Raw genomic sequence first — 144,179 nt, forward strand, 5'->3', positions numbered from 1 at the left:
AGTAAGGACAAATGACACAGAGAAAAAGTTTTGAACATGCTTTCTAAAATTAAATTACTTGGTACAAAATACTCTGTTGGTGCTGACATCTACAAATCACCTCCTGTATAGAGAAATTAATCACATGTATTGCTGAGGTGTGATTTTGGGCCATTCTTCCACACAAACACTCTTTAAATCCTGAAGATTCTGCCTCCTTCTATGAACTCTGAGCTTTAGTTCCTTCCATAAATCCATACATTTTCTACTGAATTTAGGTCAGGTGATTGGCTGGGCCATTCTAGCAGCTTTATTTTCTTTCTCTGAAAACAATTGAAAGTTTCCTTAGCTGTGTGTTTGAGATCATTGTCTAGTTGAAATGCACACCTTCATTTTATGTTCTTCCTTGTAAATGGCAGCAGACTTTTATCAAGAATGTCTCAGAACATTTATCCATTCATCCTTCCTTCAATTGTATAATTTTTGCCGGTGCCATATGCTGAAAAAACTCCCCACACCATGATTTACCACCTATAAACTTCACTGTTGGCATGATGTTTTGGGGTTGATATGCCGTTCCTTTTGGCCTCCAAACATGGTATGCATTATGACATCCAAAGAGTTTAGTTTTGGTCCCATCTGACCAGACAAGTTCTCCAGGTATTTCACAGGCTTGTCTAAATGCTGTTGAGCATACTTAAAATACACTGGAACATGCTTTTGTTAAGTAATGGAGTCTTGCATGGTGAGTGTGCATACAGGCCATGAAGGATGAGTACTTATTGTTTTCTTTTAAAAAATTGTAGTGGCTTATTCCAGATCTTTCTGTAGATCTCTACAGATGATCCTTGGCTCTTGGACAATTGTTCGAATAATTCTTCTCACTCCTCTGCCTGATATTTTGCAGCAAGCACCTTGCCAGGGCTAGTTCTTTCCAGTTCCTAGATTATGTCACCAACAGGGCTCACTGGAACCTTCAGAATTTTACAAATTCTTTAATAACCAATGCCATCAGTATGTTTTGCAACAACAAGGTCTTAAGGCAGTGCACTGGTTTTACCCATCATGAGATGTTTTTTGTGTAGCACCTTGGTAATGAGACACCTTTTTATAGGTGATCAGTTGAACCAACTGATATTATGTTTTACTAAGTGGCAGGATTGCGTTCTAATTGCTGATAGATTTCAGTTGGTGTCATGAGTTTCCATGGCTTTTTACATCTCTCTTTCTTCATACATTCAATACTTTTTCCCTGTGATATTTCTCATTATTACACATACAGTAACTTAATTTATGGACATCTTTCCTTTGCCTGTGTGGACTGGATTGGTTGTTACCAACTTTTGGTGAGAATTTCATGTCAATACACCTTCATAAATATATTTACTTAAATAATAGGTGACGTCTCTAATACTAATTTAATCCCCTGAATGTGACCATGCACCTGACCTCACCGACAGTACAAGTGAATCCTGATAGTGTGCACACTACATGCACCAGGGAACTGGTTTGCTTGCTAGATAGCAAGGAAATTAGCATCTACTTCATTCTGTTTTTGTCTTCCTTGGGATCAACATTTTATCTGATAGGCTGAACTCAATGGACTTATTTTTACCTTGAATCTTAAAAACTGTACAACTGAAACCTTGTACAACCTCCTTAGAACATTGAGATATTTTATCTGTATATTTTCAGATACACCTGAGAAAGAAAAAAGAAAGCATTAGTATTCAATATCTGTCTCTTGTTCACTTGCTCTGTATAAATATTGCATATTGAAACAATAACTGTCTGTTTATATTGAGTGCTGTAGACTGTTAGAAGCTTGTGTCTTGGCCTCAGACCCTGCCTCGAAGCATGAAGTTTATTACAAAGTAGTGCGGACGTCATAACAACATATTCCTCTGTTATTGCTACTAGGAATTTTTTTAATAAATTGAAATGTAGTGGTTGGCATTTTGGGATATATCTCTATAGACTTTGACTGTCCAATCAGAGTTCAAAGTTCCAGTCTGTGTAGACATGACACATTGCTAATAGGAATGGTAATGCCCAATTTATTCATACATTTCAAGGAAGAGTTACAGAGGATGGCACAATGCAAAAATACCATATAAATAAAGGTGCTTTCGACTTGTTATTGCATTGGGAATAGAAGTATTTCTTAAAGTATACATATAAGGAGTGGAAACAAGTGTACTTTTTGTAACCGTATTATATCATTAATGTGTTTTCTTCAAGAGTAAGAAATCTTTTGGTTATTTTTTACATGGTTAAGCCCCTTTGATTCTGTTCCTGAGATCTCCACCTCTTAGAGATGTGCAGCTCAGGAAACAGAAACACACAGCTCCTATCTGAGCTCACACACAACGGAGTATGAATGCAATAGAAAGGAATAGGCTTAATACTGAATCTGTAGTCAACAGAATGTGTGAGCTTTCAGACAGGAGCTGTTGTGTCTCCTGAGCTGCGCATATAAGGGTATGTCCTGGATTCAGTGGGTCCTGATCTGCAGGACCGCGAGTCTCCTCTGCAGGAGAACGCAGGAGACCGCAGCTGACTGTGCTAATGATCAGGGCTCAGTGCGCTGCGGTCTCTTGCTTGTGTTCTCCCTACAGAGGACGCATGCGAATCGCAGCAAACAATTGACATGCTACGGTCTGGAAAGACATACCACAGGTCAGTGTTTCCTGTGGAAAAAAACAAGCACAGTGGGCATGGGATTACTAGGAATCCCGTCCACTATGCTTATATTGTACACCGCAGCAGTTTGGACACAGCTGAAGCATGTTGCGTCCAAAACGCAGCAAACACTGATCGTGGGCGCGCACCCTTAGATGTCTTTTTAGCGATCAGTGTGAGTCTCAAATGCTGACTACAACTGATCTATTTAAAAGTATGTTATTTTGCCTCACTCACATTTTACAATATGTAAAATTATCTAAAGGTATTGTAGGGGATTAGCTCTGGTAGCCAATGGCAGGGACACAGTAAAGAAACATGTGACGCCCTGGCGAAACCAGGTAGTCACACAGTTTAGGCCCCCGCACAACACTACTACCACACAGGGTTAAAGCAGCCGACCTGAAACCCTAATCACCCCCTCAGGGAAGGACAGACACACCAGTGGGTGGGACCAGGCAGAAAGGAAACACCCACCTAGGGGTCTGGAGAGCCCGGGGCGGGAAAACAGAGAGAGCAATTTTGAGGTTCAAGTTGAGAGGAGTTAGGAGGAGAAGCTGACAGGTGTCAGGGTCGGAGCCCTGACATATTAGCTAGGTGGCAGACGGTGGTCACTGCCAGCAGGAGATGGGAAGACGGCTCGTCAGATCCGAGGTGGACTGGGGCAGGGTTGTAGCCCGCCGGTACCGACACCGGAGAACCGTCCCGGAAACCGTGCACAAAGGGGGGTATTCGGACCCTGAAGCCAGGACCGGCACCGACGGCCTAGCTAATTAACCAATTGAGGGCAGGGTTATAGGTCCTGTCCCAACCTAAGTCCGAAAAGTAGACAACCACCCACAGAGAGGGATAGGGCATCCGCCAGAGCCCGGTAGATACCACGGGTCAGCGTCTGACGGGCACGGCTCATAACCATAGCACCGGGAGCGGACTCCTGCGTTACACACTGGGAGGTTTACACAAAAAACACAAAGTGCAGAGTAAAAGGGGTAGTGACTATCAGCCCGGGTGTGGGACCAGATACACCCATCTGCGGCAGCCGGCCATGATCACCTTGGTTTACCAAAAGACTTGTGTGATTGATTCAACAGTGAGTAACTTTCCCGGTCTGACCAGGTGCGCCGGCCCCTGCCGTTATCATCCCCTGCACAGAGACATTGGGCCCCGGGGCATCCATCCCAGCCCACAGAGGGGGTAACATCCAGCTGCTAGTCCATCGGCCCTGGGAGCCCCACAACAGCAGCGGTGGTGCTACATCTCACCACACACCGTGGGTGGCGTCAGAGACAGTTTTCAATAACCCCTGTACAAATATGTCCCCTTTTTATTTGAAGTGTCCGCATGACCAACGGGTCCGGTAGAGTTCCTCAAGCCATACCGCAGATCCGGATCCGAGCAGCACAGCTGCTGGCATGGGAGCGGCACAAACACAGACAGGTTTTCAGGTTTTCAGTCCACAAGTTTGGTGTTTTATTCACACTGATGAAAAGAAAAACCTGGTCTTACTTTAGACAGGTAGGTAGAGAAAACATCCAGTTTGTCAAACAGCATGGCAAAGGTCCGGGACGTGCCAGTCCATTCAGATATGTTTTCCCACAAAAACTTCTTTAGTTTTCCATGCCAACCCAGCCCACACACAATGAGAAGTTCTGGCTGTCAATTTATGTTGTGCTAATCCTGCAGCTGTTGCCCCAAAAACCCAGACTAGCAGAAAAGGTTCAGGCCAGGTATGACCTGCTTCCCTACTGCTCACCAGTTTCAAAGTACTTGTTTGGAGAATACACCTTCCATCTGTGACGCCCTTGGACTATCAGGTCGTCACAGGGTATTGTACAATCTGCCCTCCCGTACAATATCCACATTCTTCTTGGTTATGGGTCCCCAACTACATGGTGTTGCCTACATCAGCTAATCAAAATCCTAAGTACACTCTGCACAACACCCACCAGACACACCAGTGGACGGCCTGAGTGGAATAGTGTCGTCCACTTGGGGGGTTGGTTAGGGGAGGTCAGGAGTGTCAGGGGTGTCAGTCAGTCAGAAAAAGTGTGTGGCGGAAGTGAAGGAGAGAGGAGGTGAGGAGCCGGGCTCCTGGGAAGTGGTCTAGGTAGCAGATGGTGGTCTGGGCCTAGAAGGAGCTGGACCACGGTCGCAGGGGATCTTGGCAAGGGGCACGGAACTGTCAAGGAGGACAGCCGGCGGCCTTGCACCATCACCGGGCTGGGACCAGGGCACGACGGGGTATGTGAAACCTAGATCTGGGAGTAGCTTCCGGCAACCTGACAATTCACCTGATGAGAACGGAGCCTCCAAGATCCGCTCTCCACCCACTCCAAAATCGAGGTACTAGCACAACGAGGGGGATAGGACTTTCACTAAAACGGTTCAGAAAATTCCAAGCGTGAACCCTGAGAGCAAGCTCCCACACTTAGCCATAGTGGGGAGCGAGACCCGACTAGCTCCATACTACCGGGACCAACAGAAAAGTAAGTTAGTGCCAGGAGTAAGGTCACGGATCACCAGGCAGCACGATTGGGGACGGGACCCGAACTAGCTCCCCTCAGCAGCACGGTATCCAGAACTTTGGTTTATCCAGCTGTCGGTGTCAGCTTAATGGACTGAGTGAGTACGAAAGTGACCCCTCTGCACCCAACAGCACTCCCCAAACACCATCACCGAGTCCCGGGTCATCCCCCCCTACCCGTGGAGGGTTCTAACACCTGGCTGCCCCACTCCATCGCCCCACTCTCAACTGCAGCGGTTGTACTCCACATTACCACACACCACGGGTGGCATCACGAACTCTAAACACAATCCCCTATAAATACCCCCTTCATTTGAGTGGCCGCACGACCCCCGGGTCCGGAGACCCCTTGAGCCACTGCGGATCCGGATCTGAGCAGCCCGGCTGCTGACACGGGGGCGGCACACATCCAGCACCATATCCTTCACTGTGCTACAGTAAATTTACACTGCCCCTCTTTCAGCATTTTTTCGATGGCGGCACTTCTAAAATAACCTAAAATTGCAGTCATAATACACTCAAAGCAATCTTTTCTATGGAACAACATGTTGTTCATATGTTCAGGCCTTTTAGTATCTTTTAAGCATTACAGACTTCCGAAAATGCCTGTTCGGAGAAAGCAAAGTGGATGTCACTTCTATGAAGTGGCTACTGACAGAAAATGCTCCAATCTAGGCACTATACAATCAAAAGGCTACAAAAAAAAAACATTTTAAGAAAAAAATCTGCAAAAAATCTTGAAAATACCATCAAAGCCTCTTCAATAAAAACTACAGAAAGTGAAAATCATATAAAAGAAACTTTCCACAATGAAAGAAAGTGTCCTGACAGTTTTCATCGAGAAAACTTGTAGTTTTTGATAGACGTGAAAAATAATGTGAACAAACTCCAAGTGGTGAACTTGTGTTTTGTATGTTCATTTGATGAATTATTGATCTTCCTGCCCTCAAGTGGTCAACTTCAATATAGCATTTGTTATATCCTTCAACCATTTCAATACCTCATGGAATCTGTGCTAGTATTAAGTAGTATAGACAACATATTGCACAGCATTGTATATTTAGTCACACACTGACTGCGATTCTGTAACACATCCAGTAAACAAAGAGATCTTGTAAAAGTCAAATTGTTTTTAATTTGTGGGCTATAAAGATTCTATGTGATGCTTTGAAAGCATGCAAAAAAAGCTTACATATACAGATGGAGCAGATGCCTTTATTCTACAAGTTCTTGATTATACCAATATGTTCAGTGTTTCACTCAAAATATAGAATAGAAATTAGGCAGAAGGTAAAGTTATCTGCGCTCTTTTCCTAATAATAAAACACACACATAGGCACAGAAGCATACACATAGGCACACATACATACACTTAGGCACACAAACATACACTTAGGCACTCAAACATACACTTAGGCACACAAACATACACGTAGGCACACATACATACACTTAGGCACACAAACATACATGTAGGCTCAAAAACATACGTAAGCACACAAACACACATAGGCACACAAACATACACAAAGGCACAAAAAACTTACACGTAGGCACCCAAACATACAAATAGGTACACGAACATACAAATAAGTGCACAAACACACATAGGCACATAAACACAGATAGACACACAAACATACAGTTAGGCACACAAACATACACATATGCATAAAAACATACATGAAGGCACACAAACACACATAGGCACACAAAACATACACGTAGGCACACAAAAATACATTTAGGCACACAATCATACACATAGGTACACAAACATACATGTAGGCACACAAACATACAAATAGGCACACAAACGTACAGATAGATACACAAACATACACATAGGCACACACACATAGGCATAGGCACACAAACACACACATAAGCATACAAACATACACATAGATACACAAGCATACAGATAATCATAGAAATATACACATAAGCAGGCAAATATACACACAAGCACAAAAACACACAAAAGCAAACAAAATACACATAGGCTCACAAACATATACATAGGCACACAAACATACACATAGGCACACAAATGTAAATTGCTCAAGCGAGCAACACTCTGCTTGGGTATGATCAATGCTCAGCCCTGTGCAAGCCGTGTACAGTGTTTGAACGACTCGCACTAGGGGTAAAATCAGCATGATCTGATGTAGTGTGCACACAAAAAAAAATTGAAAAACTTCACCTACCCTCCCCGGAAGTGTTCTACTTATGGCTGGCTGCATGTGGATGGAAACACAAACTGCCCAATTACTGACTTCCATTGGGGTTCGGTTTAAGTTGGAGTCACAAACCAAACCTTATCCAAGGTTTGAATGTGCCCTGCGAACCTTCAATGGTTCATTGATCTCTACAAACCACATAAATCACAAAAGATCCAATTCTTCAAGACTGGTGTTTTTCATGCCGGTCAGGATGAGCAGAAGTGCTGGAGTCGAACACTACTTAATAATTAAGAGGCACAAACCTCTTAATAAATTTAGTACATCTGAGATGTGACTTGCGTCTTCTTGTGCACTTTCCCACAAATCTTACTCCAGTTGGTCACTGGAGTAATATTTTCCAAATGAGGAATGCCACCGCTTGTCATGAATTTGATGACCGAGGGTTGTCACATCCCTGTCCAGCCCCACCTCTGCCCACTGTGTCAAAACTGGGCGAAAATCTCACGAGAACCCCATAAATTGAGATTTTACTGTGTAGGGATCTGACAAAAGCTACATCCATTGGTCAGATGATACTTGGAACCACTACCACCGCCTAAAAAGCCAGAAAAGCACAACTTTGTAGACTGTCTAGTGGCCAATGGCCAGTCATGGATAATGTAGCTTAGCTGGCATTGAAGGTAATTTGGGCTGAATCGCTGTACCCAAGAACAGCCACGGTACAAGGGCTGTTCTTTTTCTACCTCTGTAAACATTTTACAATATTTTCATCCCAGAAAACCTCTTAAATGTATTTCTCTCTACTTTTCTTACTCTTATTTTTTTGTTGTTCATAGAGGTAAGATACATAGAAATTAGAATTTATAAATGTAATCATCCCCAAATGCCAGTGTGACTTACAGCTCTCGCTCAATCATTAATGAGCTATCTTCATAGAATGTCAAGTGACCCAAACTTTCTAGGCAAGATGGGGGATGACAACCATTAGGGCGTAGTCATTATCACAATCAGGTCTATCATGCTAAAGACAAGGCAACTTTGTAAACTGCTATAAAGTCAATGTCTCCTTTATATGATGGCTTATTAGTATTCATCCTTGTATGGTGCAGTGAGTTCTTGACTTTTGTACCAAACATTTTAAACTTTAAAAATGATAATGTTTCTTGATAAGTTGTGGGTTTCTGTTGGGCAATGGTCTATGCTTAGGGTTGCTTATTACTTCATTAGTAGGCAGAGGTTTCTTCTCTATCTTTAAGTCTTCCTCCTACATTATGAAAGTTAATGGTGCAGAGTGTAGGGTGAGGCTACCAATATGAAAGATTTAATTGATTAGTGGTGGTCATTCAGGGGCTGACACTTCCACTGATTACTCCAAGATCATACACCCCACTGCTTATACTAAGCTGAGCTTTTTGGCTGATTAGGGACCTATCATATCGTAGATGTTACATATCAAAACATATTATTATCCCTTATTCTTGTAGGGTTGGTTAACCCTTTGCTGTACATCACTTTCTTAAACAGGAAGCTATTATCAGAAAAAGACCTATTGATTTTGTGCTATAGATATTTTTTAACAAATATTTTAGTTTTTCTTTCACATAGCACAATAGTAAAAAACAAACAGACTCTAACCTCCTATTGTTGAAAGAAATAACACATGTACGTAGCCCCAATAGTCAGATCCTGACTCTTTCTTTTGTATTGAAGTTTCTAATGAAGGTATGCCTCGTTCATTGTAAAGGCAGAGGACAGGGTCAGCAGTGACATAGCCTATTGTGATTAGTGGATCCTGTTTTATCAGCTGTGTATATGGTATCATTGTAGTCCTGACTCTGATAATATGGAATTTTTCTGAAAACGCCTTCTAAAAAGATATTGAGTATGAGACTAAAAAGACCCCCAGTGGCCAGTGTTAAAATTGTAAGATTACTAATTTAGTTATTTGTTGTACTTTGTTAAATGATCGTAATATGGAAAAAAAGTTCCATTAAAAAATATTTTAAAAAAAGGTAAAAAGGTCATATTCTGACAATCGATTCCCTTTAATTATGAGCTGTCGTAGATGGATCCCACTATGGCAAAGTGCATCACAGTAAGAGATGACCATCAATGCTCTAACTAATGGAGTAGGACTTCTTTGTATATTGCATCTATCCATTCAAATATCTCAGTCCCAATCATATAGAAGTTACAGAACCAGCCAAGGAAACGTACAGCACCTATCTGACAAATATGGCATATCTTATAGATATAACAAGATTTTGTTTGAAATAGGAATACCCCTTAAAGTAAAAGTTTGTTCACTTACTGTAAGTAAAATATTGCTTATTAGATAGTCATAATAGCTGAATTTTTATTGCCTATCATCTATACTGTGTTGTCTTCCATCAATCAAGACTGAGAGCAGGTGTTATCTGAAGATTGTCTTTTAGCAGATTGTAAGAGAGCGCAGCCTCAATGAATGCCACCAACTTCATTTCATTATGGGTACGTCTGAACTGTCATCAGCAAAAGAGAATTCTTTATATAGGTCACATATGATGAAGTCTTTTCTTATTGATAAGGTGACAAAGAACAAAATCAATGTGTCATAAATCGTGCCTCGTATATAAAACCCAAAAGAACATGACTTGTGCCCTCAATGAGAAATCCCAGAACGTCATCGAGTTACGTCCACAATGAGAAAACTCTACTATCATCAATGTGCGTCATGATATCTGCAATTAGAGGATGATATATGAAGCAGCAAGAGCTGGAAAAGGAGGAGGGTTGGGGATGTCTTCAAAATGTTCTCCTGTGGACTTGTGACATCATCTCACTGCTTATATAGTTGGGGAGGGTCCAGCATTCCCACTATGGCACAGAGACTCAGAGCTGTCTAGTCAGCACAGAAGAGGGAGAAGACTTGAGAGCATCACTTACGTTTCTGTTATTGAATGGACTTAAGTTCCTAAACTAAATCAGTGATGACTGGACTAAGAATTCAGATGGTGTGTCTGATGCTCCTTGCTTTCAGCTGCTGTGGGATGTGCACAGGTAATGTACTGCTTTGCTGCTCCTGCTTTTGACTATGTTGATATGAAATATTAGCACATTTATAATACTGTTCTTATGCCTGTTTCTATGAAAGCAGAAAACAGGATTTTTTTTTTCTCTACATTATGTCTAGAAGATTTTGTATCTTTGCATTCTGAAAAATTACAAGCGCAGAGAACACAAAATGATCTTGCTGCTCTTGATGACTGCATAAAGGAGTTTGGACTTTTTTTATTGCTTTTTTTGTACCCTTCAGCCTAACTCTTATATTGTGTTTTCTACATAATACAAGTATTGTTAGTATATATATATATATATGAATGTATATATATATATATATATATATATATATATATATATATATATATAGTATTTTTGATCACATATGCAAATCACTTTTCCAAACTTTGCTGCCAAGACGGATCTTTGGCAGAGTCAAAGTTTCTGGCATATATTTTGCCATGGTCTGAAATAGAAAATGCTGATTTGCTATATCAATCAGAACATTTGTGTTTAAATTACTGACATTGCTTTGAGCACAACAATTTTGGCATAGTAAATTAATATTGGCTGTTAGTAAAATAAAATATTTTGATGTATCACTTCCGTTAGTAGACTATTGTTATGATTGTAGCAACTAGTGACTAATGAATGAGGTTCGGTAAATAATCTAAGTTATATTATTGGAAGTCAGAATTGATCATTTTGCTGGGGACATCGAATATCGATCAGTCTTTTAAAAGGAGCCCAATTAGCCATGCAATTACAGAGTTTGTGCTGCTGACCTTGAAGTGTCATTACGGAAAGTAGGCTATTTTCTATCAAGAGATTGCAATATTTCTGAAGTAATGAGATACTCATAAAGCATAACAATAAAGGATGAACGCTCATTCCTTTCGCATCATAGCTGTTCTGCAGTAACAGAGCTGGTCATTTAGTAGTAATAGTCTGCGATTCTCATATGACTATAAAAAAAAACGCAGAACACACTCAATTTATCTTCCCAGCGTAAAATTCTTTACATAATGCTTTACAGCACAATAATCAATATAGTCCACATGAGAATAGCAGAGACAGATGTTTGTAGTTTTACGTCTACAAATAAGTTGAATAAGTTATATATTGATCTAAATAGCTAAATCCATTTTATCTGCACACACATTAAGATGTTGACGTGATTAAACCGCGGCACTTGAGCCTCACTGCACTTTTTAAGACTCTGCCTGCCAAACGCTTGACACAGTTTTTACATTATTGTTGCCAGCAAGAATTTTACTCATTTGGCAGAAAGATGGTTAATATTGCCAGCTCGGTCTACATAGAAAGCTTCATGCCTATTTATGAAGCCAGTCAGGCACATTGTTTGATAGATCTATATTAAGTTGTGTAGTGTGAATTTGGTTTCTAGGAGCATTCGGCTGAATAAAAGAAGCATACGTGCTTTCAAAGCTGTATATATTCTGACCTTTCCTATGTAATGCTCCTTCCAAAAAGAATGGAAGCAAAGTGCAAACTTATTAAAGGTGCTGAAGAGAAGAAGCATTTGGGCTCTTCAATGGGTATAGATGTACAATGATATTGTAGCAGTATTCCAGACATAACTGTGGACAACTTATAAAAGGCATTAAAGAAATAATAGTTTTTGATTGATGAGAAGTGGCTACACTATAACATACCATTACCAAACATACACATAGGCACACAAACATACACGTAGGCACAGAAACATACACGTAGGCACACAAACATACAAGTAGGCAAACAAACATACACTTGGGCACACAAACATGTACATAGGTACACAAACATACACATAAGCACATAAGCATGCACGTAGGCACACAAGCATTACACGTAGGCACACAAATATACACTTAGAAACACAAACATACACTTAGGCACACAAACATACACGAAGACACAAAAACACACAGTACATGTAAGCACACAAACACACATAGGCACACAAACATACACATAGGCACACAAACACCCATAGGCACACAAACACACAGTTAGGCACACAAATATACACATACACACCAGATACACTTAGGCACATAAACATATGCACAAAACCATACATGTGGGCACACAAACACACATAGACACACAAACATACACGTAGGTACACAAGCATACACTTAAGCACACAAACACACATAGGTACAGAAACATACACATAGGCACACAAACATACACATAGATACACAAACGTACAGATAGAGACACATACACATAAGAACACAAACATACAGATATACACCCAAACATACACGTAGGCAGACACACATAGGCATACAAACACACACACATAAGCATACAAACATACACATAGATACACAAACATATAGATAACCATAGAATTATACACATAAGCATACAAACATACACACAAGCACAAAAACACACAAAAGAAAATAAAATACACATAGGCACACAAACATAAACTTACGCACACAAACATACACATAGATACACAAACATACAGATAAGCACACAAACACACAGGTAAACACACAAATTTATACAAAGGAATACACATGCATAAGCACACAAATACACACATAAGCATACAAACACACATAGGCATACAAACATACACGTAAGCACACACAAAACACATGTACAATCACACAGACATCTGAACATATGTGTTGCTTGGATTTTTCATAAATTGACATATATATATATATATAGTTTGTACAAAAGCACTATCTCAATATGTTTGTAAGCTCTTATAATTAGCGACAGTATCTCGGAAGCAGTTTTGCTCGATATGCAATATGTTGTATGTATTTCATTAGCTTTTCAGATATTGGGATGTTGACAAGATTCTTTTCTGTGAATTCTTATGACAGACACAGAAATCAGATAAACACTTGTAATACTTATAGCCCTTTTCTTCAAATTATTATGATATTAAGATTTGATAACATTATCACATGGAATTTATCATGCAACTCATATAGTGGACCGGTTGAAATCTTTTTCATGGACATTACCCTACAGTGATAACAGAAGTTGACTTGTGAACTGTATTCATCACACACATTATAGAAACCTCGTTTATTCTTTAGTGTAATATATTTAGCACTTTTGTATCAGCTATTCATGATTGATTACCCAGCCACATACTCATAGGAATGAAATACCTTGGCTTTCTTGTTCCTGTTCAGGCAGAAAAGTGAAATGTAATGTAATTGCATGGAATTTTGTGCACAACTTACAGACCAACAAATTATTAGCTACGTCTATTATGCTTGATTTTTCAATATACAATATTAAGAGCACACAAAAACATCAAAACTGCCAAGACAGCAAGTTTGGCTTTTTATTTTATAGAGATTCCAGATTGTGATATCTCCACTTGGGTGGAAGATCCCTCAGCAGTCTAAAATAGCACCACTCAAATAACTAAAGCTCCATTTTATATCTCTTTCTTTCTTTTCTCTTAGATTCTGAAGAGGAGATGAAAGCCTTAGAAGCAGATGTACTCAGCAATATGTACTCATCAAAGGTGTGTATCGCCTTATTTTCCAAGTCCTGTTGAAGTGAATGACACCATTTTCTGAATTGTAGACATATAGCTTGTATCAAATCGTAGGATTACCAACTCTATGGGAACAAAACCTTGGAAATAAATCCTTGGTGTGTAAGAAGCCATCACTTGTGTTTTCTCTATTAGTCATGAGAAGAAGCCTTCCTTTAATCTAGGTAAATGCACTTCTAGTAACTACTTTACCACTATCTACCAACCATCCCTATTACGAGACCACAGAGTGCATTAAGAACATGCTGGGAATATTTTCTTCAATTTAGCCAGTAATAAATCCATCCATACGTAGATTTAGCAGAGCTAAACTTTAACATGACTTTTATTTTTTTTTTTTGCTTAAAGCTGTCTCAGTTATCCATTGCGATAACTCTATATCTTAGGAAAAGACAGCAGAGTTGTCAAGGTTCTTTACATCTTCATCTTTGGTGATTTGTTTAACACTAGAACTACTGAGGTAGTCATTTTGACTACTTTGCACCATGTATTTCTATATAGGTGTCACGAGTCCAGTAGTTCTAGTGTTAATGTTTTAACATACAGATTTATTTTACATTGTATACTTTGATAATAGAATAACTTTTTGCTCTTATAAAAAGGTATCACATAATAAACACCCCCCTCATAAGTTTATTCATGAGCCCGTCATACCTTTTAATTTTTCATAATATAGACTGTATATGACTCTAAAGGCCCTGTCACACACAGAGATAAATCTGTGGCAGATCTGTGGCAGATCTGTGGCAGATCTGTGGCAGATCTGTGGTAGATCTGTGGCAGATCTGTGGTAGATCTGTGGCAGATCTGTGGTAGATCTGTGGTAGATCTGTGGTAGATCTGTGGTAGATCTGTGGTAGATCTGTGGTAGATCTGTGGTAGATCTGTGGTTGCAGTGAAATTGTGGACAATCCGTGCCAGGTTTGTGGCTGTGTACAAATGGAACAATATGTCCATGATTTCACTGCAACTACAGATCTGCCAAAGATTTATCTCTGTGTGTGACGGTGTTACGGTTGCTGCGAGCACTGGAGACTATGTCCAGATTTCTTGCTACTGCACATGTGCGAGCGCTGGAGAATAAGTCCAGATTTCTTGCTACTGCACATGTGCGAGCGCCGGAGACTAAGTCCAATCTTGGAGCCATTGCACATGTGCGGGTGACATCATCGCTGACACGAGGTCACATGTCTCTGACACCTTCTATGCCGATTGGTCGCTGGTCATGTGCTTGTGACGTCTTGCTCGGTGATAGGCCAGCATGACGTCACTCCTGTCGTTCTGGCAGCGGATTGGCTCTGGTGTCCTCCATCTTGGATGGGGCACAGAGTCTATATAAGACCCTGACACACGCCGCATGGTGCTCAGTCCTCTTGGTTCATGCATATGAGTAGACGCTCTGTGTGCGTTCCTCTAGGCATTCCTCTGTCTATGCTAGGTGAGCGCTACCGGCAGGGTAGCGTTCTTATACCTTACAGCTTCGGCTGCTGTCCGTATCCTTACCTCTTAGGGGAGCGGACATAGGCAGGTGCCTGAGGCACATGGTCTGGCTGGGCCTTGTGATTCTACTCGTAGGTGGACGTTGCCGCTAGGGTAACGTTCCTTATACTGCGTCTGGCAGTTGTTCGTATCCTCGCACACTAGGGGAGCAAACAGAGGTAGGAGCTTTGTGCGGCTTACGCTGCTGTTCGTCTCTTTTGCACCACTAGAAGAGCGGACCTAGGCAGGTGCCATATTTAGTGGTTCGTGTCCTCGCACACTAGTGGAGCGAACGCAGGTAGGAGCTTTGTGCGGCTTACGCTGCTGTTCGTCTCTTTTGCACCACTAGAAGAGCGGACCTAGGTAGGTGCCATTTCGCACACATTGCCTTTCTCTCTGTGATTATTAACAGAGATCATTCCACACACCCTCCAAGTAAGGGAGGAATTGCTTTACTTACTTATTATATCCTTCTGTGAGTTAACAGAGGTATTGCACTCTGCCATAGTCTGCAGCAAAGTCTTTGCACGGTGGACCCTGACTGTCTGATACTCCTTTCGGTTATTATCAGACAGCCCCCCCCGTAACATTAGGACTGAGCCAAGGGTCTGGCAGTTATGGCAGAATATCAGCAGTTACACCGTTACATACAAGTACTTGAGTCACGGCTCAAGAGTATAGAGGATAAACCTCAGACCATGGTGACATCTGCACATGATCCTCGACTTGCTCTGCCAAACAGATATTCTGGCGATGCCAGATCATGTCGTGGTTTCATTAGTCAGTGTCAGATACACCTAGAGGTCAACTCTTCTCGCTTCTCTACGGAGAGGTCCAGAGTAGGCTTTATCATCTCCTTACTTCAGGACAAAGCCTTAGAATGGGCGACTCCCCTATGGGAGCGCTCTGATGTGGTTACTCTGAGACATCAAGACTTTCTTGATGCTCTTAAGGCGGTATTCATGGGTCCGCAGGTTACCCATGATGCGGCCCTGAGACTGTTAGATCTATCTCAGGGTTCGTTATCCACTAGTTCTTATGCCATTGCTTTTAGAACTCTGGTGGCAGAACTAGATTGGCCAGAGAAGGTGTTGATTCCTATCTTCTGGAGAGGGTTGGCAGGCTATGTCAAGGATGCTCTTGCTACTCGTGAGGTCCCTGCTTCTCTGGAGGACTTGATCACAGTAGCAACGAGAATCGATGTACGCCATAAGGAACGTAGACTCGAGGTCTCTTCCTCACGCCCTAAGCATCGGGCTATTCCAGTTGTTGAGGGTCCACTACCATCTTCCTCAGCATCTGAAACATCTCCCACTCCTATGGAGTTAGGTCATACGTTCTCCAGACTACGCAAGTCTGGTCCTCCTATATGTTACGTATGTCGTCAGGCTGGGCACTATGCCAACAAGTGTCCTAGTCGTCAGGGAAACTCCCTGGCCTAGTAACCATTAGAGGGGGGTTACTAGAGACGTCTTCTGCACCCTCTAAGTGTTGTATCCCAGGTCAGCTCTCGTTATCTGAGAATACATGGCCTATTATGGCTTTTGTGGATTCCGGAGCTGACGGGATTTTTGTGTCCTCAGGATTTGTAAAGGGACACAATATTCCCTCTATCATGTTAGAGGCGCCTATTCCTGTCCGTGTTGTTAATGGAACTATGTTGTCTGACTCCATTACATTGAGGACAGTTCCCTTGCGCCTTTCCCTGTCTCAGGGTCACATAGAGGAGATTTCTTTTCTTGTTTTGCCTGAGGGTATAGACGACGTCCTTCTGGGTCTTCCATGGCTTCGGACTCATGCTCCTCACATTGACTGGGAGTCTGACAGCATTATTAGTTGGGGTTCGAAATGTCAGTCCCGATGTCTTCCCTTACCACCTAAGGTCGTTGCGGTTGCATCAACTGATCTCTCTCCCATACCTACACCCTATTTGGATTTCGCTGACGTGTTCTCCAAACAGGGTGCTGAGGTTCTTCCACCCCATAGGCCGTATGACTGTGCCATAGACCTTATCCCAGGTTCGGTTCCACCTAAAGGCAGGGTTTACCCCCTGTCGATACCTGAGTCGGAGACCATGTCGACCTATATAAGAGAGAGTTTAGAGAAGGGGTTCATTCGTAAGTCTGTCTCTCCCGCGGGAGCTGGGTTTTTCTTTGTTCGGAAGAAAGAGGGTGATTTGCGTCCCTGCATAGATTACCGGGGTCTCAACGCAATCACAATAAAGAACAAATACCCATTACCTTTAATTTCGGAGCTCTTTGACAGACTGAGAGGAGCTCAAGTTTTTACGAAGTTGGATCTGCGGGGTGCGTATAACTTGGTACGAATTCGAAAGGGTGACGAATGGAAGACCGCTTTTAACACCCGAGACGGTCACTATGAATACCTCGTCATGCCTTTTGGGTTATGTAATGCACCCGCAGTATTTCAGGACTTCGTAAACGATGTGTTCAGGGATTTACTGTTATCCTCAGTAGTGGTGTATCTGGACGACATCCTGATTTTTTCTCCTGATCTGGAGACTCATCGTCAGGATGTCGTTCGTGTCCTTTCCCGTTTAAGGGAGCACTCATTGTTTGCTAAACTCGAGAAATGTGTATTCGAGCAATCCTCATTGCCTTTTTTGGGTTACATTATCTCACAAGAGGGTCTGGCTATGGATCCTGCGAAGCTCTCTGCTGTCCTGCAATGGTCCGAACCTCATTCCTTGAAGGCGGTGCAACGCTTCTTAGGATTCATAAATTATTACAGGCAGTTCATACCCCATTTTTCTACTTTGGTGGCCCCTTTGGTGGCCTTGACTAAGAAAGGTGCTAATCCCAAAGCCTGGTCTACTGAGACATCTCAGGCTTTTGAGGCAGTAAAAAGACACTTTTCAACTGCTCCCGTTCTTCAAAGACCCGATGAGAGTAAGCCCTTCCTCTTAGAGGTTGATGCCTCTTCAGTGGGTGCTGGTGCGGTCTTGTATCAAAAGAACGGTGCAGGTAGAAAAAGGCTGTGTTTCTTCTTTGCTAAAACCTTTTCACCAGCAGAGAGAAACTATACCATTGGGGATAGGGAACTGCTCGCCTTGAGATTAGCCTTGGAGGAGTGGCGTCACTTGCTGGAAGGAGCGAAACATCCTTTCCAGGTCTATACAGACCATAAGAATCTGACGTACTTACAAACCGCTCAGCGTCTGAATCCTCGCCAAGCCCGCTGGTCCTTGTTTTTCTCCCGCTTTCACTTCTCCATCAACTATCTGTCTGGGAGTAAGAATAACAAGGCAGACGCCCTGTCTCGCTCTATGCTTTCTACCCAGGAAGAGATTGACGAACCTCGTCTTATCCTTCCCTCCAGGGTTTTTCATACGCTCTCCCCTGTGACGTTAGACCAAATCCCACCGGGCAAGACCTTTGTTCCGCCTGATCGACAGAATGATATACTGTCATGGGCCCACACCTCAAAGGTGGGTGGGCATTTTGGTATTAGGCGGACACGAGAGTTACTGGAGAGGTGGTATTGGTGGCCACACTTAGCCAGCCACGTCAAGAGATATGTCGGTTCCTGCTACTCGTGTGCTCGCAACCGTCCATTACGGCAGAGACCGGCTGGGCTCTTGCATCCTTTACCAGTGCCAGATAGACCATGGGAGGTGGTAGGCATGGACTTTGTGGGTGATCTTCCATGTTCACAGGGACATAGATTTGTGTGGGTCATTACGGACCATTTCTCCCGGATGGTTCATCTCGTACCGTTATCGAGAATCCCATCTTCCAGGGTACTAGCCAAACTATTCCTCAAGCATGTCTTTAGGCTTCACGGGATGCCAGATCGTATCATTTGTGATAGAGGCCCGCAATTTACTTCCCGTTTCTGGCGAGATCTTTGTAGCCTTCTGCAAATTGAGTTGAATCTCTCTTCGGCATACCATCCGGAGACTAATGGTTTGGTTGAACGTACCAATCAATCTATGATTATATACCTTCGACACTTTGTTGCTGAGAACCACGATAACTGGTCCTCCCTCCTACCCTGGGCAGAATTTGCCCTTAACAATTCGCTGGCTGAGGCCACTGGGCAGACACCGTTCGTACTCAATAATGGGCAACACCCTAGGGTACCGGTACCATTTCCCGCTGCTGCACCTCCTCCTCTTGTGGCCGACTGGGCAACTAATGCCAGAGAGGTTTGGGATCGGACTCAAGAGTCGATCCAAGCAGCTAAGGACCGTATGAAGACGGTGTCCGATCGGTTTCGTCGCCCGGCTCCTGTCTTTTCTCCAGGGGACTTTGTGTGGCTCTCTGCAAAACACGTGAGACTTAGAGTGAGCTCTGTCAAATTTGCTCCTCGCTTCCTGGGTCCTTATGAGGTTCTTCGACAGGTAAATCCTGTAGTCTATCAATTGAAGTTACCTGTCCATCTTAGGATTCATGACAAATTCCATGTCTCACTGCTAAAGCCGGCTATTTTACCTCACGCTCGTGAAGTGCACTCTCCTGCCTCTGATTCCTCTCGCTCTAGCTATGAGGTACGAGCCATAGTAGGTTCTAAGATGGTTAGAGGGCGCAGGTTCTTCTTGATAGATTGGGAGGGCTATGGCCCGGAACATCGCTCTTGGGAGCCTGAGGAGGCTGTCCATGCTCCCGACTTAGTTGCCGATTACCTGCGTCGCCGGGAGGGGGGCCCTTGAGGGGGAGGTACTGTTACGGTTGCTGCGAGCACTGGAGACTATGTCCAGATTTCTTGCTACTGCACATGTGCGAGCGCTGGAGACTAAGTCCAGATTTCTTGCTACTGCACATGTGCGAGCGCTGGAGACTAAGTCCAGATTTCTTGCTACTGCACATGTGCGAGCGCCGGAGACTAAGTCCAATCTTGGAGCCATTGCACATGTGCGGGTGACATCATCGCTGACACGAGGTCACATGTCTCTGACACCTTCTATGCCGATTGGTCGCTGGTCATGTGCTTGTGACGTCTTGCTCGGTGATAGGCCAGCATGACGTCACTCCTGTCGTTCTGGCAGCGGATTGGCTCTGGTGTCCTCCATCTTGGATGGGGCACAGAGTCTATATAAGACCCTGACACACGCCGCATGGTGCTCAGTCCTCTTGGTTCATGCATATGAGTAGACGCTCTGTGCGCGTTCCTCTAGGCATTCCTCTGTCTATGCTAGGTGAGCGCTACCGGCAGGGTAGCGTTCTTATACCTTACAGCTTCGGCTGCTGTCCGTATCCTTACCTCTTAGGGGAGCGGACATAGGCAGGTGCCTGAGGCACATGGTCTGGCTGGGCCTTGTGATTCTACTCGTAGGTGGACGTTGCCGCTAGGGTAACGTTCCTTATACTGCGTCTGGCAGTTGTTCGTATCCTCGCACACTAGGGGAGCGAACAGAGGTAGGAGCTTTGTGCGGCTTACGCTGCTGTTCGTCTCTTTTGCACCACTAGAAGAGCGGACCTAGGCAGGTGCCATATTTAGTGGTTCGTGTCCTCGCACACTAGTGGAGCGAACGCAGGTAGGAGCTTTGTGCGGCTTACGCTGCTGTTCGTCTCTTTTGCACCACTAGAAGAGCGGACCTAGGTAGGTGCCATTTCGCACACATTGCCTTTGTCTCTGTGATTATTAACAGAGATCATTCCACACACCCTCCAAGTAAGGGAGGAATTGCTTTACTTACTTATTATATCCTTCTGTGAGTTAACAGAGGTATTGCACTCTGCCATAGTCTGCAGCAAAGTCTTTGCACGGTGGACCCTGACTGTCTGATACTCCTTTCGGTTATTATCAGACAGCCCCCCGTAACAGACGGGGCCTTAAATGTTAATGCTACTTCTTCAACAACCTATCAGCTATGTATACTAGAGCTTTGCCACTTGACACTTGAAATGCAAGATTGCATTGTGTAATGACTGGAACTGAATGGATTACATCTAATTAGAATTAGAAGAATGAGATACGAGTCAAAACAAATAGGGATAATCGAATACTTAGATTATTCGGCTTTGCGAATATTTTCCGAATATCTCGCCGCTATTCGACTATTTAATGCACAATGTAAGTCTATGGGAAGCCCGTATAGTTCCGAATAGTTGTTATTCGGGTTTCCCATAGACTTACATTGCGCATCGAATATTCGCGAATATTTGTATTATTATCACATTCTGTTTTACCTAGTGGAGCACTCTTCATTCCTTCCAGCAGAAGTAGTCTATTGCATAGAACTTCTGCATAAATTTCATTTTCTGAAGTCATCCATTGATTAATTGACATGTCATTTTCTCTTTAAAAAGAGGTTCTTTAGCAGCTGTGATGTGTGTATTACAGTTTTGCATATAATGGCTAATACAAAACAATATAACACATACTTCAGCAGCAAAAATAATTTCTGAAATGCTTCTTATTAATCCTGTAAAACTGTTCTCTTGACATCTTTGATGTATATCATGAGACATAAGCCATAATATTTAGTCTACCATTGTCCTGTTGTAGAGAATATTGATTTGTGTAAGTGCTCTTAGCATGCAGTCTAGACAAGCGCATTTCAGTTAATGTTTTGCAATATTCTTGTAGTGTTTCTGTAGAGGACATTGCCCTAAGAATAGTTGGCTTTTTTTTTCCAAGAAACTGCTTGATGTTCGACTATACTAATTAAGTTCCCAATGGGCCCTTTATATGGCTGAGCAATCCGATCTACGTTCCCACCTGGTCATTTTCCAACTAATTTCATCTCCTTCTTCATTAATTGACTACTCAGGTTTCACATGAGCAAGCACTGTCCCCATGTACAGATAGGCAGAGCGCTTGTGCATGCCTAGAACATTCTCCAAGGATCCGTCTGGTTCCCATCTTGCCCATGCACTGGTAATATCATGATCAAACCATTTGCAAGACAGGAAACAGAGCTTCTTCTATGAAACTAGCAATATCAATCAATGAGGGGAGAAAATACCTGTAAGGCTGCTATCACACATCCGTTTTTTGCAGTGCGGCTCAATCCGGCTCAAAAACCTATGCAACGGATGTGGCAAATAAACCGGATCCATTGCATAAGCTTTTCCATGCGACCCGTCCATTTCTTGACGGATGTGGCTTGATACTGAGCATGTGCAGTGCAATAAAACGCATCCGGCCGTCGGATGTGGTTTTTGCTGCAGGACGCCGCATCCGGCGTCCAAAAGCTTGCATTGTAAACCGCGCTGCATTGCGCCAGATCCAGCGCGATGTGGTTTTTTCGCCGCACAAAAAAACATGTCAGGCAACGTTCTATCCGGCCGCCGCATGGGCTAAATATGCCGCATCCGGCAAAAAAAGGACTCAACGCAAGGCCATGCGGCACAATACGGCGCTAATGCAAGTCTATGCGGAAAAAACGCAACCGGCGGCAAAAAAAAACCGTTTGCGTTTTTTCTGCAAAGCGCCGTATTGTGCCGCTCAGCAAAAACTGGATGTGTCAAAGCAACCTTAGACAGGTGGAGACCTCCTACCACCCAGAGTCCCTAAATCAACGGTTAGGAGGTTCAAATAAACAATTTCTTGAAAATGAACAAACACCTTTAGTAAAAGGTACAACTTTTATGTAGACAAAGCCCTTTATAAAGTGCTGACTATATGTTGAAAGACTTCATTTAAATTGTACCAACACTTTTTTTAAGCCCTTCATGATGCAGCGAATTTTCGCATTTGTGTTTTTGTTTTTTCCTCCCCTTCTTCCCAGAGTCATTACTTTTTTAATGTTCTGTCCAAATAGCCATATGAGGGCTTGTTTTTTGTGAAACAAGATGTACTTTTGAATTATATTATTCATTTTACCACAAAGCGTACTGTAAAATGGGAAAACATTTCCAAATGTGCAGAAATTATGAAAAAACTGAATTCAGACATGTTTTTTGGGAAATTGTTTTAAAGTGTACATTGGTTTTCTTATCAGTGTGATGAAGATACCAAATATGTCCAGTTTTTTTTATTATTTTAGTTGCAAAAAAAACAGACAATTTAAAAAAAAAATTAAGGGTGGTTGTAGCCCCATTTTCCAAGACCAATAACATTTTTAATTCTCCATCGACGGCTTATTTTTCCTGGGTGACATGACATTTTGATACCAATTTGGAATAGATATAATGTTTAAATCCCTTGTTACAGCATTTTTGTAGTATTGAAGCGACCAAAAAACTTAATTCTGTCATTCTTGAATTTTACTTGTTTACAGTGCTTACTGATCATGATAATTATTTTTATATTTTTTTTTATATTTTATATTATAGATGGGACTTTTTAGAAAGGGGCAATACCATATATGTGTATTTTTAAAATTTTTAAATATCTTTATTTGTAATGGGGCAAAAGGTTGCAGATTAGATATGAGCGAACCTGTGAAAGTTCGGTTCGGCAGGTTCAGACAGACTTTAGATAATGTTTGGATTGGGACCCAAAGTTGACCTGAACCCCTATGAAGTCACTAATTGTGCTGTTTGGGTCTCTACCCACATGCAGCTAGCCATAAACAGATCCCTTCTGGGGGCTGGTGAGTTAGGTTTTTCGAATTTTTTAGCTTGGTTCACACTACATCCAATCATGCTCTTGTCACCCCCAGTGTAAACCTTTCAAACACTGCAAGTGACACGCCCACACCGGGGCCATGAAGTTACTCATTACCGGGCCGTGGTTCTGTTCCTGGGATGCTGCGGTGGCCACAAGGCCCGATTTCATGACCACAGCGGTGTCAGTAAAAAGGGGATGATGGGGTACTTATTTGTGATGCCACCTGTGGTATGCGTCAAGATAGGTGCCGCTGCTGCGAGATGGGGCTTCTGGGGCAGATGGTGACGCAACTGGGCCGGTATAGCTCTCCACAGTCCACAGGCAGAGCTGAGTACCAGGGCAGATGGGAGTAGTATATAACGAGGCCGCAGCCTATAGACAAGTAGGGGAAAATAGGTTTCAAAAACAGTAGAGAATAAATCCCAATTAAAATATAACTTTTAATATTATTTCTAAAAAGGCCCGAGACCAGTTTCACAAACAGACATAAATAGAAAAATGTGCCGAAATTGAAGTAACAAATGCTAGGAGGGTAGATGAAGCACACAGACTGGCCCTGAATCAGCTTAATCAGCCTCTCCCTACCTAGCAATGCAGGGTATGATGCCCTAGGGTTATGGCGCTCCAATTCTCCGTCGGGAAACCCTGCATGTCCTTAATAGGCCCTGCACAGCACATACAAACACCATTTATAAAGTACAGAGACTTTCCATCCCAATCGAGGGTGAGCCAAATAAACTTATCTGGAATGTTGTCCTAAAAAGACGCCCCGACTCGTTTCATCCCATAGGTACCAGGGAATCATCAGGGGACAAACAGGGAGCAAGCCACCGATCCAGAAATCTCCCCAAGCAGATGTGCAGAAAAGGATACCTGAAACGCCCCATAATGTATCCACCTTATAAATACCAAGCATTCTCAGAAACCGAGAACTGGAAGTGCAGTTCCATCGTCCAAAATTCATAAACTTCTATCCATTTCTCCCAAAGAGACAAACATTCATAAACGATACATTAATGATTGGTCTGGGAAGATGTAATAAGCATTAAAACCCCCCGAACATTACGGTTACCCAGAAGTTCTATGACATACCATGTTCAGAGTCAGTGTGGAATGCAGATGCGTTCCAGCCCGCGCACCTGATGTTGTATCATGCGGACAGAAGGGTAAAAGGGGGCGAGCGGAAAACAGTCACATCGCTCAAGGTATGGAATGCAAATGCACCCCAGACCGCACACCGGATGTTATGTCATCAAGAGGGGGAGACTGGAGGGCGAAATCGGAAGTAGTCACACCATTCTCATATGGAATGCAAATGCGCTCCACAGATGTTCAGTGAGTGGAGCGCAAATGTGCTCCAGGGTGCACCCAAGAATAAGGATCAGCGGTTAGAGATCATTATTCCAAATAAAGGGCAAAAAACTTCCATAGAGTATACAAAGATCTTAATAGTGCCGAGCATGAGAAACGTTCAGCCAGATATTCAAACACCCTTAATCAGACTATAAGAGAGAGGGGCAGATGCCAGATACTAAAGTAGCAGTCCATATCACTATGTAAAGCATATAGCAAGTATCACGCCTATGGAGTATGTATGGTTACTAGAATGAATCAGATCGAGCATGAAATGGAAGGTGGGGGAGGGAGGGCACCAAGTAAATGCTTGTGAAAAATAATTTTTAATAAATAAAGAAGTCAATAGATAACCAAAACCAAAATATACTAGAACCGTGACCAAAAGTCTAAACGGTAGGCTGGAAAAAACAGAAGGGCCATGGAGACTAGATAAAGCTAGTAAAGCTTAAACACTCATTTATCCCTAAAGGGGACAGTGACATAAGAATATATATCCACTTGGTTTCACATTGGAGGATCTTTTTATTCCAGTCCCCTTGTCTTACAGACTGAGGGACAGTCTCAATGGTTCTAAAAGTAAGAGAATCGAAACTTCCTCCATGAACCTAGTTTATGTGGCGTGCAAGTGGTGTATCGCATTTGTGCCTAATGTCCTCGAGATGCTCACCAATCCGGACCCTCAATTGGCGTTTCACTTTACCAACATAGTCCAGGGGACACAGGCACGTACACATATAGACAACACCCACCGTACGACAGTTGGCAAAATGTTTATTCTGAAAAATTCGGTGGGTGGCACTGCTGGTAAAAGAGTTTGAGGGTGTAAGCCACCTGGTATGCTGTGGTGGCCGCAAGGCCCGATTTCGTGACTCCAGCGGTGTCAGTAAAAAGGGGATAATGGGGGTAGTTATTTGTGACGCCACCTGTGGTAATCGGCAACATAGGTGCTGGCGCTGCGAGATGGTACCTCTGGGGCAGATGGTGATGCAGCTGGGTTGGTATAGCTCTCCACAGTCCACAAGCAAAGCTGAGCCCCAGAGCAGAGGGAAGTAGTAGCAGGTGAAGGCCGGGGATGCAGGGCTGGAGGCGCAGTCGAATAACAGAGCGACACAGGGATGCAGTCTCAAGGTTTTTACTCACTGTAGCAGTTTTCAAGGTAACACGACTAGTAAGTGACCGCCTTTGGAGTGCTGGGTTCTACTGTGATGGGCTCCAGTCGATAGCAGGTGGTTCGGAGGTCAAGACCAGTGCACCCTTCTAGTGTTCCTTCCCTTGTCGTCCCAGTGTTCCTGCACTGACTTCTCGCCCGCTTGTCCCATACCTACACACACAGTGCCCTGAGTCGGTGTCCGTGGATCCTGATAGGTGGCTCAAAGCTCTATCCCTTGGCCCTATGTGGTCACCTTCCAGCGGATTCGTTTGCGGAGTTGGCTTTGGTACTAGATGTGTCCTTAGCCTCTGGTTTTACTAGCTGAGCATGTTGGTTCTTTTTCTCTAGTCTAGGGACCAGTCCCAGTTCTGAGGCCAAGTCCTTCCACTCCAATATGTTGTATGTGGAACGAGGTCACGGGAGTATGGCGCACTTCCCATGGGCTCTAGGACCCTTTCTGTCTTGTGCTTGGGCCAAGCTGCACCAGCTCCAGAGGACAGGTCTTCACTCCTCCACTGCTCCTTCTCGACTCTCTGACACTACAGTGTCCCCAACTATCTAGACTCCACCCCCAGGTTTGGTCGGATTAGGGGGAGGGAGGTACCATCACCAGTGGTGGCTATACATAACATTAATGGCGCCAAGCCCTAACCCTGACCTGGTGGGAAGCTGCTAATTTAGAGAGTTGTGGTTTTTTTGTGTATACCGGTGGATGACCTCTTCCTTACCCAGGATGGGATACCACACCTCTGGCTGAGATGCAGTATCTCTTTGTTGACTGAAGCCTCAGGGGCACCAAACTCCCCCACAGCAAATCCCAGCACGTCCTCGGGCTGGAACAGAAAAAAAAATACAGTGGTGTTACGACATGCAAATGTTTGGATACTGTAAACAGGGTAAACATTTTCTTCCCTTTATGAGAGGCATTATTTCTTGAACGATAGCAACATGATAAACTTTTTCAATATAAAATGTTTGCAATACAATATAAAATTCAGTAGTATAAAACAATACTTTAACACAATTAACTTTGTTTTAAGAGCCCATGATGCTGAAGTCCTGTGCAGTGCTCCGGTTTTGTGCAACATCAGCAACCACAGCTAGAACAATGTGGGGGACCCACCACAAACAAACCCCCAATGTAGGCTCTGGGCGTGCTACAGAGCGTTCTTGACCATGCTTCATTACTTCTGCATGCTAGACGGATTTTAACTCCTGTGGTCCATGAATTCTGCTAGAATTCTGTAACCAGCGCAACTATATACAAGGGCAGTCCTGGTCACACATAGTCCAGTGACCCAGTTGTCCATTTTCAACACTTGAAAAAAAAAATATTATCTGCAAACATTTTAACGTTATCAATGCTATCAAAACTGGTTAACTTTTTACATTTCTTTAAGAGCTTGGTTACTGCATATTTCTTGTCTTCTTTCTGAGGGCTGGCTCCTGCCCTCAGATTATTCTACCCGCTCAATGGACAGCCTTGGGTATAGTGCCCCGCTTTGTCACAGCAGCGGCAAATTGGTTGCCCGTTGGAGTCATAGAGGAACTTGGCTTTTAGACAATGGGATCCCCCTTCGCCGTCACCACGGAACATCATCTGGGCTAGAAGTCAGCTCAATGGCTGGGCTGCTGACCATGTGGCCACTGGGAATGTCTGCACAATCTTAGCTAGGACGGCCATACCTTTGATCAGCTCCTGGAACTGAAGTCGGAGATCAGCTAGGGAGTCACCACCCAGGGTCTGCTTGCTGGCTCCCACCATTGTCCGGGTGGAGGACAACACCTACATGCATGGGGCTGCAAAGGACTTGGAATTGGTCACCTTCCAGCGGATTCGTGTGCAGAGTTGGCTTTGGTACTAGATGTGTCCTTAGCTTCTGGTTTGACTAGCTGAGCAAGTTGGTTCTCCTCTAGTCTAGGGACCAGTCCCCGTTCAGTGGCTAAGTCCCTCCACTCCAATATCTCGTATGTGAAATGAGGCCACTGGAGTATGGCACACTTTCCGTGGGCTCTAGGACCCTTTCTGTCTTGTGCCTGGGCCAAGCTGCACCAGTTCCAGAGAACAGGTCTTCACTCCTCCACTGCTCCTTCTCGACTCTGTGACACTTCAGTGTCCCCAACTAACTAGACTCTGCTCCCAGGCTTGGTCAGATTAGGGGAAGGGAGGTGCCATCACCAGTGGTGGGTATACATAGCATTAATGGCACCAAGCCCTAACCCTGACCCGGTGGGGAGCTGCTAATTTACAGTGTTGTGTGTTTTGTGTGCATACTGGTGGATGACCTCTTCCTTACCCAGGATGGGATAGCACACCTCTGGCTGAGATGCAGTATCTCTGTGGTGACTGAAGCCTCAGGGGCTTCACACAAGCAGCTCGCATAGGGCTGAGCACTGAGCATACTAAAGCATAGCAATGCTCGCGTGAGTGGTCTGCATACATAAATCACCTGAACTCCAAACCCGAACTCTGTTTTTTTGTAAAGTCTGTGCTTGGTATGGACACTGAACCATGGGTTCGCTAATTTCTAGTGGTGATTTAAACATTTATTGATTTTGTTTGTTTTTTCATATTTTTGAAAACTTTTTTTCACTTTTTAACTTGGGATCATCTGATCACTTGTGCTATATACAGAAATGCCAAAGTATTCTTTCATATAGTAAAAATCACAGTCTCCTTTAAAGTCCAACCACAGGTAGGGTTTCAAAGGAGTGCAACTATAACAAGCACAAAGACTTCAAGAGACTCCCTGCTGTCATAGCAACCCATTGGCAGCCCGCGATCATGTCATGGGTGTATCGTTGGGAGCCTAAAATGGTGTGCCCCCATGTCATCACATGTTATATCAGGCTGTCAGAATTTTACAGCTAAATTCAACAGGTAATCAATTGCGGGCACTGCTCCACTCCACTCCACTCCACCCGCAATTGTTAGTGGCAGGTCCTGGCTTTAAGACACAGCCATTTGCTGCTGGTTATGAGACAAGTTCACTCCGTGACCCTGCTATGAACTTGCGCCATACATGTACGGTGTGTGTTGTGAAGGGGTTAAAAAGTTGAGAGTCACTAAAACATACTTCAGAACAGCATGGGTCTGGGTCCTGTGACCTGAATTGATAGCTCAAATAGCATGTTAGCAGTGTACTACTCAGGAAGCATAAGCACTTAGAGGAAGTCTCTGAACCACTCCTTTACTCTGTACATCTGCTCATGAAGGACTTCAGCACTTTTGCCTCCTGAGCAACACACTTCTAACAAGTCTTTTGAGCAATCGACATATAATGTATTTAGTAACTATCACATATTTAAAATTAAACTTAAACTTCTAGCTTGTTATTACTCTAAATTAAATGTTTGTGTTTTGTGAGAGAGACTGAAAGCTTAAAGGAAATCTGTTAGCAGGTTTTTCCTATGTAATCTGAGGACAGCATGAGGTAAGGGGTGAAAAACAGAATTCAGTGATGTGTCACTCATCAGGCTAAGGGGTACTTTGCACACTATGACATCGCAAGCCGATGCTTGCGATGCCGAGCGCGATAGTCCCCGCCCCTGTCGCAGCAGCGATATCTTGTGATAGCTGCCGTAGCGAACATTATCGCTACGTCAGCTTCACATGGACTTAACTGCCCTGCGACGTCGCTCTGGCTATCGACCCGCCTCCTTCCTAAGTGCGACGTCACACGGCAGGCGGCCAATAGAAGCGGAGGGGGGGAGATGCGCAGGACGTAAACATCCCGTCCACCTCCGTCCTTCCGCATAGCCGGTGTGAGCTGTGGTGACGCAGGTAAGCTGATGTTCCTCGCTCCTGCGGCTTCACACACAGCAATGTGTGCTGCCACAGGAATGAGGAACAACATTGTACCGTCGCTGCAGCAAAATTATGAAAATGTCGGACACTACACCGATGATACGATTACGACGCTTTTGCGCTCGTTAATCGTATCAAAAAGGATTTACACACTACGATATCAACAGCGAGGCCGGATGTCCGTCACTTTCGATTTGACCCCACCGACATCGCAGCTGCGATGTCGTAGTGTGCAAAGTACCCCTAAGTGCTGTTGTTTACTTATATTATTTTCGATGAGGTTTTTATCACTAGTTGATTATTACTCCTGTGCCTATATATGCTATACATCCTCGCCCTTTCCTGTGATAAGCAGCTCACTGTCAATAGACATTACACAGAGAGCCTAGTATGGGCGGGATTACCTATTTCAAGTCTGCTTCATCTTATACAACCAAATTGTCTTTTTACTACCATGCATTGACAGAGAACTGTCATGTGCCTTCTTGGTGTTGAAAATCAAATGTCAGCACTTTTATAAGCTGGATACTGTTTGTAGTTCTGCTTTGTGGGTTTTTCTGAAGAAGAACCCAGAAGCCTTTGAAACGCGTAGAAATAAACTGCCTCTATATACTAATGTGAGGTCTCTTCACAGCAGCGCAGTGAGGAGTGAGGATTAGAGTTGAGTGCGGTTCGTGGTTCGTGGTTCTCCAGTTCGCGGCTCGAGTGATTTTGGGGGCTGTTCTAGATCGAACTAGAACTCGAGCTTTTTGCTAAAAGCTCTATAGTTCTAGATACATTCGAGAACGGTTCTAGCAGCAAAAAGCAGGGGTTTTTACAGCTGCAGTGTGCAGGAGCCATCGCTGGCAGCCTGCCAGAAGCTGGTAACCAAGATAAACATTGGGTATCCAACCAAAGCGCTTTGGTTAGTAACCCGATGTTTATCCTAGTTACGTGCAGGAAGCCCACACTTCCCCGCTCAGCTCATTCCGCCTCCTCCTGCCCACGGCATGTACACACACACTCACACACACACACACACACACACACACTCTGCACACATGGCCCCGCTCGGCTTACCTGCGGTGATGAAGTCCCGCCATCCCGACCTCAGCGCTGTCACTGTCCTCCATGGCCGCCGCTTGTCACATCACCTTCTCTCGCTTCCGATCCAAGACTGACTAGCGGTGACGTCACGGGCCTCTCGCGATACTTGGCTGTGAAGGCGGCGGTCATTGAACTCAGTGACAGGGGCTGTCAGTGTGCTGGAGATCAGCGCAGGTAATGTACCTCGCTGACAGCAGCACTTGTCATCCCCTGCAGTGACCTGGGCTGACCCATTGATGTTAGCTCAGGTCACTGCACTGCTCTCCCAGCCAATGGGGAACATTCTGCTCTTCATTGACTGGGACAGTGTGGATCGTCATGGCAACCCCTTGGATTACACCAGACCTGGATTTGTTTTTCTTTCTAATAAATTGGTTAAAGTGGGAATGTTTTGGGGAGTGTTTTTTCAAATAAAAATGTGTTTGTCGTCTATTTTTTTTTTATTACTGACTGGGTTGGTGATGTCGGGTATCTGATAGACGCCTGACCTCACCAACCCCAGGGCTTGATGCCAGGTGACATTACACATCTGGTATCAACCCCATATATTACCCCGTTTGCCACCGCACCAGGGCACAGGATGAGCTGGAGCGAAGCACCAGGATTGGGGCATCTAATGGATGCACCACTTCTGGGGCGGCTGCGACCTGCTATTTTTAGGCTGCGGAGAGTCCAATAACCATGGACCTCCCTAGTCTGAGAATATCAGACCGCAGCTGTCTGCTTTACCTTGGCTGGTGATCCAATTTTGGGGGGACTCCTACGTGTTTTTTTTGTTTAATTATTTATTTAATTTAAAATAACAGCGTGGGGTGCCCTCAGTTTTGGATTACCAGCCAAGGTGAGGTTGCCAGCTGTGGTCTGCAGGCTGCAGCCGTCTGCTTTACCCTAGCTGGCTACAAAACTAGGGGGAACCCTACGTCATTTTTTTTTTTTCATTTTTTTGGCTAAATACAAAGCTAAGCACCCCTTAGTGCCACATGAAAGGCACCAAAGGGTGCAAAATTACAAAATGCAGGAAAGTTGGACATTATGTGTCTTTCTGCCATTATAATGACAGAAAAGACTGATGAAGTGTACAAGCACAATAAAATCACCAGCGCGCTTTGCGCTGTGAAAAGCAGTAGAAAATGGCACTGGAGTGAACATGTGACCGCCTCATGTAGGATGAAGCTATGGATCCTGGGTAAATTTATGCATTTACCCTCCTTCAGTTTTTTTGCAGTACACAAAAAAAACGGAAGGCACACGGATGACAAACAGATGACATACGGACCATCTACGGAACGGAAACGGATGCCACACGGATGCACCCGTGAAAAAAAACGGACTGTTTTTTGCAGACTGCAAAAATGGATTGGTCGTGTTAATGTAGCCTTATTCTGATCTGCCGTTTATAAACAGCAGGCAGAAAAAAGTGAATAACGCCCCCCAGCGTCAGAAAATCTCCGGGGTTTCAGGGCTAGCTGAGACCCTGGAGATCATGATTCAGGATGGTTTTTCCGGTCCGCGCTCACGTGATCACAGGTATACACTGTACACCGATGATCACGTTACAGTAAATGACAGCGCCGGTAAAAAATTATTTATCTCCCATCTGGCATGAACAAACACTTCTTCTCCACTTCTTCTCCACTTCTTCTCCACTTCTCCACTTTTTCTCCACTTTTTCTCCACTTTTTCTCCATTTTTTCTCCACTTTTTCTCCACTTTTTCTCCACTTTTTCTCCACTTTTTCTCCATTTTTTTCTCCATTTTTTCTCTTCTTTTTCTCCATTTTTTTCTCCACTTTTTCTCCACTTTTTCTCCACTTTTTCTCCACTTTTTCTCCATTTTTTCTCCACTTTTTCTGCACTTTTTCTCCACTTTTTCTCCACTTTTTCTCCATTTTTTCTCCACTTGTTCTCCACTTTTTCTCCACTTTTTCTCCACTTTTTCTCCATTCTTTTTCTATGGTTGGTCTACCCATTAGCTCTGCCATGCATACTGTAGCTCTACACCTACTGCACATGTTACTTTATGATTGACATCTCTTTCATACCAGAGCTGTCTAAGCCTACTCTGACCCCATATTTGTCATTACTATATTGTCCTTGTACTGTATTATGACATTTGTATCATGTGTTTCATTTCTTGCTGTGTTGCAATTTTTTTGCTGCATCCCAATTGTACCTCTACATTGTTCGAGTTTATGTTATTGTTCGCTCACTCTTATGTGATACTGATTATTGTCATTTTTCATGATTACATGCAGATAAGTCCAATCTGACGAAGGCTCAGGCCGAAACGTCATTTGTAACTTGTTTTGGACAAAAACATATATGCTTATGAAAAAAAAAATTTTCTTAATACGGACCAATAAAGAGTGATTTTGCATTACTATCCGTTTTGACTTACTGACTTAGTCTGGGAGATTTAGAGTGCCGAGGTTACTCACTAATTTTATCTATTATTACCTCTGAGCACCTATATACCAGTGAGCAGAGCTTCCTCTACAGTAGTTCTCCTGATTAGGCATGCCCTTACCTCATGAGCAGGGCATTGCAGCTTTGGTAGCAACCGTTACGACATGGACTCTGCTGCTGTGGACCCGGGGAGAGTGAGTGCAGATTCATTGCACCCACACTCCTCACATGAAGGGTCCGCACTCCTAGAAAATGGGGGATACTTTCCCTCAGTGTCTCCCCCCCATATTCTAGACGGTCCAGAGTCGTCGTGGGACCCCTTTATTTTTTTTCTTACAATAAATTGGTGAAATAGGGAATGTTTTGGGGACTGTTTTTTCAAATAAATTTCTTTTGTCGATTTTTTTTTTTGTTAGTACTGACAGTTTATGATGTTGGGTATCTAATAGACACCATGACATCACAAACTGCTGGGCTTGATCTCAGGTGACTTTACAGCTAGTATCAACCCGATTTATTACCCCGTTTGCCACTGCACCAGGGCACGGGATGAGCTGGGGTGAAGCGCCAGGATTGGCGCATCTAGTGGATGCGCTACGTCTGGAGTGCCTGCGGCCTGCTATTGTTAGGCTGTGAAGGCCCAATAACTATGGACCTTCCAACCCTGAGAATACCAGACCACAGCTGTCCGCTTTACCTTGACTGGTGATCCAATTTGGGGGGGACCCTACTTTTATTGTGTAATTATTAATAATTATAAAATAATTATAAAAAAGAGTCTGAGGGGACCTCCACATTGGATCCCCAACCACGGTAAAGCTGCCAGCTGTGGTTTTCAGGCTACAGCCGTCTGCTTTACCCTAGCTGGCTATCAAAAATGGGGGGACCCAACGTCATTTTTTTTTTAACTATTTTTTAAATAGAAAAAATTAATGGGCTTCCCTGTATTTTGATTGCCAACCAAGGTAACGGCAGGCAGATGGGGGTGGCAACCCATAGCTGTCTGCTTTATCTGCGCTGAGAATCAAAAATACCGCGGAGCGCTATGTCATTTTTTTTAAAGATTTGTTTTTCAGCACTGTGATGTCCAGCAATCAAAATACAGGGAAGCCCATTTTGTTTTTAGTTATTTAAATAAATAATTAAAAAAAATATATATGGGCTCCCGCTGCATTTTTTGTATTGCTAGCTAAGGGTAATCCAAGCAGCTACTGGCTGCTAACCCCCACTGCTTGGTGTTACCTTCACTGGCAATGGAAAATCCAGGGAAGCATTTTTTATTTTTTTTGCCAAAAAACTACAAAAAAAGGACGTGAGCTCCGCCATATTTTTGTATGCTAGCCAGGTATAGCAGGCAGGTGCTGGAAGAGTTGGATACAGCGCCAGAAGATGGCACTTCTATGAAAGTGCCATTTTCTAAGGCAGCTGCAGACTGCAATTCGCAGCAGTGGGGCCCAGAAAGGTCAGGCCAACCTGTGCTGCGGATTCCAATCCCCAGCTGCCTAGTTGTACCTGGCTGGACACAAAAATGGGGCGAAGCCTACGTCATTTGTTTTCTAATTATTTCATGAAATTCATGAAATAATAAAAAAGGGCTTCCCTTCATTTTTGGTTCCCAGCCGGATACAAATAGGCAACTGGGGGTTGGGGGCAGCCGTACCTGCCTGCTGTACCTGGCTAGCATACAAAAATATGGCGAAGCCCACATAATTTTTTCAGGGGGCAAAAAACTTCTGCATACAGTCCTGGATGGAGTATGCTGAGCCTTGTAGTTGTGCAGCTGCTGTCTGTCTGTATGGAGAAGAGCAGACAGCAGCTGCAGAACTACAAGGCTCAGCATACTCCATCCAGGACTGTATGCAGAAGTTTTTTGCCCACCAAAAAAAATGACGTGGGCTTCACCATATTTTTGTATGCTAGCCAGGTACAGCAGGCAGCCACGGGCTGCCTCCAACCCCCAGTTGCCTATTTGTACCCGGCTGGGAACCAAAAATATAGGGAAGCCCGTTTTTTTAATTATTTCACTTATTTCATGAAATAATTAAAAAACAAATGACGTGGGCTTCGCCCCATTTTTGTGTCCAGCCGGGTACAACTAGGCAGCTGGGGATTGGAATCCGCAGCACAGGTTAGCCCGAGGTTTCTGGGCGCCTCTGCTACGAATTTCAATCCGCAGCCGTCCCAGAAAATGGCGCTCTCATAGAAGCGCCATCATCTGGCGCTGTATCCAACTCTTCCAACAGCCCTGAAGCCGGGTGGCTTGTTGGGTAATCAGGAGTTAATACTGGCTTTGTTTTACTAGCTAGTATTAAGCCAGTATTAAGCCAGAGATTCTTAATGTCAGGCACGTTTGACCTGGCCATTAAGAATCTCCAATAAATGGTTAAAAAAAAGACACCACACAGAGAAAAAATACTTTAATAGAAATAAACACACAGACACATTAGAGACTCCATCGTTATTACCCCCTGTCAGCCCTCCATGATCCTGCTCTTCTGTCTTCCTCGTTCAACAAATGCAGCTCTGCTACATCACTGCTGAATGGGGGAAGACGCTGCTTCCCGTGGAGCATTCACTCCGTGAAAGCTGCACGGGAAGCAGCGTGCAGCCTGCACTCCGTGAGTGATCAGTGCTGCTAGCGGTAACAGCGGTAACGCTGACAGACGCGTTACCATAGCAACGGTGCTCCCGGAGCCACGGTTAGCGGTGACGTCACCGCTAACTGCGTTGCTATGGCAACGGTGATCTCCGTTAATGACCGGCTGTGTCATTAGGTCCCTAACGGAACGGGGAGTCGACCGTGTGCTAGAGCATGTCACCGGTACACGGCGATACACAAATGTGCACCGTGTACCGGAGAGATGCACTCGCAGGTCCTACATGACGCGTCATAGTCATGTGACCAGTCTGTAGCCAATGAGATAATAGCCACGTGACTGGTCAAATGGCTATTTTGACGTCACGATAGGTCCTGCATCTCTGCTGGCAGTGCCGGTCACCGGGAGGATTCAGCGATCATCGGATGGAATATCGGCAGGAGAGAGAGTGCAGGAGTGATTGCGGGGACTGGTAAGTGTTATGGCAATGTTTATTAACTGTTTGTGTACATTTATCATGCATTTTTATGTGTTTGTGATTGCCTCCCATTATAGCCTATTGGTTCGAGTTCGGTTCGTCGAACGTTCGACGAACCGAACTCGAACGGGAGCTCCGTTTGGCGAACCGACCTCGAGCCGAACCGCGATCAGTTTGCTCATCTCTAGTGAGGATGTTTTCCTTCAACTTCTGATTATATGAGAATGTCTAACATACTCATGACAGATGATATATTAACACTGATGGTTGTTAGTGATGAGAAAGCTTTAAAATGCTCAGGTGCTCGTTACTTACCTTGAGCAATTTCTAATGCTCAGGGGCTTGTCTTGAGGAATGAGTATAATGGAAGTTATTAGGAAATTCGAGCATCTTCCGGCAGACCCTCCAGGAGGCCTGAGGGGGTCCTTGAAATCACTGAAATAGATGGAAACACGGCTGAAATTGAACTTGAACAGCATGGGGAAGATACCTGGACAAATCTCTGACTTCTAGGTCGCTGCTAGGAACAATGTTGTGAGAGTATTACACCACTTTTACGGACTGACAATAAAACATACAAAATCGAAGATAAAATGGACTTTAAAGAACAATATGTTAGGAAACATTCTATACTGTATAATGACAAGTATATATGGAAAATTAATAAAGAAAAAACACCGGCCTCCTCCACCCCTTTGGCTATATTCACACTAGCGTTCATTCAAAAATTTAGCAGCTTTACATTTAAGGCAGGAAAAATAAATATTCGTGTTCATTAGCTTTATGAAATCTCATCGCTTCTGCTGGGACTGTAAAATCTAATTTATGTTAAACTTATGAAAAACATTGCCAAAAGACACTGCAAAAATGCAACGTGTGAACACAGCCTTAATAGTTGGGCCATTGCTCACTATATTTCCTCGTCGCCTATGACTACAGTAGATGACATAGCGTAGGGGTAAATAAAACTACACCCATGGGCAGACACCGGTAAATGTATTAATTCCTTATCTGGACATGTGGCATGTGTGACGGAGTCAGACACATACTGTTTAGTTTATGAAGGAGGGACGCTGAAACTCACAAAATCTATGTGGTCAATGCAAAAACTGGCAAAAATGGGTTGTCCATACAACCTGTTTTAGATATAAAGGAGGGCTTCATACACATTCTAATAAAATTGTTAGGTAGTGGGTAGTAGGTCTGGTACCCTCATAAAGTCTATGCACTAAGTGTAAGGGCTGCCAAAATTAGAAGAAGGAGCTGCCATACTCCCTGGAAGATACATAGGGGAAAGCCTCAGACAAAGTTTTTTGACCATTTTAAAGAGTGGGACTCCTAAAGTAGTTAACCTGTGTAGTAAGTGGAAGGGCTGCCAAAAATAATAAAAAGGGACTAAAATATAGCCAGCAAGAGACATAGAATATTACAATATTACATGGTAAAATCTTACAAATAATCTGACTCTCAAATTGGCAAGAAATATGCACTCAGCACAAGGCCTAGTTAGAGTTCCAAGGATGGATTGTAATACACGCAGCAACAGAAGGGGAAGAGGGCCTCTGACTACATTTTGTGTCAATTCTAAAAGGATTCAAACTCCTACCCTGTTATAGCCTATGCACACATTGCAAGGACTATCTAGAATCTCAAGGAGGGACTGACCATGGATCAAGAGACGAAGAGGAAGAATTCTGACCTGACTACATTTTATGTCAATTCTTAAAAGATTCAGACTTTTACTCTGATAAAACCTATGCACTCAGTGGAAGGACTATTTAAAATTCCAAGGAGGGATTGTACATGGAGCAAGAGAAGGAGAGAAGTGACTCTGATTAACTTGTGGGACAGTTGTAAAAACATTATCTGCCAACCAACCTACAACATTTTAACGCTGTTTTTCCTTTCGAAGTGTTGACTTGCGCTCGTCTGCAAAGTAGGACAAAAAGATCGGTCTCATGGATGAGTGTTTTTTTTGTGCTCATGCAGTAGACACAGTTTCACCTGCCCCACTGTCTCGATCCGTGCTTGCACCACCAACAGCACGTCCACTTCCCCGTCACTCAGAGCACGGCTGGCACATATTAAATTACGGATGCAGCTAACAGCTGTATTAATAGGTACTAGAATCAAATGCATTTAGGCCAGAAAACATAATTCAGTTTTAAGTTGCGACAATTTTTAAAACATTCTTACTCTCAAACTGGGAATTGATCTTCAGTCTGTGCAAGGCCTAGTCAAAATGACCATGAGACATGGCAATACAGCCAGCAACAGACATACAGGAGAGATTTTGATTCCAATTTTGGTACAACTTTGAACACACTGATAGTTTCTGACTCTCAAACTGGAAAACGAGCTGCAATTAGTGCGGGGCCTAGCCAAAATGACGAAGAGGCATGGCAACATAGCCAGCAACAGACATAGAGGAGAGACTCTTATTCCAGTTTTGGTTAAATTTTGAACACAGTCTTAATCTCTGACTCTCAAACTGGAAAATGATCTACAGTCAGTGTGAGACCTTGCCTCAATGACAAGGAGGCATAGCAATATAGCCAGAAACAAGTGTACAGTAGAGATTTGATTACATTTGTAGCTCAATTTGGAACACACCCTTAACTTCTGTCTCTCAAACTGGGAAAGGATCTGCAGTCAGTGCAAGGCCCAGACTAAATGGTTAGGAGGCATGGCAATACAGCCAGCCACAGGCATACAGGAGAGACTCTGATTGCATTTTTGGTTAAATTTTGAACACAGTCTTTATTTATGACTCTCAAACTGGGAAAAAAATCTACAGTCAGTTTGAGCCGTTGCCAAAATGACCAGGAGGCATAACAAGACAGCCAGTAATAGTCGAATATGAGAGACTGATTTCATTTTTGATTTAATTTTGAACACTATTAATTTTGAGTATCAAATTAGGAAAGGATCTGCAGTGAATGCCAGGCAAAGCCGAAATGATGAGGAGGTATGGCAATACAGCCAGCAACAGATATAAAAGTGAGACTCTGATTCTGTTTTTGGTATAATTTTGAACACACTCTTAATTTCTGACTCTAAAACTGGGAAAAGATCTGCAGTCAGTGTGAGGCCTAGCAAAAATGATCAAGAGGCACAAGTTACTTATGGGACATGTAAATGTGTAAGGTGGGGAGGGCACACTGGGCGGCCCCCGCCATGAGGTTGCTCAAAGCCTCAGTGTCCACAAGCTTAAAATTCAACATTTACAAGGTAAGCAGTCTCTAAATGTGGCTGTTTAGTGTTTGGGCCTGTTCCATCTGCATTCCAAGGGCCTGGGCTAGAGACAGCTGGACGCTGCGCTGGGACAAGGAAGTGGACAAAGTTGCTGATAGAGTTTGCAAATGTGCAAAGACAGGTTCATGGCAGGAGACATCTGTGCCTGCATCCTGGACAGGGGATTGATGAGCATGTAGCACAGGGAAAAAGGCAGTTGGGTTACCCACAGACAATGATTGTGGACCAGGCATTTGGTCCACCTAGTCAGCTATTTCAATGAAATGTGCCTCAGCATGCTGTTGGTGGTTAGGCTGATAGTGTTATGGTTCCTACTGAGCTTAGTAAGGAAAAAATTGCAAATTACCATTTCTTGACTTCTGCACTTTCTGTTAAAAAGCACCAGACTGGGGAACACCTAACTCTTGGCCTGGAATCTTACTGTGTGTGGGTGAACTGGGAAACAGTTGTCTGCCTTCTCCCACTGACCCCCCCCCCACTGTCTCTTCCTGCTTATTGGGGTGCTAAGAATTCTTCCCCCTCTGCCCTCTCTCCTTGCTCTGCATGCCGCCTTACCAAGTTGGGTCAATGATTTCATCGTCCACCACCTCATCTTCCACTTCTGCATTCTGGTCCTCCTCTGGACTTGTAGACTTAATATGACCTGTTGGCAACTGTGACTCATGCTCTTGAGGCAGTAATTGCTGTTCTCCAAGTTTTGGGTTTTTATGACCGTTGCTGCTCAAATATTTGCTAATCACCATGGTATCCTCATTCAGCTCTTAAAACATTCATGGTGATATGCTAAAATTAGCCAGAAATGGAAAGGTAAAGAGCTCCTAGAAGTGTCCAAGTAGGGGGGTCACTTGACTCCTGGGACTAGCCATTTTGGGAGGAAAGAGGATCAGTGTGAGAATTAAGTAGTCCTGACTCTTGACTATTCAGACTGGACTGTGAGGAAGACAATGTGGTGCTGTTAATCAGACTGGAAGCATTATTTGCCATAAAGCCCACAACCTGATGGCACTGTTCTGGCTTCAACTGTGGTATCCTGCGCCCCCCTGTACAAGGGAGACAGGAAGCAAAGTCTAGATGAAAAGTGTGGTTACTGTGCTCCCGTGGCAAGCCCAGTTTGCCCTGGTTCCCAGCCATGGCCTCTGCATGCACCACCATCAGCAGGACATCCATTTTCATGTCTCTTACCTCAGGCCTTGAACATTTTTAATTATGAAAGCAGCCAAGAGTAGTATTATTAGGGACTAGAATAGATATTTTAGCTATCAGCAGCACGGTCTATAAGGCTAGACTCCTACTTACAGGCCTCTAATACAATTTCCCTACTCCAACCACTTTCCTTTCAGTAAATGCAGCTAAGAGCGGTTTTATAAGAGAATAGATTTTTAATGCAGAAGCACTGTCTGTATGGTTAGAATGGCTACCTACAAGGGTCTACTAAACTACCACAATTCCAGCAGCTTTCCTTATACTAAATAACAGCTAAGAGCAATAATAGTAGAGAATAGGTTTTTAAAGTAGCTGCAGCTTCCCAGTTTGTATAGCTATAATCCCTGTCTACAAGCCCCTAATACACTTTCTCTACTCCAGCAGCTTTCCCTACATTAAATGCTGCTAAGAGCGGTATTACTATAGAATAAATTTTTATCATAGCTGCAACCACACAGTCTATATGGCTAGAATCCATTCTTACAAGCCTTTAGTACAGTATCCCTACTCCAGCAGCTTGCTCTACACTAAATGCAGCTAAGATTGGTATTATTAGAGAATAGAATAGATTTTTTAGGTATCAGCAGCATGGTCTGTAAGTCTAGAATCTCTGCATACAGGCCTCTAATACACTATCCCTACTCCAGCAGCTTGCCCTACACTAAATGCAGCTAAGAGCAGTATTATTAAAGAACAGATTTTAAACATGGCAGCAGCAGCAACACAACTTAAAAGGCTAGAATCCCCCTCCACAAGCCCCAATGCACTATCCCTACTCCAGCAGCTTACTCTAAACTAAATGCAGGTAAGAGCAGTATTATTATTAAAAAAAAAAAAATATATAGATTTTTAGAGACCAGCAGCACAGTCTGTAAGGCTAGAAGCTTTGCCTACAGCTTTGCAGGTTGTTCGTCGTTCCTGCGTCAGCACACATCGCTATGTGTGACACCACCGGAATGAGGAACATCACCTTACCTGCGGCCGCCTGCAATGAGGAAGGAAGAACGTGGGCAGGATGTTCGTAACGCTCATCTCCGCCCCTCCGCTTCTATTGGGCGGCCGCTTAGTGATGCTGCTGTGACGCCGAATGAACCGCCCGCTTAGAAAGGAGGCGGTTCGCCGGTCACAGTGACGTCGCTAGGCAGGTAAGTATGTGTGATAGGTGTAAGCGATGTGCACCACGGGCAGCGATTTGCCCATGACGCACAACCAACGGGGGTGGGTACGCTCGCTAGCGATATCGCTGCATGTAAAGTGCCCTTAAGGGCGGTGTTATTAGAGAATAGACTTTTAATGTAGCTGCAGCATAGTCTGTACAGCTAGAATCCCTGCCCACAAGCCTCTAATACACTATACCTACTCCAGCAGCTTGCCCTACACAAAATGCAGCTAAGAGTGGTATTATTAGAGAATAGAATAGATTTTATAGATAACAGTAGAACAATCTGTAAGGCTAGAATCCCTGCCTCCGGGCCTCTAATACGCTATCTCTACTTCAGGAACTTGCTCTATATTAAATGCAACTAAGAGTGGTATTATTAGATAATACAATAGATTTCATAAGTATTGATAGCACAGTCTGTAAGGTTAGAACCCCTACCTACAGGCCTCTAATACACTATCCCTACTCCAGTCGCTTTCTCTTCACTAAATGCAGCTAAGAGCAGTACTATTAAAGAATACATTTTTAAAGTAACAGTAACAGGTGCAGCACGGTGTGTAAGGCTAGAATAATGGCCTACAAGCTTCTAATACACTATCGCTACTCCAGCTGTTTGCTCTAAACTAAATTCAGCTAGAAGCAGTATTATTGTAGAATATAATAGTTTTTTTGGTAGCTACAGTGCGGTCTGTAAGGCTAGAATCCCTGCCCTCAAGCCCCTTATACACTATTATTACTTCAGTAGCTTGCTCTATACTATATGCAGCTAAGAGTGCTATTATTGAAGAATACAATTTTAAGGTAGCTGCAGCTGCACATTCTGTATGGCTGGATTCCTTGCCTTCAAACTTCTAATACACTTATCCCTACTCCATCAGCTTGCCCTACACTAAATGCAGCTAAAAACAGTATTATTGAAGAATAAAATAGATTTTTTTAGGTATTAAGTATTAACATCAAAGTTTATAAGGCTAGAATTCCTGCCTACAGGCATCAAATTCACTATCTCTACTCCCGCAGCTTGCCATACACTAAATGCAGCTAAGATAATATTAGCATAGAAAGAATAGAATTTAATTAGCTCTGAAAAGGACTGTTGGTTTAATGTTGCACCAGCAGGTACTGTAATGCTATACCACACTGTCCATTCTTCAGTAGAACCTTCCTCTACACTGTTTCCAGGTAGACTGTGACAAGCATTTTGGAAATGGGCCTTATATAGACCTAATGAAGTTATACAGCTGGCCAATCACATTAATGCCAGTAGCCAACATGACAACAACATTACCATGATTGGCAGGAAATCCCTCGATGTTTAGTATTGAAAAAAGCTGCAAATCATGCGGGGCCAGGATGTGAGCATGGTGCCTGAATACCAGAATTCTCAATCAAGTATCGAGTGTCTCCAGCCTACGATTATATCGATCCAGTACCGAGCAATGCCAAGCATGCTCGCCCATCACTAATAGTTATAAATACTTAAATGTGAATCACAAAAATTCTTGAAAATGCTATTTTCTAGTTAATGGAGAGTAATTTATCTTAATTGGGCTTAAATTAAATTGCTTCTTATCTTAGTATGGAGGTATTCATTCAATCACTAAAAAATGTTTACTCTTTGACTACAAAATGTGCACTACTTTTTTTGCATTGTCCTTTTTAATATCAATCATTATGACTCTAGAATATATTAGTTGATCAATTTTACAAAATAACACACAAGGCAACCTATGTGCCCTCCATAGAGTCATTGAATAAACATGCCCCACACAGATTGGTTGCATCCCTGGTTGCATCAACTGGTCTATATTGTTTTTTAAATACCAAAAATGCAAAACATAATATGAGTAATGTCAACCAGCAACACTTTAAACTGGTGGTCCAAAACTATGGTTGATTTTAATTCTAAATGCCTTTCTATTTCTATGTAATGTACCAGTGGAATGACTTTTATAATACACTTTAATTATAAAGAATAGAGAGGGAAGTGTCTTTGTTTTTTGTTTTACTTCTGGTTTCATGATATTTCATTTGAAAATCCTCAATATAACAGGTGGCCAGAGGCTACGATCATTGTTGCATCTGCTTTCCCCAACCTACAACAAAGCATCATCAGTGACATCCATTTAAGGGGTTAGCCCCAGCTCTACTGAGCATGCGGTGGATGTATGAGCTCCCCATGCAATATTCCTTTTCAATGCACAATGACAGTGCACTCTCTAGCCAGCTCTGATAATAAGTGAGGAGCTGGCAAGAGAATGCATGGTCAGTGTGCATTTGAAAGGGGAAAATGCAGCAAGCAGAGCAGGGAGACCAAAGAACAGACCTGCCTCAAAAAAGACATCACAGTGAGATCTGTTTCAAGGTTGGGGCTGGTCTCTGTTCTCCTTTCTGATCGCTTTCTCTCTTGTTCAATGCGCGCTTGCCAGGTTCTCTCTTCCCGGCTCATTACTTCTTCTTACCGCTATCAAGAAAGCGCAATATCACTGTGCATTGAAAAGGAACATTGTGCAGGGAGCTCACACTAAGCATATGTTGGAATTGACATACAATGAATACTCAGTAGAGCAGGAACTAGCCCAACCCCTTAAATGGACGTCACTTCTGACACTGTTTTAGGCCTTGTGCGCACTGGGAAATGGAATTTTCTTGAGAAAATTCCGCATGCTCTCAAAGATTACCGCACCCGCGGTAAAAAACCGCGGGAAACCGCAGCCGAAAACCGCATGCGGTTTGCCGCGGTTTGCTGCGGTTTTACCGCGGTATTATTCACGGTATTGCCGCGGTTTTGCCGCGTGCGTGTTGGGATGTGCTTTATTGCATTCAATGCAATAAAGCACATTGAAAAAAAAAAAAAAAAAAGTCATTTAATTCTGAGATAGTAGATAGACAGAAGAATAGATAGAGGGATAGATAGACAGACAGAGGGATAGATAGATGACAGATCGCTGCATTTCCCACGGTTGGCAGTGAGTTCACATTACCGGCCGTGGGAAATGACCGGTAATTACCTCTGCTGTCTGCTGCTTTCATTCAGCGCTGTGTCTGTGACAGTCGCGGCTGGATGGAAGCAGCGCAGGACCTGTGGATTACGCCGGAGCGGTGGATTACGCCGGAGCTTTGGTGCGGGAGGGGTTAATAAAAGGGTGAACGAGGCTTGTTTGTTTTATTTAAAATAAAGGATTTTTCGGTGTCTGTGTTTTTTTCACTTTACTTACGGGTTGATCATGTCAGCTGTCACATAGACGCTGCCATGATCAAGCCTGAAGTTAATGGCGGTGATCCACCACCATTAACCCCTTGTATTACCTTGCTGCTACTGCTACACGGCGGCAAGAAGAGCCGAGGACACTCCGGTAGTGCCGCATAATTCATGCGACAGTGCCGGGGCAGCTGCGGCTGATATTCTCGGCTGCCGGAGGGGGAGTGAGGCGGGGGACATTAACCCTGCCCCTCTCCCTCCCCAGCCTGAGAATACCAGGCCGCCGCTGTGTGCTTACCTCGGCTGGAAGGTAAATATGCAGCAGAGCCCACGTTCTTTTTTTTCTATATTTCCGTTTGATTTCTATGTGTGTTCTATGTGTCTGTGTCTATGTGTTCTATGTCTGTGATGTGTCTGTGTCTGTGATGCGTGTGTGTTTACTCTCTGCACGGCTTTCTCTTCCTGTAATGACATCACTTCCCTGCAAAACCGCAGACAAGCGATGTACATTACCGGAGGTAAACCGCAAAATACCGCAGGGAATAACGCAGGAAAACGCAGTGAACCGCACACAATTTGCTGCCTGCGTTATTCCCTGCAGGATTTCATGATTAACATTGGAGTCAATGGAGTGAAATCCCGCAGCGATGTGTGGAAAAGAAGTGACATGCACTTGTTTTTGCTGCGGGATTCCTGCAGCAAAACATGCAGCTGTCAAATTCCGCCCAGTGCGCACAGGATTTTTTTTCTCCATAGGATTTGCTGGTGATTCACTGCAGAGATGTTATGAACATTTTCTGCAGCGAAACATGCAGCAAATCCGCGGAAAATCCGCGGCAAAATCCGGTAAGTTCGCACATAGCCTTAGGGTTGGGGAAGCAGCGACAGTGAAGACTTCAGCCTCTGCCCCTGATGATGTCTCTTTTGAGTATCGCAGCATGCACTTAGGATTCTCAAGCAAAATGTCATCAAACCAGAAGAAAAAAAATAAAGCAGTTATATAGGACAGAAAGGGAACGGTTTATGACTTTTTAATTAAAGTGTGTTAAAATAGCAATTACATTACATTAAAGCCAATCTGTCAGCAGGTTTTGATCATGTAATCTGAAGACAGCATGTTGGAAGGGTTAACATTCAGATTACAGCCCTGTATCTCTTAGCTCAATGTGGGTTTTTGCTTACCTGCAATGTTAGTTTAAGCTTCCTTGTTCTATCATTATTCTGACTGAGAATTTCGTGAGCTCAAGTCTAAAGGGGGCATTACACGCAATGACATCGCTAAAGAGATGTCATTGGGGGTCACGAAATTCGTGACGCACATCCGGCCTCATTAGCGACGTTGTTGCGTGTGAAACATACGAACGACCGCTAACGATTAAAATTACTTACCTAATCGTTGATCGTTGACACGTCGTTCTAATCCCAAATATCGTTGCTGTTGCAGGACGCAAGTTGTTCGTCTTTCCTGAGGCAGCACACATCGCTACGTGTGATACCCCAGGAATGATGATCAACACCTTACCTGCATCCTCTGGCAACGAGGTGGGCGTCACTTTCTTTCGGCTGCTCTCCGCCCCTCCGCTTCTATTGGACGGCTGCCGTGTGACGTTGCTGTGACGCCGCATGAACCGCCCCCTTAGAAAGGACGCGGTTCACTGACCACAGCGACGTCGCTAGGCAGGTAAGTACGTGTGACGGGTCCTAGCAATGTTGTGCACTACGGGCAGCGATTTGCCCATGATGCACAACCGACGGGGCGGGTGCTTTCACCAGTGACATCGCTAGCAATGTCGCTGCGTGTAAAGTAGCCTTTAGGATTAAAATCAATGTTAGTTATTAGTTACCCCTTTAACCTTAGCTATTATGTACACCCCTATTATTAGAGATGTTTTCCATATGAATATGTTATTATATTTAGCTGTATTCACCAAGAGGGTCAAGATGCGAATTTTACTCAAGATTTGCCATGCACAATTGTTAGTAGTACATAATTTACATTGACCTCTAGTATTTTTGCAGACGGGTGGCAAATAAAGCTTGTCAGCTGCTAGTGCTCGTGAGTTTAGATTGGCTGCTATACAATGCCTTACAAATAGTGGTTGCTATGTAATACCTAACAATTAACTGTGCTGACTAACAAATGCCACACGAAATATGATGACTTTTCTAATGTGAGCTGAAGTGAAGAATGAAATGGCTTGACTGCTGCGAAGATATTTTTCCTCTACTAATTTAGAATAATGCAAACTCAGTTTTAAAAGAAAGTTTCCTTTCACTCAAATTTCACTGAAGGCTCTTGAAATTGTAAAATTCCTTAATAACAATAGATTTATATTTGCCTAATATCATACAAACTGACATAAATACTACTTCTGATAATTCAGTATCCTACCTGCGGTATAAGCCGATTATTGGGATACACTGCATAGCAATATTCAAAGCAAATGTTTTCTCTTTCTTAAATATAGTCGAAATAATAACATTTTTCAATCAAGAATTTTAAGTGTACACCTATACTTGCAAAAGAGGAGAAAATCCAGTAGTACGGTGTTTGTAATTGCTTTTTCCAAAGTTTTACATCTTCTGCTGCTGGAAACGCCCATTCTATTTACCATCTAAATTGAAATAACATTAATCAAAATTAAGTAGAAAGAAGCAGCAATCTAAATTTGAAAGTATCTCTGACTTCATTATACTAACATAGACATATACCTTTGGTCAGTTTGGTCATTACAATATATTAGAAAGGCCTGGCTCAACTTAAAAGGAGAAAGGTAGGTGCTCGGAAAAAATAAGTCCAATAATTGTAAAGAATCCAGCACACAGATGATGATTCGTTTGAAAAATGTATTATTATTTTTTTATTCTTGTGGAGATATTTAAGGAAATATACAATAGGTCCTATTGAGGAAATATGCAAATAAGTCCCCAACGTTTCGACCGAAAACCTTCGGTCTTTTTCAAGGACTCAATGGGTTGTAATCTGGCGCGTATCGCGTAGAAAGGTCACTTGCATATATTTAATATATTTCAATCATAGAGAGCCTTAATATCCTCATATAGGTGGTAAGGTGGCAGTCGTCCTTTTATCTAGCTTGTGTAAGGTGATGGTCATCTGACCATCCACGATGAAAGAGAATAGCGTCTCCAGCGTATCTTATGTAAAAAATGGTGGGGTTTTTTTGTAGGCAAAGTCAGCACCTGGCATTGAATTAGACACCTGTGACTAATGATCTGTGGGAATTCTATGCTTGAGGCAAAAAGAGCAAAAGGCAGGTATACTATGGCACCCAGAGGGTGAAATTAATGGAAAAACGTCCTTAGTGTGATCATGGGGCCTTCTGTTCCACGAGGAACAGGCAGAAGGCCCCATGATCACACTAAGGACGTTTTTCCATTAATTTCACCCTCTGGGTGCCATAGTATACCTGCCTTTTGCTCTTTTTGCCTCAAGCATAGAATTCCCACAGATCATTAGTCACAGGTGTCTAATTCAATGCCAGGTGCTGACTTTGCCTACAAAAAAACCCCACCATTTTTTACATAAGATACGCTGGAGACGCTATTCTCTTTCATCGTGGATGGTCAGATGACCATCACCTTACACAAGCTAGATAAAAGGACGACTGCCACCTTACCACCTATATGAGGATATTAAGGCTCTATATGATTGAAATATATTAAATATATGCAGGTGACCTTTCTACGCGATACGCGCCAGATTACAACCCATTGAGTCCTTGAAAAAGACCGAAGGTTTTCGGTCGAAACGTTGGGGACTTATTTGCATATTTCCTCAATAGGACCTATTGTATATTTCCTTAAATATCTCCACAAGAATAAAAAAATAATAATAAATTTTTCAAACGAATCATCATCTGTGTGCCGGATTCTTTACAAAGTTTGGTCATTACAGACATATCTCTTTGAAAATGTTTGTCATAATAGACGCATCACCTAGGTCAGTCAGGGTTAAGAATCATATAAACAATGGAATGAGAGAAATAGCAAAATTAATCATTAAAGCACACCAACCACCAGGATTTTTCTATATAAACTAAATCCAATGCTATACTGGCACTATCTTGCTGATTCTATACATACCTTAAGTTGTGAGATGTATAGGTTTTGAAACACAAGCAAGTTAAGCTTTTAAAATGAACAGTTTTTTTATTGAAAGCAGGTACCGAGAAGCTAATAGCTGGGGTGGGTGTTCATAGTGACTCCCGCCCCCCTGCTGGTCTGTCCTCCCCCTGTTATTTATGCTAATTCTATTATGAAACGTTGTGGCTATAAATCATGGTGGCTTAAAGGACCTGTGCTGATGTCATACCCATGTGATCAGAAGGAGCTGAGCCTCAGCCAACAGAAAAATAATGTTGCTTCCTGGTATCAGCTATGTTGGCTGAGGCTCCGCCCCTTCTGGTCACATGGGTATGACATCAGCTCAGGTCCTTGAAGTAAAACACTTCTGTAATGGAATTAGCATACATAATAGTGAGAGGATGCACAGGTGGGAAGGGCAGGAATCACTATCAAAACCCACCCCAGCTATTAGCAGCTGCAGCTGCTGTCCACTCAAAAAACTGTTCATTTTACAAACATTACTTACCTGCATTTCAAAACCTATACATCCTAGCTGACAGCTAAAGGTATGTATATAATCCGCCCGATAGTGCCAGTATAGCTCTGGCTTTAGGTTATATAGGAAAAGCATGGTGTTTGATGCACGTTAAAGGTTATTCCCAAAATCATAAGTTAAGCCTATTCATAGGATAGTCATAAACTTTCTGAATGCTGATTTTCCAAACACTGGGTCATCAGGTGTTCCCAGTATCAATGCATGGAATCCAAAGCAGAAGTGCCCATGATCTGCCTCCATTGTTTATAGGGCTGCTGAAAAAAGCTTATTACTTGACTATTTCTGGCAGTCTTATTGACAAAGAGTGGAGCAGAGGCCATTCCATCTAAGACTGAATTGTATAGCTCCATTCTTGGCATTCCATACCTCAATCTCTGGACTGATGGGGGAATCAGTGGTCAGGCCACCACTAATCAGCAACTCATCCCCGAACATGGGATAGAGGATAACTTGTGATTTTGAGAATAACCCTATAAATATACAATTGAAACCAGAAGTTTCTAAAAATACACATATGCATATTTTTCTCACTATCTGACATGAAATCAGAATAAACCTTTCCCATTTTAGGTCAATTAGGAATCAAAATAATTTATATTTGACAAATGCCAGAATAATGAGAGAGAGAGAGAGAATGTTTTAGGGCATTTTTATTACTTTCTGAAAAGTCAAAAGTTTACATACATTTCATTAGTATTTGGTATCATTGCCCTTAAACTGAATAACTTGGGTCAAATGTTTTGGATATTCTTCCAGACGCTTCTGACAAAAGTTGATAAGAATTTGGGCCTATTCCTCAAAACTTGTGTAACTGAGCCATGTTTGTAGCATGCCTTGCTCGCACCTGCTTTTTCAGCTTTGCCCAGAAATTTTCAATAGGATTGAGATAAGGGTTTTGTGATGGTCACCCGAAATATTGACTTTGTTGTCCTTAAACCACTTTGTAACCAGTTCAGCAGTATGCTTCAAATCATTATGCATTTGGAAGACCCACTTCCACCCAATCTTTAAGTTCCTGGTTGATGTTTTGAGATGTTGCTTCAGTATTACCACATAATCTTCTCTCCTAATGATGTCATCTATTTTGTGAAGTGCACCAGTCTGTCCTACAGCAAAACAACACCACAACATGATGCTGCCACCACAGTGTTTCACAGTTGGGATGGTATTCTTCGGCATCAAAGCTTCTCCCTTTTTTCTCCAAATATAACAATGGTCATTATGGCCAAACAGTTCAATTTTAGTTTCATCAGACCACAGGACATGTTTTAAAAAATTAAGGGCTTTGTTCCTGTGTGCATATGCCAACATTAATCTGGCTTTGTTATGTTTTCTACTTCCTGGCAGAGTGGCCTTTCAACCCATGTTGATACAGTTCTTGTTTCACTGTGGATAATGACACAATCTTACCATCTTCTGCCAATGTCTTCACAAGGTCTTTTGCTTTTGTTCTTGAGTTGATATGCACATGTCTGACCAAAGCATGTTCATCTCTGGTACACAGAACCCATCTCCTTCCTGTGCAGTATGATGGCTGGACATACCCATCTTATTCGTACTTGTATATAAGTTTGTACAGATGAACGAGGCACCTTCAGGTATCTGGAAATTACACCCAAGGATGAACCAGACTTGTGCAAGTCTACAATTCTCTTTCTGGGATCTTGGCTGATTTCTTTTGAGTTTCCCATAATGCTACACAAAGAGCAGTGTGTTTCAGGTGTGCATTAAAATATATCCTCAGGTGTGTCAATATTCACTGCTTCCCTTGCCCACCCTCCGTCTCAGCATCTATGATTTGTTGCAGTCAGACTGTTAAACATGCCTCCTGGTCTTTAAACAAAATGCTTATTCACTATTTCCTCTACCCACCCTCTGTGCTGGTGTCTGTGATTGGTTGCAGTCAGTCTGACATATGGTAGTGTAAATATAAATAAATAAAACAGTGATGTTGGGTCCCCACCTATTTTTCTAACCAGCCAAAGTAAATCAGTAGATGTGGGCTGAGAAGGGGCCAATATCCATGGCTCTTCACAATCATTTACCCGATTGCCACTGCACCAGGGTAATTGGTAAGAGCTGGTTATCAAAAATAGAGGGGATCCCAAGCTCTTGTCAATTGCCCTGGTGCAGTGGCAATCAGGATAATAATTTTGGGGGTGATGTCAGCTGTGATTTGAAAGATAGATGACATCAAGCTCATGGATTAGTAATAGAGAGGAATCTATAAGACATGTCCATTAGTAACCAAATAAAAGACTAAAAAGACACAGACAGTGGAAAAAAATATTTTATTTGAAAAAATATTCCCCAACTCTCTTGTTCACCAATTTATTAACAAACAAACAAACCAACCAAAAAAGATGAAGATCCAACGTAGTCCATGCAATCTGATGTAATCCTATAATGAAAACTTGAAAGACTTAAAAAAAGAGAGGTTAAAAAAATAAATAAATAAAAGTAAGACAGTCCCTCGTTCACCACTTTATTATCTCCTAAAAAGCCCTGCAGACCTGATGTAATCCAATACAAATAGCTATCCTACACTGTATTGGAATATGTCGGACCTGCAAGATTTATTTGGAGCTAATGAAGTGATGAACAAGGGAGTTGGGGAGTGGTTTTTGAAATAAAATACTTTTTCCTTTGGCTGTGTGTTTTTTTATCTTTACATTTAGGGGTTAGTAATGGGGGTGAATGCTAGACACTTATCCATTACTAACCACCGGGCTGGTATATTTAGGCCGCCTGCTAATGCTCACCAAGTTGCCCACATTCTTACCAGTGCCAATTAGTGGGTGGCAATTCTTCCTGATCCCCATTACAAGGAGAACATTCATTCCTTATGTTCATCACTGGAACGTGATGGGAACATGTGCAAATACAAAAGCATGCTGGTAGATGTACTACTGATAGCATTCCCACCTAACAGCAAGGGCTCAGTAAAACCACAACGCAGAGAAAAAGGAAGTCAACACCACAGCTGGGGCACCAGCACTACCAAGGAATGGAGAGCTAGCCTAGCCAAAATGTAGGAAAAATTCCTTAGACCGTCACAACATCCAGCACCTAATACCCTCTCTAGTAGCAAAAGGCAGGATTTCAACAAGATCGTGGAAGAGTATGTGTCCACATGCATCCATGTGCTTAGTGATGGGTTTGCCCCATTTTAATTTTGGGTCTCAAAATTAGATGCATGGCCTGAGCTTGCTCTTTATGCCATGGAGTTAAAAATGTGTGCTTAGCATGGCAGGGAGTGAGCTCACGGGCAGGTGCATCCTCCTGTCGACAGCCAGGAGCGGCAAACTCAGATTTATTAACCCCTTCATGAAAGGGTGATTTTCCATTTTTCGGTTTTGTTTTTTTGGTCTCCTTCTTCCGAGAGCCGTAACATTTTTATTTTTCCATCAATCTTGCCATATAAAGGCTTGTTTTCTGTGGGAGGAGATGTACTTTTAAATTAAATCATGAGTTTTACCATATAGTGTACTAGAAAATGTTGAAAAATTTTTAAGTGCGGAAAAATCCCCCCCAAAAAATCGTGCGATTGCATGATTGTTTTGGGGGTATTTTATTAACCGTGCTCATTATAAGGAAACTGATGTGTTGGTGTGATGCCTCAGGTCAGTATGGGTTCGTAGATGTGTAACATGAATAGGTTTAATTAAAAAAAAATAGAATTTTGTCCAAAAAAAGTGGCACACTTTTTGTGCCATTTTCAGTAACCCGTAGCATTCTCATTTTTTGAGATATGGGGCTCATTGATGGCTTATTTTTTGCATCTCGAGCTGCCTTTTTCAATGGTACCATTTTTGTACAGATGCTACCTTTTAATTGTCTGTATTGCATTTTGTGCATAATTTCCAACAACCAAAAAATGTGATTTTGGCATTTGGAATTTTTTTGCTGCTACGATGTTTACCAATCAGGTTAATCGATTTTATATTTTGATAGATCAGGCATTTCTGAATGCAGCAATACCAAATTTGTGCATATTTTTAATTCCTTTTATTGTTTAATTTTCAATGGGCCAAATGGGGCGTGATTTGAACTTTTGGGTTTTTTATTTTTTTTAGAAATTTTTCTTTTACTAGTTCCCCCTTGGGAAAATAAGGATAATCAGTCTGATCATTCGTTCATTTCTGTTGATCAGAGGTGCACAAATGCTGCATTACTGTTAGAGCCGCTGCTCTGTTTTCGCTAAGGGCAGAGTCCCACTTGCATATGACTCACACGAGTGCAATGGGAGAAAGTCTCGCATTGCACTCAGCCCCATGTAAGACAATGCTGCTGCTCACATCTGTGAGTTTTTCCTCAACCCTAAAGGGACTTAGGAAAAAAACTCGCAGCATGTTGCGATTTTCTGCAAGAGCCATGTCACTCGCATCCATACAAGTGTTTGGGTGCGAGAAAAACATCGGACTGCACTCGGAAGTCATTCAAGTGCAGTGCGATTTACCCACAGGTTGACAATGGAGGAGATGCAGAAATTAAGCCCTCTGTCTCCTCCGCAGCTGTGATGCGATCTCAGGATCGGAACACAGTCATATGACACTTGGACCACGCTCACATCAGAGCCTGAGCCGAAGGTCATTAGCATATCACATCCAATGCGCTCACATCAGACTAGATATGCAAGTGTGACTCTGCTCTAACAGGAACTATGTCATGATAGCAACAGGAGTCATCACATGACCCGTTACATGGCAAACATTGGCTTCTCCTGATCACATCACGGGGCCTCTGATGACAGCGGGGAAAGCGCTTTCCCAGCTGTGGCCATTTAAATTATGCTGTGATGTTTTGACAGTGCGATCTAAGGGGTTAACAAGCGTGGGTGGATCGTGGATCCACCTGTGCCTGTTAGCTGCACATGGCTGCTGTTCAAATCAGCAGACATGCAGGTATCACCGCTAGCTCACCGCAGAAGTCTGCGGTGATTACCCCATGATTTAGGACGTACCAGTACGTCCTAGTTCATGAAGGGGTTAATGTGAACAAGGTGTGGATCATACAGGACTTTTCCATACCTTTGGCTGAGTAGAGATTACAGAACTATAACAGCTGCAACCAGTCATTATTATATACTGATGAACAAAAGGGTAACAATGTTTTGAAATTTTCACTTTCGGGCCCTATATCTCACCATTTAGTACAGTTTTAAGTGTGAGACAACATTCATTCTATGGAAACTCAGCTTGGCTATCTCATACATAAATTTGACTTGAAACTATTTAAGGCTATGTGCGCACATTGCGTCGGAGTACCTGCAGTTTATTCTGCACAATTTCCTTCCCTTGGTTTTTGACCAAATGGCTTTTGACCATTTTTTAGCGCAAAAACGCTGCAGCTAAAAACGCTGCGTAAACGCGGGAAAAAACGCAACGTGCGCACATAGCCTAAGCTGTAGTGGATCGTTAGCTATGGAGCTTGAAAGTTAAAAGTTCAAAATATTGATAGCCTTTTGCTTGGCAGTGTACTCCACTGCAGTTTGCCCAATGTTAATAAAAAATAAATAAAGCTAAAAAAAGTTAAGAAAAAAAAAAAATGTTGACCTACACCCTCCACCTCCTCATTCTGATACAGGAATATTCTTTTTTTATTGTATTTTTTTCTATGTTTCTTTAAGTCATTTCCCCAGCCTCTTTTTTGTAGGGCATTTGTCATGCTCTTACCCCCATTTTGCAGCCCCCTAGCTCTTACTAGTAGTCTAAAATTCATAAACCTTTTTTTTTTCTAAAAAAAAAAAAAATTTTTGGGGGTCCTCATCCTATTTTTGATTATCAGCCGAAGAAAAGCAGACAGCTGGGGGCTTGTATTAAAAATACAATAAATAAAAGGCCGGGAAGCAGCGAGTATTCATGTCACTTCCCATCCTGATAATACCAACCCCCAGCTGTCAGCTTTACTTACCTTGGCTGGTTAACAAAAACAGAGGAGATCCCGAGTCTTAAATATATGATGGTAAAAAATGGTATGGGGTCGCCCCTATTATTTATAACCAGCCAAGTAATGTAGACAGCTGGGAGCTGGTGCATTTACTGGGTACTACAGCTCACATCAGAGCCGCAGCACAATGCTGAGCGCATCGATGAGCAATGGATCTGATGTAAGCTGTAGCTAGTACTCGACAAATGTTAGTAAATTTTTTTAAATATTTCTATTCGTTTGAGAGTTGTTTTCAATCATTTCACTGATTTCCCTGCCCCCCCCCCCCCCCCATCGCCTCAGCCCTTAATAATAATAAAAACGAACTGTTTGACCTCCCAACACCAAACTTGAACACGGAAGTCCCAGACACGGACACTAGGTGTTCGGTATGAATGCCGAACTTTACCGTATGGGTTTGCTCATAACTCCTGTTGATATAAGAGGTGTACATACAGTATCTGTATACAGTTTAGGCTATAAAGCAATTACATAGATTTTAGGATAGTCTTCAAAGCTCATCAGTGCTTAAGAGCAGGAAATGTGGGCCAAACTCAATATATTCTGGCAACCATAATCTCATGGTCCCCTTCCCAAGCTAAAAGTTTAACTCAGTAGTGATGAGCGACTACCAAAAAGCTCGGGTGCTCGAGGCTCGGGCCGAGCATCCCAAGATACTCGTGTACTCGACCCGAGCACCGAGCTCAATGTTATCCTATGGGAGACTCGAGTATTTTTATGAAATGACCCCCGGCAGCATGTAGAAACCCTAAAAATGTCACAAAAGTCTTAGAAGAGTGCTCAGATGACATGGCAACAGCATGGGGAAGACACCTTGAAGCATTTATCACTCAAAAGTCACAGCTGTGAACAATTTTGTCCGAGTTTTACGTCATTTTTACGGACTCACCAGAAAACCTTCCAAAATGACACCAAAAAGTATTTTCATGGCGGAACTGTTAAGGGCACATACCCAATAGTGAGATAGAGCTGGTGTATGTTACTTTTTGAGATTACATAAAAGATTTTACGTGAAAACATTGTGTGGCACTCCGATGTCCAAAACGCACGTTTTGTGCTTTTTACTAGCGATGTCGGTCATTTTTTTTTTTTCATTCTATCTCCTTCAGTCCGTCGGTTGGTCTCTCTGTCTGTCTGTCGGTCTCTCTCTGTCTTGTCTGTCCCCCTCTCACAGTCTGTCGGTCAGTCTCCAACCTCTCTCATACTTACTGTTCTCCGATCACTGCCGCGGCGCTGCACAGCTGTTCACTAAACTCCGGCGGCTTTTCCTCTTTTGAAAAAGCCGGCATCTCATTAAACAATCTCGTATTCCCTGCTTTCCTGCTTTTCGGTGCCTATGATTGGTTGTGGTGAGACACGCCCCCATGCTGAGTGACAGTTGTCTCACTGCACCCAATCACAGCAGCCGGTGGGCGTGTGTATACTGTGCAGTGAAATAAATAATTAAATAATTAAAGAAACCGGCGTGCGGTCCCCCCAATTTTAATACCAGCCAGATAAAGCCATACGGCTGAAGGCTGGTATTCTCAGGATGGGGAGCCCCACGTTATGGGGAGCCCCCCAGCCTAACAATATCAGTCAGCAGCCGCCCAGAATTGCCGCATACATTAGATGTGACAGTTCTGGGACTGTACCCGGCTCTTCCCGATTTGCCCTGATGCGTTGGCAAATCGGGGTAATAAGGAGTTATTGGCAGCCCATAGCTGCCAATAAGTCCTAGATTAATCATGTCAAGCGTCTCCCCGAGAAACCTTCCATGATTAATCTGTAAATTACAGTAAATAAACACACACACACACATGAAAAAATCATTTATTAGAAAAAAAAAACACAAACTAATTCCCTCGTAACCAATTTAATAAGCCCCAAAAAGCCCTCCATGTCCGGCGTAATCCACGGATCTCCAGCGTCGCTTCCAGCTCTGCTGCATGCAGGTGACAGGAGCTGCAGAATACACAGTCGCTCCTGTCAGCTTCACACAGCAACTGAGGTGATTAGCGCGATCAGCTGCTGTCAGTCAGGTAACTCATGGCCACTGCTGTATCCAGCGATGGCCACGGATAAGCTTAGTGACAGCTCAGCAGATCGCGCTACTCACCTCATTTGCTGCATGGAGCTCACAGGAGCGGCGGTGTCTGCTGCAGCTCCTGTCACCTCCATGCAGCAGAGCTGGAAGCGACGCTGGAGGTCTGTGGATTACGCCGGACATGGAGGGCTTTTTGGGGCTTATTAAATTGGTTACGAGGTAATTGGTTTGTGTTTTTTATTTCTAATAAATGATTTTTTCATGTGTGTGTGTGTGTTTATTTACTGTAATTTACAGATTAATCATGGAAGGTTTCTCGGGGAGACGCCTAACATGATTAATCTAGGATTTAGTGGCAGCTATGGGCTGCCATTAACTCCTTATTATGGTGGCTCAGTGGTTAGCACTGCAGTCTTGCAGCGCTGGGGTCCTGGGTTCAAATCCCACCAAGGACACTATCTGCAAGGAGTTTGTATGTTCTCCCCGTGTTTGCGTGGGTTTCCTCCGGGTACTCCGGTTTCCTCCCACAATCCAAAGACATACAGATAGGGACTCTAGATTGTGAGCCCCAATGGGGACAGTGTTGCCAATGTATGTAAAGCACTGTGGAATTAATAGCGCTATATAAATGAATAAAATTATTATTATTATTATTACCCCGATTTGCCAACACACCAGGTTGTCACTCAGCGTGGGGGCGTGTCTCACTGCAACCAATCATAGGCGCCTGTGGGCGAGGAAAGCAGGGAATACGAGATGGCTGTGTGCAGAGCACAGCACGCCTGCCGGTATAAAGGCTCGGTCACGCTGTGCGGGCCGGCCAATCACTGCAATTCCACAACTAACAGGGCTGTGGCATTGCAGTGGTCTGCCAGCCAATCCCTGCATGAGTGCTGGCTCTCAAAAGAGCGCCAACATGCAGGGATGAAGACCACGAGTACAGCACGAGTATCGTGAAATTACTCGGTACCCGCCGAGTAGCCCGAGTACAGTGATACTCGTGCGAGTACCGAGTAGTGACAAGCGTACTCACTCATCACTATTTAACTGATTACAAAGTGTCCCTTTTGTTCCTGTTGGTCATCAGTGTCAGTGCCCTCCAAGCAGATGTGTAGAAATGGCCAAGATCCAACCAGTGATAAATCAGACTATCATTTGTATATTACATTTCCAATACTAGCCAATATGGACATGAATGCTTCCAACCTTTTGGCTCATAACTAAACTGCAGTAAAATGCTTTTTTTATTTCAGGAATAAAGACTGCTAAGCTATAGAGAATTCCTGTTACAATTAAATAAAAGGACACATTCAACAAAAGAAGATGTCTTTACAAGCAAATAGCTTTTACCACCTATCGCTGTATCCATGCAGGCATTCAGATGGGTTTGGTACAAGCAGACACAGTAGCCATCAATCTCTCCACTTTACCATTGTTCTTAGTTCACTTATCTTACCTTTACAGCCAGAAGAATTTTTTTCCTTCAACACAACTGTAAACTGCTCCGAGTTAGTGTGTCCTATAACAAAAGCACAATCTTCTTGTAAAATGGACATTTTTTAAAATATTTTAATTTATTCCACTCAAAATGTAGTTCTTTTATTCTGAATATTTTCTGAATATTTAATCTAAAATGGTTCTTTACAAAAACGACAAAACCGAAGTTTTCATCATCCTGATAATATAGATTATAAACAGTATGTACATTAGCAAAATAATGTATAAAGATGTAGGTATATTTTATTTAACTTTTGGTGGTATATATATATATTAAAAAACAATTTCAGAACTACCCAGCAACTATTCCATTGCAGACATATAGAAAAAATAATGAGAGGCAGCACTCCAAAAATTGCATAAAAACAGACCTTTATTGGCCACACCATATGGGTCAAAAAAGGTCTGTTTTTTATGCTATATGTATATATATAGACAGGGACAGGGAAGATGGTTAAAATTGATGGGAAGATGGATAGAGCCAAATACAGGACCATTCTTGAAGAAAACCTGTTGGAGTCTGCAAAAGACCTGAGACTGGGACGGAGATTAGTCTTCCAACAAGATAATGATCCCAAACAAAGCAAAATATACAATGGAATGGTTCACAAATAAATGTATCCAGGTGTTAGAATTAGAATGGCCAGTTCAAAGTCCAGACCTGGATCCAATCGAGAATCTGTGGAAAGAGCTGAAAACTGATGTTCACAAATGCTTTCCATCCAACCTCACTCAGCTCGAGCTACTTTACTATACCTAGACACCACTTCTATGCCTATAGCTGCCGCCATTCTCAAGTTAATGGCGATGGACAGGATATGGGTGGACACACTGTATATACAGTCATGGCTGAAAGTGTTGGCACCCTCAAAATTGCTTTAGCAAAGTATTTCTCCAATAAAATTATTAAAATTATACTTGTTTTATCATACACATGTTTATTTCCTATCAGTATATTAGAACAATACAAAACAAAACAGAGAAAGAAATGTAAATTAGACGTAATTTCACACAATACCTCAAAAATTACCCGACAAAATTGTTGGCACCTTTCCAAAATTGTGGGTAAACAACTTTGTTTTAAGCATGTGATGCTCGTTCAAACTTATCTGTGACAGATAACAGATGTGGGCAATATGAAAATTATATCTGAAATGAGACAAAAGGAGAAGTTGACTCACTGTTTGCATTATGTATCTGTTCCACACTAAGCATAGAGAAAAAAGAGAGGAAAAGAGTACTGTGTTAGGACTTGAAAACCAAAATTGTTGAAAAACATCCACAATCTGAAGTATACAAGTCAATAATAATAATAATAATAATTTTATTCATTTATATAGCGCTATTAATTCCATAGCGCTTTACACATATTGGCAATATACATATACATTACACATAAGTCAATCTCCCGAGATATTTATGCTTCTTTGTCCACAGTGCGCAACAAAATTAAGAATTTTACAACCCATGACACTGTAGCTAATCTTTCTGTATGTGGATGTCAGAGAAAAAATGATGAAAGTTTACAGAGCAGGATAGTCCGCGTAGTGTGTAAGCAGCCCTAATCAAGTTCCAAATAAATTAAAGCTGTCTTGCAGGCTAAGGCTACATGCGCACGCTGCTTTTTTTCCTGCTTTTTTGCTGCTTTTTTGGCTGCAGTTTTGTCAGCAGAACTTTCTGACATCTGACTTCCCAGCAAAGTCTATGAGAAGTCAGATTTGTCATGCGCACACTGCAGTTTATTTGTCAGCGTTTTTTTTGTCAAAAGTTTGTGACAAAAAAAATGCAGCATGTTCATTCTTCCTGCGTTTTTGTCAACATTTGTCACCCATTGAAATCAATGAGGGCATCAAAAACGCAGGAAAAATGCATGCTAATCAAAAGTGGTGCATTTTACCTGCCTTTTACCTGCGTTTTTGCTAGCAAAAACGCAGGTGATTTGTCAGGAAGTGAGGTCAGGCAAGTGGTCCCGTCCCGTCCTCCACGTGTTCCCCGAAGTACCGCTGTTCCCAGGGGAGATGATGTGGAGGACGGGGACTATCAGCAGCGGCAGCGAGAGGGGGATGGACATTGGCAGCTGAAAACATTGATTTTTCCCTCTTGCTGCTGCCGCCGCCGCTGGTAGTCCCGTCCTCCACGTGTTCCCCGAAGTACCACTGTCCCCAGCCTGCACGCACAGGGGAGATGATGTGGAGGACGGGACTATCAGCAGCGGCGGCAGCGAGAGGGAAAAATCAATGTTTTCAGCTGCCAACGTCCATCCCCCTCTCGCTGCTGCCGCCGCTGATAGTCCCGTCCTCTCCGTAGTACCGCGGTCCCCGCACAGGGGAGATGATGGACCCCTCTCACTGCCACCGCCGCCGCCGCTGAAAGTCCCGGGCTCCACGCTCCTGCCGCCGGCTCCACGCTCCTGCCGCCGGCTCCACGCTCCTGCCGCCGGCTCCACACTCCTGCCGCCGGCTCCACGCTCCTGCCGCCGGCTCCACGCTGTAGCGCGATCAGCTGAGCTGTCAGAGGTTACTCGCGGCCACCGCTGGATTCGGCGTTGGCCGCGGGTAACCTCGGTGACAGCTCAGCTGATCGCGCGGCTGTCTTCATTAGCTGCATGGAGGTGACCGGAGCGGCTGTGTCTGCTGCTCCGGTCACCTCCATGCAGCACTGCTGGAAGCGACGCTGGAGCATGCTGGATTACGCTGGACATGGAGGGTTTGTCGGGGTTAATAAATTGGTAATGAGGGAATGTGTTTGTGTTTTTTATTTCTAATAAAGGATTTTTCGGGTGTGTGTGTTTATTTACTGTAATTTACAGATTAATCATGGAGGGTGTCTCATAGACGCCTGACATGATTAATCTAGGACTTATTGGCAGCTATGGGCTGCCAATAACTCCTTATTACCCCGATTTGCCAACGCACCAGGGTAAATCGGGAAGAGCCGGGTACAGTCCCAGAACTGTCGCATCTAATGTATGCGGCAATTCTGGGCGGCTGCTGACTGATATTGTTAGGCTGGGGGGCTCCCCATAACGTGGGGCTCCCCATCCTGAGAATACCAGCCTTCAGCCGTATGGCTTTATCTGGCTGGCATTAAAATTGGGGGGGACCGCACGCCGTTTTTTTTAATTATTTATTTATTTCTAATTTTTTTTTTTTCCAATTCAACAAGCTTTATGGGCTTGTTTGAACTGAAAAATACATGAAACAATTGTTGACAAAACTGCAGCCAAAAACGCACCAAAAAAGCAGCAAAAATGCACCAAAAAAGCACCTACATTTTTTGTGACATTTCCAGGCTCTCTCTGACAAGGTGCAGTTTTGGCTGCAGTTTTGGCTGCAGTTTGTGAACACGAAAAAGAAGCAGCGTGCGCATGTAGCCTAAGAGTGCATCATTGACAGCGCAAACTATTTGTTGACTTTTGACTGAAATTTAATGATATGGCAGGAGGACTGCACTGCTGACACAGAGAAATAAACAGCTAGGCTGCAGCTTGCCAATATATACGTGAGTAAGTGATAATCCTTCTGGTAAAGCATTTTGTACAATGATGAGCGCAAGATACAACTTTTGGTAAAGCACGTCATTCTACTGTTTACCAAATGGAATGGAATGAGACCTACAAAGGAAAGTACACAGTATTCACAGTGAAATATGGGGTAGGTTCTAAAATGTTTTGGTTTTGTTTTGCTGCCTCTGGCACTTTGTGCCCTGACTGTGTGCAAGGCATAATGAAATCTGAAGATTACCAAGAATTTTGGGTTGCAATGTAGTGCCCAATGTCAAACAGCTAAGTTTGAGTCCTAGGTCATAGGTATTCCAGCAGGGTAAAGACCACAAACATACTTCTGGAAGCCCCCAGAAATGGATGGAAACAAAGCGCTGGATAGTTCTGAAGTGGCCAGGAATGAGTATGGATCTCAAGCCCATTGAACACCTCTGGAGAGTTCTTAAAATTGCTGTTAAGAGAAGGCAACTTTCAAATAGGAGACATTTTGAGCAGTTTGCAAAAGAAGAGTGGGCCAAAATTTCCAGCTGAGATTTGAAAGAAGCGTGTGGATAGTTATATGAAGTGATTAATTATAGTTATTATTCCAAAGGGTATGCAACCAAATATTAAGTTGAGGGTGCCAACAATTTTGTCCAGCCCATTTTTGGGTCTGTGTGGAAAATGACATCCACTTTGCCTTTTTTCAGCTCTTTTCGTGTTGTTAATATAGAAGAACATGTGTAATTGCATTAATTTTTCTTGGAGAAATATTCCGTAACAATTTCAAAGGTGCCAACACTTTTGAAAACGACTGTATATATATATATATATATATATATATGTATGTATTGTGAGGTTAAGCTCACTGAATGTAATGGGGACACTCGCTTTGCAGCTAGGTTGAAACATACACGGGAACAGTTTCTATTCAAACAGTTCAGCTGGCTTATTAATACACATAAATCAGTACTCCAGCAACCTAACATAGGCCTTCTTGCAGCTTCAAAGCAACACAAACAGGGTATATGACACTCAGTCCATTTCATCCACAGATACACCCAAACAAATTCAGTTTCCATCCCACAGAAGTATCGCAGTGAAAGTATTGAAACAGTCACTCACTGATCTCGGTCAATACACAACCCCTCTCCAATATCTTCCAGGAAGTCTGCAGCTTCCAACACAGAGAGTGCACTCTCTCCTCCAGTATCTTCTAGGAAGTCTGCAGCTTCCAAACACAGGGAGCCATGTGCTTAGACAAGCAGTCTCATTATAACACCATGGGTGGAGGTATGTAAATAGCCACACCTGTCCACACTTCTGTCTGATCAAAAGCCTGTCCATTAATATAGTAACAAGACTTGTGAAACTAAAAGTCCCAGAGTAAATATGCCAGGTTAACATTGCAGAGAGAAGACCTCTACCTCTGTGATAAATATCGGCCATTCACTATATATATAGTACAGACCAAACGTTTGGACACACCTTTTCATCGCTAGAACAACTATTAAGAGGAGATTTTGTGCAGCAGGCCTTCATGATAAAATAGCTGCTAGGAAACCACTGCTAAGGACAGGCAACAAGCAGAAGAGACTTGTTTGGGCTAAAGAATACAAGGAATGGACATTAGACCAGTGGAAATCTGTGCTTTGGTCAAATTTGGTCTGATGAGTCCAAATTTGAGATCTTTGGATCCAACCACCGTGTCTTTGTAGAAAAGGTGAATGGATGGACTCTGTATGCCTGGTTCCCACCGTGAAGCATGGAGGAGGAGGTGTGATGGTGTGGGGGTGCTTTGCTGGTGACACTGATGGGGATTTATTCAAAATTGAAGGCATACTGAACCAGCATGCCTACCGCAGCATCTTGCAGCGGTGTGCTATTCCATCCGGTTTGCGTTTAGTTGGACCATAATTTATTTTTCAACAGGACATTGACCGCAAACACACCTCCAGGCTGTGTAAGGGCTATTTGACTAAGAAAGAGAGTGATGGGATGCTACGCCAGATGACCTGGCCTCCACAGTCACCAGACCTGAACCCAATCGAGATGGTTTGGGGTGAGCTGGACCGCAGAGTGAAGGCAAAAGGGCCAACAAGTGCTAAGCATCCCTGTGAACTGCTTCAAGATTGTTGGAAAACCATTTCCAGTGACTACCTCTTGAAGCTCATCAAGAGAATGCCAAGAGTGTGCAAAGTAGTAATCAAAGAAAAAGGTGGCTGCTTTGAAGAACCTAGCATATAAGACATATTTTCAGCTGTTTCACACTTTTTTGTTAAGTATTTCATTCCACATGTGTTAATTCATAGTTTTGATGCCTTCAATGTGAATCTACAATTTTTAGAGTCATGAAAATAAAGAGAACTCTTTGAATGGGGAGGTGTGTCCAAACTTTTGGTCTGTACTGTATATATATATATATATATATATATATATATATATATACAGTATATGTTAGGTCCAGAAAAAGTTGGACAGTGACTAAATCTTCATGATTTGGCCTCACTAGTTTTGATTTCAAATGAAACAGCTGAGATACAATTGAAGTGGAGACTTTCAGGGTTAATTAAAGAGGTTGAACAAGAATATCCTGTGAAATGTTTAGGAATTGCAACCATTTTTCTGCAAAGTCTCCTCATTCTAAGGGCTCAAAAGTAATTGCACAGATTTCCGTTCCCATAAATAAAATGTTACTGTGTAATACTGAAGTCTGAAAGCCATGGACATCACTAAACATTCGGTGTCCTCCTCCTTTGTAACATTTTGCCAGGCCTTTACTGCAGCTAACTTCAGTAATTGATTGTTTTTAGGTCTTTCTGCCTTAATTTTTGTCTTAAAGGAATCTGTCATCACATTTGACTTATCTAACCTATTAGTGTAGGCATACAGGTTATAGAATGGTGAAAAAGGTCCTACCTGTATGTCTCATATCATAAACCTTGTTATGGATAAATCTTCTTTTATCACTTTATACAAATGAGCTGGGACCTTACCAGTGTGAGACAAGCAACTGACACAGACCAGGAGGAATAAAATTTGACTTCTTGCAAACACACTATTTGCAGCTACCTGAGCTCTGCTTTATTGCAACAATATTCCAACACTGTCTGACTGTGAGATGAAGGCTGAAGCTAAGAGGAACCTGCAGACGTGTCAGTTATAATCACACACAGCTGTGCAGTGAGAGCAGATAGCGGCTGTCACACATAAAACTTGTCATGCCCCTTTTATTTAAAATAACCTGGAGGCGGAGTTATCTTCCAGGCAGTATCTTCCCCATAGCCTGGAAGAGCTCATTTACATAAATTGATAAAATATGATTTATCCACAACAAGGCTTCTGATATGAGACATACAGGTATGACTTTTTTCAGCATTCTATAACCTGTAAATCCATATTAATAGTTTATTAGATTAGATTAGATAGGTCACATGTGGCGACAGATGCTCTTTAAACATGTGAAATGCATGCCAGATGGGATTGTCATCTGGTGATTGACTACATAATTGCAGAGGATTCCATTTCTTTGCTTTAAAAAAACTCCAGGGTTGCTCTTTCAGCAAGTCTTGGGTCATTGTGCATCTGTACTGTCAATCCAATCATCCTTGCTGCATTTAATTGGGTCTGAATAGAAAGAATAGCCCTGTTCTCTTCAGACTTCATCTGGCTACTTCTGATTTCTTTAGATGTTTTTGGCATGTTCTCATCTGGTCTTTCTAATTTTAAGGATGATTAATGATTTACACCTTGTTGTGAGCCCTGTGAATTTGCTCTAATGAAGTCTTCTCCTTATGGTAGTCGTAGATACTGAAACATTTACTTCCGGGAGAGTGTTCCTGGAGATGTTGTGAAGGGGTTTTTCTTAACCATGGAAAGGACTCTGCAATCATCCACTACTGTAGTTTTCCATGGATGTCCAGGCCTTTCTTCGTTAGCAAGCTCATCAGTACTCTCTTTTTTTTTGCAGAATGTACCATATTGTTCATTTGGCCACTCCCAAAATTTATGCTACCTCTCTGAGGGATTTATTCTATTTATAGGATAATGATGATCTGTTTCTGTTTCATTGAGAGCGCCTTTGACCTCATTTTGTAGTTTCATAACAACAGCTTCCAAATGCAAATGCCAAATCTGGAATCAGCTCCAGACCTTATACTTGCTTAATTAAAGATGGACTAATGAGGGAAAAGCACATGCAGCCCAAAAAAGAGATTTTGAGATTATTTTCCAATTACCTTTATGCTATGTGCGCACGTGTGCGCTCTGCACTGCACCTAAAAGGTGCGCTTCAGAGCGCAGCTGAAAAGCTCCGTTCTGAAGCGCATGGTGCCGGCAGAGAACATGCGCTCTGCATGCAGCTCCTGCCATAGACAGAGCAGGGGCTGCCGGCAAAGCGCACGGAAGAAGTGACATGTCACTTCTTAGAACGCGCGCTTCGCGCAGCAGCCGAAGCGCTGCGCTCTAAGACGCCACGTGCACATGGCCCCTGCACAATCTCCTCAGACTATGCAGGGGACGCAGGACGCATGCAGTTATGCTGCGCTACAAAGCGCAGCGTAACTGCATGTAATACGCACACGTGCGCACATAGCCTAAGTCCCTTGAAAAAGAGGCAGCTACATATTAAAGAGCTGTAATTCCTGAATCCTTACTCCAATTAAGATGTGAATACTCTCAAATTAAAGCTGAGAGTCTGCACTTCAAGCTCATTGATCTATAACTGTATCTTAATTTTGCTTTGGCAAGCAGCTAAAATGCCAAAACGTGCCCCAGTCTAATTGTGTCATCATCCATGTCTGGCCCAGCCGTTTCTGAGCCATAGTTGGTATCCCTTCTCTGGGTTACAGGACTTGTAGGAGTTACTTCCTACTGCCTCGCTCTGGTGTCAGGCTGCTATATCCTAGCACTGCTCCTCTTGAGCATTGCCAGTGATATTTCTGGCTCAGCTGTGTTATCGTTCCCGTGAGTGTCCTTTGTTCTGTCCTGACTTGTCCTGACCTCCGTTTTCCCTCTGACCCGATCTGAGCTCTGTTCTTCCTCCTGCCTCGACCTGACCTGTTCTCCCCGGCTTGTCCTTGTCTCCACCGTGTTCCCTACGGTCTCACATCCTCCTCTCTTCATCCATCCTGCTCCCTAACTCCCTGACCTCTTATCTGAATCCTCGTTCCTGTCCTCCTCTCCATCTCCCTTCTCTCCTGTATTCTTGATTTCCCGGCTCCAGACCCTTGGCATTCATTCGACTACATTTTGATCATTCCTGTTCTATAGACGAGACCTCCTGTTGCAGACCCAGCTCACTGACTACTCTACTGCCCACTAGTGGGTTGTCTGATTACTGCTCACTGAGGTTAGCTTCAATGCTTTCCTTCAGCATAGTGTCACATTTGACCAGGCTTGTTTACTACCCTTTTGCCCGTGGTTGGTCTGCTTACTTTAGCATCATCCCGAGCATGCAGCAGTGCCCCCATAGTACAGCATGAGAGTGTTTCTGAACCTAACTTTGTCTGTCTGCCTATCTATCTATCTTTATATATATAGAAATAGATGATAGATAGATAATTAGATAGAAGATAGATAGATAGATCAATAATGAGATAGATAAATAGATAAAAATACCAGTCATATTATCAGTTTGTGCTCCATGACAGATATACACATCATGCTAATTTCACAGTACACCTTTTGTACTGGTACGATCAGCTGCACAAGCCAAACTGATGTACACAACCAGGTTTCTGTTATAACTTCTAAGATGAGCATTTTCACCAATCCTATCAATTTAACCCTTTGAATGCCAGTCAGTAGTGACAGCGGCACATAAGGTGATTGACATAGGGAGATATCTCCCTGGCTTTACACACTGCAACATCGCAAACGACATCACTGTAACGTCACCGGTTTTGTGATGTTATAGCGACCTCCCCAGCGACATTGCAGTGTGTGAAACACATCAGCGACCTGGCCCCTGCTGTGAAGTTGCTGATCGCTACAAATCGTTCAGGACCATTCTTTGGTCCTTTGTTTCCCGCTGTGCAGCAAAGTCTCAGTGTGTAAAGGGGACTTTACAGAGACTTCGTTAGCGACTTCCCTTTGAAAAAGCTGCTTTACAACGTCCCCAATGACTAGCTAGGTCGTTCTGCAGGTCCGGATCGCTGTTGCGTCGTTGGCCAGGTTTGCCTGTTAGACAGCTCACCAGCGACTCACCAGAGACTTTGTAGCGATCCCGGCCAGGTTGGGATCGCTGGTGGGATCGCTAGAAAGTCTCAGTGTGTAAAGGGGCCTTTAGTGCAGATTTATTGCTATGGCAGTCAGGGGCCTGATAAAGGCCTCCTTGTCTGCCATACACAACAACCTGTCAGATCCCACCTATGTCAGAACCTGATTCAACTTGTCAGTCAAACACTGACATGATAATATAATACAATGCTCTATATAAATAGAGCTGTGAATTACTAAATGGATAAAAACACTGCATGTTCAAATCCCATTAGGAAAGTAAAAGTATTATAAAAATAACAAATAGGTAAACGTTTTTAATCATTTTCCAAAGTTAAACCATCCTCCTCAAAATCCCAAGTTTTCCAATAAAATAAAAAAATAATGTATTCTGGGAAAAAAAAATAAATTTAAAAACGTTAAATATTTGGTAAATGTGTAATAGCACATACTACATATAATACTGTTTTATTATTTAACCTGCACAGTGAACACTGCAAAAAAAAAAAAGCACATAAGAAAATAGAAAATACAAGGCAATGAGTGGCATTTATATTCATGCTATCTCACAATTTACAAAATAAAAATTGATCAAAAAGTTGTGCATATCTTAAAATAATAATAATAAATAGTACAGTTTGCTACACAAAGACAAGTTTGTGTAACAAACTGTACTATTTGTTTTTTTATAAAATAGTGATTTTTTTTGTGTAGAAAGTGATAAAATATAAAATCCTTATATAAATTGGATATCATCATAATTATATTGACCCGTTCTAAGAAGCTACCTTATATTATTAGTTACCGTGTACCTGAACATGGTAAGAAAATACTACAAATGACAATATTAAAATTGCTATTTTATGCTCATCCAGACTGAAAATAAAATAAAAAAATGAATTAAAAATGAAATAAAATGAATGAAGAAATGAAATAAAAGTGATTAAGATTTTGTATGTACCCAAAAATTGTACCAAAACATGTATGAGTATTGTAATATGGTAAACTCTCTCAAAATTATAGCATTATCAAATTGAACTTAAAGGCACGGGCATCATGTATCAGATGCTAGCTGTAAGATTTCAGCCCTATATGTCTAACTCTGAAACCCTGCTCAGTTTCAGAGAAAAGCATTATTTGATAGTCACTAGAGACCAAGCCGCATTGGAGACTAGTCAGATAGATGGGCTTTAGGAGGCTTCTTCCCTTCTGCTCCCAGTGAATGTGCATGTATTGGGAGGGACCCTTCACTTCAAGGCCACAGGCGGAGAGAAACCGCCGGGGACCCACATGTCCTTGGGGGGGGGGGGCAATTGGAACCTCTTCTATTGGAACCCATGATTTCCACATATACCCATATCTCCAACATAGAAGAAAGCAGCTTCCATAAAAATTACATGCGAGGGGATTCTTCATTTCTGTATAAGAGTTTAGCATTTACAAGACTGTTCTTACTCCACTAAAAAAGTTTGTTATATACTATATTTTTCAAAAACTAAGACACTGTCTTTTTTTCCCCTCAAAAAAATGCTAGGGCTTAAGTAGTAAGGAGTAAAGCCTGCTTTACACGGGATGACTGATTGTGCGATAGCACGAGCGATCGTACCCGACCCCGTTGTTTTTGCGTCACGGGCAAATCGCTGCCCGTGGTGCACAAACTCGTTTAACCCCCGTCACACGCACTTACCTTCCGGACGACCTTGCTGTGGGTGACGAACATCCACTTCCTGCAGTGGGAGGGACGTTCGGCGTCACAGCGACGTCACACGGCAGCCGGACAATAGAAGCGGAGGGGCGGAGATGTAAACATCCCGCCCACCTCCTTCCTTCCATTAAGCCGGCGGGTGCCGTGGGACGCAGGTACGCTGTGTTCATCGTTCCCGTGGTGTCACACGGAGCAACGTGTGATGCCACGGGAACGATGAATAACCTGCACCCATGAAAATAAACGAGATTATGAAAGTTAACGACGAGTACACGACTCACGATTTGTGAGCGATACTGCGTCGTTCAGAGGTGTCACACGAGACGACGTCGTACGCTATGCCGGATATGCATCACGAAAACCGTGACCCTGATGACATATCGCACAATCTATCGTCTCGTGTAAAGCCCACATTAGTCTTAAGCCTGCTTTACACGGTACGATCTATCGTGCAATTTCACGATCGATTGTACCCGCCCCCGTCGTTTGTGCATCATGGGCAATTAGTTGCCCAAGGCGCACAAAGTCGTTAACCCCCATCACACGCACTTACCTGCTGTGCGACGTCGCTGTTGGCGGCGAACATCCACTTCCTGATGGGGGAGGGACGTTCGGCGTCACAGCGACATCACACAGCGACTGGTCAATAGAAGTGGAGGGGCGGAGATGAGCGGGACGTAAACATCCCGCCCACCTCCTTCCTTCCGCATAGCCGGCGGGTGCCGCGGGATGGAGGTAAGCTGCTGTTCATCGTTCCCGGGGTGTCTCACGGAGCGGCGTGTGCTACCCCGGGAATGATGAGCAACCAGCGCCATTTTAATTAAACAAGATTATGAAACCGAGCGACACGATTTGTGAGTGATACTGCGTCGCTTGGAGGTGTCACACAGCCCGACGTCACAAGCGATGCCAGATGTGCGGCACAAAAACCATGACCCTGACGATCTATCACACGATAAGTCGTCTCATGTAAAGCACCCTTTATACATGGAGAAACAAAAAAAAAAGGCAGGCCCCTCCTTCCCAGGAGACTCATACTTACCAGACCCCGAACAGCTGCGTGGCTCCCAGGTCCTCCTGCAATCTCCGGTGTATGCTCCAGCAGGTATGCTACATGCCGTTCTCCCCTTCTTCTGGGTGACACTCACATACATGATATATACACACACACACACACACACATACACATACACACACCACACACTCTCATACACTCACTCACTCATCACATCCAGCAGTACAGAATCCATCCGGCCGCAGGGAACGATGGGAGGAAGTCATGTGTCGTAGGTCCTGTAAGAAAGCATTGCACTCGCAGGTCCTTGCGCTCCACCGCACAGCCTCTCAGGATTTTACTGGTGAGAAGAAATCGGTGTTGATGGATGTAGTGAGTGTGTGTGATTGGATGTGTGTGTGATCTGATGTTTGTGTGTGCGGGTGTGTGATCTGATGTGTGTGCGATCTGATGTGTGTGTGCGTGTGCGATCACTTCAGGTCCTGCCGCTTGGCGTCTGGTGAATCCGCTGTCTATAATGAAGTGTCCTGCAGTATTCTGTAAGTTATTTAGCTGCATGGACACTTCATTATTGAACCTCGACTAGATCTTATTTTCAGGGGAGGGCTTATACTTAAGCCTTGCTCCGAAAATGATGAAACTCCCTGCTATGGCTTATTTTTGGGGGAGGGCTTATTTTTGGAAAAACACGGTACTTAAGCGGGCTTTACACGCTACAATATATCTAACGATGTGTCGGCAGGGTCACGTCATAAGTGACGCACATCCGGCATCGTTAGTGATATTGTAGTGTGTGAAACCTACGTGCGATTGCAATTGAACAAAAAAACGTTGCTCGCATACACGTCATTCAATTACTAAAAATTGAACGTCCGGTTGTTCAATGTTCGAGGCAGCACACATCACAGTGTGTGACACCCCAGGAACGATAGACACATCTTACCTGTGTCCCGCCTGCAATGCGGAAGGAAGGAGGTGGGCGGGATGTTTACGTCCCACTCATCTCCGCCCCTCCGCTTCTATTGGCCAGCTGCCGTGTGACGTCGCTGTGACTCCGAACGTCCCTCCCACTACAGGAAGTGGCTGTTCGCTGCTCACATCGAGGTCGTATGTAAGGTAAGTACGTGTGACGGGGGTTAACCGTTTGTGCGACACGGGCAACAAATTGAACGTGCCGCACATATGATGGGGGCGTGTGCGATCGCATACGAGATCGCATGTGTAGTTGTAACGTGTAAAGCAGGCTTTAGGCTTCTGTACAACAAAACATGCAATTAACCTCATAATGACCCAGCGCATTTTCATTTTTGCATTTTTTTTCATCCTCTTCTTTCAAAAGCCATAGCTTTTTATTTTTTTTTGTCAAAATAACCATATGAGGGCTTGTTATTTTGTTCATTTTTTATATATATATTGCAGAACAATTTGTAGTTTGTTTTTTGGGTTTCACTTTTACAAGTGTCATTGAAAGTAAAAATGACCGGCGACATGATTCTGCAGGTCAGTATGATTATGGGGCTGCTGCTCTCACAAGGTTTAGTAAATGGCACTTGTTTTTTGTGACTTTTATCTCCCGTTACCACTACCTCTTCTCTATGGAGACATGGAGATTGAGACTACTTCTTATATTTGATGGTTAATGTTCATGGCACTAGCATCTAATTGTCTCCTTTCCTCGGAGTTGATCTGTTTTGAAAAATTCCAAGTTTTGAACATTTATTCGTGATTTAGCTTTAGTCTATCCACTACAGCAATCATTCTACATATATGTGTCTCTACTGCCTCCTAGTGGTCTCTTTTATTATCTTTTCATTGGTAATAGCACATATACAGTATCTCTATTATGACACTCCATATAGAGAACCCATACTGATGTGCACTTTATGAATGCACTTGTTATGCATTTTATGACATTATTGCAATTATATAGACATTTCTGTTTTTTCTTAGATTAGTCTTAGTAGCAAATGACACAGTGCACTATCTATTACCATACATATCTACTGCCTTTTTGTATTTGTTTGCCATGTCTTACTACTTTTGTGGCATATCACATTTCTTCCCTTCTTTTTATATGGGATTTTTATTGCTGTAAATGAATATTGTAAGGGTCAGCCCAATGCCCAATGCTGTTGAATAAAGTTTGATATTAGATGTAATGTGTTAGAGTCAACGTATGTATAGGAAATATATTTCATAAAATAAACTCTTTATAATTGTTGGGCCAAAATTGATTATTGATGATTATGATATTAAGCATTTTGATTTTTTTTTCTGAGTAGGATTTGTTTTTAGATAAATAGTTGTATGTTTTGACAGATAGGACCTTTACAGATAAGACAATAATGATTATGCTTATTTACAAAAAATATATACGGTATTCATGTTTTGAATCGCAAAGAGAAGGATTTTTTCACTTTTTCATTTTACATTTTTGCCTCTTAGGGTAGTATATAATATAAAAAGTATGGCCTCCAATGAAAACGAGCCTGTATCTTAGCTTTACAGGATCGTCAAGATGTTGGCAACTGGGGCCTTCAACAAGCCAGCAATTGAAATGGCAATTTATCAGCAATCTGTGATCATGTTGCAGTGGGATAGGGAAGAAATTTCCTCTTGATCAGACAATACACCATGATTGCATCACTTAAATGCTGGTTAGAGATTGCTAAGTTTGGACACTGGTGTTAGAGGCTGGACCCATTGTATGACATGGCACCGGCACGGTTTAGGGCCTTGTCCTGTCGAGAGAAGTTGTTATGGTAAAGTAATACTTGCAGTTTTTTTTGTCAATAATGAAATCCCATGCAAACGGTGCACCTTGATCTCTAAAAGCAGTGTCAATGTTCAGGGTCAACATTGGCACCATTTCTCATTCATTAGTGGTAATAAAACATTGAATAAAGTGTTCTGAACCACAGGTTATCTCATATGCCATATGCCAGCCTATCTCAATTACTATTATTTAACCATTAATTGTTTCTTGGAAACATGTTTCCTTGAAACATTGAAAACTGATTTACTGGAAAAATATTGACTGGAGAGAATATAGAGTTGTAACCACATCCTGTCGAGTGTCAAACTATAGGAGATATTTACACTTCTAGGTGAATTATAATGAGGGCCATCTGGGCAGCTACACGGGTACTTTTTGCTCCAGTGGAGGCCATGGCCAGATTGCCCTCATTAAAATGTTTTGTGTCTCAACAAATACTCACCTCCCTCCTATTCCCCTGGCGCACATATCTGAGCAGAAAGCATTCCCTGTACTACGCTGCTGGTAACACAGAATGACAGTGCAGCTCCGGGGAGATCCTGTCGCTGACGCGATTATATCATCAATCAGCACCGGTATGTAGTCATCAGCATCAAGAAGAAGAAGCCCAGGGGGAACGGAAGTGAGGTGTGTATGTTTTCTTTTTATCTATCTATCTATCTATCTATCTATCTATCTATCTATATACCTATCTATCTATCTATCTATCTATCTATCTATTTCTATGTTTAAGGGATGAGTGGGGGCTTACACTGTGTATATGGGGCTATGTTGGGGCTAATGCTGTATACAAAGGCAGTGTGGAGGGTCATGTTATATATAAGAGGCTATTTGAGGTCTGCTGCTGTATTTTGGAGGCTATGTGGTGGGTCATGCCATGTATACAGGCTATGTGGGGATTCATGCTGTATATGTGAGGCTATTTGAGGCATCAGTCTTTATATAAGAGGCTATGTGCGGCTCATACCGTATATAGGGGGCTATGGAAGAGCTCATGCTGTATATATGCGGCTATGTGGGGGCTCCTGCTGTATATAGAAGGCAATGTGGGGGTTCATACATAGGGGCTATGTGGGGTACATGCTGCACAAAAGATCTATGTGCGGGCTCATACTGTATATAGGAGGCTATGTGGGTTCTCATGTTGTATATAGGGAGTTATGTGGGGACTCATACTGTTTATAGAAGGATGTACATACTGTATATATAGGGGTTATGTGCGGGCTCATGCTGTATATAGGGGGGCTGTTTGTGGGCTCATACTGTAAATAAGTACTTAATTCTGCTCAATATTAAGTGATACAACCCCTTCAGCCCCCAGCCTGTTTTCACCTTAAAGATCAGGCCATTTTTTGCAATTTTGACCAGTGTTACTTTATGAGGTTATAACTCTGGAACGCTTCAACGGATCCTGGCGATTCTGACTTTGTTTTTTCATGACATATTGTACTTCATGGTAGTGGTAAATTTAGGATGATATGTTTTGCACTTATTTGGGAAAATTTCAGAAATTTGGCGAAAATTTTGAAAATTTCGCAATTTTCAAAATTTGAAATTTTATACCCATAAATCTGAGAGATATATCGCACAAAATAGGGACTAATAACATTTCCCACTTGTCTACTTTACACCAGCGCAATTTTAGAAATATTTTTTTTTTTCGTTAGGAAGTTAGAAGGGGTCAAAGTTCATCAGCAATTTTCCATTTTTCCAACAAAATGTACAAAAAAGAAATGTGCCACATCACATTTGGAGTGATTTGAGAAACCTAGGCGACAGAAAATACCCAAAAGTGACCCCATTTTAAAATCTGCACCTCTCACTCTGCTCAAATCCACATCCAAGAAGTTTATTAAAGCTTTAGGAGCTTCACAGCAACCAAAGCAATGTGGAAGGAAAAAAAATGAAAATTTTACTTTTTTACACAAAAATGTTACTTTAGCCATAAAATTTAGCATTTTCACAAGGGTATCAGGAAAAAATACACCATAAAATTAATTGTGCAATTTCTCCTGAGTACACAGATATCTCATATGTGGTGGAAATCAATTATTTGGGTGCACGGCAAGGCTCGAAACGGAAGGAGCATCATTTGAATTTTTGAAAGCAAAATTGTCTGCAATCATTAGTGGATGCGATGTTGCGTTTGGAGACCCTCTGAGGTGCCTAAACAATGGAGCTCCCCCACAAGTGACCCTATTTTGGAAACTAGACCCCCATGGCATAAATCTAGATGGGTAATGAGCACTTTGAACCCTCACGTGCTTCATACATTGAGCCATAAAAACAAAGTACTTTTTTTTTTCCACAAAAATGTTATTTTAGGCTCAATATTTTAATTTTTACAGAGGTAACAGGATAAAATGGACCACAACATTTTTTGGGCAATTTGTTCTGAGTACGCTGATCCCTCATATGTGGCAGAAAACCACTGTTTAATGAATGACAAAGGAATTCAGCTCACCCACTCCAAGTCTCCAGGCCCTCTCTCTGCAGCACGGACAATCGGCCGGGCAGCTGCAAGCATGTGAGATAAAGTCCAGCGCAGGAAAGAAGGCACTCTTCAATATAAATTTACATATGGTTTATTCCATGTGCACACATATAGAGGTAGGTACAAACAGCCCCTGGGCAGGGGAAGAATGACTAGCAACGCGTTTCGACCGTATTACACGGTCTGTCATGTGAAAACCACTGTTTGGTCGCAAGGCAGAGCTCCAGAGGGAAGGAGCGTCATTTGACATTTTAAATGGAAAATTAGCTGGAATCGTTAGCCACACTATGTTGCGTTTGGAGATCCAACTGATGTGCCGAAACAGTGGATTTTGGAAACTAGACCCCCCCGTACAAAAAAATATTAGGTTGGTGAAATAAAAAGTTCGGACATCAGTAAAAAAAAAAAATAATATGAACGCCTGCAACTGACACTAGAGCAAGTGCCACACGTGAGAGCGATACACGAATCTCAAATCGCATCATCCGGCACAGCCGCACACTCCTGTCTGGAAGAGAGCGACCATGCCGGATGATGCGATGTGAGACTCGTGCATCGCTCTCATGTGTGGATGTGTGGCATTGGGCTGACCCTTACAATATTCAGTAAAATATACTGTAGTTGACGATTACTACAGTATAATTTTACTGGCCCTAAACTAAGTTTATTTGTATTTCTTTCTTAGTTTACAGAAAAAAAATCAGGACGCACGCACAGATGTGCTGCAAAAAGGGGGGGGGGGGCTAGGTGGGACAGAAAAAAAGATGGATGGAGGATGGAAGAGGGCGCAACGGATGCAGGAGCGGTGGAGGATGGGTAAGGGCGTGGCGGATAGAGGATCGGTGAAGGCTAGAAGAGGGCGCAACGGATGCAGGAGTGGCGAAGGATGGGGGAGGGCGCGGCGGATGGAGGAGCGGCAGAGGATAGGTGAGGACGCAATGGATGCAGGAGTGGCAGAGGATGGGGGGAGGGTGGAAGGGGAGTGGGAGGTGAAATTGAGGATATCTACCTTACAGGATGGATCTAGGCAGCAGGATTGCAGCAGATGGAGGAGGCAGTAGATCCGGGAGGGGGAGAGGTGGGAGAGGGGGCAGAGGATTAAGGGAATGGGAGGGAACAGGCAGCAGATCGGGGAAGGGGCAGTGGCTGATGAGGGAGTGAGGTGGCAGATGCAGGGGCGCAGCGGCTGATGGTTAGTGCGGTGGCAAATGCAGGGGCACAGCGGCAGATGCGGAGAGTGCGGTGGCTGATGGGGAGAGTGCGGTGGCTGATGGGGAGAGTGCTGTGGCAGGTGGGGAGAGTGCTGTGGCTGATGGGGAGAGTGCTGTGGCTGATGGGGAGAGTGCAGTGGCTGATGGGGAGAGTGCTGTGGCAGATGGGGAAAGTGCTGTGGCAGATGGGGAGAGTGCTGTGGCAGATGGGGAGAGTGCTGTGGCAGGTGGGGAGAGTGCTGAGGCTGATGTGGAGAGTGCTGTGGCTGATGGGGAGAGTGCAGTGGCTGATGGGGAGAGTGCTGTGGCAGATGGGGAGAGTGCTGTGGCAGGTGGGGAGAGTGCTGTGGCTGATGTGGAGAGTGCTGTGGCTGATGGGGAGAGTGCAATAGCTGATGGAGAGAGTGCTGTGGCTGATGGGGAGAGTGCTATGGCAGATGGGGAGTAGAGTGGCAGATGCAGGGGCGGTGCAGCGGCGGATACAAGGAGGCAGAAGAAAGAGCAGTGGTGGCAGATGCAGGGGGGCACAGTGGCGTCACATGCAGGGGTGCAGCGGGAGGAGAGCAGTGGCGTCAGATGCCCCCCTGTCCTCTAATTCAGTGCTAATGTTTTCCATCTTGGGCACCTTTCAGGTGTATGTATCTTCTGGAAAAAATGTCCATTTAGCTCCATGAGTAGAACCAGATAAGTGTCTGTGTCTACGCGTTTCAGGCACAACACACCTTTCATCGTGATTAAAGGCCTGTTGTGTCTGAAACATGTAGACGCAGACACTTACCTGGTCTACTCATGGAGTTAAATGGTCGTTTTTTTCCATGGCTTTTAACTTTTATACCTAATAAAGCTATGTTTTAAATTTTACTAAGCTGAGCTGTATTCTGCATTTTTTCTACTTCATTATATTCACCTGCATACCAGTCCAGGATTTCTGGGCACTGCTATTATCCATTTATGGTCTGATGAGATGCTTTTTCTTTGGTCTCGATTCGAGTATGTATCTTCTATCATGGTGTATATGTTCTCCATCCTTGTATATATGCTCCCGATCCTTGCTCCATCCTGGTATATTTGATCCCCCTCCTGGGCCCATCCTGGTATATATGGCCCTTGTCCTGGTCCCATCCTGATATATTTGATCCTCATCCTGGTATATATGTCCCCATCCTGGGCCCGATATGGTATATATGTCCCTCATGCTGGTATGTATGACCCGCATCCAGGTATATATGATCCCCATCCTGGTATATATGATCTCCATCCTGATATATATGTCTACCTCATGGGCCCATCTTGGTGTATATACTGCACACATAAAAAATAATCATACTCACTCACCTCTGCTCCCTCTGTGTACAGTTTCCTTTTCTGATGCTGGCAAATTACTTCAGCATGTAAGTGATGGGCAGTGAATGTCATCAATGTCATGCGACCCCAGATATATGCCAACGTTAGCTGCCAGAATATTCACTGCTCTCCAGGCACAAGAGGATTAAGGGTGTTGGGACCAGTGCATATTTATTCTCTTTAATAATGGCCACACGTGATCACCAAGGCACTGCAAAAAGCCGGCAGCAGGGTAATCACATATGTACACTATTAAAGAGAATGAATATTCACTATTCCCCATGCCCATAGTTCCGCTCACCATTCAGTACTGTCTTCAGTGTCAAGAGGAGGGCCCAATTATGGGCGTGGGGAGCAGTAAATACTCATTTTCTTTATTAGTGGGTACAAGGTTAACCCCAGTGCTGGCTCCGCTGTCAAGTGACCCTGCTCCGGCCTCCTGTGACCTGCTTGACCACCATCGACACTTTCCCCCACAGCCATAACCAGGTAAAACCGGCCTATAAGATGCTTTCCCTACCTTCCTCCAAAATCTTTTAAGAAAAAATTGCTTCTTATAGTTCAAAAAATATGGTACATATACAGTAGATATATATGTAGGCTTGAGCAAATTCTTCTGTCTCTTCAGGTAATCAAACTCAGACTTGAGGATGTTGAGATCAGAGCTCTGTGGGGACCATATAATCATTTCAAAGACTTCTTGTTATTCTTTACTCTGAAGATAATTTTAATGATATTGTCTGTATGTTTGGAGTTAATGTTCTGGTAAAGAGTACACTAGAGCCAATCAGAATTGCACGATGAATAAGTATCTGGCAGTATTTCTCAGAATTGAAGACACCAAGAAATGGGCAATGTTGAGGACTGAAGTGGTCTGCGAAGGAGACTAAAGCAGGGTTTACAAGCTGCGACATTGCTAGCATCGGCTAGCGATGTCGAGCGCGATAGCACTCGTTGTACGTGCGATATTGTGTGATCGCTGCCGTAGCGAACATTATCGCTACGGCAGCGTCACATGCGCATACCTGCTCTGCGACATCGCTCCGGCCGCCGATCCGCCTCCTTTCTAAGGGGGCGGTTTGTGCGGCGTCACAGCGACGTCACACGGCAGGCGTCCAATAGAAGCGGAGGGGCGGAGATGAGCGGGACGTAACATCCGCCCCACCTCCTTCCTTCGCATTGCCGGTGGAGGCAGGTAAGAAGATGTTCGTCGCTCCTGCAGTGTCACACACAGCGATGTGTGCTGCCGCAGGAACGACGAACAACATCGCTAATAAGCAGAAAACGATTTTTGTTTCAGGACGACCTCTCCGCGGCAAACGATTTTGACCGCTTTTGGAATCGTTTAAGGTCACTCATAAGTGTCACACACTGAGATATTGTTAATGACGCCGGATGTGCGTCCCAAACAACGTGACCCCGACGATAATTCATTAACCATATCGTAGCGGGTAAACCCCGCTTTAGTATGAAAGAAAGTCCAGCTCAACAAATAAGATCAACTTCTTTAATATAGAAATGCCAAAGTACAACATTATAAAAACCAATTCAAAGCCATATTAGCTGGAGATATTCAGAATTCAACGTGTTTCTGGTGGGGACCAAACTTAACACTAGATGTCCCAGAATTTTTGAGCTCCCTGGGTTCCAAAGGTAGAAATGTTTAATGACCCCTCTCTGGGACTTCTAGTGTTAAGGCCACTTTACACACTGCGATATTGGTACCGATATTTCCATCGTGCGTACCCGCCCCCATCGGTTGTGCGACATGGGCAAATCTCTGCCCGTGTCGCACAACATCGCCCGGAGCCGTCACACTACTTACCTTCCCTGAGACATCACTGTGGCCGGTGAACTGCCTGCTTTCTAAGAGGGCGGTTCGTTCAGCGTCACAGCAAAGTCACAGCAGCATCACTGAACCACCGCCCAATAGAAGCGGAGGGTTGGAGATGAGCGGGACGAACTTCCCGCCCACCTCCTTCCTTCCACACTGTGGCCGGGAGGCAGGTAAGGAGAGGTTCCTCGTTCCTGCGGTGTCACACAGAGCGATGTGTGCTGCCGCAGGAACGAGGAACAACTTCGTTACTGCTGCAGTAACGATATTTGAGAATGGACCCCCATGTCGCTGATGAGCGATTTTGCACGTTTTTGCGACAATGCAAAATCGCTCATAGGTGTCACACGCAACGGCGACACTACAGCGGCCGGATGTGCGTCACAAAATCTGTGACCCCAACAAGATCGCTGTAGCAATCTCGTAGCGTGTAAAGCCCGCTTTAATCATGATGATGGACTTTCTTTCACATGAATGCACATGTATGGGTTTATATGCTTCCATGCTCCAAATATTCCCAGTGTGAGATAGCGGTATGATGGAACCTCTTCCTTTTGTTTGAAGCAAACTTAGTACAGCAGATAAAAAACATATCATACTTACTTTCCTTCAAAAACAGAAAATGTCCAGCAGTGTCATCACCAGCTCATAAATGGCCAAAAGTAACCTTCATGGAAGAATTGCTACCAAAAAGCCATAACTTTCACATGGAAGCAAAGTAAAGAGACTCAACTATGCCCAGAAATAAAGAACTGGGATTCCTAAGTGCCTGCAGACAACAATGAAGCATGTTAGAGGTTCCTTTCAAGTTTAAAGCTGCATTTGAGCAGATAGAGTTAGGGATTTGGTTAGGATTAATAATGTCCCCTTTGCTTGGAAATACAGTCAGATAAGTACCCTTCATACAATAATCAGAATAAGATATCTGATTAGCTCCAAATTTATTCTGCAGCATGACAAGGACCTTAAACATACAACTAATGTCATTCACAATTATCTTCAATGTAAAAAAGATGTGCTAGAATATATTTGTTTCGAGATCTTTCGAACACCTTCCCTGCCAAGTTCCTTCAAAAACTGTGTGCAACTGTACCTAGAATAATTGATGATTCAATGCTGTTTTGAAGGTAATGGGTGCAAGCTCTTTAAAAAAATGCATTATTGTTGTTGTTATAAAAAGAAATTTGGTTTAAATGTTCATTTGTGTTGAAAATAATTAGCAAATATTTAACCTTAGGTGAATAAAGCAAAGCTTCCATACTGGAAAATGACTCTTCTCAATGTATGCAAACTTGTAAACAATTTCAATACTCAAACGGAGGAAGCAGGGGAGACTGGAGAAGAAGATTTTATGGTCAGAAAACAAAATCCAACATCATCAGATGGCTTTAACTTGGAAGCAATGTTAACAGCAATTCAGCTGCAGAAAATTTGCCAAAGCATGGTCTATCAGCATTCAGAGGTATGATACCAATAAATGTATGGTTTGTATTTCAGGTATAAAATAAATATATTCTTATTAATATCAATTGAGTTAAGCAAAACTAAAAAAAAAATAATGGCTAAAAACACTTTTGTAATTCTTTTGTATTGTTTATTTGCTCCTGAAATGAAAAATTATGAATTTTTCTGAATGAAAGTAAAAAGTGAAAAAAAACAAGCAAAACTATTTTGCAGCTGTGCAGCATGTGCACCTCTTTCACATAGCTGGTTGTTATGCTGAAATGGACAAAGATTTCACAACACACTATTCCGAGCTTTGTTGATTCTCTCAGTTCTTGTTAGCCAATGAAATTAGTTTATAAAGAGCAGACCAGCTAAAAATAATAAAATAAACTATTCACACCTTAATCAATTCCTGAAGGACCTGTTTTCCTGTTTACCCAGTCACTGTTGATCAGTAGATTCTTGTTTTATCTTTGTCGGGCTGGATATAGCCTGAAATGCCTGTTCCACCAATCTTTGACTGAAGTTTGTTGATGATGGGACTAGGAAGAACAGATTACATAGAGGAAGAGTAAAATTATGAATAGGACCTGAGGGGAAAGAGAAAAAGTTATCATGAAAGTGAAGGCAGCAGACTCCTGGGGTTACAGGTACAAAATAGAAACAGAAAACCTGGGGAGTCTGAGAATGAAGGATTAAGGACTACAGCCTGAAACTATGTGCTACCTGTTCACCTATGGGTAACTATTAACATATTTAATGAATAGTTCATTAGGCAAAGGATGACATGAATGCTTTAATTAATTCACAAAACACCATGTAGACACTTACTTAGTTCTTTTCTAGACTTACTTTTATATCTTTTGGGGTTTGCATGATCTGACTTCCCCATAGATCATCTTTGCTTTTAGGAGAAAACCATAATTATGCTACAGAACTGCTTGTGTACTTGTCTCTTATGACCTTACGTTACTAAGTTTTGCAAGTTTCTCACGTCCTCCTTATTTAAAACACAGAAGAATCATATTTTTATTATATTAGCATTGAAGTGTCAAAAGAAATTAGGATATGTAGTGTGATTATTCTTATGAACAGATGGAAGAGTCTACTGAGTATACATGGTATACAACTTTAGTATTTGTTTTGTATTTATAAATAATGAATTTCAGTAAAGTTCTTCTTTGAGCAAATATGCATCTTGAGCATTAAAGAGGTGGTTCATTACTTATTTTTCCAAGCTACATCGATATAGTGTTGAGAACAAGACTTCTCTCAAATACCTTGTGTTGCCAATGGTACCTGTAAGCGATGCTATTGCGGTCCGCTCATCCCCTTCTTGTGACCCTTGGGCTCCTGACGTCTGGGATCTGGTGATGTCACGTCAACATCCAGTTGACCTGACATCACTGTGGCCGGCCCTAGTCTTCCTGAGTCACTGGGCTGTGGGTGGTGTTTCACCGCTATTCACAGCCCAACATCACGCCCCATCTGCCTGCTTCCTCCTTTACTGCAGAGTGCCGCAAGCAGGAGCGATGCTAGGCTGGGATGAGCAGTAAAACGCCGCCCACAGCCCAATCAATCAGGGAGACTGGGGCCAGCCGCAGTGATGTCAGGACAACTGGAAGTTGACGTGACTTCACCGGACATCAGAGGTCACGGAGCCCTGGGAGGTCACGCGAAGGGGGCAAGCTGATTGCAATAGTGCCACACACAGGCATTATTGGCAGCACAAGGTATTGGAGAGAAGCCTTGTTTCTCAAAATTATATCGATGTGGTTTGCAAAACTAAGTAGTGAACCACCCCTTTAAGAGAGTAGAGGGTGGTAAGTATAATATAGCAGACAGCAACTGAGAAAAGTGGTTTAGTGAATAGAAAATAGAAAAGATGAGAAAGGTAAAAGCATGAAGAAGAGTGGAAGAATAGTAAGTGGCTTTGTTTCAAGAGAACACAAATTATAGACCATTATATGAGAGTGCTGTAGCACTTTATCTGGAGGAAATATTGTTTTAAATTCTATATTACAGGACTATAACACGCATAGTTTTATAGTTTTTTTTCTTATTTTCGTAAATAAGTTGCTTTTTTTAAAAAAAATATAGTCTGCAAAGAGTGCATCTTTGAGACTCAAGTAATAAAGGACGCAGCCGTGTCCTTTCCATTTCCACAATTATTTGACATAAGTATTTGGCTTGATTTTGTTACTGTCATTACTAGGAGTCCACTAGAGAAGAAGCTGTCTAGGCCAAATATGTTTTTGTCAAGCATAGCTAGTTTTTGTGTATCCAAAATGACAATACCAATTGTTTATTTGCAATAGTTACCAGAAATACAGTTGTTGTAAAAAAATAGTTTTGTGGATACTACCAATTTAGTGTGGAACACATATGGGTACACATGGGTGGTTTGCAAGTAAAGCAGGCTTTACACGCAACGACATCGCTAACGAGCTGTCATTGGGGTCACGGAATTCGTGACCCACATCCGGCCTAGTTAGCGACGTCGTTGCATGTGAAACGCAAGAACGACCGTTAACGATCAAAATTACTTACCTAATCGTTGATCGTTGTCCAGTCGTTCCCTTCCAGAATATCGTTGCTGTTGCAGGACGCAGGTTGTTCGTCATTCCTGCGGCAGCACACATTGCTATGTGTGACACCGCAGGAACAACGAACATCACCGTACCTGCGGCCGCCTGCAATGAGGAAGGAAGGAGGTGGGCGGGATGTTTTGCCCGCTCATCTCCGCCCCTCCGCTTCTATTGGGTGGCCGCTTAGTGACGCCACTGTGACGCCGAATGAACCATCCCCTTATAAAGGAGGCAGTTTGCCAGCCACAGCGACGTCGCTAGGCAGGTAAGTATATGTGATGGGTTCTAGTGATGTTGTGCGCCACGGGCAACGATTTGCCCGTGACGCACAACCGACGGGGGCGGGTGCTTTCACCAGCAACATCGCTAGTGATGTCACTGTGTGTAAAGCCTGCTTCAGACCAGTGTCATAATATTATTTTTTTAACCCTCATGCTTTTGTAATTTTCCACATATGGCCTATATATAACTAGGCCTTGTCTCATATAAGTATATCATTAAAGTCATAACAAGTCCCAAACTTTACAAATTTACATATAGTATCATTGAACTGAATTACACACATTAATTCTAATATTCTTCTCAAAACCCCCTTAATCTATATTCCTTAATGCCATTTTAAGTTACATTAATCCCATTGATGTTTTAAATGCCATTCGTCACCAAATCCCTCTACTTGGCTTCAATATTTCAAGGAGACATAATAATAAATTGGCTTCAAAAGTGATTCCAACATAAAGCATTTCACAAATTAACATTATCCAACTGCAGCTAGATGATAAATATTGTTTCAGTAAGTAAATAAGCTTCATGCATTGCTTCCATAAGAGAAAAAGTTTACATTAATACATTAAACATAATAATTGGTTTTAGTGGTCAAAATGATTGTGTGGGCATTAAATATTGATGAGCTATCCCAAAGAAATAAATAATGCAATAAAAAATAATCCTATCTAAAGGATAGGTCATCAATACCAGATCAATAGGGGTCCGACACCTGTCACCCCACCCATCATATAAAATTAGCTCTGTAAACATTGAATGTAGCTGAATATAGAGAGAATAGGAGCTGATTCACTTCCAGTGAGCACTACACATTGAAGCTGTGCTGTTCAATATTTATGTCTGGATGCTCCGGGACCTAATAACAGTCTATCAATGGGGGTGCCAGGTGTTGGACTGCCAATGAGCTGATATTGATGACCCCAAGCATATTCCATCAATATTAGATGCCCTGAACACCCCTTTGAGCATAATCATGAAATGCAAAGACATTTAATCAACTTGTTGAACCTCATAAGAACATGAATCTACTTAGCTAGTCTAGTTAACGGGAATAAATTGACAAGAATATATTCATTCCTCTCTAAAAGAATCAGCAAGATGCCGGTAAGGTTTTAGACTATTCTCCTAAGTAAATATAAAACTGGCTAAGATACTCTCTGAAAATTGTCATGTTCCATTTTAAGAATATATTGATGATATGTCATCTACTGTCAATATTCGCATAGTACTAGCTCCAATTATAAGATTCTTTGTACACAACATTATACTTGGAGTCATCTACATCACTTGCAATCTATTGTATCAGACAAACTAGATTTCTCATTTGTCAATTTAATGAGATCTCTGCGCTTTTTTATTTTCAGCTGCTTCAACGGGATTTTCTTGAACCCAGCAGTTCAAACAGTGAAAACGAAGATATGGTAAAGAGGAAAACCCCTTATATTTTCAAAAGACAAGCCATTGTAGGCAAAGCTAGAAGACCCTACATACTGAAAAGGGGCTCTTATTACTAACGGTTTCAATATAATTCACAGATTTGTTTAATTTATAAGTAAATGTGATTTATGGTTATTTTAGTTACAATTCAAGTTCTATTTGTGCCATAAATAAATTGGAAAATGATTGTCATTAATATAAAGTAAAAGTGTTTTTATTCACGTAGATTGTTAAATGTGATTTTTATAAACATAATATTATTTGCACTTTTCAATTTTAAAAATAAATACCATTTATCTGCACCGTGTTAATACAGTAAATCAGAAGCAATATTGGCATTAAATGGTCACTAAATTGGACTACTGAGATTTATTCTTAGGAAAAGACATATAAGATTTATCAGACATGTAGTAAGATGTGTCCCTGGTAAATAAACAGATAAAAGTTAGACTGTTTTAATCAATATTTCTCCTCTAGAATGACAATAAAGGTATAGAGATATATTAAATCTTTTTATTTTTTACTGATTTCTTATTTCTGTGTATTCTTTCCCAAAAACATTATATTCCTAAGAACAGCAGTTTGAACTTTACCAGACATGTAAGCAAATGCTTTAAGAGTGACATATGCACATTTTGTAGTTGATATTGCAATTTATTCCAATTTATCTGAACACAAAACTATCATACACTACACTGTGATTATTGGGGTTCCACCCGACACCAGGAAACCCTCCAATCACAAACAGGGTACATGGGTACACTTTAACAATGGTGGCTCGTGATGCTAGGGAGAGGGGTGGAGGGACACCTCCTGAACTCACCTGAAGCTGTTTCCTGAGCTCTACAGAATCCCTATATGGGTTATTTCACCTGAAGAGTAGGATATATGCTTGCTGGCCATGCACTCAACCTCACTAGTGAGGTGGTCGGTAAGAGACACTAGTCCCACCCATGCGCTAAAATAACAAGAGGAAAGATAAAAAAAAACAGTGGAGTACAGAAAAGGATAAACATGAGTTTCTAAACTGCAGTCCAATACCTGTACTGCAGCCTACACCACCTCCACCAGCAGGAATATCACGAACACAAGGTCTCTGGAAGCAGCAACCTTCCTCCTCAATGGCAAAGTATCAGAGTGCAAATTCTCTATAACCAGCGGCATCTAGTGGTTCATTTGATTATTGAAAGGTGATAGATGTGGACACAAACTGAATGCACATGATGAGAGGTAATTAGAAGCTGCAGGCAAGAAAAACTGACATTAACCCTTGGTGAAAAAACAGAAAGTAAACATGTTTAATATAAAGAGTCTCATATGGCTAAATGAGACTCAGATCCCAAAACCTGTCACAAGTCTCCTTTACTGGAAAACCATCGTGACCGATTGCCTGCTAATCACGGTAATGACATAGCTATCTTTGCTACTGGCAATACTGTGATTGGCATGTGCAATGGAAAAAAAAAACATGGTGTCTCCTGAGTATTTGTGCTAACGAGTGCAGATAAAGCACACAACTGGGGACTGGTATTTTAAGGCTGGAAGGTCCATGGTTATAAGGCCCTCCCAAGGCTAAAAATAGCAGCCTGTAGCCATGCCACAATTGGTGAATCCATGAGATTTGCTAGTTGTGGTGCTTTATCCAGCTTATCCCGATTGCTCTGATGTGTTAGCAATTGGGGTAATTTATGGGGTAATATATGGGGTTGATGTCAGCTGGGATTTGGCAAAAATCACTGACTCAATCAGGACCTGGGTTGGTAATGTAGATGTGTCTATGAGACCCCTCATTACCAACCCTGCAAGTAAAAAAAAAAAACACAAACACACAAAAATCCTTTAGTTTAAATAAAAAAAACTCACTTTCTTTCATCAATTTATTAACCCCCCCCTCCAGGTCTGACGTAATCCACATGAGTCCCACAATGATCCTGGCTCTGATGCATCCAGAAGCTGCAGCTCCTGGGACATACAGAGGGCAGCAGGGGACTGAGCTGTGAGAAGTGGCATCAGTCAGGTCACCAGAGTTTAAAGGTGGGTTCACATGGTACCACCGGTGAACTCTCTAACAAATTGCAAGACTGACGGATTGCGGGACACATAGGCATAGCTTCAGTGTTTATATCCTCATGATTTTAAAGAGATTATTCTAAAACTGCTGATATAAGAGGTAGTTAACTCCTTCACCCCCGGGAAATTTTCCATTTTTTGTTGTTTTGTTTGCTCCCCTTCTTCCGAGAGCCTTAACGTCTTTATGTTTCTGTCAACCTTATTTTTTGCAGGATAAGTTGTACTTTTAAATTAAATCATAAGTTTTACATATAGTGTACTGAAAAATGGCAAAACAAAATTCCAATTGTGGAAAAATTGCAAAACAAATACGACTGCACGATTGTTTTTTGGGATATTTTATTGTGCACTATATGGTGAAACCGATGTGTTGGTTTGATGCCTCAGGTGACAATGAGTTTGTAGACAACAAACATGTATAGGCTTACTTTTATCTAAGGGGTTAAAAAAAAATTAGAATTTTGTCCAAAAAAGTGGCGTATGTTTTGTGCCATTTTTCGCGACCTGTAACGTTCTCATTTTTTGGGATATGGGGCTCAGTGACAGCTTATTTTTTTGTGTTTTGAACTTCTGTTTTTAATGGTACGATCTGTGCACAGATGCTACGTTTTGATCACCTGTTATTGCATTTTGCGCAAAATTTGCGATGACCAAAAAACTTAATTTTGGCACTTGGAATTTGTTTTCCAATGCACTGTTTACCGATCAGATTAATTGATTTTATATATCAGGTATTTCTGAACTCGGCGATACCTAATATATGTACATTTTTTTATTTTTTTTTAACCCTTTAATTTTCAGAGGGGCAAATGGGAGTGATTTGAATTTTTATTTTTTTTTATTTCTTTTTTATTTTTTTAAAACTTTTTTTTTTACTAGCCCTCCTACAGGACTATAAAGATCAGCAGACTGATTGCTGATTCATTTCACCTGATCAGAGCAGAGTTCTTGTTACAGCTGCTGCTCTTCTGGCTGTAACAAAAGCTATGTCATGATAGTACCAGGAGTCATCACATGACCCTGTTCTACCATGGCTCCCCAGGATCACTTCATGTGTCCTCCGATGGCGGCGCTTTAAATCGCGCTGTCACATTTTGATAGCACCATTTAAGGGGTTAACAGGTGCTTGTGGATCGTGGATCCACCTGCGCCTATGAGGCACGTGTCTGCAGTTCAAATCAGCAGACATGTGTGGGATCACCACTGGCCCACCACAGCAGCCGGTGGTGATCACCCCTTCATGATTTAGGACTAGTGATGAGCGAGTACTAAAAAGCTCGGGTGCTCGAAGCTCGGGCCGAGCCTCCCAATATACTCGTGTACTCGGGCCGAGCAACGAGCCCAATGTTATCCTATGGGAGACCCGAGTATTTTTGTGAAATGACCCCCCGGCAGCATGGAGAAACCCTAAAAATGTCACAAAAGTCTCAGAAGAGTGCTCAAATGACATGGCAACAGCATGGGGAAGACCCCTTGAAGCATTTATCACTCAAAAGTCACAGCTGTGAACAATTTTGTCCGCGTTTCACGCCATTTTTACGGACTCACCAGAAAACCTTCCAAAATGACCCCAAAGTGATTTTTCATGGCAGAAATGTTAAGGGCACATACCCAATAGTGAGATAGAGCTGGTGTATGTTACTTTTTGAGATTAATACATGAAAGATTTTACGTGAAAACATTGTGTGGCACTCCGATGTCTCTGAGAAGAGACGTACATGAAGGCCTCTTGAGTCTAATGTGCCCATTTTGAGGAAGTGAGTCTTTGTAGTATTTTCCTTTGCCAGGGCAGTCCAAAATTGTGAGGTTCACCAATGCCCCTGCATACAGACGTGCATGAGGGCCTGTAAACCTGAAGTGCCCATTGTAAGGAAGTGGGTCTATTGTAGTATAGCCCTTAGGCAGGGCAGCCAAAAATTGGGAGGCTCCACATTGTCCCTGGATAGAGACGTGCATGATGGCCTGTAAACCTGAAGTGCCCATTGGAAGGAAGTGGGTCTATTGTAGTATAGCCCTTAGGCAGGGCAGCCAAAAATTGGGAGGCTCCACGTTGTCCCTGGATAGAGACGTGCATGAGGGCCTGTAAACCTGAAGTGCCCATTGGAAGGAAGTGGGTCTATTGTAGTATAGCCCTTAGGCAGGGCAGCCAAAAATTGGGAGGCTCCACGTTGTCCCTGGATAGAGACGTGCATGAGGGCCTGTAAACCTGAAGTGCCCATTGTAAGGAAGTGGGTCTATTGTAGTATAGCCCTTAGGCAGGGCAGCCAAAAATTGGGAGGCTCCACATTGTCCCTGGATAGAGACGTGCATGAGGGCCTGTAAACCTGAAGTGCCCATTGTCAGGAAGTGGGTGTATTATAGTATAGCCCTTAGGCAGGGCAGCCAAAAATTGGGAGGCTCCACATTGTCCCTGGATAGAGACGTGCATGATGGCCTGTAAACCTGAAGTGCCCATTGGAAGGAAGTGGGTCTATTGTAGTATAGCCCTTAGGCAGGGCAGCCAAAAATTGGGAGGCTCCACGTTGTCCCTGGATAGAGACCTGTTAGGTTCTTAGTGCCTCCGTGCTTGCATTTAAAAACCGCACGTGTGTGCCTGTTGGTGGCAGCTTTCCGCTGCATTTGTGTGAGTTTTGCAAAAACTTGGATATAACGCACAAGTCTAGTGAATACACATCAGCACAGCATTGCAAAATGCGCAAGGGCGTTGTCAACGAACAAGGAAGTGGACGTGATGGTGGTGCAGGCAGAGACCGAGGTTGTGTGCAAGCTCTAATTTCGCCACAACAAAGGGCCACATCTAGTCGCTCGCACGTCCTGTCCCAAATTCTTGGGGACCGCAGCAGTACACCGCTCTTGAACCAAGACCAGTGTCAACAGGTTGTTAGTTGGATAGCGGATAATGCTTCCAGTCAGATTGGCACCACCACAAACACTCTGTCTTCCACACGGTCAAGTGTCAGTAGCCGTGATACTGCACTGCACATTTCAGAACCTGATCCTCCTTCCTACCACCAGGCCGAGTACACGTCCACGGACATTACTGATCCCACACTTGGACACTCGGAAGAGCTGTTCGTTCACGTTTCCATTCACAAATTCTGGCCTCTCGCCAGCTCCTGTTGAAGTGGGCCATGACGAGATTGTATGTACAGATGCCCAAATATTTGAGCAGCCACGTTCTCACGAAGTTGGCAACGTGTCTCAACAAGGGGTGGACGATGATGAGACACAATTGTCAGGAAGTCAGGAGGAGGAGCAGGGTGCGGAAGAGGAAGACGACGTGGTGGATGATCCAGTAACTGACCCAACCTGGCAGGAGGATATGCAGAGCGAGGACAGCAGTGCACAGGGGGAGGGAGGCGTAGCATCCCAACAGGCAGTAAGAAGCAGAGTGGTGGCCCCAGGCAGACGTCAGGCAACTGTTCCCCGGAACAACACGACACAAGGTGCCTGTACAAATGTTAGGTCTTCCCGAGTCTGGCTGTAATACTATTGTATGTATTGAGGATTTCGATTGCGTTAGGGCAATGACAACCAGAGACGAGTTCTTGGTGCAAGACGTTTATAATATGCAACCAGCAAATATGTACATAAACGGAACAAAAACACAGTAGAACATAAATACAGGAAATACCTTCCAGGGACGGAGCGAAAGGGAATTCCCGGGACCGCGCACCGGACTCCCCCAGGGAGACCACCAAGAGCGAACCCCTATACAGGGACTGTCTGGCAATCACCCCAGAAGCCCTAAATGCGCAGCAGCCGGGACACAAAAGGGCAATAGGTAAGTCCAAAAATGTCCATACGTGATGTGAGTCCAGAGTGGTATTAAATGGAAGGAACCGGGCAGAAGTGCCGACCAAAGACGGCAAACGGAGTCCGGGCACAGCTAGATGATACCAGATGAAGTCCAGAGTCGGTGTCGGTTGTTTTCCAAGAGGATCCGAATAACAATCAGGAACCAAAAGCAGCAGGGCAGGAGCACACAGGAAGCAGTATACTCAGGCACTGGACTAAGCTTTGGGGGCGGCTTTTAAACAGATGGACAGGAAGTAGGGCAACAGAACAGAAAACTCCATGTTAACAAAGGGCAAGCTCTTTCAAAAGAAAACTGGAAAACCCGGAACTCTGACACTGGCAGTTTTTTAAGTTGGCTCCAGATGATTCTAAAAAGGCCATTTGCAAAACCTGCCATGCCAGCATCAGCAGGGGTACCAAAACTAGCAGCCTGACCACCACCAGCATGACCAGGCACATGTCAGCCAAGCACCCGACTTTGTGGGAAGTACAACAGAGTCGAGGAGCAGTGCTTGCTGATGTCACTGCTACGTCTTCGCTGGTTGTGCATGCGAGCCAATCCCCTGTCCATGCTGCCTGAGAACAAGCCTCCTCCACTCCTGCACCTGCAGTTGCCTACGCAGAAAGAACACCATCATCAAGCACGTCCTTGTCCCAGCGCAGCGTTCAGTTATCCATTCAGCAAACCTTTGAACGCAGGCGCAAATACACTGCCAACACCCCACATGCCACAGTTCTAAATGCTAACATTTCGCGACTGCTTGCGCTGGAAATGTTGCCTTTTAGGCTGGTTGAGACAGAAGCATTCCGCGACCTGATGGTGGCAGCTGTCCCACGTTACTCGGTCCACAGCCGCCACTATTTCTCCCGGTGTGCCGTCCCCGCATTGCATAACCAGTGTGTCACAAAACATCACACGTGCCCTGAACAACGCTGTTTCAGCCAAAGTCCACCTAACCACAGACACGTGGACAAGTGCATGTGGGCAAGGCCGCTACATCTCGTTGACGTCACACTGGGTTAATATTGTGCAAGCTGGGACCCAGTCTGAGCGAGGGACGGAACACGTCCTTCACACACCAAGTTTTGCAGGCCCTACCTCAGTCAGGGTTTCACACACACTCTACAGCTCCGGAATGTCATGCTCCTCAGCCTCCTCCTCCTCCTGCGCATCCTCATCCACTTTACCCTCCACACCAGTCCCAAGCTGGAAGTGTCGCGGGCGGAGGAGGGGACGGTGCGCTCTCCCACTGCTCGGGTCCGGCTGACGCTGCTCTACGGCTGCTGCTGCTCGTTGGCTCGAGCGATGGCCGGATCCCGGGGACTCGAGCGGCGCTACTCGCCCGTGAGTGAAAAGGGGTGGTTTGGGTTTTGGGGATATTGTCCGTGACGCCACCCACGGTTGTGGTGATTGTGTGGACACCACCGCTGCTCTGGACGGGGATCCCGGGAGCCTGTGACAGGGAGCAGCTTTGTTGTTATTTCTCCCCTCCGTGGGTAGGGGGGTTGGTTGTCCCGGGGCCTGGTGATGGGGTAGAGATGGATGACAGGCGGGTTGCGGGGCCTGATGAGGTGCAGGGTCGCAGGGGCAGCGCTGTGCCGCACGGCACGGAGGTACTCACTCAGCCCAATGATGATGACACAGTTCACGGTAAAACAAGTGGCTGGATGGACGGGTCACTCGGACGGCTGCGGTTGTTCCTCCCTGCAGGTTAGTGATGACTGTCTCTCCCTGCACCTAAGTTAAGTGTTGGTAGTGATGGTTTCCCAACGGTAACCCGCTCCCCGACCTGGATATGGGCTGGAGGAGCCCCTTTTGCCCACAGGCGCTGGCCCTGGGAGATGGTTGCCCTTGGCGGTGGCGGTGTCTCCCCTTCACGGTTGTACGGTTGCCTTCTATCTGGACTTGGCTGTTTGGAAACCCTGAGGTTCCCTTCACTAACGGATTTGGCAAATTCACGGCGACACCAAGCCTTGCCGGGATCCGAAAGTCCTCTGCCAATGGTGCTGGCTTCTCTTTGTATACCGGTCCGGTACGGCCGGGTCACCACCCGTCCACGGTCCTTACGGCAGACTCCAATCGGCCTCCACTGCAGACGGTCACCACATCCTGCCAACCTTGCTGTCCTGTCCGGGCCACACACCCGGACCAACTTCAGGCTCTTTGCTGTCACTTTTCTCCTCTCTACTACTTTCCTCCTTCCACTTCCTTAGCTTAACTCTTACTGCCTGTGTTTTCCCTCCTCCTCGGTGGGTGGAGACCAACCGCCTGGCTCCACACCCTGGTGTGGACAACAGCCCCTGGGGAAGGCAACAAGGATTTTGTGTTTTGACTATGATATGCCTGCAGGGAGTGTGGGGTGTTTAAGTGTTGTGCTCTGTGGCCCCTGGCTTGTCCAGGGCAACACAGAGGCACTGCAGCACTGCCTCGGCGAAGCGGCAACAGGCAGTGCTGAAGCTAATCTGCATAGGTGACAAACCCCACAATGCAGAAGAGGTGTGGACAGCTCTGAAACAGCAGGCAGATCACTGGCTCACAACTCTGAACCTAAAGCCAGGAAAGGTCGTGTGTGACAATGGCCGGAACCTGGTGGCGGCTTTGAGGCGAGGCCAGCTGACACATGTTCCATGCGTGGCCCATGTGCTCAACCTCGTGGTTCAGCGGTTTCTAAAGTCATACTCAGAGCTGTCTGATCTGCTGGTAAAAGTTCGCCGCCTGTCTGCACATTTTCGAAAGTCACCTACTGCTTCAGCCGGCCTTGCCGGCTTAAGACGCCGTTTGCATCTTCCGGCACACAGACTGGTGTGTGATGTCCCCACGCGTTGGAATTCAACTCTGCACAAATTGGTCAGGATATGTGAGCAGAAGAGGGCAGTTGTTGAGTACCTGCATCACCTAAGCCGTCGGGAAATGGGTCAAACTCCACACATAACACCTGAGGAGTGGAGATGGATGTCCGACCTATGCACCATCCGCCAAAACTTTGAGGACTCCACCAAGATGGTGAGCGGCGATGACGACATTATTAGCGTCACCATACCGCTTCTCTGCCTTCTAAAATCGTCTCTGCTCAAAAAACAACCATGATGCATTGCAGGCGGAGCGCGATGAGTTTGAGCAAGAAACAGTAGTGGGTGTGGGTGATGATAACACACAGCCCAGCCTCGTCGCATCACAACGTGCAGTGGAGGACTATGACGAGGAGGAGGATGAAGACATGGAGCAACTCTCTGGCCAAATTGAGGATATGACATGCAGTCATATCCTCGGTTCAGCGTGGCTGGCCAGAGGACAGGGTAGATGATGAGGAGGAGGAGGAGGAGGACAGCATGTTCAGTCATCGTGTTGGTCAGGATACTGAAGTGATGGCTGTTAAGAGTCTGGCACACATGGCTGACTTTATGGTAAGCTGCCTGTCTCGTGACCCTCGCGTTAAGAACATCTTGGCCGACAATCATTACTGGTTGGTAACACTGTTAGACCCACGCTAAAAGGAGAACTTTATGTCTCTTATTCCCGAGGCAGAGAGGTCAGGCAAAATGCAGCAGTTCCAGAAGGCCATAGTCACGGAAGTAGGCAAAGCATTCCCCTCACAAAACGCTAGCGGCATAGGTCAGGAATCAGTGGACAACCAAGGCGTACAGCCGAGAGGGGCACAAGTCCAATCCGCCAGAGGTAGGGGAACAGTCTTTAAGATGTGGGACAGTTTTCTCAGCCCCTCACATACCAGAGCCCCTGAGGTGAGGGGTAGTGCCACAAGAAATCCTAAGTTTGCCCAGATGCTCAAGGAGTACCTTGCAGATCAAACAACTGTACTCCGACATTCCTCTGTGCCTTACAATTAATGTGTATCCAAGCTGGACACGTGGCATGAATTGGCTCTCCACGCCTTGGAAGTCCTGGCCTGCCCTGCCGCTAGCGTTTTGTCGGAGCGTGTTTTTAGTGCCGCAGGTGGAATCATTACAGATAAACGCACCCGCCTGTCAACTGTAAATGCTGACAGGCTGACTCTGATCAAAATGAACAAGGGTTGGATTTGGCCAGACTTCACCACACACACCAACAGCAAATTACAGCGGAATTTAAAGTTTGTAACGGGAATTTGCCATGTACCTCCACTCACCCATGGTAACACACTTCTGGACTTTGGCTAATCGCTGGACTGCTCCTCCTTCTCCTCATGCGCCATCATGGTGACCGTTACAATAGTTAAGCCGTTGTTTCAGGTATACCCCAGTGGTAAATTTTTTCGCCCATTCTTTCTGAATGGGCATTACAACGACAGGAGACCCGCTCCTTTGCAATGGGAACAATGTTTTGAGGCCCTCATGCACATCTCTATCCAGGGACAATGTGGAGCCTCCCAATTTTTGGCTGCCCTGCCTAAGGGCTATACTACAATAGACCCACTTCCTTACAATGGGCACTTCATGTTTACAGGCCATCATGCACGTCTCTATCCAGGGACAATGTGGAGCCTCCCAATTTTTGGCTGCCCTGCCTAAGGGCTATACTACAATAGACCCACTTCCTTACAATGGGCACTTCATGTTTACAGGCCATCATGCACGTCTCTATCCAGGGACAATATGGACCCTGACGCTGCCACCGACTGCCACACACATGCTGTTTTTAAATGCAAGCACGGACGCAATAAGAACATAACTGGTTTTTAGGAGCGACAATTACTGAGAAGTCTGACACTATCAGACACTGCTGACTGACGTGTATTATACACTAGACTTGTGCGTTATATAATAGTTTGTGCAAAACGCGCACCTGTACCCTGCCACCGACTGCCACACACGTGCTGTTTTTAAATGCAAGCACGGACGCAATAAGAACCTAACTGGTTTTTAGGAGCGACAATTACTGAGAAGTCTGACACTATCAGACACTGCTGACTGACGTGTATTATACACTAGACTTGTGCGTTATATGATAGTTTGTGCAAAACGCGCACCTGTACCCTGCCACCGACTGCCACACACGTGCTGTTTTTAAATGCAAGCACGGACGCAATAAGAACCTAACTGGTTTTTAGGAGCGACAATTACTGAGAAGTCTGACACTATCAGACACTGCTGACTGACGTGTATTATACACTAGACTTGTGCGTTATATAATAGTTTGTGCAAAACGCGCACCTGTACCCTGCCACCGACTGCCACACACGTGCTGTTTTTAAATGCAAGCACGGGCGCAATAAGAACCTAACTGGTTTTTAGGAGCGACAATTACTGAGAAGTCTGACACTATCAGACACTGCTGACTGACGTGTATTATACACTAGACTTGTGCGTTATATGATAGTTTGTGCAAAACGCGCACCTGTACCCTGCCACCGACTGCCACACACGTGCTGTTTTTAAATGCAAGCACGGACGCAATAAGAACCTAACTGGTTTTTAGGAGCGACAATTACTGAGAAGTCTGACACTATCAGACACTGCTGAGTGACGTGTATTATACACTAGACTTGTGCGTTATATAATAGTTTGTGCAAAACGCGCACCTGTACCCTGCCACCGACTGCCACACACGTGCTGTTTTTAAATGCAAGCACGGACGCAATAAGAACCTAACTGGTTTAGGAGCGACAATTACTGAGAAGTCTGACACTATCAGACACTGCTGACTGACGTGTATTATACACTAGACTTGTGCGTTATATAATAGTTTGTGCAAAACGCGCACCTGTACCCTGCCACCGACTGCCACACACGTGCTGTTTTTAAATGCAAGCACGGACGCAATAAGAACCTAACTGTTTTTTAGGAGCGACAATTACTGAGAAGTCTGACACTATCTGGACTGTTTTACACTGTGTACACCAGCCCCAGATATGATGAAGGCTGGTATACGGTCACCACTACCCTGCCTGCCTGCCTGCCTGTATACTGCTACAATAGTCCTGACAAGGACTCTTCTGGTCAATAGCCTGTATTCCGACCTGGCTATACCCTGCCTGTATATAGCAACAATAGTCCTGAGAAGGACTCTGCTACTGTACTCCGACCTGGCTATACCCTGCCTGCCTGTATACAACTAGAATAGTCCTGAGAAGGACTTCTGGTCACACTGTTTGCAGCCCTGCTCCGGAACTAACTATAAAGGGCCGCAAAGCTTTCCCTGAATCAGCGACACTCTCCCTGCACTCACTGTCTGGATAGCTGTGAGCAGAGCACAGCGCGCCGGCCGATATAAAGGCTCGGTCACGCTGTGCAGGCCGGCCAATCACTGCAATTCCACAACTAACAGGGCTGTGGCATTGCAGTGGTCTGCCAGCCAATCCCTGCATGAGGGCTGGCTCTCAAAAGAGCGCCAACATGCAGGGATGAAGACCACGAGTACAGCACGAGTATCGCGAGATTACTCGGTCCCCGCCGAGCAGCCCGAGTACAGTGATACTCGTGCGAGTACCGAGTAGTTACAAGCATGCTCGCTCATCACTATTTAGGACGTATTGTTAAGTCCTAGGTCGTGAAGGAGTTAGTACAGGGAGACATTTCTTAGTAGGGTTCAGTTTGTTTAAAAAGGTATTCAGGCAGGGTTGATTGCTAAAATTATCTACTGCGTGAAACAGAATGCCATTTTAGAGGTAGAATTCTAAAATTGCTTCTATCTCAGCATGTGAGTGCTTATAAAGTTTAACGGTGTAAGGTCTACAGTGTGTTTTAAAAAGAGCCATTTAGGCAGTCTTGATTGCGTTACATTACCTGGAGCCATCTCAAGCAAAGTGCCATTTTAAAAGGAAGAATTTTCAAAATGCTATTATTGTTCCTTGTTAGTGCTTATAGTTTAATGTAGTACGGTGTACAACGGGTTTCAAAAAAGCCATTTAGGCAGGCACAGTGTCTGCAAACTGAGATTCCGGTCTGGTTTATATATCCTAAGTCATATTTCAAGGCTCATTAAAGGGTCAATATTGACTTTTAGGATTGCTACTTCCAATAGGTGACACTAAAGATCTTCCTCTGTGAAGTGGCAATTTGCATGTTAAATTTCCCAAAGGAGCATGCAAGGCTTTTAAGTCTCATCATTAGAGATGAGCGAACCGGTCCCGGTTCGGCTCGAGGTCGGTTCGCCGAACGGAGGTCCCGTTCGAGTTCGGTTCGTCGAACGTTCGACGAACCGAACTCGAACCGCATAGGAAACAATGGCAGGCATTCACAAACACATAAAAACACCTAGAAAACACCCTCAAAGGTGTCCAAAAGGTGACAAACAACTCACAACACAACACAAACACATGGGAAAGTGACAAGGACATATACTCATGCGAAAACAAAACAGCTGGACAAGGAAAAAGAGAAGGACACACAGATATATGAGTATATGCAAGGAAACATCGATTCCATTATTGTGCAAATTGAGCCCTGCTCATTTTAGGCTTCCAATCTTGATAAATTGCCTGATCTCGCCACGTACGCCTTGGGGATCTTGTCGTGTCCTGCAACCAGCGTTCTCTCGGAACCTGTCTTCAGTGCTGCTGGGGGTCTGCTGGCAGAAAAGCACACGTGTCTGTCCACTGACAATGTGGACATGGCTCTCAGAGGACTTTTCTTCCCCTGGGTCAGCCAGGGGAGGCGAAAGGCACGCGTATTTTTGAGAGTGCTTCATGCAAAGCATATTTTTCATCTTGAAAATTGGGTCAACTGATGCCAGTCAAGTGGGGTGTGTGTGACCCAATTAGTGGCAACGAGGGAGACTGTGGTTGGAGTCCCATCGCTGTGTTTCTAAAAGAACCAAGATGAACAAGTCATGGCTCTCAGAGGACTTTTCTTCCCCTGGGTCAGCCAGGGGACGGGAAAGGCACGCGTATTTTTGAGAGTGCTTCATGCAAAGCATCTTTTTCATCTTGAAAATTGGGTCAACTGATGCCAGTCAAGTGGGGTGTGTGTGGCCCAATTAGTGGCAACAAGAGAGACTGTGGTTGGAGTCCCCTCGCTGTGTTTCCGAAAAGAACCAAGATGAACAAGTCATGGCTCTCAGAGGACTTTTCTTCCCCTGGGTCAGCCAGGGGACGGGAAAGGCACGCGTATTTTTGAGAGTGCTTCATGCAAAGCATCTTTTTCATCTTGAAAATTGGGTCAACTGATGCCAGTCAAGTGGGGTGTGTGTGGCCCAATTAGTGGCAACGAGAGAGACTGTGGTTGGAGTCCCCTCGCTGTGTTTCCGAAAAGAACCAAGATGAACAAGTCATGGCTCTCAGAGGACTTTTCTTCCCCTGGGTCAGCCAGGGGACGGGAAAGGCACGTGTATTTTTGAGAGTGCTTGATGCAAAGCATCTTTTTCATCTTGAAAATTGGGTCAACTGATGCCAGTCAAGTGGGGTGTGTGTGGCCCAATTAGTGGCAACGAGAGAGACTGTGGTTGGAGTCCCCTCGCTGTGTTTCCGAAAAGAACCAAGATGAACAAGTCATGGCTCACAGAGGACTTTTCTTCCCCTGGGTCAGCCAGGGGACGGGAAAGGCACGCGTATTTTTGAGAGTGCTTCATGCAAAGCATCTTTTTCATCTTGAAAATTGGGTCAACTGATGCCAGTCAAGTGGGGTGTGTGTGGCCCAATTAGTGGCAACGAGAGAGACTGTGGTTGGAGTCCCCTCGCTGTGTTTCCGAAAAGAACCAAGATGAACAAGTCATGGCTCTCAGAGGACTTTTCTTCCCCTGGGTCAGCCAGGGGACGGGAAAGGCACGCGTATTTTTGAGAGTGCTTCATGCAAAGCATCTTTTTCATCTTGAAAATTGGGTCAACCGATGCCAGTCAAGTGGGGTGTGTGTGGCCCAGTTAGTGGCAACGAGGGAGACTGTGGTTGGAGTCCCCTCGCTGTGTTTCTAAAAGAACCAAGATGAACAAGTCATGGCTCTCAGAGGACTTTTCTTCCCCTGGGTCAGCCAGGGGACGGGAAAGGCACGCGTATTTTTGAGAGTGCTTCATGCAAAGCATCTTTTTCTTTTTCAAAAGGTGGCTCAACCGATGTCAGTCAAGTGGGGTGTGTGTGGCCCAGTTAGTGGAAACGAGGGAGACTGTGGTTGGAGTCCCCTTGCTGTGTTTCTAAAAGAACCAAGATGAACAAGTCATGGCTCTCAGAGGACTTTTCTTCCCCTGGGTCAGCCAGGGGACGGGAAAGGCACGCGTATTTTTGAGAGTACTTCATGCAAAGCATCTTTTTCTTTTTCAAAAGGGGCTCAACCGATGCCAGTCAAGTGGGGTGTGTGTGGCCCAGTTAGTGGAAACGAGGGAGACTGTGGTTGGAGTTCCCTCGCTGTGTTTCTAAAAGAACCAAGATGAACAAGTCATGGCTCTCAGAGGACTTTTCTTCCCCTGGGTCAGCCAGGGGACGGGAAAGGCACACGTATTTTTGAGAGTGCTTCATGCAAAGCATCTTTTTCATCTTGAAAATTGGGTCAACCGATGCCAGTCAAGTGGGGTGTGTGTGGCCCAGTTAGTGGCAACGAGGGAGACTGTGGTTGGAGTCCCCTCGCTGTGTTTCTAAAAGAACCAAGATGAACAAGTCATGGCTCTCAGAGGACATTTCTTCCCCTGGGTCAGCCAGGGGACGGGAAAGGCACGCGTATTTTTGAGAGTGCTTCATGCAAAGCATCTTTTTCTTTTTCAAAAGGTGGCTCAACCGATGCCAGTCAAGTGGGGTGTGTGTGGCCCAGTTAGGGGAAACGAGGGAGACTGTGGTTGGAGTCCCCTCGCTGTGTTTCTAAAAGAACCAAGATGAACAAGTCATGGCTCTCAGAGGACTTTTCTTCCCCTGGGTCAGCCAGGGGACGGGAAAGGCACGCGTATTTTTGAGAGTGCTTCATGCAAAGCATCTTTTTCTTTTTCAAAAGGGGGCTCAACCGATGCCAGTCAAGTGGGGTGTGTGTGGCCCAGTTAGTGGAAACGAGGGAGACTGTGGTTGGAGTCCCCTCGCTGTGTTTCTAAAAGAACCAAGATGAACAAGTCATGGCTCTCAGAGGACTTTTCTTCCCCTGGGTCAGCCAAGGGACGGGAAAGGCACACGTATTTTTGAGAGTGCTTCATGCAAAGCATCTTTTTCATCTTGAAAATTGGGTCAACCGATGCCAGTCAAGTGGGGTGTGTGTGGCCCAGTTAGTGGCAACGAGGGAGACTGTGGTTGGAGTCCCCTCGCTGTGTTTCTAAAAGAACCAAGATGAACAAGTCATGGCTCTCAGAGGACTTTTCTTCCCCTGGGTCAGCCAGGGGACGGGAAAGGCACGCGTATTTTTGAGAGTTCTTCATGCAAAGCATCTTTTTCTTTTTCAAAAGGGGCTCAACCGATGCCAGTCAAGTGGGGTGTGTGTGGCCCAGTTAGTGGAAACGAGGGAGACTGTGGTTGGAGTCCCCTCGCTGTGTTTCTAAAAGAACCAAGATGAACAAGTCATGGCTCTCAGAGGACTTTTCTTCCCCTGGGTCAGCCAGGGGACGGGAAAGGCACACGTATTTTTGAGAGTGCTTCATGCAAAGCATCTTTTTCATCTTGAAAATTGGGTCAACCGATGCCAGTCAAGTGGGGTGTGTGTGGCCCAGTTAGTGGCAACGAGGGAGACTGTGGTTGGAGTCCCCTCGCTGTGTTTCTAAAAGAACCAAGATGAACAAGTCATGGCTCTCAGAGGACTTTTCTTCCCCTGGGTCAGCCAGGGGACGGGAAAGGCACGCGTATTTTTGAGAGTGCTTCATGCAAAGCATCTTTTTCTTTTTCAAAAGGTGGCTCAACCGATGCCAGTCAAGTGGGGTGTGTGTGGCCCAGTTAGGGGAAACGAGGGAGACTGTGGTTGGAGTCCCCTCGCTGTGTTTCTAAAAGAACCAAGATGAACAAGTCATGGCTCTCAGAGGACTTTTCTTCCCCTGGGTCAGCCAGGGGACGGGAAAGGCACGCGTATTTTTGAGAGTGCTTCATGCAAAGCATCTTTTTCTTTTTCAAAAGGGGGCTCAACCGATGCCAGTCAAGTGGGGTGTGTGTGGCCCAGTTAGTGGAAACGAGGGAGACTGTGGTTGGAGTCCCCTCGCTGTGTTTCTAAAAGAACCAAGATGAACAAGTCATGGCTCTCAGAGGACTTTTCTTCCCCTGGGTCAGCCAGGGGACGGGAAAGGCACACGTATTTTTGAGAGTGCTTCATGCAAAGCATCTTTTTCTTTTTCAAAAGAGGGCTCAACCGATGCCAGTCAAGTGGGGTGTTTGTGGCACAGTTAGTGGAAACGAGGGAGACTGTGGTTGGAGTCCCCTCGCTGTGTTTCCAAAAGAACCAAGATGAACAAGTCATGGCTCTCAGAGGACTTTTCTTCCCCTGGGTCAGCCAGGGGACGGGAAAGGCATGCGTATTTTTGAGAGTGCTTCATGCAAAGCATCTTTTTCTTTTTCAAAAGGGGGGTCAACTGATGCCAGTCAAGTGGGGTGTGTTTGGCCCAATTAGTGGAAACGAGGGAGACTGTGGTTGGAGTCCCCTCGCTGTGTTTCTAAAAGAACCAAGATGAACAAGTCATGGCTCTCAGAGGACTTTTCTTCCCCTGGGTCATCCAGGGGACGGGAAAGGCACGCGTATTTTTGAGAGTGCTTCATGCAAAGCATCTTTTTCTTTTTCAAAAGGGGGCTCAACCGATGCCAGTCAAGTGGGGTGTGTGTGGCCAAGTTAGTGGAAACGAGGGAGACTGTGGTTGGAGTCCCCTCTCTGTGTTTCTAAAAGAACCAAGATGAACAAGTCATGGCTCTCAGATGACTTTTCTTCCCCTGGGTCAGCCAGGGGACGGGAAAGGCACGCGTATTTTTGAGAGTGCTTCATGCAAAGCATCTTTTTATTTTTCAAAAGGGGGCTCAACCGATGCCAGTCAAGTGGGGTGTGTGTGGCCCAATTAGTGGAAACAAGTTAGACTGTGGTTGGAGTCCCCTCGCTGTGTTTCTAAAAGAACCAAGATGAACAAGTCATGGCTCTCAGAGGACTTTTCTTCCCCTGGGTCAGCCAGGGGACGGGAAAGGCACGCGTATTTTTGAGAGTGCTTCATGCAAAGCATCTTTTTCTTTTTCAAAAGGGGGCTCAACCGATGCCAGTCAAGTGGGGTGTGTGTGGCCCAGTTAGTGGAAACGAGGGAGACTGTGGTTGGAGTCCCCTCGCTGTGTTTCTAAAAGAACCAAGATGAACAAGTCATGGCTCTCAGAGGACTTTTCTTCCCCTGGGTCAGCCAGGGGATGGGAAAGGCACACGTATTTTTGAGAGTGCTTCATGCAAAGCATCTTTTTCATCTTGAAAATTGGGTCAACCGATGCCAGTCAAGTGGGGTGTGTGTGGCCCAGTTAGTGGCAACGAGGGAGACTGTGGTTGGAGTCCCCTCGCTGTGTTTCTAAAAGAACCAAGATGAACAAGTCATGGCTCTCAGAGGACTTTTCTTCCCCTGGGTCAGCCAGGGGACGGGAAAGGCACACGTATTTTTGAGAGTGCTTCATGCAAAGCATCTTTTTCTTTTTCAAAAGGGGGCTCAACCGATGCCAGTCAAGTGGGGTGTGTGTGGCCCAGTTAGTGGAAACGAGGGAGACTGTGGTTGGAGTCCCCTCGCTGTGTTTCTAAAAGAACCAAGATGAACAAGTCATGGCTCTCAGAGGACTTTTCTTCCCCTGGGTCAGCCAAGGGACGGGAAAGGCACACGTATTTTTGAAAGTGCTTCATGCAAAGCATCTTTTTCATCTTGAAAATTGGGTCAACCGATGCCAGTCAAGTGGGGTGTGTGTGGCCCAGTTAGTGGCAACGAGGGAGACTGTGGTTGGAGTCCCCTGGCTGTGTTTCTAAAAGAACCTAGATGAACAAGTCATGGCTCTCAGAGGACTTTTCTTCCCCTGGGTCAGCCAGGGGACGGGAAAGGCACGCGTATTTTTGAGAGTGCTTCATGCAAAGCATCTTTTTCTTTTTCAAAAGGGGGCTCAACCGATGCCAGTCAAGTGGGGTGTGTGTGGCCCAGTTAGTGGAAACGAGGGAGACTGTGGTTGGAGTCCCCTCGCTGTGTTTCTAAAAGAACCAAGATGAACAAGTCATGGCTCTCAGAGGACTTTTCTTCCCCTGGGTCAGCCAGGGGATGGGAAAGGCACACGTATTTTTGAGAGTGCTTCATGCAAAGCATCTTTTTCATCTTGAAAATTGGGTCAACCGATGCCAGTCAAGTGGGGTGTGTGTGGCCCAGTTAGTGGCAACGAGGGAGACTGTGGTTGGAGTCCCCTCGCTGTGTTTCTAAAAGAACCAAGATGAACAAGTCATGGCTCTCAGAGGACTTTTCTTCCCCTGGGTCAGCCAGGGGACGGGAAAGGCACGCGTATTTTTGAGAGTGCTTCATGCAAAGCATCTTTTTCTTTTCAAAAGGTGGCTCAACCGATGCCAGTCAAGTGGGGTGTGTGTGGCCCAGTTAGTGGAAACGAGGGAGACTGTGGTAGGAGTCCCCTCGCTGTGTTTCTAAAAGAACCAAGATGAACAATTCATGGCTCTCAGAGGACTTTTCTTCCCCTGGGTCAGCCAGGGGACGGGAAAGGCACGCGTATTTTTGAGAGTGCTTCATGCAAAGCATCTTTTTCTTTTTCAAAAGGGGGCTCAACCGATGCCAGTCAAGTGGGGTGTGTGTGGCCCAGTTAGTGGAAACGAGGGAGACTGTGGTTGGAGTCCCCTCGCTGTGTTTCTAAAAGAACCAAGATGAACAAGTCATGGCTCTCAGAGGACTTTTCTTCCCCTGGGTCAGCCAAGGGACGGGAAAGGCACGCGTATTTTTGAGAGTGCTTCATGCAAAGCATCTTTTTCATCTTGAAAATTGGGTCAACCGATGCCAGTCAAGTGGGGTGTGTGTGGCCCAGTTAGTGGAAACGAGGGAGACTGTGGTTGGAGTCCCCTCGCTGTGTTTCTAAAAGAACCAAGATGAACAAGTCATGGCTCTCAGAGGACTTTTCTTCCCCTGGGTCAGCCAGGGGATGGGAAAGGCACACGTATTTTTGAGAGTGCTTCATGCAAAGCATCTTTTTCTTTTTCAAAAGAGGGCTCAACTGATGCCAGTCAAGTGGTGTGTGTGTGGCACAGTTAGTGGAAACGAGGGAGACTGTGGTTGGAGTCCCCTCGCTGTGTTTCTAAAAGAACCAAGATGAACAAGTCATGGCTCTCAGAGGACTTTTCTTCCCCTGGGTCAGCCAGGGGACGGGAAAGGCACGCGTATTTTTGAGAGTGCTTCATGCAAAGCATCTTTTTCTTTTTCAAAAGGGGGCTCAACCGATGCCAGTCAAGTGGGGTGTGTGTGGCCCAGTTAGTGGAAACGAGAGAGACTGTGGTTGGAGTCCCCTCGCTGTGTTTCTAAAAGAACCAAGATGAACAAGTCATGGCTCTCAGATGACTTTTCTTCCCCTGGGTCAGCCAGGGGACGGGAAAGGCACGCGTATTTTTGAGAGTGCTTCATGCAAAGCATCTCTTTCTTTTTCAAAAGGGGGCTCAACCGATGCCAGTCAAGTGGGGTGTGTGTGGCCCAGTTAGTGGAAATGAGGGAGACTGTGGTTGGAGTCCCCTCGCTGTGTTTCTAAAAGAACCAAGATGAACAAGTCATGGCTCTCAGAGGACTTTTCTTCCCCTGGGTCAGCCAGGGGATGGGAAAGGCACACGTATTTTTGAGAGTGCTTCATGCAAAGCATCTTTTTCATCTTGAAAATTGGGTCAACCGATGCCAGTCAAGTGGGGTGTGTGTGGCCCAGTTAGTGGCAACGAGGGAGACTGTGGTTGGAGTCCCCTCGCTGTGTTTCTAAAAGAACCAAGATGAACAAGTCATGGCTCTCAGAGGACTTTTCTTCCCCTGGGTCAGCCAGGGGACGGGAAAGGCACGCGTATTTTTGAGAGTGCTTCATGCAAAGCATCTTTTTCTTTTTCAAAAGGTGGCTCAACCGATGCCAGTCAAGTGGGGTGTGTGTGGCCCAGTTAGTGGAAACGAGGGAGACTGTGGTTGGAGTCCCCTCGCTGTGTTTCTAAAAGAACCAAGATGAACAAGTCATGGCTCTCAGAGGACTTTTCTTCCCCTGGGTCAGCCAGGGGACGGGAAAGGCACGCGTATTTTTGAGAGTGCTTCATGCAAAGCATCTTTTTCTTTTTCAAAAGGGGGCTCAACCGATGCCAGTCAAGTGGGGTGTGTGTGGCCCAGTTAGTGGAAACGAGGGAGACTGTGGTTGGAGTCCCCTCGCTGTGTTTCTAAAAGAACCAAGATGAACAAGTCATGGCTCTCAGAGGACTTTTCTTCCCCTGGGTCAGCCAAGGGACGGGAAAGGCACACGTATTTTTGAGAGTGCTTCATGCAAAGCATCTTTTTCATCTTGAAAATTGGGTCAACCGATGCCAGTCAAGTGGGGTGTGTGTGGCCCAGTTAGTGGCAACGAGGGAGACTGTGGTTGGAGTCCCCTCGCTGTGTTTCTAAAAGAACCAAGATGAACAAGTCATGGCTCTCAGAGGACTTTTCTTCCCCTGGGTCAGCCAAGGGACGGGAAAGGCACGCGTATTTTTGAGAGTGCTTCATGCAAAGCATCTCTTTCTTTTTCAAAAGGGGGCTCAACCGATGCCAGTCAAGTGGGGTGTGTGTGGCCCAGTTAGTGGAAACGAGGGAGACTGTGGTTGGAGTCCCCTCGCTGTGTTTCTAAAAGAACCAAGATGAACAAGTCATGGCTCTCAGAGGACTTTTCTTCCCCTGGGTCAGCCAGGGGATGGGAAAGGCACACGTATTTTTGAGAGTGCTTCATGCAAAGCATCTTTTTCATCTTGAAAATTGGGTCAACCGATGCCAGTCAAGTGGGGTGTGTGTGGCCCAGTTAGTGGCAACGAGGGAGACTGTGGTTGGAGTCCCCTCGCTGTGTTTCTAAAAGAACCAAGATGAACAAGTCATGGCTCTCAGAGGACTTTTCTTCCCCTGGGTCAGCCAGGGGACGGGAAAGGCACGCGTATTTTTGAGAGTGCTTCATGCAAAGCATCTTTTTCTTTTTCAAAAGGTGGCTCAACCGATGCCAGTCAAGTGGGGTGTGTGTGGCCCAGTTAGTGGAAACGAGGGAGACTGTGGTTGGAGTCCCCTCGCTGTGTTTCTAAAAGAACCAAGATGAACAAGTCATGGCTCTCAGAGGACTTTTCTTCCCCTGGGTCAGCCAGGGGACGGGAAAGGCACGCGTATTTTTGAGAGTGCTTCATGCAAAGCATCTTTTTCTTTTTCAAAAGGGGGCTCAACCGATGCCAGTCAAGTGGGGTGTGTGTGGCCCAGTTAGTGGAAACGAGGGAGACTGTGGTTGGAGTCCCCTCGCTGTGTTTCTAAAAGAACCAAGATGAACAAGTCATGGCTCTCAGAGGACTTTTCTTCCCCTGGGTCAGCCAAGGGACGGGAAAGGCACACGTATTTTTGAGAGTGCTTCATGCAAAGCATCTTTTTCATCTTGAAAATTGGGTCAACCGATGCCAGTCAAGTGGGGTGTGTGTGGCCCAGTTAGTGGCAACGAGGGAGACTGTGGTTGGAGTCCCCTCGCTGTGTTTCTAAAAGAACCAAGATGAACAAGTCATGGCTCTCAGAGGACTTTTCTTCCCCTGGGTCAGCCAAGGGACGGGAAAGGCACGCGTATTTTTGAGAGTGCTTCATGCAAAGCATCTTTTTCTTTTTCAAAAGGTGGCTCAACCGATGCCAGTCAAGTGGGGTGTGTGTGGCCCAGTTAGTGGAAACGAGGGAGACTGTGGTTGGAGTCCCCTCGCTGTGTTTCTAAAAGAACCAAGATGAACAAGTCATGGCTCTCAGAGGACTTTTCTTCCCCTGGGTCAGCCAGGGGACGGGAAAGGCACGCGTATTTTTGAGAGTGCTTCATGCAAAGCATCTTTTTCTTTTTCAAAAGGGGGCTCAACCGATGCCAGTCAAGTGGGGTGTGTGTGGCCCAGTTAGTGGAAACGAGGGAGACTGTGGTTGGAGTCCCCTCGCTGTGTTTCTAAAAGAACCAAGATGAACAAGTCATGGCTCTCAGAGGACTTTTCTTCCCCTGGGTCAGCCAGGGGATGGGAAAGGCACACGTATTTTTGAGAGTGCTTCATGCAAAGCATCTTTTTCTTTTTCAAAAGAGGGCTCAACTGATGCCAGTCAAGTGGTGTGTGTGTGGCACAGTTAGTGGAAACGAGGGAGACTGTGGTTGGAGTCACCTCGCTGTGTTTCTAAAAGAACCAAGATGAACAAGTCATGGCTCTCAGAGGACTTTTCTTCCCCTGGGTCAGCCAGGGGACGGGAAAGGCACGCGTATTTTTGAGAGTGCTTCATGCAAAGCATCTTTTTCTTTTTCAAAAGGGGGCTCAACCGATGCCAGTCAAGTGGGGTGTGTGTGGCCCAGTTAGTGGAAACGAGAGAGACTGTGGTTGGAGTCCCCTCGCTGTGTTTCTAAAAGAACCAAGATGAACAAGTTATGGCTCTCAGATGACTTTTCTTCCCCTGGGTCAGCCAGGGGACGGGAAAGGCACGCGTATTTTTGAGAGTGCTTCATGCAAAGCATCTTTTTCTTTTTCAAAAGGGGGCTCAACCGATGCCAGTCAAGTGGGGTGTGTGTGGCCCAGTTAGTGGAAACGAGGGAGACTGTGGTTGGAGTCCCCTCGCTGTGTTTTACATGCTTTTAGAAGGGCATGACATGGCTTAGAGGTTGACTTTCAGCATCTGGAAACTGTTGGCTACCAAAATGCTGCCTTTCCAACCTTTTTAACCGAGGATTTTCGAGACCTTATGCCCATCGCAGTGCCCCAAGAGCCGATGCCCAGGCGCCACTCCTTCTCCAACAAAGGCGTGCACGCGCTTCACCAGCATGTCGCACTAAACATCACTGATTCCTTGAGAAACTCTGTGTGACAGGGTGCATTTCACCACAGATAATTGGCCCAGTAAGCATGGACAGGGGCGTTACATGTCGCTGACTCGGCAATGGGTTACTGTGGGGAGAGATGGAGAAGGGTCTGCTGTACAAGTCTTGCCGTCCCCACGAGTTGTTTCAATCCTTCTTCTGTATGTAGAAGTTAATACACTGTTTCTGCCTCTTCAACCTTGTGTGGGTCCTCCACCTTGGCGCAAACCCTGTGTGGTCAGGCCACCCTTCCTTGTAACTGCGCACAAGGACTACCACACACCTCCTTACTATGCTGGCAGCAGAGCTCAATGCCATCAGGCGGTCAAAGGTTTACTTTGAAATGTATGGGAAATGTGAGTCACACCGCTGAGAAGTTGTGGACGGTTAGCTCTGGAGACCGAGTTTCATCAATGGTTGTCTCCACTCAACCAGCAGCCAGGGAAGGCCGGGTGCGACAATGATGCAAACATGGGTGCGGCCCTTCGCTGTGACAATGTGACACACGTGCCTTGTGTGGTTCACGTGTTGAACCTGGTTGTCCAGCAATTTTTAAAGCACTATCCTGGCCCACATGGCCTTCTGCAGAGAGCACGGTGTAACGCCTTCCTTGATCCACACACTCAGATGGGCTGTAAATGATAGGCTAGAGGGAAGCCACTCACCAAGCAGGACCCCTAGAACCCCTTTAACCCCTATACAGGGATTAGGAATTGCACAGGGCCCAAGGTGATTAATACCTGTGGAAGGCTGCAGTTCCAGAGAATAGTAGTCAGGCAGGGTCAAAACATTAATTGAGAAACAGGAACAGAATGGGACGGCCAGGACTTAATCAGAAAACAAGCAGAGGTGAAATGCGGATCGGCCAACAAGGTACATAAACAGCAAGCAGGAAAAGTAGTCAGGTAACAAGCACACAAAATCATAAAACTGAACTGGGGGTAAAAGCAGAGCTATGTCTGGCTGTGGTCTGCAGACAGGATGGGCATAAAAAAGGGTGTGGTGTCTTCCCATTGGTTGTAGCTGAATGATGGTATTTCATCTGTGAGATACCCACCAGCTACATTCAGCCAGAGATTCTGCATCTGTCAAGGTAATGCAACCCAGTGGGTGAGCATAACCTGCGTCCACCTGCGCCGCTGGCATCGACTCCTCTCCCATCATCAGCACTATGCATGAAAGGAACACGTTGTCACCTGGCGACCGGAGTACAAATTGACGGAGCGGACTCCGTTGGTGACTTAACAGCCGTGTGCGGCAATGATGCAAACCTGGCTGCGGGCCATCGTCAGGGCAATGTGACACACGTGCCTTGTATGGCTCACGTGTTGAACCGAATTCTCCAGCAATTTTTAAAACACCATCACGGCCTACATGGCCTTGTGCAGCGGGCACGCTCGCTATGTGCTCACTTCCATCGTGCGCACACAGCAGCTCAAGAACTTTCGTCGCTACAGAAGTCTTTAGGTCTGGTGGTTAAACGCCTGAAATGCGATGTGCCCACACGCAGGAATTTGAATCTGCACATGTTGCAGCGTTTGTGGCAGCACCGCCGAACCCTGCTGCAATACGGTATGACACATAGCCTGGGCTAACTTGATCCAGAGGTGGTGCAGATCACGCTGCTGGAGTGGTGTCAGATCAAGGACCTATGCACCCTGCTACACAGTTTACAAATGTCGACGAAGATGTTTAGCACTGGCAATGCTATTCTCAGCGTGACAATTCTGGTCATCTACATGATGGAGCACACTGTAATTATTATTCGGAGTCAGGTGTTGGGACAAGAGGAAGGGGAGGAAGTACAGGAGGAGTCATATGCGGAAGGGATAACAAGATCTACGAGGTCCAGATGGTCAGCGGCACCTATGCGGCAGTCATGGTGAGGGAGAGGGATTAACAAGGGCGCATAGTATCAGCAAAAAGTGTTGAGGAAGGTGCAGGAGCCCATGAAGAAATGGAGGACGAACTGGCGATGGGCATGGAAGACTCAGCAGATGAGTGAGAGCTTGCTCACATTTCGGTTGTGCAAGGTTGTGGGGAGAGGGCAGAGGAAGGAGGCACGATTCTCACCTCTCTGCCACCAACACACCAAGGACTTGGTCCTCCTGGATGCACAAGACACATGAGCGCCTTCTTGCTGCACTACCTACAACATGACCCTCGGATTGTACGAATTCAAAGTAATCCAGAATACTGGGTTGCCACACTGTTAGATCCCCGGTACAAGACAAAATTTGGCAAAATAATTCCTGCCATAGAAATGGACGCACATATACAGGAGTATATGCAGAATGTGGTACGCAATCTTAGATCTGCTTTTCCACTAAACACCAGTGCTGCACATAGTGAATCTCAACGCTTTGTCATGGATAGGAGGAAATGGTCTTTTACTTGTCCACATCTGAGGGACCGAGGGCTGGCTGCTGTGCTGAGATGGCGTTGAGTACGGTGTCCCTGCAGAGTTGCACTTTTGGTCATATACCAAAATGAGTTGAAAAAGGACAGATGCTGGTGGAAAGGGGAACAGGTGTGTTGGAAAGGGGAAAAAAGTTTTGGTCCGTGGATTTGGTGGTTAAGCAACAGTAACATTTGCTGAAGAAACACCATCTGTTACAGTGGGACTGGCAGATTTGGATAAAGTGGTATATACTATGTTACCGCTATATAACGAAAATTAATAAGAAAGAGAAAGGTATATATCCCCATCAGCAGTCAGTGTCCACCGTGCTCCCAGTTGGAAAAGGAGAGGTTGGCAACTGGAAGGTTTGGTGGAGGATACAGAGCTGTGTGGCTATGAAACTAATAGTAGCCTGAACCGAGTTAGACGCCATTCGGATCTGGAGACTGGGAGCCCTGTTAGCGTAACAGGGTCCACACGCCCACCCAGCCCAGGAACTCCCTGTTAACAACACAGGGGCCATTGAGTACGCTGACCGTGTGCGTAGGGGCACACCTGTGGACAGCAGGCGCATCAGCAGCAGCAGGCCTGTTAATGCCACTGGGCTGCACAAGCAGGACTGGTAGGACAGGAGCTGGTCTTAACCGTTCTGCGTTACCAACTGTGGTGGTGGCCTGCATCGACACCCTATCCCTGCCTACCTCTGGCCTAAAGCCGCAATGGGTTCAACAAATGTAGGTGTGCTCTTTCGGAGCATAATAGAAGACTGCGCACCTCCTTGTTGGCTCCAGCCCCTTTTATAACCTGGGTCCGCCCCAAACCAGGGTGAACCACAATGCACCTCCTGGAGACAAAAGTAGAGTGACATGTCATGAGGGGCATAACTAGCGTCCTATTTGGAACCGCAACTTCAATGATGACCTCATGGCTGCCATGACCCAAACACCTCACCAGTCATCGTCTGACCATCAATAATGCGGTGACAAGTCATAGGGGTGGGCCTCTGCAAGCCATTTGGGAGGACACCTGATGCCCTGTGGTCTATATGGGGCCCCCACATCAGGGGCAGGGCCAAAGAGTTCATTACCGGACCTAGTCTCTGATGCAGTAAGTGCCTGAGCATGCTCAGTAGCATTAAATACAATCTCTGAAAAAAGACTATCAGCTTTAGCATGGTGTCTAGGCACAAAACAGGACTTAGACCCGGCACGGAATTCAAGTACCTGTGCAAAGAGGCTTTTCACACTAAAGGCGGCTTTGCACGTTGCGACATTGCACGTGCGATGTCGGTGGGGTCAAATCGAAAGTGACGCACATCCGGCGTCGCAGTCGATATCGCAACGTGCAAATCCTTTTTGATACGATGAACGAGCGCAAAAGCGTCGTTATCGTATCATCGCTGCAGCCTCCGACATTTCCATAATGCCGGTGCAGCGACAGGTACAATGTTGTTCCTCGCTCCTGCGGCAGCGCACATCGCTGTGTATGAAGCCGCAGGAGCGAGGAACTTCACCTTACCTGCTGCCGGCTGCAATGAGAAGGACGGAGGTGGGCGGGATGTTTACATCCTGCTCATCTCCGCCCCTCCGCTTCAATTGGCCGCCTGCCGTGTGACGTCACTGTGACGCCGCATGACCCGCCCCCTAAGGAAGGAGGCGGGTCGCCGGCCAGAGGGACGTCGCACGGCAGGTATGTGCGTGTGAAACTGCCGTAGCGATAATAATCGCTACGGCAGCTTTCACTAGATATTGCAGGTGCGACGAGGGCGGGACTATCGCTGCAGCATCGGTAACACATTGTTAATGATGTCGCAGCGTGCAAAGCCCGCCTTAGTGTGGGAGCATGCGCTGTATCCCGAAATGAAGACTTAGCGTCAGGAATGGTACAGTCAGGCTGAGCATACTCACTAGGCGAAACACTGTAATTAGGCTGCAGCTGGGGTAAATCGGCACACGCATGCGCACTAGCTGCCTCTCCACACTTAGACGTGGAGGAAAAATTGCTCTTGGAGATGCTGTCTATGAGCAGAAGGAAAAGCTAAAGGAAGCCTGACTTTCTATCCCTCCGAATTATCAAATGCAGCAATGAATTCCCTGAGTTTGCTATAACATTAGCGTAGCAAAATGTGCATGAGGGTGTCATGTAGAGGTGATAGAAATAGCTTGGCACCAGTGGGGCACTAATGGAATACAACAGCCAGTTCTATGATGCCACTAAATGGCAGTATTTTTTGCTATCATTATAGCTCATTAAAAACAGAGCAGGAGGGTGTCATGCAGAGGTGCTGCACATAGATTTGCACCAGTGCGGCACTAATGGAGTACAACAGCCACTTCTTGTATGCCACTAGGTACACTGACTGTTTGCTAGTATAATGGCTTAGTTAAAAAAAGTTTGAGTGTGCAATGCAGGCAGAGGTGCTGCAAATATCTTTCCACTAGTTTGACTACACAAAAGTACAATAGCCACGTTTAGGATGCCACTAGGTACACTGACTGTTTGCTAGTATAATGGCTTAGTTAAAAAAAGTTGGAGTGTGCAATGCAGGCAGACATGCTGCAAATATCTTTCCACTAGTTTGACTACACAAAAGTACAATAGCCACGTTTAGGATGCCACTAGGTACACTGACTGTTTGCTAGTATAATGGCTTAGTTAAAAAGAGTTGGAGTGTGCAATGCAGGCAGACGTGCTGCAAATATCTTTCCACTAGTTTGACTACACAAAAGTACAATAGCCACGTTTAGGATGCCACTAGGTACACTGACTGTTTGCTAGTATATTGGCTTAGTTAAAAAAAGTTTGAGTGTGCAATGCAGGCAGAGGTGCTGCAAATATCTTTGCAATAGTGTGACTAGACAAAAGTACAATAGCCACGTTTAGGATGCCACTAGGTACACTGACTGTTTGCTAGTATAATGGCTTAGTTAAAAAAAGTTTGAGTGTGCAATGCAGGCAGAGGTGCTGCAAATATCTTTGCACTAGTGTGACTAGACAAAAGTACAATAGTCACGTTTAGGATGCCACTAGGTACACTGACTGTTTGCTAGTATAATGGCTTAGTTAAAAAAAGTTTGAGTGTGCAATGCAGGCAGAGGTGCTGCAAATATCTTTGCACTAGTTTGACTACACAAAAGTACAATAGCCACGTTTAGGATGCCACTAGGTACACTGACTGTTTGCTAGTATAATGGCTTAGTTAAAAAGAGTTGGAGTGTGCAATGCAGGCAGACGTGCTGCAAATATCTTTCCACTAGTTTGACTACACAAAAGTACAATAGCCACGTTTAGGATGCCACTAGGTACACTGACTGTTTGCTAGTATAATGGCTTAGTTAAAAAAAGTTTGAGTGTGCAATGCAGGCAGAGGTGCTGCAAATATCTTTGCAATAGTGTGACTAGACAAAAGTACAATAGCCACGTTTAGGATGCCACTAGGTACACTCAGTGTTTGCTAGTATAATGGCTTAGTAACAATGAGTTGGAGTGTGCAATGCAGGCAGAGGTGCTGCAAATATCTTTGCACTAGTTTGACTACACAAAAGTACAATAGCCACGTTTAGGATGCCACTAGGTACACTGACTGTTTGCTAGTATAATGGCTTAGTTAAAAAGAGTTGGAGTGTGCAATGCAGGCAGACGTGCTGCAAATATCTTTGCAATAGTGTGACTAGACAAAAGTACAATAGCCACAATTAGGATGTCACTAGGTACACTGACTGTTTGCTAGTATAATGGCTTAGTTTAAAAGAGTTGGAGTGTGCAATGCAGGCAGACGTGCTGCAAATATCTTTGCACTACTGTGACTACACAAAAGTCCAATAGCCACGTTTAGGATGCCACTAGGTACACTGACTGTTTGCTAGCATAATGGCTTAGTTAAAAAGAGTTGGAGTGTGCAGAGGACAGGAGGGTACAGTGCCAGGATTGTGGGGCTCTGGGTAGAGGAATGGAAGCCTGCCTTTCTATTCCCTCCTAATGGTGAAATGCAGCGACGAAATCCCTGACTTTGGCTACACAGACGCTGTCTCTGTTTTCAGGACCTGTCACCTATGGCTCTGACCCTACCGGTTTGAGCCCTTAAAAGGACTGCTAGAAAGTGCTATCCCTAAGCTGTCTAGCGTTGTGTATGGAGCGCATACAGCTGTATCGGCGATAGGACAAAGGACGGAGCTGCGACAGTGATGTCTGACACCAAAGACGCAGAAGAGATAATGGCGTCCTGGAGGAAAATGTCCGGTTTTATAATGCAGGGACATGTGACATGGACATCCTATCACACATGCCGTTGCTTCTCTGGCTAAAAGTCCACTTAGCTGTGTGTGTGTGTCTGGGATTGGCTGACATGCTGGCCCGCCCCACAAGACGCGCGCGCTTAGGGAAGGAAGACAAGGAAAAAAAAAAAAATGGCGATCGCCATTATACAAACAGCAATGATCTGAAGGCGCTGTTCACGCACACTATACACTGAAATGTCATAATAGTGTGAGTCACAGAGGGACTTACACTATTACAGCGGAAAGCCAGCTAGGAATTAGCTGTTTTTTTGCTGCTAGAACCGTTCTCGAACGTTTCTAGAACTATCGAGCTTTTGCAAAAAGCTCGAGTTCTAGTTCGATCTAGAACAGGCCCCAAAATCACTCGAGCCTAGAACTGGAGAACCTCGAACCGCGAACCGCGCTCAACTCTATTCATGACCCCCAGTGAGGTATTGTCTACTGCGGTAAAAAAGGAAGGATCTTAAAAACCCGCTCTCCAACCCAGCTCAACCTCTGCCTAACGACTGTCCACAACAAATCACGCCGCACACAGCGGACCTGGAACCCCTCGAAAAAAACCCTAGTACTCATGTTGAGAGCGGGGGCCGCTGCCGCTTCTCAGGGCCCGCTCGGATCCAGGGTTCGCTGCTGCGGCTCGAGTGGTGAACGGACCCGGGCTCGCACGGCCGTCCATCCTCAGAACCATCAGAAAAGGGGGGTTATTTACAGTGGGCATTGTCTGTGATGCCACCCGTGGGTTGTGGTAAAGGATGGTGACACCGCCGCTGCCTGGTGATGGGGTACCCGGGGCTGGTGGAAAGGGGCAGCTAGATGGGATCCCCTCCACGGGTAGGGGAGGTGTAGTCCCGGGGCCCTGTGTCGGTACACGGGAGTGATGGCTGCTGGAGGTGGCACGCCGGATTGGACTTGGGGTGAATGGTGTACTCACAGTTCAGTAATTGCACGCAAGTTCAGTAGTAAACCAAGTTGCCAGTGACCGGCTGCCATTGGAGGGTGTATTCGGGTCCCACACCCTGGTTAGTGAACAGGTGTCCCTTACTCCTGCATGCTGTGTTTGTCTCTCCTTTTGGACGACTTTGCATGGAACAGAGAAGTCCACTCTCGGTTTTGTATGTATTTGGGAGCTGTGGTCCGTGAAATCTGACCCTTGGGATCTCTGTGGGTTCTGACTGACACCCTATTCCCCACATTGGTCTTCCATTTTGCTCTCTGGCCTTCTATGGAACAAGGCCTGAAACCTTGTCCCCGGCTGGTCAATTGACAAGGCGGCTTGCAATCTTCCTCGTCCTAGGGTCCAGGCACCCTGACTGTGCACGGCCTCCGGACCGGATTCCCGCTGTCGGCACCGGCGGGCCACAACCCTGCCCCGGTCCACTTTAGGTCTCCCGCGACTGGATCTACATCGCCTGTGGCCCTGATCACCATCTGCCACCTAGCCAGGTAGTCCAAGGGGTCCTACTCCTGACTATACTGCACAGTCTACACTTGACTTCATTCACTACTACTCCACACTTCAACTTGAACAGAACACTCTACTGAACTGACGTGTTCCCACCCCTGACACCTCAGGACCCCTAGGTGGGCGTTCTCATCCGCCTGATCCCGCTCACTGGTGTGTCCTTATTATCATGAGGGGGTGGCTAGGTTTTAATGGCTGTGTGTTGTACCTGAGTGTGGGTTTCTGGTGGTAAAAAGGAGGATGGACACTTTTGTGACTACCTGATTTTGCCAGGGCATCACACTCCCCCTTGGTTGAATACAGCCCGTTCGCGGGCTGTCCGGACACTGATGTTTATTTTTGCAGCAACTGAAAGTAGAAAAAGGGGTAGCAAATATATAAAACGTAAAACATTTCATCCCTTACGGGAGGCACATTACTTGAACGTTGCAATAAACAAACGGACATCTCCTTCTCCCAGTTTCACCTGCCACCCAAAACACCTGAGCCCACCCTCGGTGCCACTGCTACTCTCAAGTGCACACCGTCCCGGATTCCTGTGGGTGTCCAAAATGTCCGGGTAAAAGTCCCTTACCCGCCAGTCCACCCCAAGAGTTCCATGGTCCGGGAACCCTTGGCCTGGAGGTTAGCCACCTGTTTTGTTAGTGACTGGGCCTCGGCCGACTCTACCGACTCTACCGCAGGCCCTTCCTCCAACCAACCTCTCCAGAGGCGTTGCAGTCCTGGTGGTGAGGAAACAAGAAGGTAGATGGGGGTTATTTACAAGGCCCAAGAAAGGTTTGGCTGGCTTCACCAGTCCTGAAGCCTTGGTCCATCTTTTAACTTAAAACAGGGGGTTAAACATCAGTAAACTTGTAGAAGGGTAGCCGGAATCTGCTACCTACTCCTTATCTTCTTATAAACAAATCAGTTCCAAAGGCAATTACCAGTCTTGTGGCGCTCCTGCTACCAATAGTGGAACATATTGGATGATTTTTGGTCATATGATGTGACTGGACCAATATACAAATAAGTAAAGAGATATTTTATTTGCACATACATATGTATACATCTTTTTTCTCACAATTATACCTGAAGAAGGCTGAAGGATAAAATATCTGAGCCGAAACATGTTGTATAATTAATATACAAATAAAATATCTCTTTACTTATTTGTATATTGGTCCAGTCATATCATATGACCAAAAATCACCCAATATGTTCTACCATTGGTAGCAGGAGCGCAGCAAGACTGTTAATTGCCTTTGGAACTTCTTTCACTAAGTGGACCTGCTGGAGGGCTCCTTTATAGTATCCAGTGCGATTGCTGCATACTGCACCATAATCCTATTGGAAAGTGGATCAACTCCTTTTGGATTATTCCAGGCTTTCTAACCTCTGAACCAGGTGAGAGTTCCACTATTTCAACACCTTTATATATAAAAAAACTCACTACAGTCAGATTGGCGCCGCATTTGTCTCTTTCTATCTTTCCCTGTCTCCAGGGTATTTTTTTATAAACAAATCAGGTAATATACATGGTTAATTGGCCTTTACTTATATACCTGCATGGCTATATACAAGAACAGACAGACACCACTCACTCCCTATATCTGAGCGGAGGTTAGGGCGTGTAGACCTCCTCAACCCTACATTCTCTCCTAGGCTCGGTGAGGTAGAATTATCTACGGATTCCTCACTCCTAGTAACAGGTACAGTAGGTAAGGACCTACAGGGACGTGATATAAGTGCAGGTGCATCCCTGGGTGTATGTACAGGTGCAGTGCTAATAGACCTCTCTAGTTCTGCATCTTCCACGGGTTGTGGGAACATTATAACAGGAACAATCACTGCTCCATTCTGCATAGGCTAATCAGCTGGAAATCACCCATAATGGTGTGGATCACCTCTTTTCGTCTTTCCACGCCCGGAGCTGGAGTGGGAACTTCTTCCACAATCTTCAGGGGCTCTGGACACTTCTTCAAGTGGTCCCTGGAAACGGTGGCTGTGGTTTTCCCCTGATCCCTGCTGACAAGGTAAGTTTGCTGATTACTCAAGTCAGAGGGTTGGATAACATAGGAGTCCTCTCCCACTGGTCGTCCAATTTATGAAGTCTTCTTTTTCTCTTCAGCACCATGTCTTCTGGTGCAAAGGTGGTAGCCTTTGCCCGTTTGTTAAAGTGCTGCTCTTGCTTTTCCCTGCTCTGGTTCAGATTCTTCTCCACATACTCTTGGATCTGCCGGTACTGCATCTGGCGTTTGGAATTCCAATCTGTAGTTGGCGAGATGGTCTCGGGCACCTCAATATCCATGTCCAGGTCCATCGGCAATCTTCCAGGCCTCGCCCTCATAAGATAAGCAGGTGTACACCTGGTAGAACTCACAGGGATGTGGTTATACATATCCACTAGATCGGGCAGTTTCTCAGGCCACAGGTTCCGCTCTTCAAGGGGCAGAGTTTTAAGCAGGTTGATAACCAAGTGATTCATCTTCTCGCACATCCCATTGGTTTGAGCATGGTATGGTGTGGTACGGACCTTCCTGCATCCGTATAGACTGCAGAACTCCTTGAAAATCTCGGCTTCAAAGGCAGGGCCTTGATCTGTGAGTACCTTCTCTGGGTAGCCATGCGGCTGGCAGAAATGCGCCTGGAAAACCCTCACTGCCATGCGAGCTGTTAGACCCTTGATGGGTACCACAACCATAAATCTTGAGTAGTGGTCTACTATTGTGAGAGCATACGTATACCCGATTCTACTTGGTGTGAGTTTGACGTGGTCCAAAGCGGCAAGTTCCAATATCTGGTGTTTAGTGATCGGCTGCAACGGGGCCTTCTGACTTTCTTCTTAGCACACATGGACCACAATCCCGACACCATGTTTCGATGGACTCTCTCATTCCAGCCCAGTAGAAGCGTTCCCGTAACAGCATCTCAAACTTCTTAAAGCCGAAGTGCCCAGCTCCATCATGATAGGCCTCAAACACCACCGGTACGTAAGCCTGAGGTACTACGACCTGACAGATCCTCTCATGCGTCTTTGGGTTAATCAGTCCTCTGCACAGCTTGCTTCTCTGCAAGTATAACCAGCCCCTCTCTTATCACAGCCTCTGTGCCTCTGCCGGTGCAGTAGGCTCCATCCTGGAATCACCCTGGGAAATCAGCATCTTGATCAGTTGGGCTGCTGGCTCTCTATCTTCCTGCCAACCATGATGGGGTAGCGGGTTGAATGCTGTCTCCTGCTGACCACTGTAAGGTCGGGTATTCTCCAAACCGGCAGGTTGATGGAATACAGGCAGTTCAATTTCTTACAACTCATCTTCATCCACCCCATCATCAGGCAGGTGTGGCATCCTGGACAACGCATCATCGTTGGTATTCTTCTGACCGGCTGTGTACTTTCTGGTGAAATCATAGTTCGCTAACCGAGCTAACTAGCGCTGTTCCAAGGCTCCAAGCTTCGTTATGTAGAGATGGGTCAAAGGGTTGTTGTCCGTATATGCAGTGAACTTTTCAGAAGCCAGGTAATGCTTAAATCTTTCTGTCGCCGCCAAGACGAGTGCAAGGAACTCCAGCTTGAAAGAACTGTAATTTTCAGGGTTCCTCTCTGTTGGGCGGAGGTTCCTGCTCGTTTAAGCTATTACCTTCTTCTCGCCATTCTGCATCTGGGACAGGACAGCTCCTAATCCCACATTACTGGCATCCATATAGAGCAGTCATGATGAACCTTTCACAGGCTGAGTGCCCAAACTATAGCCCTAGACCAAATTTTTTTTTTTCAAAGTGCCAACCAATCCTATTATGTAAATAATTGATTTTAACCTTACCTTTGCAGTCTTCTCTTCTCTTCAGCAGGGGAAATCACGCTCATGCATGCTTACCACACATTGAAGCTGAGCCACTGCCCTTTCCAGACACAGCAGTTGGATTGATCTTTCTAGAAAAAATTACAGCATTAGACAGAGATTTTAGCCTGGAATGCAATGAGATGTCACCCTATAATCCAGATCTACATTTCAAAGTCTAAACATCTTGAAATCCCATAAAGACATACTGTATGTGTTGCTACCCCCCTTTCATTGTGTAGTTATGTCCCCCTTCCTAGGCCACTTCTTGGTAAACATGTCCCCCATCCTGATATATATTTCCTACATTCTGGTATATTTGTCCCCATCATGGCCCCATCCTGGTAAATGTTCCCCCATCTTGGTAAATGTACCCCATGCCAGCTTATTCCCCATCCTGGTAAATATTCCTCATCCTGGTAAATGTTCCCCCATCACGACATGTATATCATCCTGGTAAATGTACCCCATTCCTGGTAAATGTTCCCCCATCCTGGTAAATATTCCCCATCCAGGTAAAAATCCCCCTTCCTAACATGTTCCCCCATCCTGGTAAATGTCCCCCATCCTGACATGTTCCCCCATCCTGGTAAATATACCCCATCCTGACATGTGACCCCATCCTGGTAAATGTACACTATCCCGACATGTTCCCCATCCTAGTAAATGTACACCATCCCGACATGTTCCCTATCCTGGTAAATGTTCCCCATCCCAACACGTTCCCTCATCCTGGTAAATTTACCCTATCCTGACATGTTCCCCCATCCTGGTAAATGTACCCCATCCCGACATGTTCCCCCATCCTGGTAAATGTACCCCATCCTGACATGTTCCCCCATCCTAGTAAATGTAACCCATCTCGACATGTTCGCCGATCCTGGTAAATTTTCCCTATCCTGGCATGCATGTTTTCCCATCCTGGCATGCATGTTTTCCCCATCCTGGCATGCATGTTTTCCCCATCCTGGCATGCATGTTTCCCCATGCTGGCATGTATGTTTCTTCCATCCTGGCATGTATGTTTCCTCCATCCTGGCATGTTTCTTTCCTCCATCCTGGCACGTATGTTTTCTCCATCCTGGCATGCATGTTTCCTCCATACTGGCATGTATGTTTCTTCCATCCTGGCATGTATGTTTCCTCCATCCTGGCATGTTTCTTTCCTCCATCCTGGCATGTATGTTTTCTCCATCCTGGCATGCATGTTTCCTCCATCCTGGCATGCATGTTTCCTCCATCCTGGCATGCATGTTTCCCCATCCTGGTATGTATGTTTTCCCCATGCTGGCATGTATTTTTCCTCCATCCTGGCATGTATGTTTTCCCCAACCTGGCATGTATGTTTCCTCCATCCTGGCATGTATGTTTTCTCCATCCTGGCATGCATGTTTCCTCCATCCTGGCATGCATGTTTCCTCCATCCTGGCATGCATGTTTCCCCATCCTGGTATGTATGTTTTCCCCATGCTGGCATGTATTTTTCCTCCATCCTGGCATGTATGTTTTCCCCAACCTGGCATGTATGTTTCCTCCATCCTGGCATGTATGTTTTCCTCATCCTGGCATGTATGTTTCCTCCATCCTGGCATGCATGTTTCCCCATCCTGGCATGTTTTCCTCATCCTGCATGTATGTTTTCTCCATCCTGGCATGTATGTTTCCTTCATCCTGGCATGCATGTTTTCCCCATCATGGCATGCATGTTTTCCCCATGCTGGCATGCATGTTTCCCCATGCTGGCACTGTCTCCCCCGTGCTGGAGCGGTCTTCCCGGCACTGGCACTGTCTTCCCTGCGCTGGTATGTATGTTTCCCCATGCTGGCACTGTCTCCCCCGCGCTGGCACAGTCTCCCCCGCACTTGCACTGTCTTCCCCTCGCTGGCACTGTCCCCCCTGCACTGGCACTGTCTTCCCTGCACTGGCACGGTCTTCCCCGCACTGCCACTGTCTTCCCCGCGCTGGAATGTATGTTTCCCCATGCTGGCACTGTCTTCCCCGTGCTGGCACTGTCTTCCCCGCGCTGGCATGTATGTTTCACCATGCTGGCACTGTCTCCCCGATGCTGGCACTGTCTCCCCTGCGCTGGCATGTATGTTTCCCCATTCTGTCACTGTCTCCCCCGCGCTGGCATGTATGTTTCCCCATGCTGGCACTGTCTTCCCTGTGCTGGCACTGTCTTCCCCGCGCTGGCATGTATGTTTCCCCATGCTGGCACTGTCTCCCCCATGCTGGCACTGTCTCCCCCGCACTGGAATGTATGTTTCCCCATGCTGGCACTGTCTCCCCCGTGCTGGCGCTGTCCTCCCTTGACACAGCCGCACACAAGTTAAAAAAAAAACCACGCACAACTCACCTTCCAGCACCCGCTCCACCACTGCGCGCCGCTGGGTGCTCAGTTCCCGCACAGCCAGAAGACATCATTACGCCGGCACCGCTTACTGATGCTCCTCGGTCTCCTAGGCAACAGACCTGCAGCCTGGGAGAGGAGGAGTGTCAGAGTGATGAGAAATGTCCCTCTGCTCCTACACAGCTTTGAACTGCCGTCGCGATCGCGCCAGCAGATCAAAGCGGCAGGATCAGGCTACAGCCCGCGTGCCAGCAGAAAGGGCTCTGTGTGCCCAGTCTGGCATGCAGGCCATAGGTTCGCCATCACTGGTATAGAGTATGAACGGGAGGCCGTAATCGGGGTACGCCAGGATCTCTTCTCCGGTCAGGGCCGACTTTATCTGCTGAAAAAAATCTTCCTGCTGCTTGCCCCAGGCAAATGGAGGACCGGGAACTTTACCATATTTGGTTTGTCCAACAAGGAGGTCTTGCATAGGGGCTGCCATCTTTGTGTAACCCTTGACGAAGAGGAAGTAATAGCCCATCAGGCCCAGGAATTTCCGTACCTCCTTGATCGTCGTGGGGGTTGGCCAGTTCTGGATCGTGGTTATCTTCTCTGGATCCGGAGCCACACCTTCTGCGCTTACCACATGATCGAGGTACTGGACCTTGGGCTTCAACAGGTGGCACTTAGACAGTTTCAACTTCATCCCGTACTTGGAGAGAGCTTCAAAGATTTCTCCAAGATGTTCCAAATGCTCTTCATATGTCTTTGAACAGACAATGACGTCATCCAAGTATAGCAGAATTGTTTCAAAGTTGCAATGTCCCAAGCAGCACTCCATCAATCTCTGGAAGGTTCCTGGCGCATTGCACAATCCAAAGGGCATGCTGTTGAACTCTCAGAGGCCCATCGGGATAGCGAAGGCGGTCTTCTCCCGGTCTTCCTCTGCAACTGATACCTGCCAGTAGCCACTAGTGAGATCAAGAGTGGAAAGTAATTTGCAGTTCTCAATGCAGCCAGCGATTCCTCAATACAGGGAAGAGGGTATGCATCCTTATGGGTGATCTGATTAATCTTCCAGTAATCCACACACATCCTCATGGTGCCGTCCTTTTTCTTAACGAGGACCAATGGAGCTGCCCAGGGACTACAACTATCACAAATAACCCCTGCCTCCCTCATGTTCCTCAACATGTCCTTGGCGCACTGGTAATGTGTAGGTGGTATTGGCCTATACCTCTCTTTGATGGGTGGGTGTGTACCTGTGGGGATGTAGTGTTGGACCCCCTTGATCCTCCCAAAATCTAAGGGGTGTTTACTGAAAACTTGCTCGTACTCTTGCACTACCCTGTAAACCCCTTCCTTGTGATGTGAAGGTGTGGAGTCAGTGCCTACGTGCAGTTCTTGACACCACTCTTCTGGCTGACTTGATGAACTGTCACTGACTGGTTGAGGTGCAGTGGTGGGGGGTGCAGTGGCTTGAATGGCATGTGCATCTACGGTGAATAGCTTAGCAATGGTAGCATATCTGGGCAACTTAACCTCCTCTTCTCCGCAATTCATCACTCTCACGGGCACTCTCCCCTTTCGGACATCAATTACTCCTCTGGCTGCCATAACTGTGGGCCAGTGTTCTGAAGCCAGGGGCTCCACCACGACCTGATAATCTTGTCCACGGGTACCTACTGCTGCCCTACACCAAATCATCATCTCACTTCGCAGAGGCACTACCAGAGGTGCCACATGCATCACTCGCACACCACCAATTTTTCCACCAGACAGATTCACCTGTTGCCGCTGCAGGAGGGCCCGAATTTCACGTTGTAGAGCCCTCTGCCGGCCCACTCCTGCCGTGGCAGACAGCTGTTGCAATAGGTGCAATACTTCCCCCATACAATTTTCAATAACATTAGTCCCTAGGACCATTTTTGGGTTACGGTCACTAGGGTCATTCTGCACTGCTATAAGTCCTTGATGCTCTAGCTCCACTCGCCCCACCTTAAGAGTCACCTCCTTAAACCCCACTAGGGTCATTGGGAGTCTATTGGTCATGATAATAGTAAGGCCAGAGTCTGGTGGAGTGAGATCATCATCAGAACAGTAAAGCTTATACAGAACATAGGGTATAGTCGTTACCTGCGAGCCAGTGTCCAAGAGTGCAAACGTCGGGATCCCGTCTATGGTGAGGGAGGTGATGGTGCGGCCCCGACATACCGCTCACGCCAATCAGCTGGGCCTGGGGGATCTATTCCTGAGGATTGGCCCTTAGCCTCAGGAGTTGCTCGTTTAAAGGACACCGATGGGAGTAATGGCCAGTCTTGTTGCACCTGCAACAATCGGGCTGTCCATACCTATTGTTGCTCCTTCTCTGAATCCAGGGGACGTCCTCAGGGCTGTTGGCGAGCTGGATCTTCTCCGCCGGCTTGGTCTTTGGCTGGAGCTGCATGGCGTCGAGGATCCTGGCGAGGTCCTTGCTCAGCTGCTGAACTTGGGATGACAGGTCACTGGGAGTTCCAGGGTTGCTGCCAGCACTGCAGGTGCTGGTAGGGTTAATAGGGGAGGCTCCACCAATAAGTGAGAGGTATCAGCTGGCCAGGGCAATGGTACAGAGTCACTATTTTCCGGGGTTTGTAAAGCCTTGATGGCCCGTCCTATAGGACCACGAAGTTTAGGTCCGGATGTTGAAGGGCCCACAGCTGCAGCTGTTTACTGTCCTACGCTGACCCCAGCCCCTGCAGGAACTGCTCCACCAGCAATTTGTTACTTTCGGGCTCGTTGATAGAATCTACCTCCCTCAGAGTGCGCAAAGCGGTTTGTAGCCTCAAGGCATAGTCTCTGATGCTGTCTTGTGGACGCTGCCGGCAATAATAAGACTGCATCCTTAATTCCGCCTCCGTGCGGGTCTCAAAGGCTATTTGCAGCTTGTCAAAGATGGCGGCTACCGAGGCCCAGTCCTCATCAGTCCAAGTTTCTACTTCTTGCTCAGCGGTGCCGGTCAGCTGTCCAAGCACCACCACTGATGCGCGCTGCTTGCGAGTCATGGCGTACATATCAAGAACGGTACATATCTTCTTCTTAAATACCTGCAGGGCATCGGGCCGGCCAACATACTGGGGTAGCCAGGCAGCGCCGGGCACGTAAGGTAAGGTGATCTGCATAACCTGTGTAACCGCCAGGACCGCAGGCTCCCCCGCTCCTGCGACCAGTGCGGGGCCTGCCGCTTCTCCGTCATCCTGCACCACTGCGGGAGCCACCACTCTGTCATTATTCTGGTCTTTCCCCCTTGTTTTTTGACAGTAGCCTCGTGGGACCCACTGTCCTTTGCGCTTCCTGTTTTGGGAGTCACCGGTTTCTGCCCGCGTTCCCAGGGGGCGGAGCTCCAACTTCACGCCTTTTTCGGGGAAGAAGATGCTGCTGTCGTTTTTGGCGCCAAAGATGGCGGGCAAGATGGCGGCAGTTCAAACTTTTCCAACAGTTCACGAAATTCAAAGCAAGGCGCACGTCATCAAAGACTACAGATGGGGTAGTAATCCTGTTCATGACGTCAGGTTCTGGTTGTTGCGGGCGGGGGCCGCTGCCGCTTCTCGAGACCTGCTCGGATCCGGGGTTCGCTGCTGCGGCTTGAGTGGTGACCGGACCCGGGCTCGCACGGCCGTCCGTCCTTACAACCGTCGCAAAAGGGAGAATTGTCTGTGACGCCACCCGTGGGTTGCGGTGAGGAATGGTGACACCGCCGCTGCCTGGTGATGGGACGCCCAGGGCTGGTGGAATGGGGCAGCTGGATGGGGTCCCCTCCACGGGTAGGGGAGGTGTAGTCCCGGGGTCCTGTGTCGGTACACGAGAGTGATGGCTGCTGGAGGTGGCACGCCTGAATGGACCTGGGGTCAATGGTGTATTCACAGTTCAGTAATTGCAAACAAGTCCAGTAGTAAACCAAGTTGCCAGTGACCGGCTGCCGTTGGAGGGTGTATTCCGGTCCCACACCCTGGTTAGTGAACAGATGTCCCTTCCTCCTGCACGCTGTGTTTTGTCTCTCCTTTTGGACGACTTCGCATGGAACAGAGAAGTCCACTCTCGGTTTTGTATGTATTTGGGAGCTGTGGCCCGCGAAATCTGACCCTTGGGATCTCTGTGGGTTCTGACGGACACCCTATCCCCCGCGTTGGGCTTCCGTTTTGCTCTCTGGCCTTCTACAGAACAAGGCCTGATACCTTGTCCCCGGCTGGTCAATTCAAAAGGGGGCTTGCAATCTTCCTCGCCCTAGGGTTCAGGTACCCCGAATGTGCACGGCCTCCAGACCAGATTCCCGCTGTCGGCACCGGCAGGCTACAACCCTGCCCCGGTCCACTTTAGGTCTCCCACGACCGGATCTCCGTCGCCTGTGGCCCTGCTTACCGTGTGCCACCTAGCCAGGTAGTCAAAGGGCCCCTACACCTGACTACACTGCACAGTCTGCACTTGACTTCACTCACTACTACTCCACACTTCAACTGGAACTAAACTCTGAACTGAATTGACGTGTTCCTGCCCCTGACACCTCAGGACCCCTAAGTGGGCATTCTCATCTGTCTGATCCTGCCCACTGGTGTGTCCTTATTATGATAAGGAGCTGGCTAGGCTTTAATGGCTGTGTGTTGTACCTGAGTGTGGGTTTCTGGTGGTAACAAGGAGGATAGACACTTTTGTGACTACCTGGTTTTGCCAGGGCGTCACACTCACTCCACCCTTTTTTGGGCGTCTGACTTGGACACCACACCCTCATAAAACACAACCCGCTTCCACATCACCACTGGTCAATAATAGCATACACCACACTGCAGAACTAACACTTAAGCCAACCAAATGCAACCCCAAAATGGCCCTCCAGGACAGTGAACCACCATCAAAACCCTTATTAAACCTCCCACCAAAGACCCCCATGACTACCAAAACAAACCACAAAAAATCGCCGTGGACACAGCTATCCACCGTCACTTCACCAATATCCATCGCCCCGCCTCAAGCTCTTCCCTACCGCTAACTTCCACCTGAGTTACTCGCGAAGCGCCGTAAACATTTTTTTGCATTCAAAATCCCCTATAGAGTCCAAGCACAACTACGCCAAGTAAAGTAAAATGTCTCCTGCACCTACAGATATATGCAATAGTATGAAAACTGCAACACTCATGAAGTGCAGATAGCGCAAGACAATACCTGCAGCAATGTCCCCTGGACTCCATAGCAGCTCCCAAAATGCCCCCCCAAAATTCTAATGCCCACCACAGGGCCACCAACCTCCTGACCAGCCGTGCCCCGTTCCCAGACCCACTGACAAAAGACACACACCACCACCCTAGCGCACCTGAAACCCTACATATCACCACCCTTACTACTCACCATAACCAAAGCATTAATACGAGGTGTAAGTGACCTTAATCTTACTAGGCTGACTCCGAGGTGCCCCACGGAAAAGCCGCAACGTATCCTCCGCTGCGAGCACTGCCATCTTCTCCGTGGGTCACCCCAGGCTGTAGCCCTCCTAGGCCACAACACAAGCGCAAAGACCCACTGTCCATCCGGGGACGCTTGCCAAAATAGTCACTGACCCGGATCATATTGGGGCGCGGCGCTCCAGCCGCAAAGCCGCCATTGGAAAACCGTACACAGAGCCGACTCCGCTCCAATGACCCTGTGCGACCACGCAGGCCGCACTCCCTGAATCTTGCACCTGACGCCGGGGGCCAGTGAACGAGACCCCAGTCCACGTGACCGTGCCACGGGTCATGCGGCCGCACCTCCCATTTTCTCACTCCAACCTCCATGCCACAGCCCGCCTGTACTGTCGCCGAAGCACATATTCCCGCCCGACTGCTGTCTGGGCCCTGCACATTTGCGCAGGCTGCACTTTTTTTTAAAATTCAGGGATCACATGACCGCACAGCTTGGCCATGTGACCTTTGTAGCGCCCCTGACCTGGTCAGGCACCACTGAGTACTGCACCCATGCTGGGGACAGTACAATACAGGCAATCCAGAAGGATGACCGAGGTGTGATTACACAGGCGCATAGTAATCAGGTCTCCCACATCTACCTTTAATAGGGACCCCTGAGGAATCCAGGAGGGGGCGTGGCCTCCATGTCCACTCAAGGGGTGTGGTAGAGAGCCTGGTTGCTATGTTGCGTAGGCAGGCACAGTGGGGAGGAAGTAGTGAGAAAGTTAGTTAGTGCAGCTCAGGGAGAGCAGACGCAGGAAGCAGACCCTGGAGCCTGGCACAATCTGACAACGCACGTGCAGTGGCTACCGACGGGGGAGATCGGTCACCTGGTAGTGCCACCCGAAATCCGCCCAAGGCAAGAGAGAGCAAAGGGGTGGCTGAGTACGGGGACTGCCAGGGAGGTACCAGGCCCGCACAGGATGCAGGTTCCCAGAGCAGGGATCCATTCACTTGGCCTGCTCAATATGCAGGTGGGGGTACTTCATGCCCTCACCATCACACCAGAGTCCAGAACCATGTAGCAAAGAGAGGACCCATAGCTCACAGGAGGCAAGCAGCCGGAGTGACCTGGTCCAGGCTACAAGAAAACGGGCCGAAACGAGGGGAGAATAGGCAGCAGCAACTTCCCTGGGTGACTCTAGCAGGACTACAAGTCGGGGTCACCCTAAAAACACCAGGGCTAGGAAGGCAAGTCGGTAGTCACCCTCAAAAGTCAGCCTGACGAGATGCCTGGTTTCCTCTGGTTCATCCCAGCTACGCCCGGGTACTCACTCATTTTCTCTTTTACCCTGAAGAAGGAGACGGCTCATGTCTCTGAAACGCGTTGGAATACTGTAATAAAAGAGATCTTTAATTAACACCCTGGTAACAGTGGTTTTTAGCGCGGCTGAAACCCGTTTCTCATATATGTATACACATATATACAGTTTTTTCACTACGTCCATTACGGGGCCACTGCTTTGAACCACGCTGACACTCACATGGTCTACAAGGGGTTGTGACTGGCACAACCTCATCAGGTGAGTGTTTTCATCTTTATCTTTTACACGGTTATTACCGGGTAAGACCCTATTGCGCCTTTTGCCTCCCCTTCTCCAGCAATCAATTGTGAGTAAAAACCCTGAAAGACTGTCCTGACTGTGCCTGAGTCATTCTGCTACTTGTGGTTCCACACACACTCCAACCGGACCATGGGGCATGCCTCACTCACAGGAGGCCACGACACCCAGCTGCACACAATACCGGCGCCAGGCGTCCTCTAACCTGCAGCGGCGGTCCCCTAACCACAATACTGAGAGTAGCGTCACGAAAATCCAAAGAAGGTAACTTACCTGTGACCAGACCATCCCACGTGGAGTCCCTGAAGGTAATGCTACACAACACCTGTGGGGCTTCACATCTTGACACCAGGGGGCACGTAATCATGACGCCAGACCCCATGACCACGCCGTGTGTTATCTGATCGCGCCGTCCGCGTTGTCACGCCAACCCTCGTACCGCAAAAAACGATGTAAAAAGGGTCACGTGGTGAAAAGGTCACCAGCACACCACCGCCAAACTGCTGCACGACTGCCACCTGGTTCCTGCTCCACCATTTGGTTGCTGCCTGGTCCCTGCGCAGATGCACAGGCCGCACTTCCTTGATGGGGTGCTGATCACATGGCCACTGGGCCATGTGACCGTGACGCCGGGGGCATGTGATTGCGACGTCGGACCACGGAACCGCGCCCCGGATCATGTGGTGGTGCTACAAACGCCATCATACTGCCCCTGTGCCATAAACCAAAAGGAGAGGAGAGGCCGGCGCTGTCACTCACCACCTCGCTACTGCACTATCCGCTGTGCGACTGCCACCTGACATTCTGCACTGCTGGCCCCATCCTGCATCCTGCTGTCAGCCAGCGCTGCCTACCTCGATCTGCCATGGTCTTCCTCCTACATCCACGATCCTGGATGTCAGCCACGATTCTGGACTTCAGCCAGGTGACGAATGACCCCCCCCCACAGTTCTGCCCTATATATCCACCCTACAACTGACCACCCCCAGACCAATCCCATGGCCCCATAACCCCCATAACTCCACCCCGCGCTTTTCCTGCTCAAAATGCACTACACCTTAACCCTTCGCTATCCCTCAGGCCTAGCATCCCTCCTCAGTCATGTTCGCCCTCCTTCCAGCCCCTTTAGGGCAGGCGTGTGGGCTTGTCTTTCTTCAGAATTCTGACCAATCTGAAAAAGCTTTTCCTTTAGCTGCTTTTGAAGTCGTCATTTTAGTGAGCAGCTTTGCTATTTGGTTGTCTCTTGTCTTTGTTTGTACCTGGTAATTTATCTTCCATTTTACTGATGTGACGCCCTGGACTAGCCAGGGGTCACAGGTAACAACACACACACACACACCAACCCACAGCAGTTCACAGCAGTCATCCCCAGTGAGACCTGATTTCTTCCCTCGGGTTCATACAGACACACCAGGTGGGCGGAGTCAGGCAGATGGGCACGCCCACTGAGGAGTCTAGCTGGCCTGAGGCAGAAACCAAGTTCAGACAAGTCCAGGCAGAGGAAGGGAGAAGAGGTGTGCAGAGAGGCAGACGCAGACTGGGGCCTAGGTTGGAGCCTAGGGCCCTCGTGTAGCCGGTCAGGCAGACGGTAGTGGCCGTCTGCAGGAGCCGGGAAGACAGTCTTGGTGGAACCGTAGGTAGCCGGGACAGGGTGGTGGCCCGTCCAGTACCGAACCGGGGAGCCAGCTGGAAACCGGATCACAGGAGGAGCGTACAAGAAGGTGCAGGAAAGGACTCACAATACCAACCACAGGAGTCAGAACATTCTAACAGGTGCAGGGAAAGACAGCCACCATCAGCCGTCCGGGGAGAGTACAACAACACTGCAGCCGGCTGCGGGACCCGTCCATCCGGCCGTTTAGGTTTACCAGAGACTCTGTCATTGATTGTCTGAGTGAGTACACCAGCGCCGTCTGGCACCGCGCCACGCTGTCCCTGCAACCCTGCACCCAAGCCATCCAGCCTCCCCGGGCCCCGGGATCACCAACCCCCTACCCACGGAGGGGACAACATCCTCGCTGCTCCCTACCATCTCTCCCAGGATCCCTGTCACCAGCAGTGGTGGGGCCATCATCACCACGTCCCGTGGGTGGCGTCACGAACTCTCTCCCCAAACAAACCATCCCTTTTCACTCACGGGTGAGGAGCGCTGCTCGAGTCCGCTCAAGCCACCGAGCAGCAGCAGCAGGAGCCCTGGACCCGAGCATGGCGAGCGCGTCCCCTCTGCCCGTGACAACTTGGCGTCACGAACAGGATAGAATCGATCTACTTATCAGTAGAAGTGCGCCTCGCAGTCCCCGCCGGCGGCGTCCGGCCGAAATATTTGAAGTGCCGCCCTCTTTGGCGCGAAGATTCCCTCGCTTGAGCGTCTTCTCCGAGCAGGGAAGGCGCGAAAGCGAAGCCCCGCCCCCAACAAGCGGGGGGCGGGTGTGTGTCTGCCTAATGTAGCCGAGGCTATAGAAAGCGGGGACGCCAGGACTCTGCAACATATCCCGTTCCTGGAGGCCGAGCAAGCAGGATGTCCGTTCCGTACAGCAGGCCCACGCCCGGAACAGCGGCGTGGGTGGAGGCTCGGGTGGCCCAGTTAAGCCGCAGGCTGCAGACCTGGCTCCAGCTCCTGGTGCAAGAATGGGAGGCTGGAATGGTGGAAGTGGTAATGACCGTGCAGGCCCGTGAGGCGAAAGCAGAGTTGGAGGAGCGGGTGAGTGACCCACGCCCCTGTGTCCCGGAGGGACCGGTCGCTGCGGCCGCGGGGCCCGGTCTGCCGTCGCTCAGCCTGCTGCATTCCCCGCTGCCCGTATTTGTCGGCGCCACCTCACCGGTTGGCCCGCTGCTCCCGAACCCGGCAACAGATGACATCACTCCCGCCTGCGAAGATCCACCTGCAGGTGCTACCCGCGAACGACAGCTTGCCCGACCAGCACCGACCCCGCTCTCCTGGAGGGTGCCCTCTCCCCAACGGGAGCCATCCAACCCGGAAGTGGCCACACCCGAGACCGTCCCGGCTCCGGCAGTCCGCCTGGCCGTGGAGAAACCGGCTGCTGTAGGCCCGAAGGCCGAACCGGTGAGGCCAGCTGTCCCTAAATCCCACGCCTCGGCTGAGGCTGCGCCAGGCCGCCACTGCAAAGCATCTGTCCAGGCCACATCACCGCAGGACCCCCACAAGAGAGAACCGGTAGTGGCCGGTGTGGGCGCGGTCCAGCGGGGCCCGACCCGGGCGCAGGGGTCTGCCAACGCCCCTTATTGGGACAGGGAACCAAACCAGTTGGGCCGAGAGATTGCCACCAGGGAGCAGCAGAGGGCCGAAGTAATGGTGCGAGTGATTAAATAAAAGGATGCACTCCGTCTTGCCACCTTTCGAGTGTGGTGCCCGGTGTATGAAGGCCAAGTCCGGCAGTTTGGCACGCGGAGGGGGTTCGGTTTCATCTACGAGCCGGGCCTGGAGGCCGAAGTGTTTGTGGCCCGCCGCGATGTCAACTCACACCTTCCCATGGGCCACCCAGGTCGCGATCTATTGCCAGGCGACCTGGTAACTTACAGTTAGGTCCAGAAATATTTGGACAGTGACACAATTTTCGCAAGTTGGGCTCTGCATGCCACCACATTGGATTTGAAATGAAACCTCTACAACAGAATTCAAGTGCAGATTGTAACGTTTAATTTGAAGGTTTGAACAAAAATATCTGATAGAAATTGTAGGAATTGTACACATTTCTTTACAAACACTCCACATTTTAGGAGGTCAAAAGTAATTGGACAAATAAACCAAACCCAAACAAAATATTTTTATTTTCAATATTTTGTTGCGAATCCTTTGGAGGCAATCACTGCCTTAAGTCTGGAACCCATGGACATCACCAAACGCTGGGTTTCCTCCTTCTTAATGCTTTGCCAGGCCTTTACAGCCGCAGCCTTCAGGTCTTGCTTGTTTGTGGGTCTTTCCGTCTTAAGTCTGGATTTGAGCAAGTGAAATGCATGCTCAATTGGGTTAAGATCTGGTGATTGACTTGGCCATTGCAGAATGTTCCACTTTTTTGCACTCATGAACTCCTGGGTAGCTTTGGCTGTATGCTTGGGGTCATTGTCCATCTGTACTATGAAGCACCGTCCGATCAACTTTGCGGCATTTGGCTGAATCTGGGCTGAAAGTATATCCCGGTACACTTCAGAATTCATCCGGCTACTCTTGTCTGCTGTTATGTCATCAATAAACACAAGTGACCCAGTGCCATTGAAAGCCATGCATGCCCATGCCATCACGTTGCCTCCACCATGTTTTACAGAGGATGTGGTATGCCTTGGATCATGTGCCGTTCCCTTTCTTCTCCAAACTTTTTTCTTCCCATCATTCTGGTACAGGTTGATCTTTGTCTCATCTGTCCATAGAATACTTTTCCAGAACTGGATTGGCTTCATGAGGTGTTTTTCAGCAAATTTAACTCTGGCCTGTCTATTTTTGGAATTGATGAATGATTTGCATCTAGATGTGAACCCTTTGTATTTACTTTCATGGAGTCTTCTCTTTACTGTTGACTTAGAGACAGATACACCTACTTCACTGAGAGTGTTCTGGACTTCAGTTCATGTTGTGAACGGGTTCTTCTTCACCAAAGAAAGTATGCGGCGATCATCCACCACTGTTGTCATCCGTGGACGCCCAGGCCTTTTTGAGTTCCCAAGCTCACCAGTCAATTCCTTTTTTCTCAGAATGTACCCGACTGTTGATTTTGCTACTCCAAGCATGTCTGCTATCTCTCTGATGGATTTTTTCTTTTTTTTCAGCCTCAGGATGTTTTGCTTCACCTCAATTGAGAGTTCCTTAGACCGCATGTTGTCTGGTCACAGTAACAGCTTACAAATGCAAAACCACACAACTGTAATCAACCCCAGACCTTTTAACTACTTCATTGATTACAGGTTAACAAGGGAGACGCCTTCAGAGTTAATTGCAGCCCTTAGAGTCCCTTGTCCAATTACTTTTGGTCCCTTGAAAAAGAGGAGGCTATGCATTACAGAGCTATGATTCCTAAATCCTTTCTCCGATTTGGATGTGAAAACTCTCATATTGCAGCTGGCAGTGTGCACTTTCAGCCCATATTATATATATAATTGTATTTCTGAACATGTTTTTGTAAACAGCTAAAATAACAAAACTTGTGTCACTGTCCAAATATTTCTGGCCCTGACTGTACACCCGCCACTGCGGGGAGAGGGGCTGGTTCGCCCTGAATGTTAATCAAAGGAAGAGCCGCGGTGTGCAGATACGGCCCCAGCCCCCTCCTCCACCGAGCCGTCCGGATGTAGAGCTGGAAGAGGTCCTGGATGAGTGCGACCTCAAGTAGTGGCAGCGGTCCACCGTTGCAAGCAAGTTGTCCCCGTTGGGACCCTCAGTAGTGAATTAATCAAAACCAACCAAAAGATCACCTGATTATCTACATGATTATCCCGGCCGTTGCCGGCAAGTTGTCCCTGGAGGGACTCTGTGTGTTTTTACCACCCACATGAGAAACTGCTCATGAACATGGCCGAGAACTGGCAGGCCACCCACGAACAGGTGAGCTTGTAAATAGTTTTGTGGGATGGAAACCGTTGCTGCCTCCGGAGAGGCAGATTGGAGGAAGGGCCCGCAGCAGAGCAGGCTGGGGCCCGGCCACCACCAGGACCGGTGGCCATCCTCCAGGGGTCATGGCTCCCCCTGGACGTGGGGTTCCCTGAAGTGACAGTCGGGTGCGAGTAACTGTACCCGTTCCCGCTCGGGCAGCCTGAACCTGGACTGGGGTCAAGGGGTGCTGCCCACTTCTTAGGGGCTACTTAAGCAAGCATTGTTGACCTTAGGGAGATCAACATATCCAATGCGGAGACACCATCACGTGTTTCTCAACGCAGTGATTCTAGAGCAGCGCCCCCTGGGATGTATGCAAAGAAGAAGACCGCGGAGACACCATCACGTGTTTCTCAATGCTGCCAGGAAACTAGCCAGGTCTTTCACCGGGAAGGAACAACCACGGGAAGGGCAGTCTCCAGTCAAGGAGACCACCTATACCAAACATAGTATCCATCCACAGACAGCTGTTTCGGGGTATTTGCCCCTCATCAGTGTGGAGTAGGAATCTGGCTAGTGGGGGCAATGCCTAGTAAAAGACTACTTAAGCAAGCATTGTTGACCTTAGGGAGATCAACATATCTACTGCGGAGACACCATCACGTGTTTCTCAACGCCGTGATTCTAGAGCAACGCCCCCTGGGAAGTATGCAAATAAGAAAGCCGAATAAGAAACACTGGGCAGTCTCCAGTGTTGAGAAACACGTGATCTCCCTAAGGTCAACAATGCTTGCTTAAGTAGTCTTTTACTAGGCATTGCCCCACTAGCCAGATTCCTACTCCACACTGATGAGGGGCAAATACCCCGAAATGGCTGTCTGTGGATGGATACCATGTTTGGTATAGGTGGTCTCCTTGACTGGAGACTGCCCTTCCCGTGCTTGTTCCTTCCCGGTGAAAGACCTGGCTAGTTTCCTGGCAGCGTTGAGAAACACGTGATGGTGTCTCTGCGGCTTTCTTATTTGCATACTTCCCAGGGGGCATTGCTCTAGAATCACAGCGTTGAGAAACACGTGATGGTGTCTCCGCAGTGGATATGTTGATCTCCCTAAGGTCAACAATGCTTGCTTAAGTAGTCTTTTACTAGGCATTGCCCCCACTAGCCAGATTCCTACTCCACACTGATGAGGGGCAAATACCCCGAAACGGCTGTCTGTGGATGGATACCATGTTTGGTATAGGTGGTCTCCTTGACTGGAGACTGCCCTTCCCGTGGTTGTTCCTTCCCGGTGAAAGACCTGGCTAGTTTCCTGGCAGCGTTGAGAAACACGTGATGGTGTCTCTGCGGCTTTCTTATTTGCATACTTCCCAGGGGGCGTTGCTCTAGAATCACAGCGTTGAGAAACACGTGATGGTGTCTCCGCAGTGGATATGTTGATCTCCCTAAGGTCAACAATGCTTGCTTAAGTAGTCTTTTACTAGGCATTGCCCAACTAGCCAGATTCCTACTCCACACTGATGAGGGGCAAATACCCAGAAACGGCTGTCTGTGGATGGATACCATGTTTGGTATAGGTGGTCTCCTTGACTGGAGACTGCCCTTCCCGTGCTTGTTCCTTCCCGGTGAAAGACCTGGCTAGTTTCCTGGCAGCGTTGAGAAACACGTGATGGTGTCTCTGCGGCTTTCTTATTTGCATACTTCCCAGGGGGCGTTGCTCTAGAATCACAGCGTTGAGAAATACGTGATGGTGTCTCTGCGGCTTTCTTATTTGCATACTTCCCAGGGGGCGTTGCTCTAGAATCACAGTGTTGAGAAACACGTGATGGTGTCTCCGCAGTGGATATGTTGATCTCCCTAAGGTCAACAATGCTTGCTTAAGTAGTCTTTTACTAGGCATTGCCCCCACTAGCCAGATTCCTACTCCACACTGATGAGGGGCAAATACCCCGAAACGGCTGTCTGTGGATGGATACCATGTTTGGTATAGGTGGTCTCCTTGACTGGAGACTGCCCTTCCCGTGGTTGTTCCTTCCCGGTGAAAGACCTGGCTAGTTTCCTGGCAGCGTTGAGAAACACGTGATGGTGTCTCCGCGGCTTTCTTATTTGCACACTTCTTAGGGGCAGCATCAGGGCTAGGTTGCTTGGGTGGGAGAGCGGAAGACATCCGTCCATCATTATTAAAAGTGTTTTATATGTGCAACGTTCAAGTGACCTGACAAAAATGCTTATGTTTTATATGTTTACATGTTATTTATATTTTGCAGTTGAAAAATAAAACCAGTGATGGACGGGCAGCCAACGGATGGTCTGCATTTCACCAAGGGGGAATGTGGCGCCCTGGACTAGCCAGGTCGTCACAGGTAACATACATACACCCCCACCCGTACTAGACAGTAACATTAGCCAAACATAAAATCCTTGTTGCCTCCCTCCAGGGTCTGATGTCCACACCAGGTGGGGCGGAGCCAAGCGGTTGGCCCCACCCACCGAGGAGTTCACAGGCTTGGAGGCGGGAAAAGCAGTCAGTTAGAAGTTGAGGTTGAAGTGAGAGGAGTAAAGTGGAGAGTGTCTGGATTTGTGGCCCAGGCACTGACAGACGGTGGCAGGTGACGGTGGTGGCCGTCTGCAGGAGTGGTGACTCAACGCGGAACCGGAGGACCGGGGATGGGCGGTGGCCCGCCGGTACCGACCGGGGAGCGAAGTGAAGCCAGCACACACAGGCAGGGCCATCGGACCCCGACTAGGCTTGGAGTCGCCGTCAACAGTCAAATCCGAGTGTGACATTAACCCCAGGGGTTTCCTAACAACCAAAGACCCGTTAGAAGGCAACCGTCCGCACCATGAGGGTATACAGCTACCGCCTAAGGCTAGAGACCCAAGGGCCAGCGCCTGCGGGCAAACGGGCTCCTCCGGCATCCATACACCGAGGAGCGGACTACCGTTCGGGATCCAACGTAGTCAAAACAGTACACAAAGGTGCAGGGAAAGACAGCCACCATCAGCCGTCCGGGGAGAGCACAACAACACTGCAGCCGGCTGCGGGACCCGTCCATCCGGCCGTTTTGGTTTACCAGAGACTCTTTCTCTGATTGTCTGAGTGAGTACACCAGCGCCGTCCTGCACCGCGCCGCACTGTCCCTGCAACCCTGCACCCCAGCCATCCAGCCTCCCCTTTACACCACCGGGCCCCGGGATCACCAACCCCCTACCCACGGAAGGGACAACATCCTCGCTGCCCCTTACCATCTCTCCGGGGATCCCCGTCACCAGCAGCGGTGGTGCCATCATGACCACGTCCCGTGGGTGGCGTCATGAACTCTCTTCCCAAACAAACCATCCCTTTTCACTCACGGGTGAGGAGCACTGCTCAAGTCCCTGGGTCCGGCCCACCGCTCGAGCTACCGAGCAGCAGCAGAAGCCCCGGACCCGAGCGTGGCGAGCGTGTCCCCTCCGCCCGTGACACTGACCATAGTTTTATTTTCCACAATTATCTCATTTATTTTCCTGAGGTCTTTCCTCAACAGAAAAGTCTTCCTTGAGTCATCCCATCTGAAGACTTAGGGGTACTTTGCACGTTGCGACATCGCTACTGCGATATCATCGGGGTTAAATTGAAAGTGACGTACATCTGGCGCCGGTAACGACGTTGCAACGTGTAAAGCCTAGAAGCACCGATAAACGATCGCAAAAGCGTTGAAAATCGGTGACCTGTGTAGTGTTGGTCATTTCCATAATTTCGCTGCAGCGACAGGTACAATGTTGTTCCTCGTTCCTGCGGCAGCACACATCGCTGTGTTTGAAGCTGCAGGAGCGAGGAACATCTCCTTACCTGTGTCCCGCCTGCAATGAGGAAGGAAGAAGGTAGGCGGGATGTTTACGTCCAGCTCATCTCCGCCCCTCCGCTTCTATTGGCCGCCTGCCGTGTGACGTCTGTGACGCCGCACGACCCGCCCCCTTAGGAAGGAGGCGGGTCGGCGGCTAGAGCGACGTCGCAGGGCAGGTAAGTGAGTGTGAAGCTGCCATAGCGATAATGTTCGCTACGGCAGCTATCACAAGAGATCGCATCTGCGACGGGGCGGGGACTATCGCGCTCGGCATCGCTTCAATCGGCTAGCGATGTCACAGCATGCAAAGTACCCCTAAGGGTGAAAAGAGCGGAGTTGCAGCTTTTGATAGCCTTAAATGCGTCTCCAATAGTGGGTTCCTTCTCAGGTTGATCATCTTGATCCAATTTGGAGACCATATCTACCAGTAGCATAAGCAGCGCTGTTCTGTCCATTTCCCCACTGTCTATTGAGCCTACTCTCCTTCTATGGTCAGGGGAGTTACCTCCGTTCTGAGTCTTTATATTATTCACAGCTCTTGCAAAGTTTTCCAGTTTACCTATTGTACTTGATATAATTTTTTCCTGCTCTTGTTTGATTGTTGTGTGTTACAGGGCCTGTAGAACTGTGGTGGTCCTGGTCACTGATACCTGTCCCCTCCTTGACTCTCCTACCCATGCCCCTGGTCATTTTGTGTCTTTTTGATCAGAAATACAAACTTTCCTTAGAAACAGACAGCAGGCAATTCCGCTACCAAGCACAGCACATTATTTAGTGCTTCAACTACTTAGCAGCCCCACAGTACGAAGATACCAGCCAGGTGACCCAGGGATGGTCTGCTATCTACTGTGAATCTGTGCCGAGTTGCTCGGATACGGACCTTCTGTGGGTGGCTTGAGGGTCTCGCGGTCACTTTGATCAAAAAGGGGGTTTATAGTGGTGGATGTAGGACGTATATGTATGGGCTGAGCTGTACTAAGTTTGTGACGCCACCCACGATGTGTGGTGAGGTTTGACACCACCGCTGCAGTTACATGGCACCTGGGGAATATGTTATGCAGCAAGTTGTTAACCCCTCCATGGGCAGGGATGGTGGCCCCGGGACCCGTCGGGGGTTTGTGGTGCAGGGAGGTGGGCGACCGCAAGCTGCTGGTGTACTCACTATTGAAGGAAACCCATGAGTCTCTGGTAAACCAAGGTGATGGTGGTCAGTGCCCACAGCCGGCTGCGTTCTGGTTCCCCCACCCGGCTGGTGGTCTCTGTCTTTCTCTTGCACCTTTGTGAAATGATAGATTGCCTGTGCTTGCAACTTCAGGAGTCCGCTCCCGGCTGGATGTGGCCTAAGGAGCCCTTGCCCGCAGACGCTGGCCCGTGAGATCTCTGAGCCCTGTCGGTGGCCTTCTATCCCCCTCGGTGGGCTGTTGTCTTCTAATAGGGACTTTGGGTGGGACAAGACCTCTAGTCCTGGCCTCAATCGGTAAATTAACCAGTTCCAGTCGCTTCTGGTCCCGGCTTCAGGGTCCGAGTACCCCCCCCGTGTGCTCCGGTTTCCAAGTCGGTTCTCCAGGTCGGTACTGGCAGGCCATTACCCTGTCCCTGTCCACCCCGGTTCCACCGGGCCGCCTTCCCGGCTCCTACAGACGGAGACCGCCGTCTGCCTCCTAGCCAATGGTACCAGGGCTCCTACCCTGGCGCCGATCAATTTCGGGTATTCGCCTCTGCTGGAGCTGCACACAGCTCCAGCCCACACTCCTCTCCAACTTGAACTCAAACACTTAACTAGACTCAACTGACTACTTTCCCGCCCCGGGCTGTCTAGACTCCTTGGTGGGCGTCTTCCAACCGCCTGGTTCTGCCCCCTGGTGTGTCTATACAGCCCGGAGGTGACTAGGGTTTTAAAGGTTAGCTGATGTCGCCTGTGAGGGAAAGGTGTTGTGCAGGAGCCTATTTGTAACTACCTGGCCCAGCCAGGGCATCACAAATCCACGGGTGAAAAGCCTCTATAAACTGTTTTCAGTATTCTTTCTCCTTACAGATGATATCCGAGAGCTTGACAGTGTGGGGGTTTTAATGTATTGATCTTAAGTCCGCACACCCTATATTTGACTGACCAACACTATAGTTTCCATAGAGCTAGACCACAATGATT

At 45.9% G+C, this 144,179-nt stretch overlaps 1 protein-coding gene across 1 annotated transcript; it reads left to right on the forward strand.

Moving 5' to 3' along the window:
* Positions 1-10,206: 10,206 nt before the first annotated feature.
* Positions 10,207-88,140, forward strand: NTS (neurotensin). The gene is made up of 4 exons (XM_075342428.1): positions 10,207-10,410; positions 13,869-13,930; positions 83,095-83,319; positions 87,541-88,140. Exons 1-4 carry the CDS (start codon positions 10,341-10,343, stop codon positions 87,688-87,690), a joined length of 507 nt encoding a protein of 168 aa, XP_075198543.1. The 5' UTR covers positions 10,207-10,340; the 3' UTR covers positions 87,691-88,140.
* The last annotated feature ends 56,039 nt before the right edge of the window (positions 88,141-144,179 follow it).

The sequence above is a fragment of the Anomaloglossus baeobatrachus genome, chromosome 4, assembly GCF_048569485.1.
Source record: "Anomaloglossus baeobatrachus isolate aAnoBae1 chromosome 4, aAnoBae1.hap1, whole genome shotgun sequence".
Classification (NCBI taxonomy): domain Eukaryota; kingdom Metazoa; phylum Chordata; class Amphibia; order Anura; family Aromobatidae; genus Anomaloglossus; species Anomaloglossus baeobatrachus.

What these genes read in the sequence shown, in the direction of transcription:
- NTS (XM_075342428.1), top strand. Translation starts at nt 10,341, where the DNA reads ATGACTGGACTAAGAATTCAGATGGTGTGTCTGATGCTCCTTGCTTTC. An exon ending in CTGCTGTGGGATGTGCACAG is followed by an intron (nt 10,411 to 13,868) that starts GTAATGTACTGC and finishes CTTTTCTCTTAG; the next exon opens with ATTCTGAAGAGGAGATGAAA. An exon ending in TGGTCTATCAGCATTCAGAG is followed by an intron (nt 83,320 to 87,540) that starts GTATGATACCAA and finishes TTTTATTTTCAG; the next exon opens with CTGCTTCAACGGGATTTTCT.